The 144179-nt window shown below is 40.8% G+C and overlaps 3 protein-coding genes across 3 annotated transcripts; 1 reads left to right on the top strand and 2 right to left on the bottom strand.

Annotated features, from left to right (window-relative positions):
* Positions 1 to 60447: 60447 nt before the first annotated feature.
* htra4 (HtrA serine peptidase 4) lies at positions 60448 to 105968 on the top strand (the record flags this gene model as incomplete). Its single annotated transcript, XM_079250967.1, has 9 exons — positions 60448 to 60862; positions 92158 to 92257; positions 92358 to 92562; positions 93977 to 94171; positions 94272 to 94304; positions 94645 to 94759; positions 94850 to 94907; positions 103624 to 103719; positions 105803 to 105968. 9 exons carry the CDS (start codon positions 60448 to 60450, stop codon positions 105966 to 105968), a joined length of 1383 nt encoding a protein of 460 aa, XP_079107093.1.
* Positions 105969 to 111524: 5556 nt separating this feature from the next.
* Positions 111525 to 126234, bottom strand: tm2d2 (TM2 domain containing 2). Its single transcript, XM_079252095.1, has 4 exons — positions 125876 to 126234; positions 125249 to 125336; positions 125058 to 125173; positions 111525 to 116121 (listed from the first exon to the last, which is right to left on the bottom strand). Exons 1-4 carry the CDS (start codon positions 126154 to 126156, stop codon positions 115908 to 115910), a joined length of 699 nt encoding a protein of 232 aa, XP_079108221.1. The 5' UTR covers positions 126157 to 126234; the 3' UTR covers positions 111525 to 115907.
* A 13831-nt stretch (positions 126235 to 140065) lies between these two features.
* Positions 140066 to 141213, bottom strand: LOC306764553 (T-box transcription factor TBX3-like; the record flags this gene model as incomplete). The annotated part of the gene is made up of 4 exons (XM_079251727.1): positions 140066 to 140173; positions 140299 to 140445; positions 140575 to 140842; positions 140924 to 141213. The coding sequence occupies 4 exons, from the start codon at positions 141211 to 141213 to the stop codon at positions 140066 to 140068; spliced, it is 813 nt and encodes a 270-aa protein (XP_079107853.1).
* Positions 141214 to 144179: the final 2966 nt, after the last annotated feature.

Below are 144179 nucleotides of genomic sequence, written 5' to 3'. Positions count from 1 at the left end.
ACATTAACATAAAAGTCCATCAACTTTATAAGTGATTGCAGTCCAAATATCAATTCAGTTTGTGTTTTCTTTCAAGAATTAAAAGTCAGAATTCCTCTGCCTTCTCTTCAGATGGTTTCTCACCATCATCTTCAGTTCTGGATGCTGCTTTTCCCTCCTGATTCTTCTCCCACTTCCAATTCTACCCCACATTATTCCTTCAAGTGTTGATGTTTTTTTTTTTTCTTTGACTTGCTTTAACAATGCCTCTGAAAGCATTGCCTTTTTTTCAGACTGGTTTAAAGTTTTGAAAGTTATACATTCTTAATGTCAGCATTTTAATTTTTTTTTAAAAATGCATTTTCTTCCACGCTCCTCTGTCCACCAGGGACCAGCTTCATCATTTCTTTATTCTCCTTTAACCTTCAGAATTTGACAGATTTGTATCTTCTGGGGCTTTTCAAACTTTTTAATTACTCTTTTCAATGATATGAAGACTTTCAAAAAAATGTTTCTGTTTTATACATGGTTTTGGGAAAGAAGTAAACCTTCTTTAGAAACCAATGTTTTCCATATTAAGACATGATGACATTTCTCCAAATGCATGAAAGCCTTGAACATGAAATGAAATTAAATTAATGAAATGAAATGAAAAATACTTTATTAATCCCCAAAGAGAAATTCAGTGATATAATTCTTTGTTCTTGTCTCTTAGCATTTTTCTGCCACATGGGGGCAGCACCAGAAACAAGGGGAACAATCTGCGCTTTGACCTGTTCTTGGTTGTACATCGGCCCTTTAGTTTTGCTCTGCCAACCTGCTTTGTGTTGGAGGGAAATTAAGACATAAACAAGAATGAACTGTGCAAATTAAGTTGTCACTTTGTCTCCTTGCAGTTATCCTGTTTGGCACATCGTCTTCTTCATTAACAAATTGCTTCTTGTAGCCAGAATCTACATTTCCTGGGCTGAGCCGACCAATCAACGTCCAACTTGCAACTAGAAGCCACCATTAGTGTGCCACAGCTTCCTTCCAACCTTTGCGGACCTTCTGTGGTGGGTGGACTCTCACCAGGATTGTGTCAGATGCGATGCGTCCGTGAGTGCAGTCTCCTTAACTGAATCCATGAGATCTACATGTTCTTATATAGCTACATCACTTAATGGCTCTTCATAAAAAGCTTAAGACTGAATGGGTTGCATGTAATTGCCATTCCACGCGGAGGCTTTTAGTTTGAAATTGTCCTACTTTACACAGCTTTCGTGTCTGATTTCCTGTCTGGTCCTACCTGCTGACCTTAACACTATTTGGAAACGTGCTTTATCATAAGCATGAGATAATTCCCATTTGTGCCACCGTGCGTCTGGTGCAAGCGAAACCATTGACTAAACAGCCATGATTATCTCTGGAAGCTGAGGCGCACCTGGAACGCAGTGACCACGGACCCAGTGGAAACTGACACTGAGCATCACCTCTGAAGACTTTGTGTTGTTCAGGTTTTTGGTCAAACATTTTCCAAATATGTCTGACTGCAAGACCCCATGAAGATGTAAATGGGATATATGTTCACTCTTACTGGCACCAGAGATGTGATGGTCTTATTGTTTCAGCCAGTTTGGCTAATTGTTCTTCTCCCAAAACACAACCAGGGGTAGTTTGCCCATACAGTCTGATCTGTAATTATGTTAATAGAAGTTCTGCTTCCTGGTGACTGCAAGAGAGGTAATAACTAATGTCTTGTAAAATGATCGACTTTCATAAAAAAGTCGTAAAAGCATGTTTTTTTGTTTGTAAAACTATCTGGTCTTTAGTTTCTAGTGAAGTGCAAAACTACAGCTAAACCATGCAGATGTTATGAGAGTAATGAGAGCGCAGCCCAGTTTTTACAGCATGTGGAACACTTTCCCATCTTGAGCTGAATTTGCTGGGACATCTGCTCCAGAAAAGATCAGCAAGTGCCTTAAATATTATCCACTTGCAGATAATCTTTCTCACCATAACATAATGGACACCATGTAGTTTGGAAATGACCTAATAATCCTTCTCTGCATAATCAGCAGCAGTTGTTTCTCTAAGATAATTACTGATGTCTTTCCTCCTTGGCATTGTATTCATGTGCACCGTCATGCTCCAGACCAGCATACCAACAACTCACACTGATGATGTCCAGTAAATTCAGTGCATTTGATTAGCAGCACCTGGCTTCTATTGTATCCTCAATGCTCGCGGAAGCAGTAAGAGTGGATTTAATTTTGCCTTATTTTTCAGTAAAATAGAACAAAGTAATATGTTGTGTGTTGTTTCTCGTCTGAGGTTATATTTTAAGAACTAATTAGGACCAGATTATTTTCTGGTGGCTGTAGCTCAGGAGGAAGAGCAGTTGTCCTTCAACTGGTAAGTTGGGGGATCAATTCCAGGCTTCCCCTGAAATGCCAAAGTGTCCTAGGGCAAGACACTGAACCCCAAGCTGCCCCGATGTGCCTATCGGGGTATGAGTGTGTTGAGTGAGTGTGTGTGCGAATGGGTGAATGTGACAAGTAGTGTAAAGCGCTTTGAGTGGTCTGTATGACTAGAAAAGCACTATAGAAGTACAAGTCCATTTACCATTTATGTGTTGGTGTGAAAAACCTGAGACTTAAAAGTATTATCTTTCTTTTTCACTTGACTTCATTAGTTAATTAAAAAGCTATAGGCTCTCTGAAACCTGGTACATTATTATAATAGAGTGTTGAGTCGTAAGGAAGTGGCAGCCTCATATTTCTCTAATCCTCATGTGTTTTACTGATGTGGCCAATTAAGCTCTGATGTTGCAGCAAAGATATGTTCTTTGCCCTCAGAAGACACGTTTCTTGTTATCAGATTGGTCAAAAAAATAAATACAAAGTACACTAATACATTGTTTTATTTCTGGTATAGTAAATAAATCTCAGTAATGTAGTACAGACTTGTCAGAAAATCAAGATAAATGGTAAAAACATGTTAAAAGCTTAGTTTCCACATCACCAACTGTGCATTGTTCCCGTGGTGATACAGCAGATTGCTTGTCCATTAGTGGTAAAATGTTTAGCCAGTTCATCCAATTAAAACAAATCCACATTAGTCCAATTTATGTTTACCATGTTCATGCAAGCCGGTCTGTGAAAAAGGAAAACTTGCAGACTGTTTGGAATCTTGTCTTCAATTCGGTCCCCCATCCTGAACACGCACAGGGTTGGAGGCGACGGTGGAAAGAAAAATCTCCTTTTAAAAAGGACGGAGAAACTACTGGCACCTCCCAGCTCAGGAAAAAGGAGATCAAACAGCCATCACAACATGTAGGCAAGGAGACGTGCTGAGAGCGAAGGGAAATGCAAGTTGATGTCAATACTGTCATAAATATATGTTGGAAATAAAGAGCAGTTGGATGCCAATGGACGGACATGCTCAGTGCATCATGGGACGTCCCTCTAAGCCTATGGCAGCATACCTAATGGATGGCTAAACCACAAACAAAATATAAGATTTATTCAAAAAGGTAGGTTTAAAGCCTTTCTTGACATCAGAGAAGGTGTCTGCCTCCTGAACTCAATCTACAACCTGGTTCCATTAGAGAGGGGCCTGATAGCGTAAAGCTTGTTACACACCACAAGAAGCGAGAACTATTCTTGTTCGAGGCCCCAAGAACAAGAAAATTCTTTTTCGTCAGGTCCATTTGTATTCCACGAGAAGCTTCGTCTGCAGTGGGGAGGGATCACTGCGGGTGGTGATGTCTGCTCTATGTGCAGTGACACCAAGCAGAAACCTCCGGCGGTTAAAAGTGAAGCCTATACGGAAGTGCATAACACTGCAGTTCCCCCTTCATCCACTAGGGGCTGCAAAACAGAGCAAATCCCCATAGACTCCCATGTGAAAAAGACCAACTTCACAGCAGAAATAAACATGTTTACAGCCTGGTTCAAAAATCCATTTTCGGTTTATAGGTCAGGTTTATGACAACTGTGGGGGGAGTAAATTCTTTTCTAACTCGCCCGTTTTATAGTAATTTAATCTCGTAGTTCGGCAAATTCAGGGGCGTGTCCTTTTGATTGACAGGTACCAATCTCTGGCTTCAAGTAAGAAGAACGTAGTACAACCGTGGTTTTTAGCCGGTTAACAACGTGATTTAGCTTTAGCGTGCTTACCTCTGTTAGCTGGGTAGCTCCTGTTATCTCGGGGTTAGCTCGGTTAGCTTTTAGCTACAGAAAGCTCAGAGTTCGCTCGATGTCAATCATCCACCATGGCGCTCACGGCTGCCCTCTCAGCTCCACCTCTTTGCCCATATTTGTATTTTCCGGGCGAGACGACGCGCATGACGCTGCCAACATGGCGACGGTAGGAACCACCCACCAAGCTTCAATTCAGCTCTTCAGAAACCTATGGATGACGTCACGGAGACTCCGTCCATCTCTTTATACACGGTCTATGAGTGACACCAGTTATTTCATATTTAACGAGAAACTTTGTCCGGGGCAGGGCGGTTTGTGCACGCTGCTGTGTCCATGTGTTTTAACGCCGCTTGTAAAAATGTTCGTACTTTTTTTTTTTACCAACTCGATCAGGCGTTTTATCAAAACAGTCCATATTATCTGCAACAGAAAAAACACGGAAGTTGCATCTTTCCACTTCATGCTTTTATGTGTTAACCACGCTCACCTTAAATGTCCAACCGATCACACAATACTTATGTTACAGTTAAAGAAGCCAGAGCCCAAAAGTCAGGCCTTGTCCACATGTAGCAAGTTATCTCACAAAACCATATTTTCCTCTGATTTGGCTTTTCATCCACACCAAAACGCCGATTTCTGCACTAAAAAATGTCCAAAGTGAAGATTTGTGAATACTGCATTTGCACGTCTGCATGTGGTCATATATAACCAGAGGTTTTGGGTTTATAAACGTCTCCGTCTGCAACAGAAAATGCTGAGACGTCACATGTGCGACCTTGTTTATGTAACTGAGTGTCTTTTTCATGTGCCTAGCGACCATCTTTTACTAGTCAGCACTGTCGAACTTTCACCAACAACACAGTGCAGACTTCCGGTTTGGCCTTTTCAAAATAATACCGTAGGCACACTGCTTGCTGAACATATTGACTCTTTTACATTTACACCAGCATGGATGTTTATAAAACTGTAATGGCGTTATCTGTTGTCTAGGCACTTGTGATTGTTTTTACAAGCTCAAATACCGCTCCACATAAACTACCAGCAGCAAAGGACGACATTAAGGACAATTATTTTCCATCACCTAACCAAATCACGTTGGAGGCATGTTTCCTGTTTTGTGGAAGTGACATTGTGAGATGGAAGGTTATTCTGATTGGATGAGATTAGGGACGCTACCGCCGCCTAAAGGTTTGATGAGCTTATGGTTGTGCTTAACAACGCGGTTGTTTGGATGGATTTGTATTTGAAAAACAAGGTTGTGTGAACTCATCATTTTAACTGGCCGGAGGGGGGAAATTATTTGGTTTTTTAAAAGCCCGGCTACGTGTGGACAAGGTCTCAGCCGACAAGGGAAGTTAAACAGATTTATTGAAATAGAGATGGTCTTCGAAGGTCGTATAGTCTGATCGTCAGGAGGTCTGGAGCACAAGATATAGGTGAGTCAAAAACTAGGGGTGAGATGATACAGGAGAGACCAAAAACATGAAGGTTTACAAGGAGATGGGGGAATTGGCAGTCTCAAGAGTGTTACTCCAGAGAAGGAAAAATAATCTCAACAATCCAGAATCACAAGCTCCAAAAAACAGTCCAGGGTCCAGGTAGGCAAGGTTCAGCAACAGGAGGTCAATTCATACCAACGAGGAAGCAGCAAAGACATTGGTAGGGGACAGACAGCATCAAGCATCAGCATCTTTCAGAGCCAGGCACATGAACAACACTTGAAGGCTGTGGAAAGACAGACGATCTCACACTGGTCTAGGACAGGTCTAGGACATTATTGTTTTTCTCAGGTTAACAAGAACATTTTATTTTACTTCCAACATATATCAGATTCAGTACTTGTAGCTCACAATGTTTATGCAAATATTGCCTCAATCTAATTTTGCCAACTGGGATATCATTAAGAAAGTAAATCAGTGAAATGCTTTCAGGTAATTTCATTCACCACTTGAAGGTAATAACTTCTGTAGCAGATTATGTGATCAGCATTTATCACCATTGTAATCTGGTCAGGCTAGCAAATAGTCAGCGTCATGAAAAGAATCAAGAAGTTTAAAAAACACAGAGATATATTACATGTTGGGAAACAAGGCTGGGAAACATGTCCTGAGAGAAGGAAGCAAGTTCACACACAGGTTTTAGTTTTGCAAGAAGGTTGGTGTACCACCATGTCAGATTGAAATAAAACAAAAAAACAAGATTTTAAGCACAACAGAATCTAGGAAAGTTTTAAAGTTCCTCGTTTTGATGATGATGATGAGCAGCATGACATTATGATGTGGCCATGTTTAGCACAGGTAGCCCCCCTGTCTTCTTTTTACAACATTCTGCACACATCTGGAGACGGACGAGACTGGCTGCTGGACCCTCTGGATGGGAATGTTGTCCTTTCTTCTATGGAATAGTCCTGGATCTTCTTTTCATGGTTTGTGCTTCATGATACAGCAAATGTTCTTAATCAGTGAAAGATCTGGACTATAGTCCAGTACCTGGACTCTGTAAAGCCTGTTGTTGTTATGGATGCAGTGCGGTAAATTAAAGTCTTGTGATTACATCGCCATCAGGTTTTAGTTATAATTTAGTCATCCTAACATTTTGCATTTTATTCTAGTTTGCTCAGCTAAGTGAAATAAGATTGTAGTCGATTAAATCTACATTTAATCGACCATAATATAAATTGTAAGCATAACTGTTATTGTTAAAAATGTAGTTTTGAGGTTATTTAGACCTGAATGAACACCATATGCATTAAATTGTTCCGGTCTACAGTCAGTAGCCTGCTGTTGTCAGAGAAAAGTAAACAAATCAAAAGTTCTGTTTGTCTTTTGCTTTCATCCATTATGGCTTTTAATTTGTCCCTGTCAATTGTTCACTGCCGACTCAGATAGATGCTTCATTTATTTCTCTAATTAGTAACATCAGCATGACAACAATAGATCTTTAGGTTCACAGCCTTGTAAAAGCTCCTGTTTGCAATGTTAGCTTCAGCGTGTTTGCCTCTGACTGATGGCCGTTGTGCAAATGTTGCTTCATATTTGTTGTTTTCAGCTGTGATAATTGCTCTACGTAGCTTTCACTGCAGCTCTTTGCAATGTGAAATGTCTCCTCACATTGTTAGGGTTACATGGCAGAAGTTTCATGAGAGTACATCAGAGCTAATTGTACCATCTTAGGATAAACCATTCCAGTTTATTGCATAAATGAGTCTGATTGGATCTTTTTGTCAACTTGACCCATCTTTGCACACAACTAAATTAGATCTGACTCGATTGTCTTTGCTTCATTTTTTTGGCCATTTTTAATTACTGACAAAGAATTTTGTTTTTTTTTTAAGCCCCTTTTTTTTAATAACTTGTTTCCCTTCTTTTGCAGACATAAAATAGCCACAGACAAAAACCATGAAATGGTAACCAGTATCATGTTAACCAGTATCATGGTAACCAGTATCACGGTAACCAGTATCATGGTAACCAGTATCATGGTAGTCAGTATCACGGTAACCAGTATCATGGTAACCAGTATCATGCTAGTCAGTATCACGGTAACCAGTATCATGTTAACCAGTATCATGGTAGTCAGTATCACGGTAACCAGTATCATGGTAACCAGTATCATGCTAGTCAGTATCACGGTAACCAGTATCACGGTAACCAGTATCATGGTAGTCAGTATCACGGTAACCAGTATCATGGTAACCAGTATCATGCTAGTCAGTATCACGGTAACCAGTATCATGTTAACCAGTATCACGGTAACCAGTATCATGGTAACCAGTATCATGGTAGTCAGTATCACGGTAACCAGTATCATGGTAACCAGTATCATGCTAGTCAGTATCACGGTAACCAGTATCACGGTAACCAGTATCATGGTAAACAGTATCACGGTAACCAGTATCTGCAGCTGAGCGACTACAGAGGAAGGCGCTGCAGGGGACAGTGAAGTCTGCTTGGAGAATCGGGAGGGGGGCAGCCTTACTACCACCTCAGACACCCACACCAGCAGGTGCAGGAAAGACTCTGTACACTATGCACACCCTCTCATTCTTCTCCTCCCCTCAGGCTCCAGAACTGCTTATTTTCTGACAGCTGTCAGACTGCTGAGTGCCGACGATGCGCGTTAGCCCTTCTCCCACAATGATCAGGCAATGTGCAGAAAACAACAGTCAGAATCCTGCATTTTGCACAAAAAAACTTTAAACGGTGTTAAACTCAGACCTTGTCGGTTTTAGTTCTTATTTAGATTTTAATCATTTAATAAATGTAAAGTTTGTGTATATTTTGTCTAAAACTGGGATCCTCAGGCACCAGAAAGTATTCTAAATATTCTGATTTTTTTAACTGTTTCTATGCCGAACAAAGAAACTATCATTGTGTCATTTCTATTGACAATAAATGTTTTTTTCTGATTTACAAGGGACAACAAATCTTATAAAATTCCCAAATTTTCTTTAATATCCAATAAAGCCACCATTTTTTGGCTTTTCAGTCTTTTCAGGTTTGTCCGTTCCTGTCCTTCAGTCACTTGTCATCTGCTTAGTGCTGTGATTTTCATTGACAAGTGGAGAATCATTCCCACTGGATAAATAAAGATACCCCCCCCCCCCCCCCCCCTCCCCACTTAAAAAAAAAAAAAAAGATTGGTTAGGTGTGCAGAGAGCTATATACCTTACAAAGCCAACGAGCGAGCAGCTTCAGGTTACAAATTTTCCATTGTTTTACACTGTAAAAACATTAAGAAAGTAGCGTCTTAAAATGAGACCTGAAGACATTTCCTGTCAACAAAGGTGAAAGAAAAATACTCATCTGTGGAACCAAAGATAATTATAATAGTCTCAGCGTTTTCTTCATACTTTTCACTATAAGCCAAGTACACTCGTACTACACTATCCTGAAGTATATACAATACAGTATATAGAAGTAAACTTCAAGTATGTTGTCTCGTTTTGGTTTAAAATAAGTATACTTATAGTTACTTAAATATTTTGGGACTGTAAAGCCTGGGACTGCTCTCCGCTCAGCGCCAGTTCGTTGCTTATGAGCGGTACCATACAGACATTCCAAGTTAATGACGTCAATCTGCTTGCCACAACTCTTCCTCTACCTGTTTTGTTTTTCCCATGTTTGTCCAGCTAACCTGCCACTGAGCTGCTTGGATCCATTTGCCTCCTTTGGATCTTCTCTCCTTCCCACCAGCTTTATGTTACCAGATTAAAACCTTGCTATGAATCATCATTCCTCGTCTCTGTGAGGTTCTTGCCACCATTCCTAAACCCTACACATGCACATTAGTCTGCCGCCGCTTTCCCATAAAACACTTGGACTTAAAGTTATTTACCAAATGCAGTCAATATTCAACAAATGCTGATAGACTAGCTACCTGTGGGGGGGGAGAAGAACCCCATATTACCAAGCCACTGCTGCTGTAAAACTTTACGTAAACCTTTCAGCATTGATGGATCCTTTCCAGATGTGTAAGTTTCCAGTTAAATGCTAATGTACTCTCATCCCATCAGAGATGGAAGTGCAGCTCTAACAAGCCAGATGGCTCTTCTCCTCTTTAGTCTGGAAATGCAGCATCCATGTTTCCAAAAAGAAATTCAAACTTGGATTCATGTCCACGTTGCCTCAGTCCATTTTAAATGATCTCTGTGAAGAAGAAATGCGTCCCAGCTGAAATGCATTTCCCATCTCATGATTTCATTTTTATATTATGCCTTATGTTCTTTTTCTTTGTAAATTTCAAGAGTAAAACATACTGATGAATAAAACATAAGCTGTTTTGTTTTGTCGTTTTGCAGCTGGAAGAGGAGCTGCGGACAGATAACGAGCTCTGGTAATCTGGCGCATCTCACGTTACCAGCAGAATGGCCAGTCATAAACAAGCCTTCTGGTGTGTGTGGCAGCGAGCTTGAGTTGGTTGTTTTCTATCAAACTGAAGCCGTTTGCATGCGTTTTAATGAAGGCAAACCCAGTGGACAGATTTCTAAGCATATGTGTGCTGCTGCCTTCAGATGGTTGCAGGAATTTAATGAATGGAAAATCATTTTCAGACAGTTACGGCTTTTATTACTGATAGTTTTGATTAAAGTCATGGTTTTTGTGTTTATTTTAATCTATCTAAAAGCTCAGTGTGTTTTGTTTCAAGTATTGGTGCATGTTTAATGTTTATGTTAGCATTCACACACAACGCATGCTAGTTAAACACACATCAAGTAAAGTGAGTGTTTAAATACCATCTCTTTCCCTTTAAGTTTCACTCTTAATTTTCATGACATCAAAGCATCGCAGGCATTAAAAAAGTTTAGAAGTGACCTTGTTTATGTGCTTAATGAGTTATTGAAATTCATAATGCGAGATTTTTACTATCAATGATTAAGGGTACATTTACATCAAGATATTCCGCTAGACTCGGTTCAATTGGGGACTCGGCTGGTTGTAAGGAGGTGTATCCATTCAGAACGAAATCGCCTTCTCACTGCACTTTTGTCAAACGCGCCAAACCATTACAATGATATATCCCCATTCCCACCAAAGGTGGCGCTGCATTAGTATTTAGCAACAGAGCGGACAAGATCCACATGAAGAAGAAAACTCTGTTGCGAGTTAAACATAGAGCACAAAACTATCACTGTATCCTGCAGAAATAAACTGCAACAATGGACGCAGTGTGAACAACAGACGAGGCAGAGGACACTTAACGCAATCGCTATGTGTTTACCCACAATGCAATGCTACGCGAAATGCAGAAGGTAACTTTTATTTTTAGTCCGCTTCCTATATTTGGTCTGCTTGAAACGGGCTGAGACCTGTGTTTGTAGGCAGACCAGGTCTGCTTCTTTGGACTGAATCAGAATAAATTCACATTTCCCCAAACGAAGCGACTTTCCAAGCAAACGGACTCGGATTCAAATCAAAAAGCCTGATGTGAACGTGGCCTCAATCTATCTGGTATTCTGTCTTTGATTTACATGATTTTATTATCAGGGCTAAATATACAATTTCTGCTGAAGAAGTTTTCACATAAAATTCATAAAATGAAAATGATGTGAAAAAAAAGTTGGATTGTGTTTCAGTGTGAAAATGAACATGACAATAAAACTCCGCTTCCTGCTAAATTGTTCTCCTGTCAAAGGTACATTTAAGTAATCAATCATTCACAGAAAGCTCTTCAGAGAACTCATCAAAGTCTCTTCTTTATCTTTTCTTTTCTGATGTAAGACTGAACGTTAACAATGACTCATTTAACCTGTCAGCTCATTGAAATCAAACTAAAACTAAGCGTTCATCACACTGAGATGCCTGAGTAGGTTCTGTAATTTAAAGCTATTGAAATTCAAATATTGTGAATCTGGAGTGTCGAAGCGGCCTGATGAGCTGCAGCTGGTTTCTTCGTTTATTTATTCTATTTTACTTTTTTTTCCCCTCACTGGCACTTCTTTAGTCGATCTGCGCTGTGCAATGGTTATGATGGTGAATGACTAATTCATGTTGTGCCTGTGGAGCTCCTCTGTGTTGTTGGGCTCACTGCTGAGCCTTACTGTTGTCCAGTCAGCCCTTGCAGCTTTTGATGGCAACTCTCACACAAACTTGATCTTATCGACATCTCCTCTTCCACATTTGCTTCAGAGAAACAAGTTAAAAGCGTCATGACATAACAGATGCTTTCATCACAGTCAGACAAGTGTGTTGAATTGTGCAGTATGAAAACATTATAGCACCAGTACAGCACACAAATAATGCTCCTTCTTTCAGTCTAACATACAAAAAAAGGTAGATTGCTGAATAACAATGACGGAAATGTTTCTGTGTTGTCCTGTTCTTAATCTTTTGCAAGACTTCTCTGTTTAGATCAGCGCTTTGTGAACCTCCTTTAGGGGTCGCAAGATCATTTCAGGGGTTATCCACATAATTGTAAAAAATATATATATTCTACATTTATATGATTTTGTGATTTTGACCAAAGATTATGACAGAAATAAATCTGTGAAATTAACACCTTCATTTTTAACACATTGAAGCAGGGATGTCCAAAGCGGTGTCCTTAGGGTCTGCTGTCATGCAGGTTTTTTATGGCATTCTTGTTTCAACACACCTGAATTACATGAAATGGATCCAGCAGCCTATGAAGTTCTGCACAACGACAGATTTATTGAGTCAGGTGTGTTGGAGCAGGAATGCACAGAGAACCTGCAGGACTGTGGCCCTCGTCGACCAGATGTAGACACCCCTGCATTAAAGCGTGATCAACAAAGTTAGTACACATGCCATATTAAAAATCTGAATCTGACTTTATGCCGGTGAGAGAAGCTGATTTGGGGCATGTAGGTGCCTTGTCACTGTAGTGAACAGAATCCACCAAAAACCTGTTTATGTATGCAGTACTTTCGCTTCATCCCACCGTCCAAAGACATGCATGTTTGGGTAACTGATTTTTCTAAATTGTAATGGTTTTTTGTCTCTCAGTGTTGGCCCTGTGATGGACTGGTGAACTATCCAGGGTGTACCCTGTCTCTCACCCAATGATTCCTGGGATAGGCTTCAGCTTCTCCTGACCCTGAATTGGACTACGTGCTTAAGAAAATGGATGGATGGATGGATGGATGGATGGATGGATATACCACATTTCCACTGACCCTCTGATCTCCCCATTGCAGGGCAGGTGGCTGTTCATGTCAAGCTCAGGTCCTCTACCAGAGTCCAGGGAGCTGTAGGGTCCTACGCAGTATCTTAGCTGTCCCTACGACTGATCTCCTCTGGATGGAGAAGTCTGATGTTTATTCAGGTATCTGTTGGAGCCACTTCTCCAGCGTAGGAGACACACCCCTCCGTTGCTTTCACCTTCCAGTTCTTCCCCGAGGCCTTGGTAATTTCCCCTTGGATATATATTTATCAAATATTACAGAAGAAAACATTTTAAAAGACTGAAAAAAGTTTATACAGGTTTAAAAACATGAAATAGAAGTGTAAAATATAAGTGTGAAGTATTCCTGGTAGCTTCAACCATGCAAGGTCAATACCTTTTGACAGCTTCCGTTTAAAAAGCAGAATAATCCATGTGTTGACACCAAGCAGTCATTCAAAAGTCACATGAGCCTGGTTCTAACAAGGCCCTGCTTGACCGAACCAACCCAATCTGCACGACCATCTGTAAGCCAACATTGCTTTACTGATGGATTTCTTGATCTCCATATTGATTCACATCGGGGGAGAGATCGGGGGGGTAATTAAATGTGAAGAGTACGGCATCAACATTACATAGAGCACATAGTAAAGGTGATCTGATTGAGTCGCTACAACAGCAATCAATGTAAAATAATGAGGGAGTATCACCATGGATGGGGTTGAGTGTGATGTGCAGAGGAATTAAGCAGCTGGTGGGAGACATGGGGGCTTTGTTTGAGGTTTAGTTGTGCATTATTAATGAGCTGGTGGATTAACACAAGGAAGATTTCCTGACACTTTCAGGTTAACCATCGTTACATGGACGATAAGGGACAATCTGACTTAAAAAGGAATGATTGAGCAGAAGGCTGTGCGTGTGCCCTGTACTTGCACTTGTAATACAATCTGGATGTTTTTAAGATTTCCGACTGGATAGTTTACAAATATGAAGATGACATCCGAAGCATGCAGACACATCACACTTTCCATCTGCCTCCTGGAATTGCTTTTTATTACAGTTAATTGAGTTTTCTCAAATCTCTCAGTAGGTCATAATGTGTGAAATCTGTGTTTGTGCATTTTTAATCAATCACCTAACAGGGGAATCTTAAAGATGTGCTAAAAAGCTCCAAACATGAGGCTGGTTGCAAAACTCACAGAGATGTTCACGTAGCAGGCGTGTCTCCTCTCCCAAACAAACAGAGGAGGCGACATGTGGATGGAGATCAGGTTCTCTCAGCATTTTCATCAAAATGTTAAAGCCAGCAGGTTGGAACCTTCTGCAGCTGCATTATCCTTTGACACTGCAGGCATCCAATGAACATTATCTGTTAACATTGGTCTGCCCTTGCAAATATATTTCCAGGCAAGTAAAGGCAAAGTTTGTGCATCTGACTAGTTGTTTTCCTAGAATATAGATGTTTCCAGATGTTAACTGTGTTGTGTTTGGAAAATGTCTACATGGTCTGTGGGATTCCATCCTGTTGGGTTGGTATTGGTTCTTACCTTTCTTCGTATTCCTGTTTACGCTGTTTCAGTGTGTATTAAAGCCTGTTGTGTTTACTTTCTGACCCCTTGTCAGCCCTTCTCCTCATTCAGCATGACTCCATCAGTCCCTCCTGGTTTTCCTTTGTTCCCGTCACCATTGCTGTTTTGTTTATTGCTTCTTTCTGCAGTTTCAGTAACACTCCATGTTTAAGTTCAGTTCAGTTTGTTCTCGGTTTAAAGCAGCACTACTGAACTTAGCAGATTAGGGTTGGGTTAGGTTTTTGATGTCCCTCATGGAGAATCTATCATGCATACTGTGTCTTCTTTAAGCTCTGTTCAGGAGGTAAACTTTCTCTCTTTTTCCCTCTCTTCCTCTGACCCTGTCCTCTCTGTTTTACCATCAGTGTGTCGATATCTTGTCTCAATGTGGTGACAAAAGCCTCTTGTCCAACTTGTGCACTGTGGGTTGGGGTCACTGGGGTTAATTTTTAAGTATTTCCACAAATGAAAACTGTAAAGAGTACCCTAATTTCCAAACAGAAAAGATTGTGACGTAGGGTTCTCAGTCTTGCGATGCCGTTGGGCAAAGATGTGTTCAAAAATGTGTATAAAATATACCTGTACCATCAAAACAAGTTAGAAGCACAAAGTATTAACAGGACATGTATCTTCTGTTTCTATAAATTTCGACTGAATCAGCAGCACTTTCATGTTGTTGTTAAGTAAACTTGTCAACACTGTAAACCACAACAGGTTGAGTTCAATATAAAAAATTACAAGTATTTCTGGCAAGTTATTGCAAAGCAGAGGTGTAAAAAGTAGAAGTCGAAGTAAAAAAAAAAAAGTAGAAGTTCTGCCATGTTGTTGATTTTACCGATGTATTCAGAACATGTGTTTTCAGTAACAGCATTGTCTACCTGCAGTGGAGCTGAGATACTTACATTCACCTGGTTTAGCGACTGGTTGGAAAAAGCTGCTGGACAGGACTTCTACTCTCTACTGCTACTTTATACACCTCTGTTGAAAAGGGGCTGAACATTCAGCAGGTGAGGAAGATTTTTAATTGCAAAAAGACATTTGTTCTCCAACATACATGTTGGGGAAATGACTCCATACCCAGAGTGAAGTGTTGGTGTTAGGCCTTAAACAGACATTAACTCATGTCTTTAACAAGTTAACTCTACAGTTAAGCCCTGCATGAAAGTAGCTCTCCATTTTTTCATATTCTTATCAGTCACTTCTGTTGCATAAATCTTAGACTTTACTCATTCTTTAGTATCTGCAAGATTCATTTTACTGGAGGCAACTGTCAGTCAGGAGGAAAGCCAGAATTGATCGCAGCCTTCATAATGAGAATATTTCTATCAGATTATTCAAGTGAGCAATTAGCGTTAGCTGGTGCTGACTTGTTCACATCGCTGTCAGTCAGTAGGGGCAGAACAAACTGGATACCCACTGATGTGTGTGCAGTATATATATATATTTAGAAAAATGACAAAAGTAAATTATTTTACCTCACCATATTGTGTTTAAAACAAAACAGATTCGACCAGTTCATGAGGTTTGGATTGAGCTGGACTGGAATAAACATTGGATTAGCTCCAGTGTAGATGAATAGTGCAGGTAGAGCACGGTGGTGTGTTTATTGATGACAACTGTGTTACGCATTATAACCAACAACACTCTGAATAAATTTACTGAAAAGTAATAAATCCAGCATAAGAGCTTACAGAACTGAAATGGATGGATGAGAGAAGAATTTTCTACTTAAGCCTCATAATACTTCATACCTTCCTGGATTTCTTTGGTCATGTCTGGAGAACATTGAGCTAATTATCATATTTCCTGCAACCTGATGCCTTTACTGGGCTTTTTAAAGAATGACCGTCCACCTACACACATGCTGGGTATTTCACATACTGATTCAGAAACATTTAAAAAAAAGTTACTCATGTTGTTACGGTGAATTCAGTGGCACATAAATGCAGCATTTAAAAGAAAATTGCCGATGCTGCCATGAGACATGTCAGCTAATGCGGTTTCTGTCTGATCCGCTGCAGCCTGCTTGCTAGGTGGGAAGGAACAGGAGAGAGATGACACTGTCATGGCAGATTTTGTATTTTGAATCATCTTAGCAGCAGTGAGCGCTCCAGCACAAAGCCAGCGAGCAGAAACCTCGGGGTGATTTTTAACAGTGACTTGACTCTTAAAAAGCCATTGAAGAGGTAGGAGAGGAGTTCTGTTTTCCTGCAGCTGAGAAGCAAATCAAACATCAAGCTGTTTTTTTCTCCTCTCTCTGGTTCCTTTTTTTTTATTTTTTTTTTTTTATCTGCAATTTCCGTCTCAGCCACTTTAAAATGCCTGGATACTTCAACATATCATTTAAACTGAAGCATCGTGAACACATCACAAATCTGCAGTTAACATCTCTGCACTACTTGGAACTTATCCACTTGGGGATTTGACACATGAGAATGAAAGCATCCACTGTTTGATCCTCTTCTGCTGTTCATGAGTTCTAATGACATCAAGCAGCAGTTTTTACCTCTGTTTTTACTTCTGCATCCTGCAGCACAAATGTCTCTTTTTCCCGCACTGAGCAGCATGGACTAATCTGAGCAGGACCTGATTCCAGCTACACATTAGTGTCAGATTGTCACCCTGATGATCTCTTGTTTTGTATCTTTGTTCTGGTTTCCTGTTTTAGTTTGTAGTTTTTCTTTGTTTAGTTCTCTCTTGTCTAGTTTCCAGTTTTACATTCCTGTTCAGTAGCTCACCTGGTTTGATTTTCTGATTCATTTCACCTGTGTCTAGTTACTTCCTCCGTGTATTCATACCCCTTAGCTTGTGGTCTCAGTTGCTGGTCCATTGTGTTTAGTCTTGTATTTAGTCTAGTTTTAGTTTGTGTCTTGGTCAGTCTTCTGCCTGGGTTTAACTAAATAAACCTGATTCCCAAAACCTTCTCAGCAGTCTGACTCGGTCTCCTGCATTTGGGTCGATCCACACCTCTACAATAACCTCCAGCTGCAGCCTGGAGAATGGGGCGGGGTTGGATGTCAAATGGGCGGGACTTGATGTCAAATGGGCGTGGTTATGGTTAGGGTTAATCCAATCAAAATATCCAGCCCCACCTCATTCTGCAGGCTGCAGTCGAGACCCTCTCCACCTCTACACCACCGTGACAATTGTTTCATATTTGAAGCCAGAATATGCAGGTGTGCAGAGAAGTTCGTGGTTGAACAACTGGTTTGAAGATGGTTCTGTGGCTGCTAAACAAGCTCATATCACCAGCCCTCCATCACTGTGTTTGACAGTTGCAATAAGATGTTTGGACTGATGTGCTCATATTGGTTCTGCCAAACACGCCGCTGTGGATCATGACCAAACATCTCAACTCTGGTCTCATCTGTCCAAGGGACATTAGCTACTTTTACATGAATAAATATTTCATTTATCCAGTTGAAATTAATCTGATCAGAGCTTCCAGCTGACATGTTTACATCGACAATAGATAAAGTCATCTAATCAGTTACGTTTTCATGATGGATAGATTTAATCTGATGCTGCGTAAAGGGATGCATGGTGGCGTAGCGGTTAGCACTGTGGCCTCACAGCAGGAAAGTCACTGGTTCAAGCATCAGCTGGTGGGAGGTTCAAATGGTGGCCTTTCTGTGTGGAGTTTGCTTGTTCTTGGGGTTCTCCAGCTTTCTTCCATGTTCAGAGACATGCATGTAAGGTTAGTTGTCCCTAGAAGTGAGTGTGTGTTGTCTCTCTCTGTGTTGGACTGGTGACCTGTCCATAGAGTACCCTGTCTCTCACCCAATGACTGCTGGGACAGACTCCAGCTTCCCTGTGACCCTTAATTAGACTAAGTGGTCAAGAAAATGAATGCAATGTTTTTGACATGTGAAGTGCAGATAGATTTGCTTTTTGATTTTACTTTTAATTTTTTTTTTTATTTTGAACCTTTTGACTGTCAAAATGCTCAAAATGTTCCATTTAGCTGTTGCCATTTTTCAGGCCTTTCATCAAACTTATCACATCAGGCAGCCCCTGCATGGTTCATGTGCAAAACAAGATACCACAGAAACTATCAAAAGGACATTGTATCCATGGTTACTTTCCCTGCTGATCCAACTGAGAAAAGATGGCTGATTGGATCAGCTGACATATTTACATGACACGTCTTTATTCTGACACAACATTCAATCAGATCATATAAATGCAGCCACTGTTTCAGGTTTCCGAAGAGAAGAGGATTTAAAGGGGAATGGTTGCCTAGGTTACAGAGGTGGGCTTTGGTCTATCCATCATGAAAACGTAACTGATTAGATGACTTTATCTATTGCTTGGGTTTGGATGACCTGGCTTGTGCTTGAATAAGGCCAACGACTGCCAGTAAACTGATAACATGGCAGCTCATTGCTCTCTGTCCAGTAATGGGTCAAATTCAATTCAATAAACTTTATTGTCATTGCTCAAGTGCAATGAAAATGACACAGACCACTCTTGTGTTAAAACGATTAAAATAAATAATTCAACACATAAATAAAACAGAGAAACAATACTTTAAATAATCGATAATTTTTCATACTGCTAAAAAAAGTATGAAAAAGTGACATTTGTCTCACAGGCACTAAAACTACAGCTAAGATGTTGCTAAGTAAAAACAGAGTTCAGTGATGCAACAGCTCTAGGATAAAAACAGTTTTTCAGCCTGTTCTTGCTTTAAACATCCGGAAGCGTCTACCTGGGGGCAACAGGTAGACGCCGAGATGAAGGTCCTGACTGGGATATGAAAAAAGAAACAGCATTTTTATTTTTCCTGTAACTCTTCCAAACAAACCACACCTCCCAGTGTTTTTCCAATCATGGATGCTAAGGCCTGAAAGTTTGACATGTAGCTGTTGTTGCCATTTTGTGTGTCAGTTTTTTCACACTAACCGACCATGTGCCTGATGTGGTGATTTAGCTCCTTGGTGCCACTTACATCTATTTCAGTGGAAGTCATAATGATGCACTTAGTCTTTCCTTGATCCCTCCATGGTCTGCAGTCGTGTTTATACAGGTGAAAGAGCTCATCTTCTGAATCACTCAGAAACGATTGTGGTGATCATAGTTAAGACACCAAACGTATTTCCCAACAAATAAATCAAATAAACTCTCAGTGTGCAAACAGGACTGTAGGGATTTAAACTTCAGCTTTAACAGAATGCAACATTTATCAGACAAAACTGTGAGCCACCAGTGTGTTTGCTGATGTGGTTTACATTTCCCTAGATGGGATTGCCTCATATAATGATGATCTCATACAATTCCATTAAAAGTTGCATGATAAAACAACCAGATGGTATTTTTATCGAAGGTAATAAAAATATCAGCATTCCAACTGCAAGTCCATATCCCCCACAAAATAAATAAATAAGTCAAATAAATCTAGAATATGTTCATATAAACATTTCTGGCAGCTTCAAAGATCTCCCACTTCCTGAGTTTAATCTCTCAGACCATATTTTCCTGCCTCTGCTGTAAACACACTATCATCAGATTAAAAGCATCGAACCATCAGTAAAAACTGTTTTTGTGTATAGTTGATGCTTCAGTACCTCTACAGTACTTTAAATAAGAGAGAGCGAGCGGGAAAGAGAGAGAGAGAGACGAAGTGCAAGAGATGGTACCAGTTGGACGGGAAGCCAGAGAGCCTGGTTGAATGAGGAGGTGAAGACTCCAGAGACAGAACAAGCTGCCTTCGCGTCAGATGATAAGAAGCATCTGGCAGCGCCAAAGCAGGAGAGCAAAGCAGCGTTAGGAAGCAAAGAAGTTTAAGTCCTCAGCTTTGGGATTCAAATAAATAAATAAGATGATGAAGAATGAAAGATTGACAGAATAATGATGAAGATAGAAGACAGAGTCTCTGTGATGATGAAAATGAAGAAAAGGAAGATTATGATGATACTGAAGAAGAAAACATGAAGAGGAAAAAGAAGACATATTAAAGATGGAGAAAGACAAAAGGAAAGATGATGATGATTCTGAAGAGGAAGTCCCAGAAAATAGGATGATGATGATGATTATAAGGAGGAGGACACTATGATTGTGACGGAGGTAAAAAATTATGTAATAACCAAAAATGAGAAGAGAAAGATGAGATGATGATGATGATGATGATGCAGACGTTGATGATAACAAAGAGGAAGATCATGATGATGAAGATCAACTGGTTCAGGGAAAATAAACATCATCAGCTGGCTAAAGCTAAGCCAACATGTGGAAGCAGAGTATGTAGAAGTGAATGTTTCCCTCTGCACCGTATCAGGCATGACTTCAGGGAAAACACGGATGAAACGGGAAACATTTCATCCCAGACGTGTGTGTCAGACTATTTAAGAGGAGACAAGCGTCTCCTTGCTGATTTGTGATGGTTCATTTCAACAAACTTCATCCAGACTCGTGAACATACACTGTAAATCAGAGTTGAACAACCTGTGAGGGATGGAGTGTGTGTTTTTCCCAACATTTCCAGAAAGCCTGAACCTGCTAACCTCGTGTACTGGAGATTAACCCTGTTAAATCTCGTGCACTTTTGACACCGTTTGAAAACCTGGTAATTACTGCTGACATTTTACACTGCTGAAAATGTGTTTCTTGAGCTGCTGGAAATACCTCAACATGACATCACGCCATCTGTTCAGGCTGTTTTCTCAGGAAATATGGACGATTTAGCAGCAAACAGCAACCCCAGACCAGTAAATGCCAGGTACATCCTCATCTTAGATTCTCCTTTAAACAACGAGGCCAGAAGCTTCGGTCCCTCCACCAGAATGAGACGCCGATACCAGTACTATCACCTGTTTCAATATGACAAACAGCAATAAGTTAGAAATAATAAGAGGCATGTTGTCATCGCAGTTCGTCATCAGGTCGCTCCTCTATGTTGCGTCTGTAGTCAAAACACACACATTTCTTCATAACATCCAGCTCATAGGCTGTGAAAGATCAATGGGAATGTGAGTCTGTGAAATTCAAGTACAGTTTTACCCCTGCAGTGAGCGGCCTCTGAGAGAAAGCCAGACAGAGATGGATATAGATTTTGAAGGTTTTTTTTTTTTTTTTTTTAATCTCAAAGCCATTCTGTGTCGCGGTGCATATGTAGGACGACGAGCAAAAGGCGAGTAGATGCTTCGATTAGATTAGTGTTAAATCTTGCAGAGGAAATCTTTAAGGCGCTCCAAGCTTTGGGTGAGAGGGGTGTATGCTTTCTGTGTAGAAATATAATGATATTTAAATCTCAATCGATTCAAATGCTGTGGTGGACGCAATTTGCAAAAAAATGTTTGAAATGAAAGTTTCAGGTGGCGTGAAATTGGGGTCCACGTTGGGTAAATAATTGTTTAAGCAAGTACAAAACAGTAGCTGTTTTTCCAGGTTAGCTCTTTGCAACAATGTAAAGACAAAATGATGATGCTAAATCTAAGTGTGAGTGTGTTTTCCTCTGAGCCTCCATTATATTCCCTTTCCATGGAAACACATTCATAAAAGAATAATAAAAACAAGTCTGAGAGGTCCAAACATGTGCTTTTCAGTCCACTCACTGTTCAGCTGCTTGTTTTCAATGTCATATTTCTCTGTTTTGTGTTGCGAGCCTGTTCTCTCTCTCATCAGCAGGACAAAAGCGATCTTTCCGTTTAGAAAAAGATGATTTTAACGCTGTATTTTCAGGCATTACAGAAACACAAGAAGAAACCTGAAATCGGGCATCGGTGGTTCAAAAAGATCATGACAGACAGTTTTTCAAAACATTTCTAAGCAAAAACATCATTTATGTTTAATTTAGCATGTTTTGTTAAGACTAACTGGATCCAAACAACTAAAACATGTCAAGGATTTTTACTGATAGACATAAAAAAGGCAGATTGTAATTTGTTTGAAAAGGTGGGTTTTCACCCTGCTGTCCCTGTTTGAGTGGATAGCTCATTATCTAGGCTGAACAGCTAAACGTCCGGAAGCACTGAAGCGTGTTTGGCCTGGAAGTATGAAGAAGATGAACCGGAATTCTAAACTGGGAGCAAGGGGCAGCAGGGAGGCGATGTGGTAAATGGAAAAGGGGAGGAGGAGTGTTGAGGAGCTGAAAACGGGATGATGGGGGTAAGGCGGGCATAGTTGTGTTTTTATTTCTGTCAGCTCAAAGTCACACATTTCTTTGCTGATTTTGAACATTTCAGTGTCATTTAAATGCTGCTGAGACGAAATCCATTTCCTGTTTTTCAGAATCCATCAAAGTGACAGCGGCATGTGAACACTTATTTACCTGAATTTCAGGGCTGATTCACGCTGTCTATGAAACGTTTCATTTGTCGATCCAACCTCATGACAAATGATACCTTCACCGGTGTGGACTGAAAAACATTACATTAATACAGTTGTCTAAACTCGTTTCCCTTCAGTACTGCTGCTGTTGTCACACCGTGTTCACACGTCAACTAACGCTTCATCTTGTCATGATACTCACTTTAGACTCTAACAAGACCTTTTCATGTGACACATATGTTAGTTCAAGTCTTTTTCTGCACTTCTTCCACTGTCCTTTCCCTTTTTCCTTCCTTCATTTCTTTTCTTTTCTTTCTTACCTTCAGTGATGACATGTCGTTCAACTGCAGATGCCTTGATGGTGTCCAACAAACGACACCAGTTACATACAAGAAGATAATTAATAAAACTTCTGGGGGACAGACAGTAATGATGGGCTCAGTTCCCTGAAAAAAAAGGCCATATTTATCCATTAAAGACATATTCAGCAACAAACAAATGGTGGTCTGCTCCCAGCGATAACACGATTCCTTTGGTGCAGGATGAACACCAGTCGGACCAAAGAAGTGGTCTGCAGATCGGTTCGCTCGCAGCCGTCCAGCAGCCAAACAGAAAGTGATGTTTGCCAACTGCAATGAAACATGAAGAAGGAAGGGATGCAGATTATTGTTGAGGAGGAAAAACAAACCCAACGGCATGAGTTCAGAAAACATGGATGTTCTGCACATCGCAGTAATTTTAGGAACCCCAAGACCACAATCCTGGTCCAATCCTGAGCCACTCTAATGTATTACAATGTCCAAACCGGACCAGTTCACCCACCTGGACCTGTTTTTGTCTTGAACACAAACCTCAGGAAGGTGTGAAACTTTTCAGGAATTCCCGTCCAATTGGACTGAGTACTATGGTATAAACACACCCTTAGTGTCACTTCGAGCTTTTATTTAAGCCTGATTTAGTTCTTGTGAACTGTTTATCTGTTGATAAGGAATTGTTTGTATTTAGTGTTTTCACAAAAGCATTGTTTTCATTTCTGGAAAAAAAAAAAAAAACAGTTCATAGAGGTATAGTCACTGAAGAACTGAACACAGAACTACAACAAATACATCAAACAAATAAAAGCCAAAGATTTGATGACAAATATTTCACCCTACAGCAGTACAATAAAGTTGTTTTTAACATTACATCATCCTACATTCAATCATTTTTCTCTTTATAACTATTTAAATGTGTTTCTGCATCTCTCCATGTCGCTGTGTACCTGGCCTACACGGCTACTCATCCTGTCTTCTGAGAATGTGCCCTTCTTTCTTTTTTCACATAATCTTTTACAGGATGATCCTAATCCTCTTAGCATCCATCTCACTTTGGATCAGACAGCTCCCATATAAAAAAAAAATAGATTAAAACAATGACAACACCAGTAGAGAGGGAAAAGCAGAGTTTAGGTCCTACTGGCTTCTCTGCAACCCCCCCCCATTGCAACTGTGCCAGTCTTCATGACCCGATGGGGATCATTATATTGTTTTACAGAAACACGACTGAAGCTGGAAGATCATGTTAACATTGATGAATAAACTATAATTATATACATTTGCATGTCTGCGATGGACTGGCGAACTGTCCAGGGTGTACCCTGCCTTTGCCCAAAGACAGCTGGGATAGGCTCCAGCTTCCCCACGACCCTGAATTGGATTAAGCGGCTTGGAAATGAATGAACATTTGCATGTCCCCTAAACTGCAGGACTTTGAGGGTATCACCACTTATAATATGTTTTTTTTTTTTTTCTTTTTCTTTTCTGAGTGTGTATCAGTTCGTAAGACACAAGATCAATACCAGTCAACCGAAAACTATCTAAAACTACAAGTGATGTTTTAGTTTCATGATCAGTTTGTTTCACCTTAAGCTAGTTACCTGCTCTGCAAGAAGCAACTCGAGGCCTTCAGAACAAGAAAAAAGTTTGTTTCCATTCAGTCAATTAAAACTCCAAGAGAAGTGTGTTATTATGTACAACGAAAAATTGACCTGGTGTTTTTACATTTGTGCACAACCCCGCCAGAGGCCAGTGTTGTGTACAAATACACACAGAGGTGTCTGTGTCTTTAAATAACACGTCTCACCACCTCCGTCAGCTGTCAGTTAAAACTATTCATTCAACCTCACATAGGCGCTAATGCTAAAGCTACAACTTTCTGCTTCATGCTTTCTGCGTAAAACATGGCAACATCAAATGTTCGTCCAAACACGTTTCTTCCCTTAGCCCCAGAAGAAGAATGTTCTGCTTGGCTGACGCATCAAGAGCAAGCTGCAAGATGTCCCCAGCCATGTCAGCAAGAACAAGAAAAAACTTCTTACTTATATTTATTGTAATAGGTTTTAGCGTGTAGCAGGTTATTTAGCTGCTATGTGAGTGTTTAGTTCATTCTTTCAATCATTTCCTGTACCACTTAGTCCAAATCAGGGTCTTAGCGAAGCTGGAGGTTAAGCCAGCAATTAGCATGCGAGCGGCAGGGTACACCCTGGACAAGCCGCCAGTCCGCTACATTAACAGGGCGCTTGTTAGCATGACAACCCAGGCTTATACTGTGAGGCAGTCCTTCAAAACTGGATTTTTAGTTTTTCTTTGGTTTCGCAAGTGCTGTTGTTTCTTTTTTCCTTCTGGCTTTGAAACAGAAGGCAGAAAGCAAAGCTTGTTGTTTGCTTTCAGCTCTCCTTTGACAAAAGAAAAGAAGCTGGCATTTTTATCTTGTTTGTTTTCTGGGAAAAGCTTTTCTCTTATCATACATGAGAAAAATTTGTGTTTCATGACAGATAAGGAGGATAAAACTGTTACACTTGCATTGTAAGGTAGGTAACATTCGTGCAATGGAAACAATCATTTTCTTAATGTCTTTGGCACCAAACAACATCTTTACTAACTACTCAAACCCTGAATTGATCTCATTGGTTCATGGCTTCACTTTTGTTTAACCTGTAATAACTACGCACAAAAAAACTCCAGGTAATATCACCACAAAATAACTCTGTGTTCAACTACAAATGTGTCTCAGTGTTTTTCCTTCCAGAGAGGATTTGTGGGCTTTGGTGACACCCCCACAGCTGCTCAGAAAGCTGCTGACACTTTGACAGGCACACTCTAACCTTTTGTGACAATTTGAGTGTTCAGATCCAGTGCACTTATATGTCGCTCTCGTTGGAATTATAATCCAGCCCCCTCATGACAACTTGACAAATCATTGCTTGATGCCAATCGGTGTATTTCACAGCAATATGGAACGTTAAACAGGTGGGTTTGGGACGAAGTTTGCTAAGAGGGAGGTCATTGCCTTGCATCCCATACTGGCCTTTCACTGCAGCAGCTGATGATCCAAAAGAACAGCTGATGTGTGTTTGGTCTGTTTATCAATGCCAAAGGTGCCCATGCTGAGTAAAGAAATACGTTCCAGAGGGTTCCTGCTGGTGCTCATGATTCATTGGAGAAGATTCACTGGGTGCTGGTATTGATCTGTGAACCAGGCGTGTGCCCAAGAATATCATTCGCCCCATCAGGGGGCAGTTAGATGACACCAGACTCAGCAACACCATGGCGAGAATGACTTTGATTAATGGATCGTTTACCTTTGTTGGTACAAAAGTAGGCTTCAATTTCAGCTGAAGGTCCACAGCAGCAACGAGTGTAGCATTCAGTCTTTTTAATACTTAACATGCAAAGTGTGTGTGTATGTGTCACAGACACACAGAGCTGAAAGAAAAGAGGAAACACTTTTATGAATAAAGGTTTTCTATTTTTATCTGAACAACAAGATATGTCAGTGTTTTTGTTTTGACAAACGCATCCCAACTTTGAAAGTAAAAGCAATCATCTGCAATGTGACTCCACACGAAAAACGCTGAATTATATATGCATGACGACTCTTAATGCTTTTACTTGGTGCCTTTTTCATTAAAGACCTTGCGTATTTCAATATGTAATACCTTGCGTATTTCAGCAAGACGATGGATGGAAAACTAAACGGAAAGATAGCTTTTGTCCTGCTTTCGTCTGCATGGATGCAACTGGGGGACAGAAATCTTTGCATAACAGCTTCATTTTGGAAGAGCAGAGAAGGACATGGTCGCCAACTTTACCAATCAACTAAAAAGATGAATGAAGCTTGTTTTCAATGCCAAGTAGTGATGGTACATCCAGTTCAAAAAACTAATGGAGGTTTGGCAAGTTGTAATGCAGTGGTCTCTGCAATATTTATGCTTAAAGTGGAACTGTTATGTGCATTTCAGACTAATTTATTTGTTTTTCTGAGACCAGAAGGACTGGGATTGATCGGGTTACTGTCACAAATCGCTTTATTTACTTCAGACCGACCCTCTCTGTAGGCTGTCAGATCAGCCTGTGGGCAAAACGAGTGGATTGAGACTCTTCCGCATTAAGGTCCACCTCCCGCCACTGCACTACACTGGGGGCGTGCACCGCAACTGCTTTCACCGTCATTGTAACATCTCATAAACAGAAGGATTAGGCTAATATGAACTCAATAAAAAAACAAAATACAATGTCAACACATAGCATACAGCCCTACATGTTGGAACCTGAATCAGAGCCTGAAAACGAAGTGGAAAATAGCAACCCACAGCAACAAATGCAGCGGGATGTCTCTCTTTGGTAAACTCACCAGCCATCGTTGGAAATAACTTTATCCGACGTTTTCCACCCGCCTGATGTATTTGTACATGCCCTTGTTAACCAGTAGAAGGTAACCAATCACTGAACCTTATCCCCTGGGACGTCACAAGGATTTCCAAGTAGAAAAAACTCTTTAAAATGACGTGTTTTTCGTCACCATGGAAACCGAATGGTGAGAGTGCTGGAACTCAAACTCTAACTCAGACATGTGTTTAGGTGATAAAAAACGGTGCCATTCACATGTGTGATGAGGATTCAACACTGTAACACTGTAGAAATATCAGAAAACTTGAATTATAGGACCCCTTTAAGAAAAATGCTGATTTTATAAGAATTATTTTTTTAAAAGTATATTCATATGATGATTAATCAGCAGTATTTTGCAAAAGTGATCCGAGCTAGCTTATCTCAGCTTAGCTCAGACAGCTAGCTTAGCTTAAACAGTCTGGCTACAATGTTAATTTGGACCCCACGCTTTATATTTATAGATCCATTAACAAAATTTTAATTTTACATTGTACGGTAATCCTGAATTAAATCTATGAAATATGCTTGGAACTTGCCAGATCCTAATATCTTGCCTATCAATGTGAATATTTTCTACAGTAGGTGTCATTTCTGGTTACTGATGAAAAGTTGTAAACTAAAACTTATCAAATTAATGTTTTAGATTCATTCATTAACTATTTATTTACTCTACATTCACACCTGGTGGTGACAAATTATGTGTGTTGCTACAGCTGCCCGGAAGCAGACTGGCAGAAACATGGCAGTCAGTCTCAGATTGCTACACTCAGGGTGCATTCACATCAGGCTAGTCTGCTAAATTCGGTCCGATTGGGGACTCTGCACTGTTGTAGGGGGGTGTATCAATTCAGACCGAGATTGCATTTACGCTGCACTTTGGTCAAACGCGCCAAACCTTTATACTAATATATTCTCATTCCCACCAAAGGTGGCGCTGCTTTAGAATTTAGCAAAAGAGAGTACAATACCCGCTTGAAGACGGAAACTATGTTGCGAGTTAAACATGGAGACAAAACTATCACTGTTTTGAGTTATCTTTCATAATATTTCGCTCGATGTCTCACTATGGGATGCACGCCTCTGTGCAGCCCTCAGAAGCATTAATCTCATTACGCTAATCCTGATTGGTCGGTGAACGTGTCCGTCCGCATCAGGTAGTGCCATCTACCTTAAATAGCTCAGGCGGACGGCACCGCCTCATTCAAACACCTCTTCTCCCTCGGAGCATATCTCGCGTCTGGACTAGCTAGCTAAACTGTCCACAGACTGACCTTTTAGCTTCGGTCGCAAGGCGCTATCTAGCCTTTAGGCACATTTTATTGCTTCGTTTGGTCACACCTTCTCCTGTGCTTCCTTGCCCCACCACGGCTTGGTCGTCACCATTTTTCAGCCTCACCACGGCACACCAACTAACTCCTCGGCTCTCACGGTTAGGACACAGGTTAACCACCTCAATTCCCTGCTCGCTCACCAGCTCACTAGGAATGGAGGTGAAGAACCCTCACACCAGAGGTGATGGAGACTCTGGGGCCCGTTCTTGCCGATGCAGAAATAAAATTTCGAGCAGAGACCCACACCAGGTCTGCTCGTGCTGCCTGGGTCTGGAAAACGCCCGGCTAGCAATAGATGTCCCGAGCTCATGTCAACACTGTGCGGTATTCACAGTAAAAAGTCTCCGCAGACGGCTAGCTCGTCAAGCTAGCCTGTCTGGACATGACCCTTATTTCACCTCCACCGACGTTGCCGTCGAAAGGGGAGGGTATGGCGGGTCCACTGCTGTAGTGGTACCAGAGGCCAGCATCAGCTGGGGCTCCCAGCTCGACCTGGCCACGGACCCCCCGCAGGAGGAAGATGTCCTGGACCTGGACTATGGAGAAGATGAAGATGTTGCCTCGAGTCTCCTCATATCAGAGGATGAGGAGGAGGACGACATCTGTAGTGCTTCAGCCCGGGCTACACAGCCTCCACCACCACTCAGGATGGAGGCGAGGGTAGCACACCAGCTTCTCCCCTCCCCAGTTCGGACATGCTCGACGTGTGTAAACGCGCTGCTGCCCATCTGGCTATCCCCTGGCTGGCTGTTGTAGCGGAGACCACCAGGTCCCACTACGAAGGGAAGAAATTACCCTCATCTAAGAGTGTGGAAAAACAACTTCTCCCCGTCTTCCCGGAGTTGCTGGACGAGGTGACGCGCTCGTGGAGAGACCACCCGTACAGCAGCAGGAGCCCGGTTCCCAGGGCCTCATCCCTCGACTGTGAGGCGATGGAGAGCTTGGGCCTGCTCCGGATGCCTCCAATGGAGCCACTCGTGGCAGCTCCCCTTCACCCCAGGCTGTCAGCAGTGTCTTCCAGGAGCCCCAGCCTGCCATCCAAAACGGACCGTTTTCAGTCAGCCCTGACTGAAAAGGCATACAAAATGGCTGTGCTCTCAGCCAGAGCGCTCAATGTCCTCTCCCTTATCACAGCGTATCAGGCTGAGCTGTGTGAGGACTTTGGGCAAACCCAGGACCCAGCAACGTGGGAGGAGATTCCGGTCATCACGACCTGTGTCTCTGCATCTAATGCTGCTCTGTCCAGGCCATGGGGAGAGCACTGGGAACTATGGTGCTGCAGGAACGGGCGCGGTGGCTCAACCTCGCCAACCTGTCAGACAGGGAGAAGGACGACGTCCTCGATATGCCCATTGTTCCAGAGGGAATTTTTGGCTCAGCATTGGCCTCAATGCAGCAAAGATGTGAAGCCAAAAAGAAGGAAGACGAGGCTCTCTGGCTCTGCCTTCCCCAAAAGCCTCCTGTTCCCTCCCCCCCTGTGCAGTTCAAGGCTCCTGCTCCTGCTGCCTCCCATGTTTTGCAGTTTAAAATGCCTAAACAACCGAAACTTCAGCCCGTCCCACCAATTTTGCCCGGTTGGGCCAGCTGGCCAAAGAAACCAGTGGCTACAGTCGCAGCTGCACCGGCACCCCCCGCGCAAGCTGCCACTTTCCAGGCCAGGAAGAATAAAGAAAGCAGCCTGAAAGTTACTCTCTTTGCCGGTGCAGCTGGCAGTTTCCCGTTCGCCAGCTCCACCTGTTTGGTTTTCGAGCGTGCGTCCAGGGCTTTCCCATGCCTCTACCTCCTTGCCGCCACGGACCGTGCCGAAGCAAGACGAGGGAATTGGACATTGGACGACAGAGGTTTCAGCGGTTGCTCCTCTCTCATGTCCACAAGCACACACACACACACCTTTATTAAAGAAAATAAAAAGTGTTTCGCTGCAGCATCCAGGCAGGGCGCAGCTGATAAAAAAGAAAACCAAAGCTGTGAGAATAAACAGCGTGGGCATGGGACCCCCAGCTTCCCCTCAGAAGAAAGCTTCAGTTTTCTCCGGTGCGGGAGGGCCTTCGGCTCCGTCACTGCGCTGTCAGGGAAGCCCAGTGCCGCCGACGAGTCACTCCCCTGCTCCACCAAGAGGGGAGCAGAAGGGAGAGATGGGCCACGTACAGGGCGTCGCCCTGGGTATTAAGGACGATCTCAAGGGGATACAGGCTGTAGTTTGCCACTGTTCCCCTGAGCTTCGCCGGCATTATACACTCCCAGGCTCCAGGGGTGACCGCTCGAGTTTTACAAGAGGAAATTTCCTCCCTGTTAAATAAAGGAGCGATCTATGTTCTGGTCCCCAAACGGGGGGGACCAGAATTTGCCCGATCCTGGATCTACGCGCTCTGAACATACACCTGAGGCAATACAAATTCCGGATGCTTACACGTGCATCTCTGCTGCGCTTTGTTCGACAGAGCAATTGGTTCACTTCTGTCGACCTAAAAGACACATATTTCCACATCCCAATTTATCCTCCCCACAGGAAGTACCTGAGGTTTGCCTTCCAGGGGATCTGTTATGAGTACCTGGTACTCCCTTTTGGACTGTCTCTGAGTCCGCGAGTGTTCGTGCGATGCACAGAGGCGGCGATAGCCCCGCTCTGGTGGCAGGGCATCCGCTTGGCTACATACCTGGACGATTAGCTGCTTTTGGCACAATCATAACAGGAAGCCAGGGCTCACACACAGATTCTGGTGTGGCACCTGTCGGATTTGGGTTTCGGGATAAACACAGAAAAGAGCATGCTGTCTCCGGTGCAAAGCATAATCTTTCTGGGATTATCCCTGGATTCGGTTACTTTCATAGTGCGACTCTCAGCAGAGCGGGTGAGAGCTTTCAGGGCGTGTCTCGCACTTTTTCGTCTAGACATATCTGTTCAGTTCAGATTATGTCTTCGATTACTCGGACAGATGGCATCTGCAATTCTTGTAGTCTGACTCGGCCGCCTCCACATGAGAGAGTTTCAGCTTTGGGTGACCTCGTCCGGCCAAGACCCTGTGTGTCATGGCGCATGTAAAGTGCTGGTCACTCCGAGTTGCGTCAGGACTCTGCGCCACTGGCGGGCTCCGTCATTCCTGACACGGGGAGTGACTATGGGTCCAGTTCTGTCCAGGAAGGTGATCACCACGGACGCAAGCCTGACAAGCTGGGGTGGAATCCACGAAGGCCAGCCTGTGAGGGGGCTGTGGAGTGCGGACCTCCAGAAAACTCACATCAGTTTTGTGGAGCTTTTGGCGGTGTTCCTCTCCCTGAAACACTTTCTTCCGTCTTTGATTGGACATCATGTTCTGGTCAGGACGGACAATACAATGGCGGTAGCGTACATCAACCGCCAAGGAGGATTACGCTCCCATCAGCTACACACCTTTGGTCTCTCCTCGGGAGAACAGAGGTCGTTATGTCCAGTTCGTGCAGTCTGCACTTACATGGATAAGACTGAGAGTTTCAGAAGGAGCGATCAATTGTTCGTGTCCTGGGTTAATCCTCATAAGGGAAAGCCTGTCACGAAACAGCGTCTGTCCCACTGGATGGTGGAGGCGATCGCTCTGGCCTATACCAGTCAGGGTTTGCAGCCTCCTGGGGGCCTGCGAGCACACTCGACTCGGGGCTTGGCCACATCATGGGCCTTATTCAGGCCCATTATGAAAGAGAACTTTAGGTTATTTACATAACCCCAGTTCTCTGAGTAATATGAGTGAGATGTCTCACCAGACAACCCTTCTTTCTTGGGCGAGTGAGAAGAGGTGCTTATCTTGAATGAGGCGGTGCCGTCCGCATGAGCTATTTAAAGTAGATGGCACTACCTGATGCAGACAGACACGTTCACCAGCCAATCAGGATTGGCGTGATGAGATTAATGCTTCTGAGAGCTGCACAAAGGCATGCATCCCATAGTGAGACATCTCACTCATATTACTCAGAGAACCGGGGTTATGTAAATAACCTAAAGTTTTTTATTGTGTCTTGTGCAAGTATATGTTGCACCCTTAGAATGAACAATAGTCCGGCAACTTCCTTCTTCGTCTTTATTTTATTCTTTTTTCACGTTTTCATGGCACAGATATACAAACGCACATAGGTCCCCTTTGAAAAACACAGTGTACATTTTAAGTTAAATTTGAATTAAGTTTTTCATGTGCAAAAGATTAAAATGTGAGACACTTACACGTCTGGAAGCCTTAGCTGGCAACCACCACCCAGCACTTCTCACCTGAGAATGCTGTGGCCCTAGTATTTAAAGAAAACTTGGAAGTCGCACACGGGCTTGCCCAGTGACTTCTGCTTGCTTCACAATAAAAGCAGTGCATTCGACAATTGCAATATATCTATATAATATGTACTGTGATCAGAGACGCGTTTGGAGTAAAAAGTATATGGGCTGACAACATATACTGCAGAAATACACTGCAACAATGGACACAGTGTGAACAATAGACGAGGCAGAGGATCCTTAATGCAATCTCTGTGTATTTACCCACAATGCAGGAGGTGACTTTTGTTTTTAGTCTGCTTCCTTTATTTGATCCGCTTGAAACAGGCCAAGGCCTGCATTTGTAAGCGAACCGAGTCTGCTTCTTTAGTCCGAATCAGAGCTTGTTTGGCGCGTTCATATTTCCCCCAAACAAAGCAGACTTCGCGAGCAAACGGATTCAGATTCGAATCAAAAAGGCTGATGTGAATGTGCCCTTACTGACTGACTGACTTACTGACTGGGTTTGATTTTGCTTGACACAGCAAAGGATGTTCTGAAGAAATGTCTTTCTTTTTAAGTATTTTAAAACAGCTGCTATTCCCTCCAAGTTTGGACGGATTAGCAGTGCAGGAAGAGTCTCGGAGGTGTTGTGTTTACAGACACTTGCTTTCATGTTAACTGCTCCTATTTTCGGAACTATGAAAGAATTACTATTCCTTACCACCAGGGGGCTCTGAGAGTAGAGAGAGTGAAGGAAGAGAAGAGTGAGTTGATGTACTGGCTGAGAAAAGAGTTGGAGAATACAAGACTGTTAACCATTTCCCGTCTCCTGGTTTTCTATTACGCACCAACATAACAGGAGGGTTTAACGATTGTCACGACTCCCATATAGTCTTTAATATTATAATTCTTTTCTTAATTGGAGCTGCTTTAGTTGCATGTTTGAGTCAAGAGTCACAATTTCTATTTTATTTTCAGTTTTCCAGTCACGATCTTTAAGGATGGTTAACACTTTTTTTTAACATGTTTATTTTCCATGTCATCCAAAATGACATGCAAGTCACAGTAACCTGTAAAGAAAACTCCACTTTTTAACATAGTACGATGATGGCTCAGAGTTGAGATCAGCAACTCATTAGTCAAGGTGTGGAGCACAGAAACTTAGTCTTATTGTAAAAGACAAATTGTCATCGACTCACAACCAAAGTGAGAGTAACCTAAGCTTAACATCTGTTTAATAATCATGTATTTCTTCTGTCTGCGTCACCTCCTGTCTGCTGGTCATAAAACTTGCTGTGTTGATCGAGGGAACTCATGTGTCAGGTCGTAATTGCCTTCTAGAGGAGAAGTAATGTTGCATGTCCACTACTATCCATTGCTTTTATGGTGCGTAAACATAATTACAGCACATTATGTCAACGAGCTTGTGCTTATTTTATGTAGACCATGTATGTGAGGTTGGTTTTCAAAGCAAATATGTCTGCTACGATGCAAAGCCACTCCTTACAGTTAATTACAATGATGGCTGATGGCCCTCATCATTTATGCATCACCCAACAACGTCTGCGAAGGGAGAGCTGATTTTGCAGAGCAGAATGAGGGAATTAACACGACAGAGCTGCCAGATATAAATTTAGATGGAAATTATCCCATGTCTACTCCCATAATTTCTAACATCTAAAGCATTGTGAAGCCTCTCCTGAAGATCATGGACTTTCCCTTCAGGATAAAACATGTAGCAATTCATCAGCGCTGTCAGGATCTGTGTACCATGAGCTCTCACTGCAGTACATGTAAAGACATAACAACTCACAGTTGTCATACAGAGTTTTGCCTCATTCATCTTATTTACACCAAAGAGTTGTTCCTCTACAAGCCCCAGAACCCTCACTTTGCTCAAAATAAAGTCCACCAGTGACAACAGCGCTGTGCTTATGAAAGGTTACGATAAATCAATGTTTAATGTGTTTTAAAATACTTAAACAATGTTGGGTCTTGAATAAGAACAGATTAAAGACACCTCCATATCAACACCGTGGATCGTTGGCTCTTGCAGGCTTTAATGACCTGTGGCTTGGTTTCATGTGGCATCAGATCTGATTAAATGTTCTGCGTAACATGAAGTGATGGAATATAGCCGCTTGTAAACCAGAGCAGGCCGGGGAAACATGATGATGGCTGGAAAAAGCCTCCTGTTTGCACTGACTCACACAGCAGAGCTTCTCCAGGCCTCTAGGGGGGTGTGCTGAATTTTCACCCAAGAGACAGACAACTGTGAGAAGAACAGAGGTACTGGTGGGAAGTTTGAGCAACATGAGTGCAGGGAGAAAAAATACATCAACGTAGGCTTTTTCCTTGTTTTGTTGTTGTTGTTGTTTGATTTGGTTTGTTTTTTTGTTTTGGGTTTTTTTCACATTTGACCTTAATTTAGTAAAATATTAATATTGACATAAGGATAGTAGAAACTTTGATAACATTAGAGCTCTTCTGTGTCAGTATGCAACATTTTTTTTCTAGCATTTGTTCTAGTTTATGCTGCACCCCTCTATATTTGCAGTCATTTTCTATATTTGCATCACTTCTCTGTTTTTGCAGCACTTTTCTGTTATTTTGATTGTCTTTCTGTATTTTCAGCTTTTCCTGTTGGCATTTTTATTTGTTTTGGCATCTGTTGGCCACCATACATTTTTCTCATCCACATTATGTTCAGTGAGAGGCTTCTTCAGGTCCGATGTAAGACTGAAAGATACAGAAGATCATTCCTGCCAGCAGCTATCAGCCTCCAGAACAAGACCTCCTCCAGTTTATTATTATCAACTACAATATTGAATTTTCCTTTGGGGATTAATAGAGTATTTTTCATTTCATTTTTCATTTCATTAAGTACTTTTGATTTTAACCCTAAACCAAGCAACTAAGTAACTGTGGAAGTAAATAAGTAAGTAAAAGACAAAAACTAGCTGACAAAATTTTATCCCATGCTTTAAAGCACTGCTACTTAACTTTGGGAAAGTTTCTTACTTTGACACCTTGTAATTATTTTTATTTTTTTTTTATTTTGTTTATTCTGGTAGTGCCACTAAGAAACACAGTCTCATTTAGAACAGAGACCTGTTTTTTAGAGACAAAACTATGACAGCTCTGTCAGCATCCCCGTTGCATCCTGTCTCTTCTCTGAGCTCATTTTAGTAAAAAGTCCCATGTTAACTCTTGTTTTATCTCTTGCTTTGTCACTTTGTCTCTTTTCTTGTTTTTTGCTGAATTGTTTGTCAAAATTGCTAATGTTAGATCATCCTTTTTACTATAAATTACTATGAAAGCTTTGACTGCATATGTGATATATTTAGACCACACTCCCACGTCAGATTAAATAGTTATGCTGACATTTTCTGCCTTCATTTAACATGACATTGTGTATCCATATGTTTGCCATGATAAACCTTTTCTCCAAGCTGTGCGTGCTCTGCATCATCTGCATGTTGCAGACTTTCACACGTCTGTTTGCTTTGAAGCAGAAAGAGGCACGATGCTGAAAGCAGGTTAGATGCTATTCCCATAGTGTCTTATCTTTTTGAAACCTTTGACAACACAAGCCTAAGCCCCAACAACTTGTTGTTTTTCTTTTATACCTTAGTAAGAAGGTCTTTTAAAAAAAATATGGTGGTCTGAGAGCAAAGATCCAGCCGCAGCGTGAAGTTTGGTGCAGGCTGTGATCACCCTCAACATCCTGCATCACGCCGCGCCACAAACAGTTTTCTCCCTGATATCCTTTGAACAATCAGTATTTTGTTTACATCAGACTCAAGTATACGTTTGAAGTGCCTCACAGCACCATCAAACCAAGTTGCCTAATCTGTTATTCAGGTCTGTGTTTAAGCCCTTGTGGTTGAGGTCTTAATAACAAACACCAATCTTTGATGAGAGGAATCCTATTATGGAGTTAGAATATATTTGAGTATGTCTGCAGAGTTGCTCATAATAAATCCTCCTCACAGTGTACCAGTAAAATAGAATAGATTTATATGCAAATTGGAAGCTAGTGATACCACATTGCCAGCAGGTATTAAGAAATAAGCAGATCTTAATAGAATACCTTTTGCTTGCTGGTTGCAGTGTTATATAAAGCTGCTGAGTATTCAACACAAAGATGGTCAATTCTACTTTTCATGTCGCTTACTCACCTTTGACAGTTTTGTTTAAAGAAGTTGAGAGTTTGCCGTTTCTGCAGACGGCAGAAAGGGCAGCAATGGAGGCACTGGGAGAATTTGATTAGATGCCAAAGGGAGGTTCAGTGGATAGTTTTAACGACAGAAGCAACAAATGAGTACATGATATCATCAATGCAGACTTATGCTATTGCCCAGCACCTCTGTGTCAGGAAATGCACACAAATGTCACTTAATATGATTAAATGGACCTACTGTCTTATTTACCACTCGTGAGATCATTCCAGGGGGGTGTCACCAGATAACTGAAAGATATATCCACCCTTTATTTCTCAAATAAATTTGGGATTTTTACCAGGACTGTCAGAATGAAATCAATAATCAGAATTTCTGAAATTACCACCTTAATTTCTGAAGACATGCATAAATTTGCCGTGGCGGTGGCTCAGGCCATAGAGCTTCTCGTCTTACAGCTCGGGTCCTGCTCTACTACGCTGCTGCAGCCTCGAAGGGGTTCCAAGCCCGGATAAATGCAGAGGGTTGCGTCAGGAATAAACGTGTTCCAATTCACCTGTGTGATGATTCGCCGTGGTGACTTCCTTCAAAGGAACAAGCCAAAAACAACAACATCAATACATAAACAGCAAAGTTAGCACATAATAAAAATCTGATTCTCATCATCGCTGGAAGAGAAGCTGAGTTTGGGGCATGTTGGTACCTTTTCACAGCAGTGAACCAAATCCACCAAAACCCACTTGATCCTCCTTATTTATGAAGTTTCTGACATTTATTTGTCATATCCAAAACACAAAAAGGCAAAATATTCTGAACCTCACTTCCCTAAATCCAAATACCAGAAAATGTGAAAGATGCACTTTTCTGTCAGCTTATCTGAAACCCAGTTATGTAACAGTCTGTGCTTGGTCCCCAGGCTGTTATTTTCTGTAAGGTAACGTTCATGTGACACGGCAGGCGTCCTGATACACAAACAGAAAAATGTCTGTACCTTAACATTTACATTTTACATGTGTTTTATCATGTTTAAATCCACGTATACATGAATTCAGACTCTAATCACATTCCAGTGAGTGTGAGTAGAAAAGTGGAATCACTTTTAAAGTCTGAAAGCAGAAACAAGCTCAGGCACAATAATCATCTCCAACCTTTAAGGCATTTACAGCCAAGTATGCATTGGTAAGATGTGGTTAGTGAACCTCATCGTTTTGTTCCGTACTGTGGACTAAGTTCTGCTGCCGACCATGCCATCTAACGATGGATGTATCGATACGCCAGATTTAATACTTGATATCTGTCAAAACAGTGGACTAAATATTTGTGTAAATATCATAACACCGCTACACTAATACAAAGCATGTCATTTGTTTTCCCTTCTGAGTTTGAGGTAATGAAATTATGCTGTAAAGCCAGCTTTGGTGTGTTCCTCCATAGCCCACCATTATGATCAGCTGTCAGAGGACACGCCACCAGAGTGATGATGAGGCTTGTGTTAGTGATGATGATGTGTAAAATATCATTCAAGCATAATTCAGGTTTCTAGACACTCTGCAGGATTGTGGTCCTCGAGGGCCACAATCCTGCAGGTTTTCCAGGTATCCCAGCTCCAACACACCTGACTTAAATTAATGAGTCATTAAGTAGAACATTATTAGCTGTTGGATCCATTAAGTGTGCAGAAGTAGAGATACATGAAAGAAAACCTGTGAGATAGCGGCCCTCGAGGACTGATTTAGGACATACCTGGATTAGATTAATTCTATTTTGTAAATCTGTTATTTTAACATCTAAGATCTGAGTTGTGTGTCGTACGATACAGTATGTTAATACCTCCCTTTCAGTCATGTGATGAGAAGGAAATGCGAAGCTGTAAATACTGTAAATGTTCTAAATGAGAAAACATGTTTTAAAATAAACTAAAATCTAAGATCTACCTAAGAAATTGATTCATTTTTACATTAATTTGCTGTCTAATTATTTGCATAAGCATTTCATAAGCATTTATTTTAAGTATTTATGTACATGAGTTGTATTCATATTTTATTTACATTATTACACAACGTACAATCATGCAATATTTATCCTGCAAGGCGCAAAAAGTATTGGTATTTTTTAAAAAGTATTGGTATTTTTATTGATTTAAAAGTAACATAATGGTATCGTATTGACAGGAAGAATTTTGTTCTTTTCCGACCCTGATGTGATCTGCTTCACACTCTGCAGCACAGGCCACGTTTCAAATGTCCACATTCAGTCTATTTAAGCTGGAAATTTGCTTTCTCTGCTTCATATTGGTGCACTGCCATACAATATGCTGTCCTTTTTTTTTAGCCCCTCTGACACCCCAACACCCACCTGAAGGAGTTTTTCTCATTACTCTGATATTAATACTTAAAATATACGCGCAAGGATTGATGGCATCAAAGCCTGACACCAGACCCGAAACACTCTCTTTTCAGGAACATTAATGTGAGCCGTTTGACTAACACGTAGCTATTTCTGTCATGACATCGGCTTGCAAACACAGAATTCTTTCTGTAGTATCAGTATCTTTTAAAGCTCAGTGTTTGCTAGTTAAACCCTGTGTGGTAACAAGGATGGACCCGAGACCTGCTTCCCCAGGGAATAATATAATATACCGTGCCTTGATCTTGAAAACGCTTCATATTGAGCTGAAAAGTGTCAGCATATTTTGTCAGATACAGAGTTGTACCACTTTGTGATGCAAAGCACACAAGAACAGAGCCGTCTCCTGTTCCTGTCAGTGATTTATGCTTCAAGCTTCATATCCTCCTTGTTCTTTTTGAATGACGTCTGCTGCTAAAACGAATCGCCGGTCAACAGACCAGTGAAAGCAGATATCACCTACTTCTTAGCCCTGACAGTTTGGTTCTCACCAGAGTACAGAGGAAGGCTCGTCTGCATCCTCCTGAATACTGAGAGATGAGTAATGTGAGAGAATGCATCAACTAGGTGCAGACAAGGTGCCAAATTTAACACATTTTTTACTCATCAGGCTAATTAACCTATCTGGAGCGAGGCTGCTGCTTTATATCACCAGCCATCTGCTGATGTGCTGTCTGTGCCATAACTGTCTCCTCCACCCACATGTCAGCAGGCACGCCACCCATCAATCACAATCTGTTGCTCTCATGATGAGGGTCTTCTGCGCCATAGTTTGCTCATTGTAAATGGTGAGAACATGCAAAAGAAGATATGGTCAGACAAAGAGGAGTCTTCTGCTAATCTGCTGCTTCCAGCTACATTTATCAGAAAGGATGGGAAATCAAAGGATTCTGCCTGAAAGTAGCAATCAAGCTCAGAAATTCATCTTCAGTACGTTTTTTAAAATGAAAATGTGATTGTTATTCCTCAAGGTTATTTAATCGTGCTCCATTAAAACAGTTTTATTTTAAAGTCACCCAATAGTAATAAAATCAGACTTATTTTGGTTGAGCAGCCGTTTTAACTCTTCCAACGCAGGTTTAAAACCTAGCCTGTGGCTCTCTGCTGCATGTTGCCCTCCCCTCTCTCCTGTCAAGTGATAATAAAAGGCCTCAAGTGCCCCAAAAAACAAAACCAAAGAAGGTAACTCCTGAGACATGGAACCAATTTGGTTTAAAGTGAACTAATTATATCATAATGTAAATGCTATTCTGACAAACTCGCCTGTTTATGATCAAATCTAGTGAAGTATATTCTTTTGTGACCCATACAAGCGATGCAAATCAGAGCTCGCAGCCTAATTAGACACATTAATTACCATGTTGTTTAAGAGCACATTCAGCCTTTTCCATTCAAGTCCAAGTCAGTTTGCTCAGAAAGTCTGCCTGGTTTGTGGGTAAATGTGTAAATGTGCAAACGAATTCTGATACAGATCAAGCAGCGGATTCGGTCCACCTACCAACGCAGGTCCCGGTCCGTTTCAGTTGGACCAAATACAGGAAGAGGGCTACAAAGTAAAGTGCATTGTGGGTTCAGTGCATGGCACCATGAGAAAACACAACCAAAACACATACAATGGGCTCATGGTGAAGACATGGAGGAGTTTGGACAGAAATCTGATCAACCAGAGTGCTACCATATGATGCAACTCCATGTTTTCTTGCCTCTGGTGGAGAGAAACACGTTTTTATCAGGTTTTATATGAGGTCTGACTTATTTTAGAAGGGCAGTGTGAACCCAGTCTTGGTCCGGAATGATGTTCCACCCCCTGATTGAACGGCTTCCCCAGTTGGACCGAGTCTACCGGATGTGAATGAACACAAAAGCAGGATTTGGTATGGTGGCATTGGGTTAATTTGGATCAATCAGCAGTCTGACATTTGGACATTGGAGGCGCCAATTGACAGGAGAACTAACAGGTTACGTAACAGTTTGACTTGTTGGGTCATTTCATCCCAAAAACGATCGTCCTCTAAACTGTGTGAGCCCCTGGGTTTCAGCTTGGGTGAGCCTGTGCATTAAGGTGGAAGGACATTTGGTCTGTCTCAAAAAGAAATCCATAACTTCACTCAGATTCAGAGGTGATCACAGTGTCTGTGGTTTGATTTTGAGGATTTCCCATAATTCCTACAATTTGAGAAAAATGTTCTTTTTAAACTGTAAGCAGCAGAAATGACATTAAATTGCATCAAATCACTCTCAGCTACTAATCGCTGCGAGAACCAAGAATGTCTGAGAACTGTAGAGGATAAAAAGCAAAGCGGCATAGATGATTAGATGTACAAAATGTGTAAAGAAAACCAGACACATTTTATCACCTTACCTTCCCAAGGGCTCAGTTTTCTGCTAAACATCTCTGCAAATCATACAATACACTCATGTTTGGGAATAAAAACCAGAAGACCTGAGAAATCACCTTTACAGAATGTCTATTTCAAATAAATGAGAGGACCCATGTGATAATGAGGGCAGCATGTGTGAAGCATGCATGTGGAAGCAGCAGAATGAAGTGTGCAGAGATGGGATTATTAAAAGCCTATCTTTAGTGATTAGATGTGTGGCTGCAGCAACGGTGCAAAAGCCTCTATAAGAGTTATAGCTGTAGGTGTGACACAAAACTTAGAAGGCTGCATGACTTCTTGAAATAAATCAGAGGAGATGAGGCATACACCAAACGCGGAGAACTGCGCTGGAATCTCAGCGAGCAAGCGGCTGATGTCCCATTTCATACCTTTCATACTAACACACACTAAGCAGGCTGAGGGTGGACACTCAGACATTTTGTGACTAGCATGCCAACACACTTATATTTACCCCTTTTATTGCTGATAAACAGCATGTCAGCTAGCTGGAAACCCCTCTTCTGCAGCACACCTCCACCGTGGCTTTTTCATGTATTACAGTCATGCTGAGGCAGGCTGGATTGTCCTTATGATGTCCTCATACAAACAAACTGTCAAACACCTCCTCGTGTGTATCTGCACTTTGCATGTGGCAAGGGGATAGTAACCAGCAGGCTCTGCCTGCAGAGACCAGTAAAAAGTAAATGTATGAATGATGAAATATTCATGACTCCAAAGCCTTCAGCAGAGCCCCTCACAGCCTGAGCTCTGGTGGGAAACACACACAAGACACAACAGAGTTACCAGACGTCCTCAGAAACGAGCACGTTCCTTCCTGCTTTTAAATGAGCTCTTTGTCTTCTCTACATATTATGCTTCTCATCCAACAATCAGTGACACCTGCTGATGTTTCATGGCAGCACCTTCAGCTTTCATTGCAGCAGCATCATTTCAACAAGCTCAAGATCCGTTTCCCTCCAGTGTTGCAGTAATCTTCATACAGATCTTGACGTGATGATGGAGAGTCTTACCACTGTGCAAAGTCTTCTCCAGAAGATACCTTCCCACTGGGGTTCAGGTCTGGACTCCGGTAGCCAATCCATGTGTGGAAAAAAAACCTTTCCTGCTTCCTGAACCACTATTTCACAAGCTAAACCCCAAATCCTGCGATTGTTGTTTTACATGGTCATGCCATATGGGAAGATGGAATAACCTGCTCCTTCAGTATATTCAGGAATCAGCTGACCTCATTCTTTGGACAGACAATGTTGCTGAACCTGGACCAGAACCTGGACCTGACCAAACTGCAGCACCAGATCATCGACTGTCTGCACAGGCTGATACAGCAGACACAGGACGTGATGTATCTCACCATGATGCTCCCATCACTCCATCACAAGGTAAATCTGGATCAGACCTGTTCCATTGCTCCAGAGTCTGGTCTTTATGCTTCCAAGCAAATTTCAGCCTCTTTCTCCAGGAAGCCTCGCTGATTAGTGGTTTCCTTATGACTGCACAGCTGTTTAGTCCCAAATGACTTTCATTTCATGGTGTTCATGAGGAAATGTTATATTAAACATTATTCTGAGTTCTGCTGGTATTTTCTAACGATCTGATTTCACTAAATGTTAAAGTGACCGATCACCGTCACTCAGGACTAGTTTTTCTGAACGCATTTCTGCCTGGAAGACAAAAGTTCTCCTTAATTTATTTAGTTTTTGCTAAACTGAAATTTAATTTTAGTCCCAGTAACAAAGGAAATGTTGCTTCTTAATGTTGCAACATTATGCTGTCAGTCAGTGTTCAGAGTTGTTATGGCAACCAAGGTTAATCACTGAAAACATCTGACGAAACATGAGTCCGAGCGAAAAATCTCCAGAGCAGGAGCAACCAGAGAGATGCTTCAGCTGAACACTTTCAGCAATAGCAGAAATAAATAAATAAAAGGAGGCATTAAGTATGCAAGTATGTTATTTGACACCATGACAGTTGACAGCCATCTGCTTATGTCAGCAGCACTCAGATCCACGCGGCTCTGAGGCCGAGCCTGACAGGACATTTAAATTCCAAGCAAGACTGAAAAATCTGCAACTCATGGAAAACATGTAGCAAAAAGAAGCATCTACATGTGACACAAGTTCAGAAATTAAAAATGCATTGAAAAAAAACAATATTTCTTCTTGGCTTTTACAGATAATCTTCTCTGCTTTAATTTTCCCCATTTACAAACATACATCCAGCTGCAACCTGCCTGGAAGGTGTTTTTACAAGCGGTTTGGACTGCTGTAATTCCCTGCAACGCTTGCAGAGCGTCCAAAATGCTGCAGCTCATCTAAAGAAAAACATGTGAGTCCATCCTCCTGGCACTGCACACTTTCCATTGGCTTCTCATTGTCTTTCAAATCTTTTTAAATTTTTAGTGTTTTAACTCCATGGCAGGGATTCCCAGTCCTGGTCCTCCAGGACCGGTGTCCTGCAGGTTTTCCAAGTGTCCCTGTTGCAACACACCTGATGTGTATTTAGCAGACGTGCAGACACTTGGAAAACCTGCAGGACACCGGTCCTCGATGACCAGGATTGGGGATCCCTGTCTCATGGGACCACCTTATCTTTGTCATGATTTCTGCTCTGACCTTAACAAGCTGCACTCTTCCTCCGCCTGATGACTGATCATCCTCATCTGATCTGCCCTCTACTTAAACACCGACCCTAGATCTGCTCAGTGTGAGATCGTATTGCTTTTAAACAGCCTTCAAACATTGTTCATGTGCCTGACTCTGACAGAAAACCTGGTCTTGACCCTGCCTGTCCCCCTACCATCGTCTTAGCTACGTCCTCCTTGGTATGACTTGGCCTCCTGTTGCTGAACCGTGCCTGGATCTGACCCTGCCTCTTGCCTGCTCCTTGGATTTCTTCAACTCTCTTGAGTCTCTTGGTGTGGACCCTGGACTTTGTGGTTCTGGATTATGGAAATTTTTAGTTTTTCCTGGTCCTCCAGAGCAGGAAAAACACTCTGAGGCTGCCTATTCCCCCATCTCTGGGTAAACTCTCCAGTATCATCTCACCCCTGGTTTGGCTCATCTGTCTTTTGTGTTCCAGACCTCCTGATGATCAGACTCACCGAGACCACCTTCAGCACCATCTCTCTCAACCCTGAATTGGATTAAGCGGTTTAGAAAATGAATGAATGTTTGGTGAGTTTTGGGTTCTGGCTTCTTAATCAGTAACAATCTTACTGATCTCTTGCAGCCTTATACCCCCCTGCCAGAGCCCTGAGGTCAGCCAATCAGCTATTATTGGCTGTTCCAAAAGCCAGGCTAAAGACCGTGGGGGGGGAGGGGACTGAGCTTTCTCTGTATCTCCACCCAGACGTGGGAACAGCCTTTCTCTGTCTGTCAGGTCTTCAGTCAGTAGGTCAAGTCCAGACGGAAAACTCATCATTTTTTCCTTGGCCTTTCATCATTGTAACGTTTTGCGCTACACCTTGGCTTTTATACTGGTTCATATTTTGTATTTTTACGTGCTTTTTATTTTATTGCTGTTTTATTGTTTAATCAGGTTTTATTTTTCTACTTATATTTGTGATTCTTATCTGTATTTTCTGTTTTGTGAAGCACCGTGGTCAGCAGGGGCTGTTTTTAAATGTTATCACTTTGAATTGGGGGAAAAAAAGTGACAATTTGTTTAATTTTTTTTTTTTCAAATTGGGTAGTGCTCAATTTCTGATAAAATTGTCAAACTTTTGATAAATTATTTTGGTAAGTATAGCAAGATCTTGAAGATCATATCCTGATGTTTTAATTCCCAGGATAAAAGTGAACCGTGGCAGTCAGGACAGTTTTCTGCACTTAACAGCATCCGTCCAACATACTGCACACAGATCTGTCCAAGTCACCTTTAACTCCCAGATCCACCTGCAGAATGTCGTATTTAATCATTAAAAGTCATCACTGCTGTTTCATGACTAAACAGTTTTTATCGTGGCTGCCTGGTTTACAAGACCCATCAGATTCACCTGAAGGATTCATCAGATGCAGCATTCCCTCCGTAGGTAAACCGCATCTTAAAATGATGCTACAGCAGGTGGAAATGTGCTTCACCACCTGTAGGAGGTACAATGGAATTTGTCATTTATTTTACAGAGTATCGCTTTCCTCTCTTGCCACGACCCCACAAGGATGTGCACCCTGACGCGCTCATGGAACCAGGATGCAGGTTGTCGTCCAAGTTTCAGAGGGATTAATGACTAGTTTGACCATAAAGCTGATTTTACATTAGTTATATCTCATCTTGTGGTTATTTATAACTAATTTAACACTTAGAATGAGGAACATCAGGCTTCAGTGAACATCTTTATTATCTTTTGTTTATGAACCCGTTTGTGCTTGTTACTTCTGCTCACCAGTCTCACTCTGTGTGTGTTTGCTCACAGCCGGAGGTCTCAGGCCTGTTTCTGGGCATTTACCTTTGCAAAGTAGAGCCTTTTAATTTAGGACAGATTGGTTTTCTCCATTCTAGCAAGAAAGATACAAACAGTTTGGGGGTCTATGAACATGAGTCTGATGTAGGGGTTTTGTAAGTACAACTTCTTAAGTACAACTCAGGAATAAATTTCAGAAGATTCATAAGAATATGTTTGTTAACGAGGCCCAACGGTCCCAAACACTGCAGCAAATGTACAAGAGCTTAACTCCATGTTAAGCAGGAGGTGTCGTGATCCAGTCCAAGGACTTATTCAGGGTGCATTCACATCAGGATAGTCTCGCTAGACACAGTCCGATCGGGGACTCGGCTCAGTTGTGGGGGGGGGGTGTCCCTGTATTCCTGCGGAACGAGATCACCTTCATGTTGCACTGTCTTTGGTCCACTGAAGCAGACTGAGACTGTATTTGTAGGCGGACCGAGTCCACTTCTTTGATCCACTTCAGAATTTGTTTGGTGTTCACATCTCCCCAAACAAAGTGGACTTTCCGAGCAAATGGACTCAGATTGGAATCAGGAAGGCTGATGTGAATGTGCCCTAAATGCTGTCATGAGACCTTCAGAGTCTTTGATGAAGCAAAAATCACGAACCTCACTGAACTGAAGCCACTTTGTAAAGAGCAATACTAACGGATACAAACACACCTCTACATTGTGGAGGTGTGTCTGCTTCAGACTGTGGAGCAAAAATTGTTCCACAATCACGTATGAGACTGACAATATGATAGAGAAAATCCTTTCTACCAGTTACCGCGAGCAACACAGCATCCAGTCATGCGAGGCTATTAATCATTCACTTCCTGCTTCTGTTTCTGGTTTAGTTTTTGTTAAATAAAAGAAATTTGTTGTTAATGATCCGATTTATGAAATTATACATAAGTATAGGTTTAATGTCAAACTGGTGATAAACTCACTTATCTACTTGACTTTATTGTTCCTCTTTCATGTAGCTTTATGGACAAATTTTTTTCTCACATCTGCTGAACTTTTGCAGAAATAAATCCTGTTTTCCTTTTTGTATTTTCCTCCACTTTGTTCTCCTGGTTTGTTGACGTAGCAGGGATCATTCCTATCTTGTTTTATCTTAATTTAACTATTTTCAGGGTTGATTCTCACAAGTTTAATTAAAAAAAAGTTTATTTTAGCTGTAATTGGCTTCCTGCCATGTCTGCCAGGATGTGGTGTCCATGACGTCCTTTCCCAGCAGCGACTGCTGCTTTGCTTCAGGGGGGTAAATATACAGCCAACTCATTACTCTGCTCTCTTATTAAATGGCCACCAAACGTATGAAAGCCTACAGTTCAAAAGCCTTTTATATAAAACAAAGAGATTTCCAATAAGAAGCAAAGCAGCAAAGATGAATCTTCTTTCAGACTTCTCCGATCAATAAGATTTTGGATATAAATTCTCTGCAAAGTCCTCCTTGTTTTTCTCCTGTAAATTTCTGAATATGAGCTTCAAGTTACAAAAGTTATAAAGCTCATATTTCATATACGGCCGCTCGGTCGGGATGGTAGTAATAAAGAAACTCATACACCGCATGCCTCTGGAACAAGAAATATGTCACATCACTGATATGACGCCCGACTTGAAGAAGAAGAGAACCAAAGGGAAAAAGGAAACTTCCGCTTTTTGCCGTTTGTTTCAACCAAAATCACAACGAAGTTTACAGTTTACTGAAAAAAAATGTATTACAACATAAACTCAGCTCTTTACTATATTGTAATTTATGTATGTTTAAATGAATATAATAATAAAGTTTAAATCCTTATGTTAACATTTAAAGAGAATCAGCAAGATGGAAGAGGGAGAGCAAGCATGTCCCAGGCCTAAGGGAGCATAAACCTCTCATAAACACAAAAAAGGAGGAGTTGAGCTACATGTTCTTCAAATGCACGACGGAACTTTTACAGTTTCCCAGCATGCCCCCTGCTGTCGGTTCATTCAGCATCCATCATGCATCCTACCTGTACTGTAAGCTGTCTCCAGAAACAAACAGTCTTATCTTGTCTCTCGCTCTGTCTCTTCTTTCCTTTCCTTCAGTAATATCCACTCTCTAGTCATTTGGCAGATGCTTTTATCCAAAGTGACTTACATGTGATAAGCTAAATATGCAATTATACCCTAACATGCATGTCTTGTGTGTGGGAGGAAGTACCTGGAGAAGACCCTCGCATACACAGGGAGGTCATGCAAACTCCACACAGAAAGGCTACTGTTCCAAGCTCCACCCCCAGGCAAGGCTCAAACCAACAACCTTGCTGTGAGATGACCGTGCTAACCACTACGCCACCGTGCTGCCGTTACATTTCTTTGCTGAATCAGTCAGAGTTCACATTTCAAAGTGGACGGTGTGTTTATATCCGTTTATTAGCGTGTGAATGACAACTCAGCTGCAACGCCATGCGGCGTTCAGGGTGAAAAAGTTGTTTGAGTTTCTTAGCAATGGGACACTGCCGGTTAGCAATGGCTCCAGAAATGAGCATGATAGATGTCACTGTGCTATCAAAAAAGTACAGAATGCAAAGTTTTAAAGTCAGAAAGTTACATGATGCATCTTTAGAAATACCTGTCAGTTTAGTTCCCTAATCTGGATTAAGACCCCAGAATCTTCCCTGATTGTGTAAGAATGCGTTTCAGTGTTTCCGTGGCATCATTGTGGTGTATTTGGTGTTAAACTTTATGATGGTGTTTAAGTCTTTATAGGATTCAATACATGTTGTATTCATCATAGAGATTGCTCAACATCCTGGTGAATGAAGCAAAAAAAAAAAACATTAGCTCGTGATAAATGAGTTCAATTCATAAAGTAGCCGACTCTAACAGGGAGGGTCCCTAACCAACTGAAGTAAAATGATTTACAAACTGTAACAAAGTGATCTCTGCAAACACTGCCATGACTCATGTCCTATTCATGCCTGAAAAAAGGGGTTCAAAAGCCACTTTTCTCCATGTCTTCTCATCAAATCTTTGTCATTCTTTTTTATGGCTTCATGAGGAGCCCCAACCTTTGATCAGTTTCATGATAGCAACTACTGGACATGTGAAAAAAACAACTATCTTCCAGTTCATGCTAAAGTTAGTCAGAAAGAGGAATGGTGTTTTTGCACCTGCTCTTCTGATCAGAGTCGTGCTCAGAATAGTAAGATTTTTTAGCATAAACTCCAAAATCTAACATTATCCTTTAACTTTTGATGCCTTCTTATTAACTTATCACACTTATATTTACACATTTTTAATATGCCATTTTTAAATTAGATTATTCTTGAAATAGCATCTTTTTCAACTTAACCTTCTTCTTCTTTGATAGTAATTTTTGTCATTTGTATTAATACTTGAAGTTAATTTAGTATTTTTATGTTGAATTTAATGAACTCACTTACTATATTTTTTTGTAAAACTGCATGAAAGGTGCTATGTAAGGAATATGCTGAGGCTCGCAGGCAAGACAAAGCAGCATCACAGAGCTGCACATCAAAGGGTTACTTGACATGTAAATGAAGTCAGACTAACACGACTGCCACTGTCTTCAACCAGAGAGGAAGGAGGTATTGTCAGATGATGCATCAGATTTTTAATCAAGATTTTATTAGAGCAGAGGTGCAACCTGGAAATCCCTTCAAAGTGTGTTTGGTTTGACGTGTTGTTCAAAGAGGCCACTTTGTAGTCAGGTTTTGGCTTGTTTTGCTCTCTGATAACAGAAACAGAAGATTTTGTCACTGAGAACAGCTTCATCAGAAATCCTGTTTGAAGTTTACCTGCGTGTGAAAGAAACATGAACAGCGTGTAACACAATATGATGACGTTACAGGTATGCTAATTTGTATCTGACCCCAAAACACTTTCCAATAGGTGCTAGCTACTTCAAATTGAAAACAACTGGGAACACTGGCTCCTGCTACATAGTGCTAGCTACAACTAGCTGCTGCAGCATTTGATCATGACTAGTTTTATATAAAAATCAAGTCAAATCCTGAACATTATAAGCTTTTAAACAAAGTTTTCATTCAGTGGTTATATGAATGATGGAGGTAGCCATCCACTGGAAAATGTGGAACTAAGACCAGGTAGCCACCAGCTCCAGAATTAGCTTTCATAGACTGCTTTTTAAAAGTTCATGGAATGGAAAGTAGATCATTTTTACTAAATCATGTGCACACTCGTTAAAGTGCTGCCAGTCTTTCAGACAATATTTTCACAGTGTTATTAATATAAACTCTTTTTTTTTTTCAAAAGACTTTTAAAGACCACTGACCGCTGCGCTAACTTGATGGTTTCTGAAAAGTCAAACACCAAGCTTGAAGCTTCTGTAAGGTTCAGAAAGTTCCCCTGGCTGACATTATGGAGTGATTTTCTATACATCAATGATCCTGTGTGAAAGCAAAAGCATTCCAAAACAAGCTAGCATCCCATAGGTGCACATCGCTTTGTGCACCGAGCTGGCTCGTCATCGGGGAGTCTGCTGATGGTTTAGCCATCTCCACACACCAAGGCTTAGCATGGAGCACCAAGGGACACATCAAGCTCATGGGAGCCAGCTGGGTTGAATAGTTTGATGCTGTGACCCTGCTAACTGACCATAATGAGAAGTGGTGTAGTGCACGGTGTACATATGCCTGTCTCATTTCCAGTCAACATCATATCCACTTTGAAACTGCCTCTGATTTGCATCATATTCAGCATGTCGGATGGATTTACTTTTTCATCCTAGGCAAAATAAAGCATAAATCTCTACTTCTTTACCTTCACATTTATAAAACTAGAATGTGGAGTTCCAAATTGGATTGTATGGACTACTGATTATATCTTCCTTGACAGGTTGAACCTGTTTTATTAAAACCTCTGAGTATTGAGGTCTACGCTTCTTTTTGCTGTTGAAGTGTGCTGTCACAATGCCTGAAAAGCTCTCCAAGACATTCAGGCGTAAGGTTGTAGATGGTGCTGAGTTTGGTAGCAACTCAACTGAAGTCAGAGTCAAGTGGAATAAATAATTCCTCTGTAAGAAAATTTTGTTTGCGCTTTTGTGTCTTTTGCTTGCACAGAGATTCATCACTCAGCTCTGACAGGTAAGATTAAAATACTAGCTTATTCTATCTCTGGTAATGTCTCTGGAGACACATAAACTGCATCCTGCTTCTAAATAAGAGGATTTCTTCCCAGATAACCAGAAGTCCCCCTCACTCCTTGTTCCCATATCATTTCTTAACATTAAGAGAACTAATTCTCAATTGCTTCTCCTAATTTTAAACAAGTACCAAATCCTCTTAATAGATTACACGCCATTGAAAGAGCGCACAGAAAAAGCAGAAGAGAGAGTATAGTCAATATCCGTGAATAAGCTTATTTGCCCTCAGTGATGATCTGACAGCTGCCATCGGACAGGGGGATGTTGAGATGCACTTTGCCACCACATTACATCTCATCCACAACAGCAGACAAGGCTAATAAAACAGGATACGGAGAGTTCCCAGCAAACAGCACTGACTCTGACAATTGCCATATGGGACCTTTTTAAAAGCTGCATCTCAGATGGTCCACAGGGGCTGTCATTTCCCTTCAATTTCACTTTCAGTGTCGCAGAGGCTACCCAAAGCCAATTAGTCCGACGGTCATCAGTGGAAAAAAGGAGACGGGCTGCAGTCACAACTGGTCCTCAGATGGCTGACCTTGGGAGCAGCTTTCTTTCCCTGCATGCATCTGGGTCTATAGAGGCAGTGGAGCTTAAAGGCATCGTCTCTGCTGCACCTCCTGCCCCAAATTAGATAGGAGGCCCGAGATTACACAAAGGATAAAATATGGATTGCTTCTGCCCCCTGGTGGTGTTGTAGCAGACTTTCTGGAGCCCAATAGCTCCAACAGCAGCACAAGGTGATGATTGAGTGGTATATAAGACAGAACTCTGGTAAAGGCAGAGCCTTGGCTCATATCAACACTGTGACAAGCCATGATTAAGCAGAGTTCGCTAAAAACCTGGTCAACAAGGACTTTGTGTGATCTGGATTTTCCATTACGTGAGGACAAAGTGACTCCTTGCAAAGTCACAGAAAGGATCCGAAGAAGCAGCAAGAATAAATGCTTTTGAAACTGTTCTTGACTTTCAAAACTAGGCCAGACCTGATCAGGAAATTGCATAAAGGACGTGTGCAGCCTCTTTAATTCACACCCTCTGTAATGAGCTTATGAATTATGAGTTTTCCGGGGGAAATAATGGATTTGTATGCTGAAGGAGCAGCCGGAATGACAGCCACTATAAAAGGGAAAAAAAACGACTTGTGCAGTTAAAGTCAGCCATTATGGAAATGTCAGGTCATTTTTCTTTCCTCTGATGCAAGGCTTTTTAACAGCAGTACGTTAAATCTAATCCATTTACCATGTGGACACACTGTAATTATAATCATAACAAAATAATCAGGAAATTGAATTCTACTACTGTCGGCCATTATTGGGACTCACTCTGGCAATTATCCATTCAGTTCAGCTCGAGGAGAAATGCAACGTGGACGTGCACTGAAAGGACCTTGTCAATTGTTTGTTTGTACCATGAAATTACACCATGCACACCGCAGGGCTCAACTTCTGCAAAAGGTGAATATAAAAGCCAAAGAATTTATTATGGATTTATGTAATATGCAATAACTCCATGTTAAATTCCAATTAGACCATTTATCCCTTTCTAAACAGTAGAATACATGACTATCTGGCTTTAAGTGTCATTTAACACCAATAAAAGTTCTGTCACAGACCAAATTACATCTGACAGATGCCGTTTATCTGCACACGTGCATAATATACAGTAATACAGCTTAAACGGCAGTGAATATGTCATACAATGCCATGTAATTCCATACCGAAAGAGATGATTTTTGTCAAGAATTTCAAAAAGTGAAATTAATTTAATTGTTTTAACTGGGCTCTAGTCAACAGGGGAGACATTAGTGGTGGCAGTATCTTCACTTTTAGGCAGATATTTTCATTTAGAGGTCATTAAAAGCCATGTGGCCCAGTGTGTTCCAGTTAGCCCATTCAATTACTACAACAAAGTCCAAAGTCCCAGGGTAAAAGAGAGAGATAAAGAGAAAGAAGCTCAGTGTATCAGGAAATGTCCCTCAGCAGTCTAAACCTACAGCAGCATAACTAAGGGATGCTAACCATCCCTAGCTATAGGACTTATCAAAAAGATAAGTCTTCAGCCTAGTCTTAAAGGTGGGGAAGGTGTCTGCTTAATTCTGGTCGTTCTGAGCATATCTTGTCCTGTCCTGCCCCCCCCCCCCCCCACACACACACACACACACACACTCACACCCTTAAAAATAAAGAGAAACAGGCTACAATATGAAATTAGGTGAGTAATTTGTAATTTTACTGACATAACAAACTGGTTTGTATTCCACATTTCTTCTCACCCGCCTTAAAAACTTTATAAACGTCAGTGCCTAAAGGGTTAACACACACCTGCATACTGAGTAGCAACAAATTAACAAAATATTAGCTTTACAAATGGTGCTGGCACTTGCTGATGACCATTTATTCACATGCATTTACTCATCAGCACTTAGCTGCTGCTACCCGCTTAATTCCTGCCGAAGCAGCAAAGATGCACTTTGACAGTGTTTCTGCATATTGGCTTAGTTGTTGGTTCATCCTTTGAATTAGGAGTTTTTATGCATTGATGATTCATAGGTCAACAGAGACACACACATTCACAAAAAAAAAAAAAAAAAAAAAAAACAGATTCCCCTGAAAATGGTCAGATACAAGGACTGGACCTATGTCCAAAGAAAAACTTTGAAAAACCTTGAGAAGGATGGAAAACTGGTGCTAAAGACCACTAGATTGGAAAATATCTGGCTGCTTGCAAGCAAAATATGAGGAAATGAGAATTTAGCAAAGTATTTCCATAACGCAAATACTAAATGTACTGAAATATGTGCATGCTCTTCATTTTCCACACTTGGAACATAAAGTTGTATCAAGGTATTGCCAAAGAAAAACAGTACACATGTCACAGCTGCTGCTCTGAGTCTTACTTATTATTATTATTATTATTATTATTAGTCTTATTCTTAGTAAGAGAATATGGAGTTTTTATTGTGCTCTCACTCCATTTTGCACACACACACAAGCACAATGAGAGTCACTGACCACAGTGATGAGAAAATAAATGTACAGACAGACAATCTATCTTCCAATCAACACAGAATCATTTACAAGCAACAGAGCAGACGTTTCATACTGAATCATATATTTTCCATCAGAGCAGAAGATAAACAATCAAAAAGTTCACTTTTAAAAGAGGCAAGAAATCTTAAATGTCATTTAGCTGCTTCCCGAATAGCTGTTTAGTTTGTAATGATAGAATCATTACAGATATGAACCAGCTGGATATAGTCACAGATATTCTGCTGGAGAGCACAAACTGATCAGAAGGGACTGAATATTAAATATAATCTTCATTTAAAAGGACCACAACCAGAAATGTAAATAAGACACAAATATCCAACAAATTAAAGTAATAAGTTACATTCACAACTTGTTTCCAAGGTGTCCAAGCCAATGGCATATATTTTATTAATATATTTACTCATAAATAACTGCTTTTACTTTTTAAGGTCAAGTTAAGGCACAGAAGGGAGAGTAGATAGAGAGGCAGAGGATATTTTGGGACTGTTGCAACAGTTTGGGGTGAAAAATTAAACATGAAAACAGAAAAGAAATGTAAATTATTCACAATATTTGTGTTTGTGTTGATCTAATGTCCAACAGCCGATGTTACTACAGGCAGCAGGAGGTAATACAGCTCGTATTAACGTTTTAACATTGCAGCTAATGCTGTCCTACAACGTAGGAAATGCATAAAGTCACTCATTTAGACATGGTAATATCACCCAAATCATCCATTTAAGCAAGCTCACATCCAGATTATTTTTCCAGAAACTCAACCCCAACATGGTTCAAGCACGCACAGAAATAACATACACTGCAAAACCGTCATAATGAGAGTAAACACACACTGTAGTCATTTTCTCTGGCTGATCCCATCATGAAAAAGTTTAAACGACCCCTCTGGGTTGGATAGAAAATTCATTTAAGTCAGTTGGATCATCTGAAGCTCTACATGCTACATATCTATAACTACTGGATGTTCAATTGAAACTAAGGTGCTTCATAGAAACATAACTAATAATTCCTGACATAGACAATAATATCGCTTGTTGAGGGTTAGAAATAGTATAGTTTTGCTGAAACTGAATAGAAATCTGGTTGCAACTGTGCCACGTCTCCTTAATCAATGCCATTTTTACACTTCATATAAAGTCACTCCCATGGACACCAGGTGTCTCATATTCATAGAATAGAATAAAATTATGCATGTAAATGTTTCAGTCAATTCTAAGTGTTTTTTGTGAGTGAATCATGTTCTACAGGTGCAGAAAAAAGCCTGAAATAGAACCAGAACCGATTTAGTGAAGAATCAGAGACTCATGTACTCTTGTACTGCTTATTTCTTAATAAAATGACAAAAAAAAACAAAAAAAAAAAACGGAATTCATCCCTTGAGAGGATATAATAATGTAGCTTTCTTCACACTGCTGCTGCTAGATAATGTCTCTGACCTCTAATCTTAGAGCTCTAAACAGCTGTTGGCTGTCCTAACTGGTCCTCTCAGTGATGTTTAAGCTACGTTTTGCACACTTTATTGATTTTACAGCTGGTTATGTTTAATTATGTGACTTGTCAAAGCCACTCTCCAGATGTCTTGTATAGCTGGTCAGAAACACACATTTCAGGAGAATGCAGAGACTAGAAGTACTCCTATAACAAACCCAGTCAAATACATCCGTATTCTCATTCAGCATCGATCAGCATGATGCATGTTCATGAGTTTATCATGACTTTCTTGCATATGTTCAATGTATTGATAAGTTACATAATTAACAATCAGTCAAACCACATCTACAGCTTTCATATCAGGAGAGCAAAATAAGCTTCATGTATCACACTAACGGCGTCGAAGCTGTCAAACAAGAAATAACAATCGAAAGGTTTAGATCTATTTTACGTTATAAACGTCTGATCCTTCCAGTTTTAGAAGTGGTGAGAAGTCGGCATAATTTGGATCTTTTAGCATAGCTCCCAAAACATAATATAAGGTGGTTGCAGAGAGTTGCCATGTAAAGAAGCACTGCTGAACTCATGCAGGTTTTTCTCAGTGAGCCGACCCCTAGTGAGTTGATTCAGCCTCCATCTTGGATCCTGCTTGGATCCTCTATTTAAAAATGAATATATTTACAATAAAAAATAATTAGCAAATTAATTTAAAAAAACAAAAAAAAAAAAGAAAAATAATTGAACAATAACTACAAGTTAATATGACCGTGTGCATGCGGCTGTTCATTAACCTGAACGTATTGATAAAACAAATAATGGTGATCAATATAATAATAATAATAATAATAATAATAATAATGATAATAATAATAATAATAAATAACACATATTTAGGAGCTTGCATTAAACCAGTAAACTATAAAAATCAAAATTAAAACCCTTATTTCCGCAGAGGTGTGAGACTTGTGATTTATGAACACGTTGACAGTAACGGCGTTACATTCATGAGAGCAACAGAGGAGTGAGGAGGATTAGACCATGAGTCTTTCTTTTTCTTTTTTTTTTACATAAAATCAACAACCAGTCAAGGAGAAAAACAAATATTTATATGTACACATTCTACAAATAACTCAACAAATAACTTTGCAGAAACTTTCAATGCAGAAGCTCTGTAGCAGATACAGGAGCACTGCCATTATTTTGCATAGCAAAAACTTTAATGGCTCCGTATAACTAGAGATAGTGATGCGCGAATGAGGTAAGGGATTGCAAAACCGAAGCCTCATGAAACACAGAGTCATTTTGGCTACTGATGTGTGATACCACTGATATTCTTTTTGAACTGATACCATATGAAATACATATCAGTATCAGCGATACCAATATGGCTCGAGCATAACATGTCAGAGTGAAGCCTTGTGAAGCACTGAGGCTTTCCTCACAGAAGTCCAGAAGGACAAGAAATAATCAAACATTTTTCACACACCCCTTCATTCATTTTGTAATGATCCTCTCAGATTAGCCTCTGCCAGAAACAAGCCAACAGAGAAAGCTCTGCCCCATGTCCTGCTTGCTGGCTGCATCTGATTCGTCAACTGCCAGTAGTTATTCTGAGTTGTTAAAGTAGGCGTGACTTTCTTCTTGTGAACCTGCACAACCCAGAGAAGATGACCAATCACTGAGTTCCTCCTGAGACATCACTAAACTTTTTAAGTTCAAAAAACTCTCTAAAACCAATTGTTTCTGTTGCCATGGAAACCGAACTTGGAGAGGCGCTTTAAAACTCAAACGTGTTTAGGTGATAAAAAAAAAAAAAAAAAAAAAAAACGGTGCCGCTCATATGTCTGATGAGTATTCAACACTAACAATGTAGAAAGCTAAGAAGACTAGACATAGCATAATAGAACCCGTTTAATGATGAAATACTGAGTTTAAGAAGCATGCTACATCATTAGCATACATGGTGTAAGAACAAGATTATCCAAAACCTTTAACTGATGTTTACTGCTTGCCATATAAACGACCAACATAGACCAAATTTCTTCTCAAACTCACTGTCTCCTCACAAACCCAACATTTGCCTGGGACAGTGATTTACACATTAGCTTACAGCATCAAACCTGTCAGGCTGGAATCGCCCGTTTAATGAGCCGGTGAAACAGTGACGTCTGAAGCTTTCCGTCACATGACATTAATGTTGATACAAAAACCTTGTTTTTAGATGTGTCGCTTCAGAATAGCGATGCATGGTGCTAATTTAACCCTTGTTACAATGTCAAGTATAATTCAAGCTAGTATTTGCGATACTGATCTGATACAGACACAGTGTACAAAAATTTGATGTACTTGGAAAATCGCTTTTAACTTTCCTTCACCCAGCATACATACAATCATAAGCACACAATGATTCAGTGCTTTACCGCCATCCACTGGTGATAAGTGTGGAACAAAACGTCAGATGCCACGACTGACTGGCTTATTGTGTTATGTATCAAATGGGCCATCCTCGGAATATTATTGAAGTAATATCGTCTTTATGTGTTACTGCCTTGAAAATAAATTCATAAATGTATTCTAGTTAGAAATAAACTTCATATTAACCCTGATTGAACAAAAGCAAAAAGTTGGTATCGACAGTATTGATATTTTGGTATCGCTCTGTTTGTCATAACAATTGCTACGTTTACATGGCAGTTCTTTTTCCTGATTAATTCCGAATAAAAGTTAATTCCGCTTTAAACTGATGAAAAATGACCATGTAAACACTTAATTCTGACGCAAATTTCTATTCAGAATTAAACTTAAATCCGATGTGTCTGGTTTATTCACATTTTAATTCTGAACTATTTAACTGCCCTGTCATGTAAACCTTCATTCTGCTCTAAGTTACTTCCGGTCGTTCTGAGCATGCTCGTTACCTTGTCCTGTCCCGATGACGCGCGTTGTTTTGCCTCCCGTGTTCGGTGGTCTATCTTTCTTCTCCTTTTCAGTTGCTGTAAAAAGTGAAGTAGTATGCTGGTGTTGAGCTGCTACTTCACATTTATAATAAAAATAGCAGAGAAACTGGAACTTATTATGTAGTTTTTACAAGTCACGACTGAAAAGACGAGAAGCGGGGAGCCAACTTTGTTCATTCCCGGTATACGTCATACGTCACATGCACCCTCTGTCCAATGAGAATCCTTCCTCTAAAGAGGAATTAAATAAGGACGTGTTTCATGTAAAATTCATGATTATTTTCATGTAAGATTTAATTCCAAAATATTAATTCCAAATTAGAAAACATCATGTAACCGAAGCCATTGTGTCTGAGTTCTGTACTAACAAAAACAGTGAGCATGACTGGTCCCACAGTTGTGTAACTTACTCACACACACACACACACACACACACACACACACACACACACACACACACAAACACACATTCCAAATCGATGTTAACTATTCAAGTTTTTAAATGTGTTAAAAATGCTTAAAAAAATGAAAAATGTGAATATATATCAAACATGAATTTGTTGTTGTGAGGACAAAAATCAGTGGTGTATTCCAGGGTATATGGAGTACACCCACTTCTTTTTCAGTCAGCATTGTGTACACCCACCACTGTGATGCTACTCTTACAACATCCCTAAACCTGTAGATACGTTGTCCAACAGCTCAGCTAAGGTTACCTGTTCTACACTGGTGGAGTTAGTCATTAGCTGTGTTAACTTTAGCCTGAATATAGATCACATAAAGATATATTAATTTATGTCTATGAGCCTGTCTCTCACCAGTTTGCGTGCCTGTATTGGTTTAGTCATTCCATAACTCTCACTCCTTGAAACCAGAGAATAGAAATTATTTAACAATGAGCAAATACACTGATGGGTTTTTTTTTTTTTTTTTTTTTTGGAGTGAACTAAATAGGGTAGTGTTAATGTCAGGTAGTGTTAATCAGCTTTTCTGGGCTACTTTTTTCTGTTTTTAAAAACAAGGGTGAAAAATGGAGAGTATACCCACTTGTTGAGGGACCACTATACCACTGAGCACAATGTATTACAAATAATTCACCTTAATAGGAATGATTTAAAAAATGGGGGAAAAAAACACATTTTGACTCACTCTGTGGAATAATGTTCAGTTTTTGCACCTAAGAGGGAAAGTGTCTTTAATGGAAAAGTTTTAAATCTCCCATGTCTCATATTGAGCAGTACTTTGTTAATTACAGCCTAGGCCCTTTATGTTTTCATGCTTCATATAAATAACTTGGCATGACGACTTGACTACATTGCCTTTGGGGTTTCACTTCAACAGTCTTAACATAAAACCTGCTGCAGCTGCATTCCTTGGAGGTTAGAGTGCAGGAGAACAGAGGATCTATGGATATGCAGGAGGATCCAGGGTGAGCATGCTGCTACTGGAACGTCTCATGTTGGCCCTCAGCCAAACCTGCGGGCCACGAAAACAGCAGCAAAACTTCAGAGTTTGGGTGTTCGTGGGTAGAAGAGGACAGACCGGGACGCGATGAAGGTCGTTGCTTACTTCACGCTCCTCACCTCTGCAGTTCATGCAGGCCTGCTGAGAAAAAGACACGCGTGTCCGCAGGTGTGTGATGTTTCCCAGTGTCCTGTCCCGCCGCGCGCCTGCTACTACGGCCAGGTGAAGGATGCGTGCGGCTGCTGCGTCGTGTGCGCGGCCGGAGAGGGTGAGGTCTGCGTGGAGCGGGGAGGTGGCTTCGTGTCCTGCGGTGACGGGATGAGATGTGACCCTGGACCAGGTGGGTCTCTCGGCACCTGCGTGTGCGCGTCCACGGGTCCAGTGTGCGGAAGCGACGGCAGGACGTACCCCAGCGTCTGCCGCCTGAGAGCCGAGAACAAGAGGGCTGAGCTGGGGGAGACCCCCCCTGTTCTTCTAATCCAGAGGGGCCAGTGTGACTCAGGTAAGTGCTCTTTTCTTTTCCTTTCTTTTCTTTTATTTACTTCTTTTCTTTTATTTTCCTTTCCTTTCCTTTCTTTACTTTTCTTTGATTTACTTTACTTTTCTTTTATTTGCTTCTTTTCCTTTCTTTACTTTTCTGTTTTTTTCTTTCTTTACTTTTCTGTTCTTTTCCTTTCTTTACTTTTCTTTTATTTACTTCTTTCCTTTTCTTTATTTTCTTTTCTGTTCTTTTCCTTTCTTTCCTTTTCTTTTATTTGCTTTTATTTACTTCTTTTCCTTTCTTTTCTTTTCTTTACTTTTCTTTCCTTTTTTCTTTTCTTTACTTTTTCCCTTTCCTTTCCTTTTTTCTTTTCTTTACTTTACTTTACTTTACTTTACTTTTTTCTTTTCTTTCCCACCATGTTTCTCCCAGCTGTACAGGACGGTAAGTTTCTGACAAACAGTCGTCGTCAAACTTATTCAGACCCTCCTAATAAAAAGGAAAAAACAGCTGCCTGTGAAAAAAGCTAAAATTGACAAAAATAAAAAATATATAAATTTTTTATAAAAAATTGTTACCCTACACTATTTTCTAATTCTGGTTCAATAGATTTTTTTTAAAGCAAACAAATGTGATCAAATAATATGATACATCCCTTATAAAACTACTATTTTGTAGAACAATTCTTTATGTTTCCACTACAGTCAGTTGTTTTTTCTGTTCCTCTCAGTCAGACTTCTGCACCTGTTGACAGGTATTTTGTCCCACTGTTCATCAGAAAACTGCTCTAATTTGTTCAGGACCAATTTGTTTGTTAGTTTGTTTTTCTTTCTTCAATTCAATTAAATGAAGAAACAGTGTCTTATACTACTAAATTAAAATTTAGCTTTTTTTATTATTATTATCATTGATTCTCTTTTTTATTCTCCTGTTATTTTAGTGACTGTTGTAACTGTTGTAAATTCAGCCTTTTCTTTAAGAAGACATTTGAGGACGACTGTCGCAACATAATGAAGATTAGCAAAGTCTACAGAATATAGCCACATATATGTCATTTCCCTGGAAAAATAACACATCACTGGGGAGCATGTTAGGACTTGTGATTCCATCTGCAGGAAGGAAACTTTCAAGGAATCTTTCACAAAAACATTATGAACAATAAACATTTTAAAATGAAGAAACCAAGACATTTGTATGAAAACCAAATTACACTTTGTTGCCCTGATAACCAACAAACTGTTTAAATTCTATGTACTGAATGTGGTTTCCTCTCATTCCACAATAATCCTCTCTGTTTACACTGATCAGCCATAACATTAATACCACTGATGTGTAAGTTTACACATGTTGCTCATCTTGTTAGTCTGAAACATTCTGGGAGGAAAACCACCTCCTGGTATTCACATAGATGCTCCACTTTACATTTTCAGAGCTGGGTGATATGACCTCAAATCAATATTGCGATTTAATTTAACAGATTACATTCAATGTAAATAATTAGCAATTATCTCAGTTTTATTTGATTTTTTGGCCTCATGGCTAAATGAATTGGTTTCTTGCAAATATTTTCACACTAAAAATGCAGATATTGATGGTAAGGAGAAGTAAACACACACAGTTTAAATATATATGATTATTTATTCAATATCTTTTCAATATATTTATGAGAAATTAACATTTTGAAACAGTTTAAATAATTGACACAAGCAGAATTACAATGATTATTGGTTTTGAATGTGGATTTTGATTAGTTTTTTATGAATCACCCAGCTCTAATAGATGAACACTTTAAAAAGAAGAAAAGAGCCTTTTTTTTACAGACTGCAGATGATCATGAGATTTATTCAAATGACCAAAACACACTATTTGAAAATCAGTTTGATGACTTAGTTGCAGTAAATACATAAACAAATGTTCTTTGGTGACTTAGTGAATATTTTTTGGCTTTCCTTTTCACACATATGCCACCTCTTTACCTACTAATTCAGGGAAAACACAACCTCCATAATACATAAGACATGCAGGGCAGAACCCCTGCAGGTAAACACTTAAAAACAAGCCACAGGTGATGATAAAACCAGTTTATCATAAGTAAAGAAAGTTTAGATGTTTATTTAGTCTGGATTTGCAGGGAAAACTGTATTTTATATAACTGTTACAACATTATGTGTATCTTTGTCTGAAATTAAAACATAGTTTTGAGAGGAGATGAACATGAAACTGAAAACTAACACTGGTCTATTGTGCAGTAATTCAAACTGAATTTAATATGGAAGAGAAAAGTGATTTAAAAAACAATCTGCTGGTTATATATAAAATACTTTGAGACATACTTTGTTTAATATGGTTTCAGACTGGCCATGAGCAAAACAAGGCCAACTGGGGCCAAAAGCACAAAAGCATAATAACTGAGTGCATCCTGACCTTTCCTGTCACTCATTCTACCCAGCTAAACTGCAAAGATGTGAAATGTAATAAGAAAATCTAAAAATCCTTGTTTTAATCACCTCTTCCAAGTAGGTTTTAACATATTAAACAAAAACAAAAGTTACAAAGAAGCAGGAAGTGAATACAGAAATGACATTTCAAGGTGAAGTTACTTGACAGCTCCAGTCTGGACCGAGTTGAGTCTCATCTCTTCCACCTGCCACCAGAGACCGTAGCATCATCCCTCTTCTCCTGATCAGAAGTGTTTTTCTTCTTAAATGAGATGCAGTGATTTATGTGCGACTATTTTTCTAAATGTTTGGATTCGGGAATATACGATGAGTTCTGTTCTTATGCAGAGCACCAAGAAATCACGTCTGTGGACAAAAAAAAAACAATATATTAAATTCACACACTTCTTTCATGGATTGCCTGGAGACGTGATTTGAATGGGAAAAATGAATTTAGTTAAAACCAGTCATAAGTGCTTATTTTTTTGAAGAGTTACTTTTTTCATTCTGATTCATATGTAGTTGGATTATATAACATTACACCGATTAGACCTGGACTGTATCTTCGTGTTGTGAATTGCCCCATTTGTTTATAAAATGAAATTTTGCTCATCACTCTATTAGTTACACCTGTTTAGTTTATTCTTTACACATATATCTAATGAGGCAGTCACATGTAGAGGCGTGTAGACATGGGCTGTGTCCGAACCTCCCTACATAGTGCCCCACATGGTGGTGACGCCATTTTCTAGGGGTGTCTGAATGTCCAGAGAGGAATAAAAGCAGTGCACTTCAAATGACTCACAACGCAGGTTGAAAAGTGGTCACTAGACCAGCCAATATAAACCACAATGCATTGCAGGCAGGAGCTCCAAGTGGCAACACAAACGTCAAAGCAGGTTAACAAACATAGAGCATTCATTTTATATCCTTATTAGTTGATTAATATGCAACAAAGACAGAATAAAATATAAGAAACTAAAATATTTCAGCATAAGTTTGGATTGGATTTGGAATAACACAAGGTGACAGGCACTCATCATGTGATTTGTCTAAACAAATCGCCTACAGAATGGGTTCACTCTACAGTGGGCTGTATAGTGTAGCCCTAAATGAGGGGTTAGTGTGGACAGTGTAGAGACTATTCCGCTACATATACTATGCCTCTATTAGTTATTACTACAGCCATGGTTATCTTGGCCATCGCTGAACGCACCACACGTCCAACCGGGTGCGACTCCTGTCAGCTGAGAACAGGAAACTGAGGACAGAATTCACACACACTCATCAGTACGGGACAACAGAAGATGGAAAAACTCGGCTGGTCTGATGATGATGGTTGGGTCAGAATTTAATGGAAAAAAACAGAAATCACGACTCCATGTTGCCATCTACAGTGAAGCTGCAGGTAGTGTAATGATGTGGGGGATATTTCCTGGACCCACCATATGTTCCTTAGTCCCAACATGACATGGTTTAACTATCTCAGCCTACCTGAGTAGGCTAAGGACAGGGACATGCTGACCATGTCCATCCCTTTCTGAGCACAGTGTAGCATCTTCTGATGGAAACTTCCAGCAGGATGATGCACCATGACACAAAGCTCCCATCATCTCCACCATGATGATGAGTTCACTGTCCTCCAACGGCCTCCACAGTCACCAGATCTCAGTCCAGCAGAGCAGCTTTGGGATGTGGTGGAACGGGAGATTCTCATCATGGATGTGCAGCAACTGTGTGATGCTTCATGTCAACATGGAGCAAAATCTCTGAAGAGTGCTTCCAACACCTTGTTGAATCTGTGAACCAAGAATGAAGGCAGGTCTGAAGTCCAACTAGCACGATGTACCCATTTGAATTTATCCTTGTTCCAGAAACATGATCCAACTTTGTTAAACCTGAACAGTTATTTGCAACATGATGTAAGAAACTCGCAAGTAACCGCCATCTTTCCTGCTTCCCCTGCGTTGTTCAGGTAACACAAAGTTCCACGTATACGAGCAGAACATCACATTGTAATGAGCTGATCAGAGTTTCTCACCTCACCTGGCAGCGGTTGTTGCAGCCGATCAATCAGGAAGGTGTCTGTGTGCAACACTTTGATATATCCTGACTCCCTTGTTCTGCATTTTTATGCTCTGAAGTCTCAAATCCTCCATTGATGGGGGTTTAATTCTCTGGAGGGAACTCTGGTACTCCCCTACATAAATAAATCCTATTTATTTCCCCATCCTGTCCTGTCCATTTTAATAATGTGCAATTACACAGCCAAACACAGAGAGGAGAGAATTCATCAAGCAGGAGACCTTGAGCTCCTCTCATCTACGAGCAGCTTTATGCAAAAGCTTCCACACTTACTGTTCAATGCAGGCAAGGCCAGAAAATATCAAATACAGAGTAAATAGGATCCTTGCTTGGAGGAATGGTCAAAAATAGCCAATATAGACAGAGCAGGACCTTGTTTGTGGCAGACCAAGATGTTAGCAGTATAAATCATTAAACAGTGCCGGCACAAAGAGAAGTAACCCAATCTTGCCTCATTACATTTACTTTATTTGTCTACGGGAAACTCTTTTGTCTGGGAACTGACAGAAACACTTAATCTCACATTACAGGAATATATTGTGTTACAAACTCACTCGGTTTAAGGTCCTACCCTAATTTCCCTATCGAGCAACAACAGGTAGACTGAAAATGCAGAACAACATGAAGCAGAACAAAAGAGAGCAAGATGACTTATAAGATGATGAACTGTTTGTAGAGTTCTCGTTAATAATCAATTAAAATTTAGAGTGAATTCACATCAGGACAGTCCACTAGACCAGACCAGACTCGGTCCGGTTGGGGACTCGGCTCAGTTGTAGGGGGGTGTATCCATGTGGACTGAGATTGTGTTCATTTTGCACTTTGGTGAAATAAACCAAACCATTAGAATAATATATCCCCATTCTCATCAAAGGGGGCGCTGCAGTAGTATTAAGTGAACAAAAGGACAAGACCCGCATGAAGAAGAAAACTCTGTTTCCTCCTTACATGCTAAACATGGAGACGAAACTATCGCTGTTTTGAATTTTTAGTTGTGTCTTATGCAAGTACACTGCAGAAATACACTGCAACAATGGACACAGTATGAACACCAGACGAGGACTCTTAACGTGATCACTATGTATTTACCCACAATGCAATTTCCACCAAATGTAGGAAGTGATTTTTATTTTGTGACTTTGTAATCTGCTTCCTCTATTTGGTCCTGCGTTTGTAGGCAGGCCGAGTCCAATCTTTGATCTGGATCAGAATTTATTTGGCACATTAACATTTCCCCAAACATGGTGGACTCTCTAAGCAAACAAACTAGGATTCGAATCGAAAAGGCTGATGTGAATGTGCTTTTAAAAGCTCAATTTTTATGTCCAACAGAGTAACAAAGCTTTTCAAACTCGTGTCAAACAACTCAAGTGTTTGAGGAAAGAAACTGTGCAGATTCACATGAATGTGCTTAGTTTATTAGATGTGGATGTTATTAGGATTTATGTGCTAAACATCCCCAACCCTTCAGAACAGCAGAAACCGATTTCCGCTGCAAAATATCAGCTTTCAGAAAATAAAAATGCCATAAAATTTTGTTTAAATGTCATAAAATTAACAAAAAAAAAAAACACTAAGATATCTCAAATATCTCTAAATATCTCTAAATTGAAGGAACACATTAAAAAGTACATTTATTTTGTTACATCAGATACTTAAACTGTTACTACCTTTTGTACTTGTCAGTGTTCATCAAATAGCTTAATAATTCAGACTTTTTAGAATTAGCTTAATCCAAAACAAGTAAACAATTCATATATATCATTGAGATAATGAAAACACACTTATTTGATGTGAGTGAACAACTAAGACATGAAAGCAGTCTGAAACACAAAAATTCAACCAAACATATTTGCCCTTAATTTGAGGTTTCATCCTGCATCGATTTTTAGTTTTGAAATTGGCACCCAGAGAGCACAAAGATGGAAAAGAAAAGGCTTTTCCTAAACTATAACAAAAGTTCTGAAAAGGCAAAACATCCTGAAACAGAACAAATCCCAAACGATTAAGCATAGCAAAATCTGAACTCAGCTTGAAATGGAGAAATAACAAAACACAGTGGCAAGCAGTCATAAAGGAGCTACATGGGAAACCCCTCTCCCTTCCAAAAAACCCATGAGGACCAAAGGGCCTGGGTGTAGTGTGGTGGAAAATACTCTGGTCTTGAGAAGTTGTAATACATCTAAGAGTCAACTGTCCTCTTACAATGAACATTTTATTATAAACTAATACAAGCACACGCTGGAGCTTGGAGAGAGAACGCTCTCTGCAGATGCTGAAGTAACACCCAATTATAAACCTTGCTTAACTCCTCCTAGTTGCTGGGCAGACCACAGAAAACAATCATTCTCTCCTCCGAAGCTAAACTGAGCTCACTAAGCATCAATCACTCACTATATTACTTTATTACCTTTAACCTTTAGACAACTGGTCAACCAAGCAGCTGACAAAAACAGATGTCCTGCAGGAAACTCTTCCTGTCTCAGACTTTGTCTGCACATTCCAGACAAGGATCATATGACTTAAAGAAAGCTTTGTGCATTGACACAAAACACAGCAGGATCACAGCAAATCAATGCATATATGTCTAATACTTAATAAAAACCAAACTCATAATAATTTCTCCAACACTCTCCCTCCTCTTGGTCCTACAGGACCAACAATAAGAAGAGAAATTGTTATCAGAACGCAAAAATACATACAGAAGACAACATTCTCAAAACATCAGGAGCCTCATGCCTATCAGGTTTTAAAAGAATCTTTCAGAAATGACAATAGTGAGGAGCCATTCACTTCAGCTTCAAAATCTGAGTCTAAGGATAAATTTAAGAAAAGTGGAAACAAATCATTCCTCTTAGGTGGTGACAGAGGTGTAGTGAAGACACTGTCGGCGTTCTGGTGGGACTTGGCATATCACAGTCGCAGTGGAGCGCTTCTTTCACCTCTCACCGATCTTGCTTGAGGGCGAAGGCTGGTCTTCAGGCGTGAGAGTAGACTATCTCACTTACCCACGCAACCACAGGGATTATTCTGCCCTTTGTTGGGTGGTGCGTTATTCTTCTGTAATTTCAGACTGAAGAGCTTCAGGAGGTTCAAGCAATCTGTAGTGCCAAGCAGCTCACTCTGCGACCTTTACCGCTGTCTGGGTCGTCAGGAAAACCTGAAATGGCCTAAACCATCGATGTTGGTTCCAGCGCTGATGATTAAAGCTTCTTATCAGGACAAAATCTCCAGGCTGAAGTGAATAGAGCTGCGTAGATGCTGATTCATGAAGGGCAGCTTTCACCTGTGTGCAAATGCCTGAAAAGGGTTCTTATGAGGTTAGGACAGTATGTTAAAACATTACTTTCACACAGAGCTGTGTCTGAACAGGCAGTCTTGGAAGGAACCATGCCCACTTGGGTGAGGGTCCTGCAAAAAGAATCACAAAAAGGCCCATGTTTCCATGTTACGCATGCGCATGTACATCAGAACCAGAAAAAGTACTTTTGGTCCAAGGAAGACCTGAAAAGAGAGCCAGAAGGAAATTTCCCCGTCTGCAACCTGTGGGAGGAAAACATTCAGGAAAATGGCATCCAGAAAGTCATTCATAAGAGAGCGCCAAAACATGGACTTGTTTTCAGCTAAAGAGTAAGCTCAAGTAACGAGAACTGAGACGGGAGAGCTGCAGCCTCCACCGTGTCACAGTCAGAGCAAACAGCATCAAAAGGAAAATCAAGTCAGGGTCAACTAGAGGTCGGTCAGGGGCCAGGCCTGGGGGGTGCAGAAGATAGTCAGTTTCAGCTAAACAGTCAAAGAGTAAATCATGAACAATACAAAGCAACAGTTAGGGCCACTCGTTTATCTGGTAGGTAATCATTCAAAGTAACCAAATTCATTTAATTAATTATTGCAAAGTTCCTATCAGGTAGTCTCATCTTAACCAACAACCAGAAAAAATCCTCTAGTACTGCATAGCAGGACATGTGTCAAACTGGACTCCCAGTTGTCTGACCAACACTTATCCATGCTGGAACTTCCTTTCTGATTTACTGCTCGTGTTGTTTATGTCATGTCTGCTAAATGACAGAAGCAGAACCACACTGAAGAATCTCTGCATATATTAAATAAAGCTCATTCAGAACTGTTGATTTAATCAGTAATGTAGTCTAGTTTAGTCTCATGGTTTACTCCGATTTGCCTCTCTCAGACTCCAACAGACCCATTCAGGAGCAACACACACAAAACTGAGATCATGATAAGACTGGCTTCCTATTCCAAATATATTGTAAACATAAGGATAAGCATAAAGCAACAAGATGTAAACCCATCTTTAACAGCTGGACTTCCGGTACTGAACAGTCAGAGACCTTCAGGTCATAATAAAGCTGTTTGTTTTCTATCTATTTGAACTAAAGCAGCATTTAGAAACAAACTTCTAATACTGATGGCAAAACTGTTTTCATCTACAACAACACGACGCACACATGTACGTGCACACACTCACAGCAGCACTTCTTCCTTAATGATTTTAATGCAAACGTGTGTAACAGAAAAGGCCAAGACTAACGGTTTAGCATAGTTAGCTTAACTTTGGAAGTATCAATACTGTTACAAATAATCTGCCTCATATTCATGTTATTTTGAGGACATACAGGGCTTAAATGACTTGTTTGTTTACTTATTAAGCGTGTTAACTAAGAGACTGGTCTGTTTACTGGCAGCCATCGCAAGAGTTGCTTCTACTATTTGAATAAAAATCATCTGATGTGTATTTCAACCACTGAGCATGTCTGCTTTAATTCAAAATAATGAATTCAGATTAGGGATAAAACACCAAGCTGTCAGCAAATAAAACACGGAGATTGTTGTACCTGTGTTGCATTCACTGAAGTCGGGAAATTACAAAGCTACCTTCTTATTTAATGTCATATAGCGGCTTATTTTTTTTTCTCTTTTGACATCTATTCTGTCTCAAACATTAAAAACTTAGTATTCATCACTTTTTTTTTTTTTTAAATCTATTTATTTTCCTATAAAGCATAGCATGCCAGAAGTTAACTTGTCTGTATGAACTGTTCAGCTTCCCTGCAGCAGAGCAGAGATGTCTGTGACATTGTTCAGTTGCAGAAGTCTGCAGGAGTGCAAAATTTTATGCATGCTCATAAATGTGGTATAAAGCTAAGCAGAAACAGTGAGTAAATGTTTGGTTGTAGGGCCTCATTCCTTGGCCTGGTCTTGTGGATAATCATTCAGCTCGTATCACTCGATCTGCTCAGGAGTCAGACGCGCCACAGCCACCATGCCCTCCTCCAATCAGCATACAATCAGAAATTCATGCCAGGAAGTGCCCGACACATGTTCATCAAAGCTTCCTGGTAGATAAATCAGGTTCATATGTGTAAATAATTAAGAGTGACATGTAAATGATCAGAGAGTGGGCAAAAGTTCCAGGAAGCAGATCCAGGTTTTCCACAGAGAACTGAGTGAACCCAGCAGTCTTTCTGACAGAATCAGGGTGCAGCTTATTCCAGAAAACATCATCTGACTCTGTAGTCGGGGTGGGACTTGTGCTGCCTGCCGGCCACATCCGTTAGTCTTTTACTTCCAGAAAATCCCACAACTGAAACAGTCTGAGGACAAGGAGGATCCATCACCTCCAGAGGTCAAAGGTGAAAATCCAGCTCACATGTCCACCATAGGAGCCATATCCACACTGTTCACAGTCACAACCAACAGGTCTCTGCCAGACCCTCTGGTTCTGGGATCCCCAGGCCATCAGCAGCGGCCGGGTCCATGCAGCCACATCTGCATATCAGGTTCTGCTCCAGGACTCAGAGCTGTCACAGAAGGGAGGTGAAATGATGCTGTAGGTTGTAGGGACCGTTTCTGCTCCAGTTTCCTGACTGACCACATGTGTGACACCCAGAACTCTGCGGTGACCCGGGTCAAGAACTCACTTTCCCCCAGCCCCTCCTCTGAATTCCCTCAGGCAGGATAGACAATTTTAGGACCCTGTGGACCAAGCTGCATGCTGACAAGGGTTTAGAAGGGAACGCTGCAATGTGTCCAACACCATACAGCAGACGAGCTTTTGAGACTGAACCATTTGGTCATGTGGTGTATTTTCTTCTCCAGTAAGGGGAAAATAAAGATCATAGCCTCATAATTATAATAGTTTTCTTCTGAATCCTGTGGCAAACATATTATGTGAACCATGTTCTGTGCTGTGAACATCATGTAACTTGAATATTACATTGTAATTGTGTGTGTGAGACTATATTATCAGTGGACTCATAACTCAGTTCTCTCCTGGGAAAGCTGAACATGATCTTGCTAAGAAGATACACTTGTTCTGAGAACTTCTCTTCTCGCCGTTAGCTCACATTTAACTAAAGTGAATTTATTGCAAGAGAAATTTACTCTAGCAAAGTTACGTTGGTTCACCATTCCTATTTTAAGGTCAAGAATTTTCTTTTTTTTTCCTAACATTATGCTTATTTTCAGCATCCTTCAGCTGCATTATTTATTTCCAGTCTATCTAAATTTATTTAGACATGCTAGGCATAAATTTATAATAGCAGTAGTAAAGGAATAAAAATCACCTTATGAATGTCTGAAAGGGAAAAGACAGAAACCTAAGCTTATTGCCTACACAATGTACAGTAATTTAACACAGTAAGTTCCTAATACTATAAATCAAATCTCTCACATTTCTGATTTTTCATTCTTAATATGTTGTTGCTCTTTAAAATGTTCTCAGGTGATAATAAAGAATGCTTTTCCTCAGGAAAAGGTTCCACATTCATACAGGGAGTGGCTTTTATGCTCTTATAAAAGCTTTAGGAAGAAAAGCACAAGCAGCCATTTTACACAGGATTTATATGTTTGTTTCTGCCTAACATGCTATGACATCATCTCCTTCAGTGAGCAGAAGGCCTTTAATAAACACACTCTTTTTTTCACTTCACTCTCTGGGCCTCCTTCATGTCTGAAACTCTCTCATACATTTTTTGTTGTTGTTTTTTTTTCTTTTTTTTTTTCTTACTGCAGTAAATTAGATTTTACACAAACAATTCACTTCAACAGTTGGATGAATGCATGTGAATGGGTCGTGCCCCCACGTTTGTCTACCCCCACACAAGCTTCTAGGCTCTCCTGCGAGAGTCCGGTGTGGCTTCACAAGACGTGGTTTTAATTCTCCACACAATCAATCCAATCAAGTTTAACACAGGAAATTTTACACAACCACCCCAGTTTCCCCTCACATGAAGACAGAGATTTCAACTTCTTAATGGTGCTGTACATCAACCTCCTACTGCAAAGGAACTAGTTCTGTTTGCAGCGGATGTACACAGAGGGTCAATCCCACACCTTTGTAGAATTATCAGGCAAAATTCTCAATGTCTCCAGAAACCAGCCCACACAGTTTCTTCTCTGTTCCTCCTCACTCAAGATGGCTATCCTCTCAGTCTTCTAACTCAAGGTTGGCCTGGTCTTGCTTCTCGAGCTCACAGGACTTACTGACTAATTTACTGGTCTCGGTCTTGTAACTCACAAGATTTACTGGTCTGGTCTTGCTACGTCTAGCTCACAGCACTTACGACTTGGTCTTGTTACTCACGATTTTTAACTTAAACTTTAACCTAAACTTAACTTAAACTCACAGGATTTTATTTATGACGTCAACCTGATCTCGTCTTAAGTTATTCTCTTATCCCTTGAGTTATTCTTTCGATGAGGAGGTGAGGAGGAGAATCCCTGTCACAATGAGAATAATGAAGACAATTGACCACAAAACAGAAAAATATTGTGATTATTAATTAAGATATTGATTATTAATTTGTGATAAATTTCTAGTAATGTTTGACTCCAGTTTGAGTCTGAAAATTAATGTAAATTTAGAATAACACTTCTCACCATTGCCTTTTCACACTGGTTCAGAAGGAGTCCTGGCGTAGTCGACCACGGGTGGGAGAAAGACATCCTGTCCTCTGAAATTCTCTAATTGAGGTTCTTAGGATGAATCTGTGGATTCAGGTGGCCAACCCGTCTATCCCCAACCTGGGCGGACTGACGCAGGATCCCGGACGAGCCCCCAAAAACTGTGGTGGAAAATACTCTGGTCTTGAGAAGTTGTAATACATCTAAGAGTCAACTGTCCTCTTACAATGAACATTTTATTATAAACTAATACAAGCACACGCTGGAGCTTGGAGAGAGAACGCTCTCTGCAGATGCTGAAGTAACACCCAATTATAAACCTTGCTTAACTCCTCCTAGTTGCTGGGCAGACCACAGAAAACAATCATTCTCTCCTCCGAAGCTAAACTGAGCTCACTAAGCATCAATCACTCACTATATTACTTTATTACCTTTAACCTTTAGACAACTGGTCAACCAAGCAGCTGACAAAAACAGATGTCCTGCAGGAAACTCTTCCTGTCTCAGACTTTGTCTGCACATTCCAGACAAGGATCATATGACTTAAAGAAAGCTTTGTGCATTGACACAAAACACAGCAGGATCACAGCAAATCAATGCATATATGTCTAATACTTAATAAAAACCAAACTCATAATAATTTCTCCAACAGTAGCTTGATGTGCTGAGTGAGTAATGAGTGGTTGCAAACAGGCGAGGATGGCACATAGAAAAAACAGATGCAAACATGGGAAGTAAAAGTGCTCAAACATGACCTGTTCTTAAAAGGAAGCATGAAGTAAAGATAAGAAAAAGCTAAAAGAACGATGAAGGAACGGTTAGAAATACAGACCTGAGGACTGAAAATACCACTAACAACAAAAACTAAAGTAAAATAAAAACAGATTATGACAGAGACAAACATCGTTCCTCATGCAAAAGTCTGATGTTTTGGCAAATTTTCCATTTACCCTCAAAAAGCTCACACATGCATTCAAAGGCACCTAAACTGGACTTTTTGCCATATGTGATAGTGATTATGACCATAAGAGTGCCTTGTAATTTGAAAAAAGTAGGAAGTAAAGTTTATTTATACAGCAATTTTAACAAAATTACAACAGTTCATGATGACAGCAAAGCAAATCACATATGAGTAATGTTAATACTAAACACAGAAATATTACAATGTTAAAAAATATCAGCACATTTATTCGTTTGTCAGTGAACAATTTGTCATGTTTTTGCCACCCTGATCTCCTGGCGCTCATCATTGGTAACTCGATCCACCTGCTGGCTTCCTAATTGCCTCTGCTACCTCATTCAGTTCACCTGGTTTCCTTTTCTCTCACTGCCTACTTAAGCTCCCTCCAATCCCTCCTTTTCAGCCAGATAATAATCAGACTTATGTCTAGTTTTGTTCCAGCGTTCTACGGATTGATCCTCAGTTGCTGACCTTCTGCTTTATGCCCCTGGATTACCCTCTTTGCCTTGCCCTCGACGGACACCGCAACTTTTCGGATCTTCTGGTTACCGACCCTGCCTGTCTTTGGATCTCTGAGCCTTGTCGTTGCCTGGACGAGTATTTTGCCATCCTGTTTACCTCCCAGCTGTTGCCTGGTTTCTTCTGCAGACCATTCCCCCGGACTGATCTTCTGTTCATACTCATCCACCAATAAACTGGTCATTTGTCCAGAACTCCCTGTGTGTGGCTGTATTAAGGATCCTCAGGGTAACTCATTACAGTATTATCTGGCCAACATGGATCCATCGTCCACACAGGATTGGCGCTCATGTGTTGAGAAGTCCATCACCAAATTGGAATCAAGCATGCAGGACATGATGACTATGCTCTCTAACCTCTCCTCAGTTACAGCTCCACTGGAAGGTGCCTCTGTCCAAGCTACTGGATCATCGTCTCTTTGCCAAGTCTCACCTCACCATGAACCACGTCTGACTCCTCCAGAGGTATTTTCAGGTGAGCGGAGTCAGTGTCGGCCCTTCATAACCCAGTGTGAGATCCACTTTGAATTGCAGCCCTCTTCCTTCCCGTCAGAACGGGCTAGGATTGCCTATATGGTTTCACTTTTTTCAGGGAAAGCCAAGCTGTGGGGAACGGCCGAATGGCAGAGAGACTCGCTCATCTGCTATGATTACAAGGACTTCACAAGGGAGCTCATCAGAGTCTTTGACCCAGTCCCACCTGAGAGAGAAGCTGCCCGGGGTCTGTTAGCTCTAAAGCAAGGCAAGAGGCGGGTTACTGACTATATAATAGATTTTCATACTCTCTCAGCAGAAAGCCGCTGGAATGATGAGGCGTTATGTGACGCTTTCTATCAAGGACTTAATGAGGAGATTAAGGACGAACTGGCTACCCGGGGAGCTCCGAGATGTCTGAACCAGCTGGAGACTCTCTCCTCCAGGATCGATCAGAGGCTTCACGAACGCAGAGTGGAGAGGAGCCGAACCTCTAACAGCCTTCGCACTACATCAAGGCCCGTGTCACCATATAATCCCCTTGCACAATCTCCTGTATTTCCAGCTCCAGTAGGGGACCCTGTGGTTCCCATGCAGATTGGACGGACCCGCTTGACGACACAAGAGAGGGCACGACGTTCAAAAGAGGGATTGTGCTTCTATTGCGGAGAGAGCGGTCACCTGGTTCACCGGTGTCCATTAAAAGACCAGGCTCAGTAGGAGATAGGAGGTTCCTACTGAGTCAGAGGTTGGTGAAATCCTCTTTAGTCTCATTACAGGCACAACTCCTCATAAATGGTCTTCCTAAGCAGGTTATGGCATGTATCGATTCTGGGGCTGATACGGAATTCATTGATGCAGGCTTGGCAAGATCTCTTAACATTCCATTACTACCCACCTCTAAAAAGCAGAAAGTATTTGCACTTGATGGTCATGTGCTGCACCAGATCACGGAAGAGACTGCGCCTCTCAAGTTCATTGTAGGAGGAAATCACCAGGAGATGGTATCCTTCCTTGTCATCCATTCCCCTGAGCTACCCATTATTCTTGGTGCTTCATGGCTGCTTCACCACAATCCGCACATTGATTGGAGGACAAGTGAGGTCCTGAGCTGGTCATCCTCTTGTTGTTCCACATGTCTTCTAACGGCTAATTCACTCCCCGCTGAACCAGTTTGTCAAAAGACCTACCCAGATCTTTCTAAGGTTCCTCCTGAGTATCACGATCTCAAGCAGGTATTCAACAAGCACTTGGCAACTTCTCTTCCTCCACATCGTCCCTATGACTGCTCCATTGATCTTTTACCCGGTACCTTCCCTCCCAAGGGCCGTTTATACTCCTTGTCAGGACCTGAGACTCATGCCATGAAGGAGTACATTGAAGAGGCACTTAAGACTGGAATAATACGCCCCTCTTCATCTCCTGCTGCTGCAGGGTTTTTTTTTTTGTAGGAAAGAAGGATGGAACTCTAAGACCATGCATTGATTACAGAGAACTAAATGACATAACTATAAAGAACCGTTATCCTCTTCCCCTTATGAACACTGCTTTTGATCTCATTCAAGGTGCCACCATCTTCACCAAGCTGGATCTCAGGAATGCCTATCACCTCATCCGCATCAAAGAGGGAATGAGTGGAAGACTGCATTCAATACACCCACAGGGCACTACGAGTACCTTGTCATGCCTTTTGGCCTAACCAATGCCCCTGCAGTTTTTCAGTCCCTAATTAATGATGATCTCAGAGATATGGTTGGACTATATGTTTTTGTTTATCTTGATGACACTTTGATTTTTTTCCAAAGACCTCCCCACGCACCAGAGCCATGTCCGCACTGTCCTTCTCCGTCTTTTACAGAATAACCTTTTTGTAAAAGCAGAGAAGTGAGTTCCACCGAAGTTCTATATCGTTTCTGGGCTATGTCATCTCGCCCAACAGAATGTCCATGGATCTCAGCAAAGTTTCAGCGGTGAAGGAATGGCCGGTTCCCCAGTCTCGCAAGCAACTTCAGAGATTCCTCGGCTTTGCCAATTTCTATCGCAGGTTCATAAGAAATTACAGTTCCATCGCCTCACCTTTGCATGCTCTTACTTCATCTAAGAACAGGTTTATTTGGAACACAGCGGCGGACCGTGCCTTCTCTCGCCTAAAGGACTTGTTCACCTCGGCACCTGTCCTCCATGCACCGGATTCTGATCGGCAGTTTATTGTTGAAGTGGATGCCTCTGACGCAGGAGTGGGTGCTATTCTAAGTCAAAGGTTTTCTGATGGCAAGACTCATCCATGTGCCTTTTCAAGAGGTCTCTCCACAACCGAGAGGAATTATGATGTGGGAGATCGCGAGCTCCTGGCGGTTAAACTGGCACTCGAGGAGTGGAGGCACTGGCTGGAGGGGGCTAAGCACCCATTCATTGTGTGGACGGATCATAAGAACCTTGAGTACCTACGATCTGCTAAGAGACTCAATCCCAGACAGGCTAGATGGTCCCTGTTCTTCAGCAGAGTTAACTTCTCCCTATCCTACAGACCAGGAACTAAGAACACCAAGCCGGATTCTCTCTCAAGGCTTCACGAGGTTCCGGAGGAGGGACAGTCCGATGGTCAGAATGACTACATCCTTCCCCATTCTGTCCGGCTGGGGGTCGTCAGACTCGGTTTGGAGAGAGAGATAAGGGAGGCCCAACAACAACACCAGATTCCTGAGAACTGTCCCCAGGGTCGCCTCTTTGTTCCAGTGCACCTTGTCCCAGAGGTACTGTCATTTTGTCATTGTTCTCGTTTATTTTGTCACCCAGGTGTGACCAAGACTCTGTCAGTGGTACAGAGTCGCTTCTGGTGGGAGACCTTGGTCCAGGACGTCAAGGAATTTATCGCTGCTTGCCGTGTCTGTTCCCAAGCTAAGTCTTATCGACCGCCAGCTGGTTTTCTGCGGCCGCTCCCAATTCCACGTCGTCCTTGGTCTCATTTGTCAATGGATTTCATCACAGGTCTGCCCAATTACAAGAATCATTCAGTACTACTTACCATAGTTGACCGTTTCTCCAAAATGACTCATTTGATTCCTCTTGCCAAGTTGCCATCTTCTAAGGAATTAGGGGAGATCCTTGCCAGGGAGGTATTTCGTTTACATGGATTTCCGGATGATATCGTCTCTGACAGAGGTCCCCAATTTGTGTCAATTTTGGAAGGAGTTTTGCAACCTTCTTGGGATCCAAGTGAGTCTCTCCTCTGGGTATCATGGACAGACAGAGCGGGTCCACCAGGAGGTGGAGACTAAGCTACGTATGTTGTGTGAACGGGATCCCTCCATGTGGTCACAGAACATTCCTTGGGTGGAATATTCCCTTAACTCACTCCCCTCCAGCTCCACAGGGCTCTCTGTTCTACACTGTTTATGGATACCAGCCGCCAGTCTTTGATTTACAGGAGCTTGCCATCACAGTCCCCTCGGCTCACTCAGCAGCACTGAGATGTCAGCGTGTATGGCGGAGGGCTCGTTGTGCCCTGTTGAAGACGTCTGCAGTGTATTCACGGGCTGCTAATCGTCGGCGGATTGCTGCACCGGAGTATCAAGTGGGGCAGGAGGTGTGGTTGTCAACCAAGGACCTTCCCCTTCGGGTTGAGAATCGCAAGTTGGCCCCTCGCTTCATTGGCCCTTTCCCTATAACCAGGGTGGTTAACCCCATGGCTGTACGTCTTCGACTGCCTAGGACCCTGCGGGTTTGCCCCACTTTCCATGTCTCCCGTATCAAACCTGTGTTCTCTTCCCAGTTTGCACCCCCCTCCAGGCCCCCTCCTCCCGCCCGGTTCATTGATGGGGGGGCCTGCCTACACTGTTCATCGTCTACTCCGCTCCCGGCGGCGGGGCCGTGGGTTGCAGTACCTGGTTGACTGGGAGGGTTATGGGCCGGAGGAGCGCTCTTGGGTTCCTGCTCGTTTTATTTTGGATGGGTCCCTTGTTCGGGATTTTCCTCTCCACCATCCTGACATGCCAGGTGGTCCGTCTGGTGCCGGACCTTGAGGGGGGGGGGGGGGGGGGGGGGTACTGTCATGTTTTTGCCACCCTGATCTCCTGGCGCTCATCGGTAACTCGATCCACCTGCTGGCTTCCTAATTGCCTCTGCTACCTCATTCAGTTCACCTGGTTTCCTTTTCTCTCACTGCCTACTTAAGCTCCCTCCTTTTCTGCCAGATAATAATCAGACCTATGTCTAGTTTTGTTCCAGCGTTCTACGGATTGATCCTCAGTTGCCGACCTTCTGCTTTATGCCCCTGGATTACCCTCCTTGCCTTGCCCTCGACGGACACCGCAACTTTTCGGATCTTCTGGTTACCGACCCTGCCTGTCTTTGGATCTCTGAGCCTTGTCGTTGCCTGGACGAGTATTTTGCCATCCTGTTTACCTCCCAGCTGTTGCCTGGTTTCTTCTGCAGACCATTCCCCCGGACTGATCTTCTGTTCATACTCCTCCACCAATAAACTGGTCATTTGTCCAGAACTCCCTGTGTGTGGCTGTATTAAGGATCCTCAGGGTAACTCATTACACAATTTCCTGGTACACTGATTACACCGCTGCACACTGTAGACTTCTGCTAAAAGATTTTACACTTTGAGAGCTACTATTTAGCAATTTTCAGACCCCTCTAGTGAATTTTTAAAGAAAAAGTATCAATTAACAAGTATAGCAACTTTTTCTGTTATTGTAGACTTTTGGTGAGTTACGTAAAAACATGTATCATTTTGGTAGAGCAGTAGAAGTTTGGTCCTGATGTGGCATCCTTCAAGCTGCAGTCAGAGCAGGATGTGCAGCAGGACCAGAATGAAGCCACAACAGTCTGCTTCACTGTCACATTTTATTGTCTAGTAATGAGTAAGTGTACACAGAAATCATTTTAAAGTTATAAGTACTGTAGCATGCTTAGACTGGAGCTCTTAGTAAAATTACTTAAAATTATATTTTAATTTTAGGTTTTTTCAGGTTTGGCCGGGGATAGTTTAAAATTGTTTCCAGTGGTTTGACTAGAAATTAAATGTATTTAAGAAATTAATAGACTTGAGTTGAAAACATTATCTGTGCAGTATTTGATTTAGTCATGCACTAAAATCCATTTAAATTAAAATGGGACCTTTTTGGGACAAATATTGTTGTGCAATTAAAATGTGATTAATAAAGATGAATTAATTACAAAGCCTGTTATTAATTAGTTTCACCTCTATAAATAGTGCACTATAAATAGACATTAATAAACAGATAAACATTTAAAGTATTTGCAGTATGATGACTCAGTCTTCAGGTTTGAACGTGATTTGAGGTCGTCCAGCAGGTTGTGGAGCGAGTGAGAAGGCCTGTCCAGTTTAGTTCTTGGACAGTATCCTACATCAACTTCAGAAAGTCCAGCTTCACTCTAACATGACTGGATATGTGGATCATTTATTCAGTCTGCTGATATTCACAACCTTCAGCCTGCTGCATCAGCACTCTACAGCAAAAAGTAAGGATGTGGCCACTGCAGACTTAACTTACTCTGAGCCTCGTCTGGCAGATTCTGAAGGACTTCAGCCACTTCAGAATCAGGAGGGACCTTCCTGTAGAGACATCACTGTTTGTAGTGAATTTCAGTTTATTGTCCTCAACTGCTCCACTAGTCCTTCACAATAGCCACACTGGAGGTTGTTGGTGGTCTTGACCGCTGCATGTCCACAGCCAGATCTTTTGTGACGCTGAGCTGCGAGTGGCTCTGCTTGCTTCAAGTGTATTCCTCCTGGTCATCCTCAGCAATGCATCCAACCATGACAGAATCAGAATGTTTCTGAAGGTGGCTGGTGTCTGAGCGGCGGTCGAAGTCGCTGGTGTAGAGGGTGAAGCAGAAGGGAGGACTGTCCCCTGTGGAGCTCCGGTGTCGCTGATTACTCTGTCTGACACACAGTGCTGCAGGCACACAGTCTGTGATCTGCCATTAATTAACTATCTACCACGCAGTGGGGGGAGAGGATCGCTGCATCACTGTCATCTTCTTACCCAGTCAGACTGATGGTGATGAACACTCTGGAGATTAAAAAAACGTGACCTCGCAAAGCTGCCAGGTTTGGTCAGGTGAGCGTAGACACGGTTCAGCAGGTACAGGATGGCGTCCACAACTCCAAGCTGGTGCAATAACCCCTGACTGCAGCCTGGAGAATGGGGCAGGGCTGGATATTGGGCGTGGTTAGGGTTAGAGTTAGGGTTAGGGTTAATCCAATCAAAATGTTGATGCAGCGGGGTTGGACGTCCAACCCCGCCAAATATCCAGCCCCGCTTCATTCTACAGAATGCAGCCAAGACCCTCTCAACTGGTGTGGATCCATATGTGACTGTACAATAGGTCACATCTCAAGGGTCCATGTGAGGGTCTGGCACGAGGCAAAACATCTTCCACATCAGTGGGAGCCTTTGAAAACTGAGGCCCATCCTGGAGAAATGATGGAGAACTCCACAAAGCTTGGTGACACATGTTGCAAGACTCTGGGTCTGGCACCGTCAGGTCCAGCAGACTTGCCAGTGCGTAGACTCAACAGCTGGTTATGAACCTGGTCCACAGTGAAGATGACAGAGAAAGGGAGAGTTGAAGTGTTGGCCAGCAGGGTGTAAGGAGAGCAACAGCCATAGGCGTTTTTAGCCCATTATATATATATATATATATATATATATATATATATATACTCAGTTCAACTCAATTCTATTCAACTTTATTTGTATAGCGCCACTTCACAACAATGTTGCCACAGGGCACTTTACATACACGAATCAACAACATACACATCATTTCGAGCCAATTCATACATATCCTATAATAGAAACCAACTGATTGCATCGAGTCATGACTTCGATCCAATCCCCCATTCTGAGCTGCATGCGGCGACAGTGGGAAGGAAAAAACTCCCCTTTAACAAGAAGAAAACCTCCGGCAGAACCCGGCTCAGGGAGGGCAGCCATCTGCCTTGACTGGTTGGGGTGGAGAGGACAGGAAAGACAGAACAACATGTACAATTGCACTTATTCAGGAAGACCCGCAGATAAAAGGAGAAATAAGTTAGAGACGGCAATATTGGTATATATTTATGCATTAATATATAAGAGAAATAGAGCGAGGTACTTCTCAGTGCATCAGGTGACGTCGTCATTGCTACATAAGTAATGGATGGCTAGACTACCCATAACTATAAGAGCAATGAGCATAACCTGGACAGTTGGGTCCCGTACATGCAGACTCCAACTCAGGAGATGCTCATATCCTAACTATAAGAATCATGGAATAGAAAGGTTTTCAGCTCGATCTTAAAGGTGTGAAGGGAGTCTGCCTCCAGAACCCACAGTGGGAGCTGGTTCCATTAGAGAGGAGCCTGATAGCTAAAGGCCCTTACTCCCATAGTACTCTTTGAGACTCTGGGAACCACCAGTAAACCTGCAGTCAGAGAGTGAAGTGCTCTATTTGGAATATATAAGATCTTTCATGTACAATGGAGCTCGGTAATGGAGAGCTTTATATGTGAGGAGAAGAATTTTAAACTTTATCCTGGATTTAACAGAGAGCCAGTGTAGAGAGGTTAAAACTGGTGAAATATGATCTCTCCTGCTAGTCCTCATCAGAATCCTCGCTGCAGCATTTTGGATCAGCTGGAGACTTTTCAGGGCATATTTGGGACAACCCATAAATAAGGAATTGCAGTAATCCAGCCTGGAAGTAACAAAGGCATGGACTAATTTTTCTGCATCTTTCCGAGACAAGATGTCCCTAATTTTTGCAATATTACGCAGGTGGAAGAAGTTCAAGAAACCTGTTTTTAATGTGAGCTAAAAGACAAGTCCTGGTCAATAATGACTCCAAGATTTCTCACAGTGGTACTGGAGGCCAGATTAATGCCATCCAGATTAATTACATAACTGGATAATTTTGTTCAAAGTTTTTCAGGCCCGAAGATAACAACCTCTGTCTTTTCTGAGTTTAAAAGGAGAAAATTCAGTCATCCAGGTCTTAATGTCTGTAAGACATCTTTGTAATCTAAGAAACTGATTGGTTTCATCTGGTTTCATAGAGAGGAAGATCTGAGTGTCATCCGCATAGCAGTGAAAATTTATACCATGCTGCCTGATGATATTTCCTAAGGGACATATGTATAATGTGAAAAGTATTGGTCCAAATACAGAATCCTGATGAACTCCATGACTTACCCTGATGTGTGAAGAAGACTCATCATTTACATCTACAAACTGAACTCTATCAGATAAATATGGCTGGAACCAGTCATACCATACCAACCACACACACACACACACACACACACACACATATATATATATATATATATATATATATATATATATATATATATATATATATATATATATATATATATATATATATATATATATATATAGCAGCTTACTGGATGCTCAGTAAGCTTAGCTCTGACTGAGCTAAGAAATGAAATTATATTTAATATTGTAGTTGATTTTGATATAAATGTACACAACTCTCTTAAATCAGCGAGTAACATCATTTCTTTCAACCACTGAAACTGTGGAAACATTTTTTATACTGACAAAAACTAAGTTGTTATCGTCTGAATCCACAATTTACAGATTCTGATTTACAGTCAACAGGCAGAAACAATCTTACTTAAAATTTATAAGATGATCAGTGAGAAGTCCAAAATTCCTTCTCTCTTAAATCAACAATAAAAGAAAACTGTGGATATGATGTAAACTTCCGGTGAAACTGGTAAGTTGTGGTATTCAGAATATATGGTGGACATACACTAACAGGCAAAAGTTTGGACACACTTCCCTATTAAATTCGATGGGAAAATCTATCCAAACTTTTGACTGGTAGTGTATGTGCAGTAACTGGTTGATCTTAATGTTGTTGTTTTTTTTGTAAAACAACCAAGCAAATTTAAGTAAATAAATCAGAAAAATTGTGATTAAGAAATGTATATTGGATTTCAATGACTTTAGGTAGATGACAAATCACTGTGGAAAATCCCTTCAAAGATTTCTGCAGTTAATATATATTTAATTGTGTTTTAATGCTGAATGGAGATGCTTAAAGTACCTTTATGGCCATTCTTCTACTAAATTATTAATCAATAAAGTACATTTCGAAAAATTATATATCTCATACTTCCTCATTTTAATATTTCACACACTTGCAACAAATGATACTGCACTCGTTTCCATTGTCGTACGGCAGAAAAGCTGTCTGAAAACCTCTAAAACTGCCAAAGTCTTGCGTCTGAGTAAGAAATCGTTTAAATTCAGTCCCCGTGAGCTACCTGCTGCTCGTGGAGAGAAAGTGAAGAAAGGACAGAGTAGCTCCCTGAGTGGCAGCAAGCAGCGTATACGTCAAAAAGCCTGTCAGTACATCTCATCACCTTTCACTGCTGCTCAGCAACCACAGTGATTGGGAAACAGAAACATTGGCATATCTACAGCTGTTCTGTCTACAGTATGTAAGATGTGTGTGTGTGTAAGCAAGGAGGAGGAGTCACCAAAAACCTGAACAGAAATTGTGAATTTTAACTTTAAATAATTAACTACACGGTCTAAACTCTGATTTTTGTGTCCCTGTTAAAGTGTTCGTGAAATTATTTGTTTCAGAAGGTTTTCTGAAAAACACATAAACAAATTGTTAGATTTTTTTATGTTTAATTAAGGCGAAAGCAATGAAAACCCAATATTTCAAGTGAATCCCAGCACATCTGACCTGGAGCTCGTCATCGCCTCGAAGTAACAAAAAGCAATGAATTCATTCGTTTTACTATGAAATTGTTACCGTCTTGAAAAGGGCTCTTTCCAAAATTATTAATAGTGCATGAATGGGCTCTAAGTGAAAGTAATAAATGCCATTTCCTTTTCCTTTCTTTTTTTTATAAATTCAACTGTCAAAGGAGCCATCTCAGAACAGCTGAATAAAAACACATTTTATCAACCACACATTTGCCCATTGTAAAAAAAATATATATATATAATATGGCAGTGTATAATAAACAATATTAGCAAAAAGTCGTCATCCATGTTTCTCAGCATCCAAACACAATTTTACCATTAAAAAAGGCTAATACTGTATATAAAAATATTAATATGTGACCGACTGAACTCATGTTACAGTTTTATCCAATTAGATGTGCAATAATCCCAACCTAGAGCTTGATTTTAGCTGAAACATTAGTAATTTTAAATTAGAAATATCTAACTGTTTGCATTTTATTACAGCCTCAATTCATAAAAAATGTGATGCTGCATGAAATGTAAATAAAAACAAAATTCAATGATTTAAAAATTTTATTGCAAAAGAACATAAAATGTGTAGCAGTTGTTTAAACAGACATTTCACCAGTTTTTGCAATTTTCAGCTGATCTTAAATTTAGGGGCAGCAACACATCAAATAAAATTTGGAACAGCAGTAACAAAAGGCTGAAACAGTCAGTGGCACAAATCAAAAATATCTGGAAGACCATTTGACAACTTAACTGGTTGAGTGACAACAGATCTGGAAGATTGCTGGGTATAAGAAACATTTTAGAGAGGGAGAGCATCTCAGATATAAAGATAGCAGAACTTCACCAATCTGACAAACTGCTTTTGAACTTCATGAAACAAATTTAGGTTTGGTGAAAAATTGTAGGCTGAATATTTCACTCCCTGTTGTGTATAATAGTGTCAAGGATTTCGACAATTAGAAGGAATCTCTGCGTGCATAGGACAAGGTTATGGGTCAAACAGGATGCTTTTGATCTTTGGGCCATATATATATAAATATATATATATATATATATATATATATATATATATATATATATATATATATATATATATATATTCAATTCAACTTTATTTGAATAGCGCCACTTCACAACAATGTTGTCACAGGGCACTTTACATACACAAATCAACATACACATCATTTCAAGCCAGTTCATACATGTGCTATAATAGAAACCAACTGATTGCATCGAGTCCTGACTTCGATCCAATCCCCCATCCTGAGCGTGCACGACGCAACAGTGGGAAGGAAAAAACTCCCCTTTAATCCCCTTTAACAGGAAGAAAACTTCTGGCAGTGTCACATATATATACATATATATATAGATATATATATATATCTATATATATATAGATATATATATATAAAAGCCAGGTGTATGTGAGTGTTGGAAATGGGTGTTGGGTGTCCAGGGCTGATGGATTTTTTTTTTTGTTGTGCTTTTATTTTGTGTACAGCACTTTGTGTTACATTTTATTGTATTAAAAGTGCCTTATAAATAAAGTTTGATTTGATATGAATACAATCCAGAAATGCAGCTATCTTCTCTGGACCAAAGCTTATCTTGATCAATCGTATGTAAAATGGAACCCATTATCCATGTTCATCATGCACTTTTCTAAACTAAAATAAACTATAATTTTGGTTATAAAATGGGAGTTGGGAAAGTCAGGGAATGAGGACATTTTACGCCAAAGAAAAAGGAGTTCTATCTATGGTATAATTATTGGATATATTGTACAATATTCACTCTACTAGTAGAGTTTTGCATATTTAATATTAAAGCTTGAAATCACTTGTCATGGCACATGAAGTATAATCTACGTCCATCTGTTGGAAGATGTTGTGGATGAGAAATAAAGCTACTTATTCCGCCAACAAGTAGTGTGCTGCTTATTTGTAAGCAGAGCTCGCAGACAGGTAAAAAATAGTTGGTGTTCTTCCAAAGTAGCTCTTGGCAAAGAACTTAGTATTATTTGCATATAAGAAGGCTTCTGCAGGGACATGTTGGTTGTTCAGCTTTTATAAACATGTCATCAGTCAGTAAATGTGTTGCCTGAAGGACACAAAGATTTGCCTAGATTGCAGAGAAGGTGGTCAAAGGAAACACAGCCCTCAGCGAACCCCTCCGTTAGCACTTTGAACTCTTCAATGTCCTTGTACATGTTGGAGCTTCTGACACATTTGATATCGCTTCAGTTTAGCAGTGATACCTAAATGTTTTTCATACATGTTGTGTAACCCTCCCATTTCCCACGTAAAATGAACAACTATAAAAGATCACAGAGAAAAAATTTCACTACTTGTTTTCTAAATAAGCGTCACTGCTTTGGAAGAAACTATCATGTCACTGGGCTCTTGGCTGTTAAATAAGATGATGGCGACGTCAGTACTGTTGAGGTGGTTTTATTCCCCAAGTGCAGCGATATAAACAGTGAATCCCTTGAAATATGTTCACTATTAACTAGAGATGGGGTGTTTGAAACGGATGCACCGAAGCTTCCTTACAATGAGATGGACTTGGTTGAAATGCTGCATTGAAGCCTATGTGAAAGTTCTGCCGTCACGTGACCGATGACGTGTAATTCTTCGTATGCCCCAACGAGACACCGGAAATGACGTAACTGATTCAAAGCCTTGGCGGTACTGGTGCCGTATCATCTATCGGAACGAGAAACGCCCAGTGTTCCTTCCTGCTCACCGCTTTACAGGCCAAGAGAGCATTAAGTTGAAGAGAGAAAACTTTAAGTATGGCGACTTCTCGTGGAATAAAACAACCACATCTATGGAAACACTTCCACCTTGTGTCACCCACAAAGGAAGGAAGATAATAATATTAAAAAGATTAAATATAGTATTAGATTAAATAGTACTTAGTATAATTGTTAATGTCGTATTGTATTTAGTATTATATGGTATTGTTATATATCTCTCTGTGACATTGGCTAGGTCACTAGGATAATTATCAACAGAAGATTTGTTAATATTAAGATATAAAATTTCATGAAGTTCAGGGTATTGCTGACCAATGAGGCTTGTAATCTATCAGTCAGAAAATAGGAGAAAACATATGAATGGAATTTAAGATTGTTCTAAGAAATTCACACCTCTCCCAAACCATCATATATCCCAATAAACTAATTTTGACATTGTCATCTTGTTTTACAGCACACAAGCTGTATCTAAATAATGTTAGAAAATCTAATGAATAACGGGACAAACCATTGAGCCATAACTAATACACTGAGGAGACAGAATGTTACAACACTTATAAAGATGACGACCCCTCAGCTGCAAGACTGACTGAACTGTTTGTGTTGGAAGTTAAATCAAGTTGTAGAAATTATTAGAAAATCTGTGCCTGTAATAACTAAAGCTGACCGCCAGATGTCACTGGTATGGTCACTGGTATAAGGCATTGAAGCTTTGACTCTTTTTCAGTACAATCAAATAGAAGCCTCAAAGCTTCGCAAGGCTTCATCAACCCATCTCTAACAGGAAGTTTACTAAAAAAAAAAAAAAAGTCACTTCCTGCATTTGTGGGTAAATACATAGCGATGACTTTAAGGGTTCTTTCTCTCATCTGCAGCCATTGTTGCAGTATATCTCTGCCGTATTCATGCATTAGACAAAATAAAAAACCCAAAACAGCGATAGTTTCATCTGTGGCTCGCAAGTGGAGGAAAGAGTATTCTTCTTCACGCGGTTCTCGTCCTCTCTTTTGCTAGATACTAGTGCAGCGCCACCTTTGGTGAGAATGGGGATATATTATTGTAAAGGTTTGGCTTGTTTGACCGAAGTACAAATGAACGTGCCTATGTACTTTGTACTATGTAGCTTATGAGGCACCTTATTTGACTAAAACAATTGTTTCAATCTAATTTTAAGCAATTTTGTGTCATTGTTTCAATAAAGTCTTACTTTCAACACTCATCTGTTTTTGGACTTCACCAGTTTGATCGGTTTACATGTCAGTACACGTGCAGCCATTTGCTAGGCGTACACATCTTAGAGTGAACTTTTTTTTTTTTATAGTTGCAGGCCAAAATTTGGTGCTCTTAGAGTGACTGCATGAAATTATTCCTAAAGCCCTCAACACCTGACCATCTTTGACAAGTAGCTGTTTAATGTTATAAATGATGTGATAGCACATATGGACTGCTAACACATATTTTCTATCACTAGGCATGTAGACCTAGACAATGATCACTGACAATTCCTCTCCCCAGGATGTACCAACCAACCCTACTGGATCACTGACTATTTCTTTTAAACTATATTTTTCACCTTCACCTACAAAATCCTTTTGGGGTCAGATGAGCAGTGATAAGTAAGGCGTATGTTGTCCAAGTGCTGTTTGAAGGCTGGAAACAGGAAATGTGACTGCAGTGTAGACAGGAAAATCCCTTCCCTAACAGCAGAGAGTTTGCTTGTTGTATCACAGAAGGTTCTGGTGAATTTCTCACTGCAGTCTATGTTTACCTGCACTGCCAATCACAGCACAGCACCCCTCCTCTGCTGCAATGAGATGAACAGGTTGCTGTTAGCATCCCTGCTGAAACCAGCTGCTGATCCAACCAATGGTGCAGTTTGACACTATCAAGCAATCTGTCTGCTGCTTTCTGTTATCCCACAACAATCTTCCATTTGCTAATATTAATAAAACTAATTAAATTAGAAATTAATTGTTTAAAAATGCCTTGGACATGAAAAATGTAAAGCAATTCAAAAAGTTGCCCAATGGTGCCGTAAAAGGGCCAAAAATATTCTGTACAGAGGCAGTATAAGTCAGCACTAGTAACTTATCAACTAGCAGTGGCAGATGTCAAGATAAACACTCATTCAACTTGGACAGTGTGAAAGATAGTTCTGTTTCCACAAAAGAAATGGAAGAATTTCTTAAATGTTTTCTCTTAGTGATAGATGTTTGTCAGCAGCAGTAGTTGCTGTACTTTCTTGTTATGCCGATGGCAACACAGCTGCATGAGATGCTGAGAAGGTCAGAAGGGTTTCTAAATCATGTGACAAATCCAGTAAGTTTTTTAACGTGGACTGATACAATTAATCCATTATATCAGCATTTGAATGATCCTAAAAGTGTAAAAAAAAAAAACTTGAAATGGTCAACCCAAATTTCACCCAAAGCCAAAATGTAGTCTGATTGTATATAATAGACACACTGGTTAATGAGCAACAATAAAGCAACAGAAGCTCCAAAATCATAACTTTATCATTTTAAGATTGTGATATGTAAAAAATAAATGACTAAAGAAAAAAACGACTAACTTAAAAGATTCTTTTAGAGTCAGGATGATGTGCTCATGCCTCCCTGACCATCCAACCCAATATAACTATTTCACATTTTTGAGTCTACATTGTGATGCTGTTATGTTTCAGACATTATAACAAATGTAGCTTTTACATGTTACAGTTACAGCATGTTGGAATCAGGGTTTATGGAGGAAACAGACCCAAAGGATGCAGAAGAGAGAGCCATAGCAAGCTGATTGTCTTCAAAGATAAATGCATATCTAACTGAAAAGCTACAGGGAACCCTCGACACCTTGGCTGCACCTACAGATTCTGTCCATAAAGGTTATTATCAGAATTGTTGATTAAAGGTAGCCTTGGTAGAGTCCAACCCTCAAACAAATCCGACCTGGTAATGCGGACCATGCTCTGACACCGGTTGTACAGGGACTAGATAGCCCGTACAAGGCTCGAGTATCACCCACAGGAGTCCCTGGGGGACACGGTCAAATGCCTTCTCCAAGTCCACAAAACACACAGAGGTTGGTTGGTTGGGCAAACTCCCATTCCCCTTCTAAGACCCAGTGAGGGTATAGAGCTGGCCCACCATTTCACAACCAGGAGGAAAACACTACTGCTCCTCCTCAATCTGGAATTTAACTATCTAACAGACCCTGCTCTCCAGGACCCCTCAATAGACCTTACCAGGGAGGCTGAGGAGTGTGATCCTACTGTAGTTGGAGCACACAGTCCGGGCCCCCTTCTTATAGAAGAGGTACCACCACCCCAGTTTGCTAGTCCAGAGACACTGTCCCCGATGTCCACACGATGCTGCAGAGGTGTGTCAGCTAGGAGAGCTCCACAGCATCCAGAGCATCCACCCACTGGGCCTTGCCACCCAGTAGCTTTTTTACAGCCTAAGTGAATCAATAGGAAAGCCCACCGCTGGATCCACCGGCTCTGTTTTCTCATTAGAAGACATGTTAGTAGGATTGAAGAGGTCTTAAAAGTATTTCTTCCACCAACCCACAATGTCCCACGTTGAGGTCAGCAGACCCCCATCCTTACTGTACACAGTGTTGATTGAGCACTGTTTCCTCCTCCTGAGTCGTCAGATAGTGGACCAGAATCTCCTCAAAGTTGTCTGGGAGTCGATCTCCATGGCCTCACCAAACTCCTCCCATGCCCGAGTTTTTACCTCGCAGACAGTCGAAGCCGCATCCTGCTTGGCCTGCAGATACCTATGAGCTGCCTCCACAGTCAGTCCCACAGGCCAAAAAGACAGGCCTTGCAGGACCTCTTGAAATAAAATTTTGATTCTTGAAAATAGCTTATTTTCTATAGTAAACATTTATAAAAAAAAAAAAAAAAAATTACAAGGTTTCTTTGTCCAAAAGGTCATTTGCAGCTCTTAACAAGTACTGAACTGAGAACAAAAATGTTTAAAAAATGTTGCAGACCCCTGATCTACAGATCATTCAAAGATATTGTCCCAGATTTTTGCTACTTGTTAAATGCTTCATACACAACTGGGAATGTAAAAATATTTGTTTGGTTATAACAGCAAACAGACAAACAAAATAAACACATTTATTTAAGATTAAAGTCTCTCTTTAATGTGATTCCATGTATTTAATGTGTGCGTAACATCTATGTTGTAAACAACCAAGTGTCTTTGTAACAATGTTAGCATGACGTTAGCATGATTTCACCATCAGGTTTCAGGTTTTGCTCTCTGTGGAGATCATGGATATTGGTGAAAATTAATTTCCACCCATGTTTTCAGTCTTTAATCATATGTTTGAGCAGGACTTCTGTGTAGCCTTCCTAAACTTTTCATATGTTATCCTATATCCTAACAGGAGTGCATCATCCGGGAAGCGTGCGCTACAAGTTCAACTTCATAGCAGATGTGGTGGATAAGATTGTCCCAGCTGTTGTTCATCTGGAGCTTTTCCAAAAGTAAAACTAAACCAGGAAATTTAAAGTAGCACCTATAATTTATGTCACTTTTATCAAAAATAACACCCAGTTTTTTGCTTTTGCCCTGTTTGTTTTCCAGTGTGCCATTTTCAAATGATGAGGTCTTTGTGTCGAGTGGCTCTGGGTTTGTTGTGTCTGAAGATGGTTGGATTGTCACCAATGCCCATGTCCTTAGCAACAAGCAGCGAGTCAAAGTTGAGCTGAAAAGTGGTGTCCATTATGACGCTGTGGTCAAGGATGTGGATGAGAAGATGGACGTTGCTCTCATCAAAATTGAGCCAGAAGTAAGTGCTTTGCTGGGTCTCTGGAGACTTTGGGCTGAATTAAGTTTAGTGTTTTCCTTTAGCTTGGTAGCTACATCAGAGGCTAACATAAAAGTGGGATAATGCTGTTCACAAAGTGGACCAGAGACTCCATAGGGAAAATCATTAACTAAAAGTTACTGCCTATTGAGATTATACTCTTTTCCTTCACATGGTCACTTTCTCTGGTGAAATCTTCTGATCTTTATTTTGTAAATTTTTTTGTTGCCGTTTTGAATAAAACATGCCACTAGGCATGCTCACAAACACCACCCCGCTTTCTATGGCAGAAATCAGATTGGGACTGAAGTGACTCTTCGGTCACAATCCACTTAGCATGAAGTACATCATTGTAATCTTTTGTAACCATCCGATTGCAAGAACCTCTCAAGATTTACTAGGCAGATGTTTTACACGTTATGATTGCTCTCAGGAAGTGACAGTTGCTGTTTTTCCTGTGAAGCAGCCCTTGTAGACAGGACAAATTTTTCTGAAAGGCAAATTGTTGATGATAAAAAGCCCCCCCCCCCAAACAAACTAAGCTCCATGTAGTGTGAGATTCTGCAAACAGGAAACAAGCAGGGACAAGTTTGTTTGACTTTTCGTAAATGTCTGTCAAAGTCACATCTACTGAGATGTGACAAAAAAATGTTTTTGTTGGATTTTTTTAGCGCTATTAGCAGTAATTAGCCTGACAAGCAGCAACAGATACGGCTTTAGATTTTGTGGGAAATTTTCAGACTGCACTGGTGGTGCGTTTTAGTGTTCCCTATGGAGGTATAAATAAAGAACAGTTCTACCTTATTCCACAGTTGGTCTGTAAATCAAGGTAGACAGCTAATGCAACAGACTTCAAGTTGCTGTGTGAAGGTTAAGTAGTGTGGCCTATTGTTTTTGCCTCACTGTTTGGATCCTCAGGCTAAGTGAGGTCAAAATAAGTTTATTACCACAGGTGTCACTACATAAAATGAAATGAAATGCAGATCTTTAAGATAGTTACCTTTGAATATATATATATATACATTCATTTTTGGTTCAAAGGTCACCGGAGGGTACTAAAGCTAATAAGGGCACAAAAGTAAACGAGTCCCTTTCGTGCTTGTTGTGACGGATATTAACATCGAAATCATTCGTTTAAGACTAATTCTGTGACTTAATAGAGACTATTATCTGACATGTAACCCTAGATTAATTACTTTCTTATTTTTGTTTAAATTAAATCTAATATCAACAGCAAAGACATAAAAACCAACAAATTCTTGCCGTAAACAGCTTCCATTTGCCATCAGACAATCTAAATTTTGTATCCGTAGCTTTAAACCTTCTTCAGTGGCGCAATGCTCTGAGAGTATCTGCTGTTTCAGCCTAATCCTGTTGGGATGTGTCCTTGTTCCAGGGTCCCCTACCTGTACTGCGTCTTGGCCAGTCGTCAGACATGCGTCCAGGGGAGTTTGTTGTGGCTGTGGGAAGCCCCTTCTCCCTGCAGAACACCGTCACCACCGGCATCATCAGCACGGCTCATCGCAACGGCCTCGAACTGGGATTCAAAGACTCAAATATGGACTACATTCAAACTGACGCCATCATAAATGTGACTGAACTCGCACAAACAGCATTGCAAGCCAAAACACAAGTATTGTTTAGACTGATCAGTTAGTTCTGATGTTTTTTTCTTTTCTTTGGATTCACAGTACGGAAACTCAGGCGGACCACTCGTCAACCTGGTAAGAGGAAAGTAAAGGAATAAAATCAGAAAATCTGTGTGCTTGTTATTCTGTTTGCTATGTAGGAAATCTTTCCTGTTTCGTTGAGGATGAGCATCGTGAGTTGGCTTGTGTGGATTAGGATGCTGGGATTGCTTATTCAGGCACATTCCCTCCACGTTCTTTCCCAGGAACACAGTATTCATCCCCTCAGTAACAAGACTGATGAATAATGAGCTACAGTGTGCGTGGACGAGAAATTAATTCCACTCTTTCTGCTGTTTGCCTCTTCAACCGGCACAGCATTTAAATCAGCGAAGACTACCAGGTCACAGCTCTCCTGTCATTTTTTCTGCAACAGGATGGAGACGTAATAGGCATAAACACACTCAAAGTGGCTCCAGGAATCTCGTTTGCCATCCCTGTGGACAAAATCCGGCAGTTTCTAGCTGATTTCTACAACAGACAGCTCAACGGTAAGTGTGATCTCACATCTGTCTGCAGGGCTTAGTTTATCATCTCATCCATTCAGTCTGTAAATCGTGTGATCTGTGGTGTGCCTCTAGGAAATGCTGAACCAAAAAGGAAATTCTTAGGCATCCGGATGCTGCAACTCACACCATCGTAAGTCAGCAAATAATTTGCTCTTGCCTAATGATTTTAAACAAGATGTGAGGGTGTTGGGGAAAATTGTTATGAGTTTGGTTTGAATTAAGTATTAGACATATATGCATTGATTTGCTGTGATCCTGCTGTGTTTTGTGTCTATGCACAAAGCTTTCTTTAAGTCATATGATCCTTGTCTGGAATGTGCAGACAAAGTCTGAGACAGGAAGAGTTTCCTGCAGGGCATCTGTTTTTGTCAACTGCTTGGTTGACCAGTTGTCTAAAGGTTAGAGGTTAAAGGTAATAAAGTAATATAGTGAGTGATTGATGCTTAGTGAGTTCAGTTTAGTCTTAAATAAGAGATAATGATTGTTTCATATGGTCTGCCCAGCAACTAGGAGGAGTTAAGCATGGTTTATAATTGGGTGTTACTTCAGCATCTGGAGAGAGAGTTCTCTCTCCAAGCTCCAGCGTGTGCTTGTATTAGTTTATAATAAAATGTTCATTGTAAGAAGACAGTTGACTCATAAATGTATTACAACTTCTCAAGACCAGAGTATTTTCCACCACAGTTTTTGGGGGCTCGTCTCGGGATCCTGCGTCAGTCCGCCCAGGTTGGGGATAGACGGGTTGGCCACCTGAATCCACAGATTCATCCTAAGAACCTCAATTAGAGAATTTCAGAGGACAGGACGTCTTTCTCCCACCCGTGGTCGACTACGCCAGGACTCCTTCTGAACCAGTGTGAAAAGACAATGGTGAGAAGTGTTATTCTAAATTTACATTAATTTTCAGACTCAAACTGGAGTCAAACATTACTAGAAATTTATCACAAATTAATAATCAATATTTTAATTAATAATCACAATATTTTTCTGTTTTGTGGTCAATTGTCTTCATTATTCTCATTGTGACAGGGATTCTCCTCCTCACCTCCTCATCGAAAGAATAACTCAAGGGATAAGAGAATAACTTAAGACGAGATCAGGTTGACGTCATAAATAAAATCCTGTGAGTTTAAGTTAAGTTTAGGTTAAAGTTTAAGTTAAAAATCGTGAGTAACAAGACCAAGTCGTAAGTGCTGTGAGCTAGACGTAGCAAGACCAGACCAGTAAATCTTGTGAGTTACAAGACCGAGACCAGTAAATTAGTCAGTAAGTCCTGTGAGCTCGAGAAGCAAGACCAGGCCAACCTTGAGTTAGAAAACTGAGAGGAAAGCCATCTTGAGTGAGGAGGAACAGAGAAGAGACTGTGTGGGCTGGTTTCTGGAGACATTGAGAATTTTGCCTGATAATTCTACAAAGGTGTGGGATTGACCCTCTGTGTACATCCGCTGCAAACAGAACTAGTTCCTTTGCAGTAGGAGGTTGATGTACAGCACCATTAAGAAGTTGAAATCTCTGTCTTCATGTGAGGGGAAACTGGGGTGGTTGTGTAAAATTTCCTGTGTTAAACTTGATTGGACTGATTGTGTGGAGAATTAAAACCACGTCTTGTGAAGCCACACCGGACTCTCGCAGGAGAGCCTAGAAGCTTGTGTGGGGGTAGACAAACGTGGGGGCACGACCCATTCACATGCATTCATCCAACTGTTGAAGTGAATTGTTTGTGTAAAATCTAATTTACTGCAGTAAGAAAAAAAAAAAAGAAAAAAGAAAAAAAAACAAACAACAAAAAATGTATGAGAGAAGGAAGTGAGGAAAAGAGTGTGTTCATTAAATGCCTTCTGCTCACTGAAGGAGATGATGTCATAGCATGTTAGGCAGAAACAAACATATAAATCCTGTGTAAAATAGCTGCTTGTGCTTTTCTTCCTAAAGCTTTTATAAGAGCATAAAAGCCACTCCCTGTATGAATGTGGAAACCCTTTTCCTAAGGAAAAGCAGTTCTTTATTATCACCTGAGAACATTTTAAAGAGCAACAACATATTAAGAATGAAAAATCAGAAATGTGAGAGATGTGATTTATAGTATTAGGAACTTACTATGTTAAATTACTGTACATTGTGTGGGCAATAAGCTTAGGTTTCTGTCTGTTCCCTTTCAGACATTCATAAGGTGATTTTTATTCCTTTACTACTGCTATTATAAATTTACACCTAGCATGTCTAAATAAATTTAGATAAACTGGAAATAAATAATGCAGCTGAAGGATGCTGAAAATAAGCATAATGTTAGGAAAAAAAGAAAATTCTTGACCTTAAAATAGGAATGGTGAACCAACGTAACTTTGCTAGAGTAAATTTCTCTTGCAATAAGTTCACTTTAGCTAAATGTGAGCTAACGGCGAGAAGAGAAGTTCTCAGAACAAGTGTATCTTCTTAGCAAGATCATGTTCAGCTTTCCCAGGAGAGAACTGAGTTATGAATCCACTGATAATATAGTCTCACACACACAATTACAATGTAATGTTCAAGTTACATGATGTTCACAGCACAGAACATGGTCCACATAATATGTTTGCCACAGGATTCAGAAGAAAACTATTATAATTATGAGGCTATGATCTTTATTTTCCCCTTACTGGAGAAGAAAATACACCACATGACCAAATGGTTCAGTCTCAAAAGCTCGTCTGCTGTATGGTGTTGGACACATTGCAGCTTTCCCTTCTAAACCCTTGTCAGCATGCAGCTTGGTCCACAGGGACCTCAAATGTCTATCCTGCCTGAGGGGATTCAGAGGAGGGGCTGGGGGAGAGTGAGTTCTTGATCCGGGTCACCGTAGAGTTCTGGGTGTCACGCGTGGTCAGTCAGGAGACTGGAGCAGAAACGGTCCCTACAACCTAAAGCATCATTCCACCTCCCTTCTGTGTCAGCTCTGAGTCCTGGAGCAGAACCTGATATGCAGATGTGGCTGCATGGACCCGGCCGCTGCTGATGGCCTGGAGATCCCAGAACCAGAGGGTCTGGCAGAGCCCTGTTGGTTGTGACTGTGAACAGTGTGGATATGGCTCCTATGGTGGACATGTGAGCTGGATTTTCACCTTTGACCTCTGGAGGTGATGGATCCTCCTTGTCCTCAGACTGTGTTTCAGTTGTGGAATTTTCTGGAAGTAAAAGACTAACGAATGTGGCCGGCAGGCAGCACAAATCCCACCCCGACTACAGAATCAGATGATGTTTTCTGGAATAAGCTGCACCCTGATTCTGTCAGAAAGACTGTTCGGTTCACTCAGTTCTCTGTGGAAAACCTGGATCTCCTTCCTTGAACTTTTGCCTACTTTCTGATCCTTTACATGTTACTCTTAATTAATTACACATATGAATCTGATTTATCTACCAGGAAGCTTTGATGAACATGTGTCGGGCACTTCCTGGCATGAATTTCTGATTGTATGCTGATTGGAGGAGAGCATGGTGGCTGTGGCGCGTCTGACTCCTGAGCAGATCGAGTGATACGAGCTGAATGATTATCCACAAGACCAGGCCAAGGAATGAGGCCCTACAACCAAACATTTACTCACTGTTTCTGCTTAGCTTTATACCACATTTATGAGCATGCATAAAATTTTGCACTCCTGCAGACTTCTGCAAGTGAACAATGACACAGACATCTCTGCTCTGCTGCAGGGAAGCTGAACAGTTTATACAGACAAGTCAACTTCTGGCACGCTGTGCCTTATAAAAAAAAAAAAAAAAGTGATGAATACTAAGTTTTTAATGTTTGAGACAGAATAGATGTCAAAAGAGAAAAAATAAGCCGCTATATGACATTAAATAAGAAGGTAGTTTTGTAATTTCCCGACTTCAGCGAATGCAACACAAGTACAACAATCTCCGTGTTTTATTTGCTGACAGCTTGGTGTTTTATCCCTAATCTGAATTCATTATTTTGAATTAAAGCAGATATGCTCAGTGGTTAAAATACACATCAGATGATTTTTGTTTAAAGAGTAGAACCAACTCTTGCGATGGCTGCCAGTAAACAGACCAGTCTCTTAGTTAACACGCTTAATATGTAAACAAACAAGTCATTTAAGCCCTGTATGTCCTCAAAATTAACATGAATATGAGGCAGATTATTTGAACAGTATTGATACTTCCAAAGTTAAGCTAACTATGCTAAACCGTTAGCCTTGGCCTTTTCTGTTACACACGTTTGCATTAAAATCATTAAGGAAGAAGTGCTGCTGTGAGTGTGTGCACGTACATGCGTGTGTCGTGTTGTTGTGGATGTGGACAGTTTTGCCATCAGTATTAGAAGTTTGTTTCTAAATGCTGCTTAAGTTCAAATGTAGATAGAAAACAAACAGCTTTATTATGACCTGAAGGTCTCTGGCTGTTCAGTACCTGAAGTCCAGCTGTTAAAGATGGGTTTACATCTTGTTGCTTTATGCTTATGCTTATGTTTACAATATATTTGGAATAGAAAGCCAGTCTTATTATGATCTCAGTTTTGTGTGTGTTGCTCCTGAATGGGTCTGTTGGAGTCTAAGAGAGACAAATCAGAGTAAACCATGAGATTAACTAGACTACATTACTGATTAAATCAACAGTTCTGAATGAGCTTTATTTAATATATGCAGAGATTCTTCAGTGTGGTTCTGCTTCTGTCATTTAGCAGACATGACATAAACAACACGAGCAGTAAATCAGAAAGGAAATTTCCAGCATGGATAAGTGTTGGTCAGACTGCTGGGAGTCCAGTTTGACACATGTTCTGCTATGCAGTACTAGAGGATTTTTTCTGGTTGTTGGTTAAGATGAGACGACCTGATAGGAACTTTGCAATAAGTAATTAAATGAATTTGGTTACTTTGAATGATTACCTACCAGATAAATGAGTGGCCCTAACTGTTGCTTTGTATTGTTCATGTTTTACTCCATGACTGTTTAGCTGAAACTGACTATCCTCTGCACCCCCCAGGCCTGGCCCCTGACCGACCTCTAGTTGACCCTGACTTGATTTTCCTTTTGATGCTGTTTGCTCTGACTGTGACGCGGTGGAGGCTGCAGCTCTCCCGTCTCAGTTCTCGTTACTTGAGCTTACTCTTTAGCTGAAAACAAGTCCATGTTTTGGCGCTCTCTTATGAATGACTTTCTGGATGCCATTTTCCTGAATGTTTTCCTCCCACAGGTTGCAGACGGGGAAATTTCCTTCTGGCTCTCTTTTCAGGTCTTCCTTGGACCAAAAGTACTTTTTCTGGTTCTGATGTACATGCGCATGCGTAACATGGAAACATGGGCTTTTTTGTGATTCTTTTTGCAGGACCCTCACCCAAGTGGGCATGGTTCCTTCCAAGACTGCCTGTTCAGACACAGCTCTGTGTGAAAGTAATGTTTTAACATATTGTCCTAACCTCATAAGAACCCTTTTCAGGCATTTGCACACAGGTGAAAGCTGCCCTTCATGAATCAGCATCTACGCAGCTCTATTCACTTCAGCCTCGAGATTTTGTCCTGATAAGAAGCTTTAAACATCAGCGCTGGAACCAACATCGATGGTTTAGGCCATTTCAGGTTTTCCTGACGACCCAGACAGCGGTAAAGGTCGCAGAGTGAGCTGCTTGGCACTACAGATTGCTTGAACCTCCTGAAGCTCTTCAGTCTGAAATTACAGAAGAATAACGCACCACCCAACAAAGGGCAGAATAATCCCTGTGGTTGCGTGGGTAAGTGAGATAGTCTACTCTCACACCTGAAGACCAGCCTTCGCTCTCAAGCAAGATCAGTGTGAAGCTGAAGTGAATGGCTCCTCACTATTGTAATTTCTGAAAGATTCTTTTAAAACCCGACAGGCATGAGGCTCCTGATGTTTTGAGAATGTTGTCTTCTGTATGTACTTTTGCGTTCTGATAACAATTTCTCTTCTTATTGTTGGTCCTGTAGGACCAAGAGGAGGGAGAGTGTTGGGGAAAATTGTTATGAGTTTGGTTTGAATTAAGTATTAGACATATATGCATTGATTTGCTGTGATCCTGCTGTGTTTTGTGTCTATGCACAAAGCTTTCTTTAAGTCATATGATCCTTGTCTGGAATGTGCAGACAAAGTCTGAGACAGGAAGAGTTTCCTGCAGGGCATCTGTTTTTGTCAACTGCTTGGTTGACCAGTTGTCTAAAGGTTAGAGGTTAAAGGTAATAAAGTAATATAGTGAGTGATTGATGCTTAGTGAGTTCAGTTTAGTCTTAAATAAGAGATAATGATTGTTTCATATGGTCTGCCCAGCAACTAGGAGGAGTTAAGCATGGTTTATAATTGGGTGTTACTTCAGCATCTGGAGAGAGAGTTCTCTCTCCAAGCTCCAGCGTGTGCTTGTATTAGTTTATAATAAAATGTTCATTGTAAGAAGACAGTTGACTCATAAATGTATTACAACTTCTCAAGACCAGAGTATTTTCCACCACAAGGGTCTGTGGATGGGTTTGGGGTTGTAACAAAGCCTTGATTGCAGTTAGAGTCATCTACCCAGCGGCTCTACACACATCTCTTTTCTGTTAAGTTGTTTTTGGGCTGCAGGAGACTGTTCTAATGATGTTTTTGTATCCAGCTCTCGTTATTCGTCTTTGGCTGTGCTATTAAAAGTGATAACCACTGCATTCTGTGCTAGTTTCTCCCTCTAACGCTCATTTTCTGTTTTGTTCTATCTTTGTTACTAAATGAGAAGTGAATCCTTTACTGCAGAATGACAAGTAGGTTCTGGAACAAACTGGAAGCCAGTGTGACCCGGTGACCACGTCATAATGAGGAAATCCATAAGATTTAATTAAAGTCATATGACCAGGAAAATTCACCCACTTTACATTTATTTAAATTTAAAATTAGTTAAATATAAGCTCATTTGAATATCACATGAAATGTTACATAATTTTTCATGTATATATATATATATATATATATATATATATATATATGTGTGTGTGTGTGTGTGTGTGTGTGTGTATACATGAAGTGTGTGTAACATTCCATATACATATATATGTATATATATATATATATATATATATATATATATATATATATATATATATATATATATATATATATATATATATATATATATATGTTTTTTTTTTCTTGTTTTTTTTTTAACTAAACAAAAATGCAGAAAAAGAGTGTAGAACAAATCAACTTCTTGGTTCATCAGCGTTTAGAGCCAACATCATTTGGACATCATTACACTCTTGTCGGCCTTTCACATCTTGGCCAACACTTCATAGCGTTTATGCAGAGAACTGAGGGTTGTGGTTTACAGTTCTTCATGTCAGCCATTCTGCTGCAGGGATCAATGTCCACTTCCAGCCAAACTGTGGCATTCAGGCACATCCTCTCACCTTTGTCTCTGGAATACTTTGTAGTGCCAAAGGACTTTAAGGTCCACTTAGTGACCAGAAGGTGTCCAGACCCTGACAAGCCCAAATCATCAGTATTCCACCACCGTGCTTGACACTGTGGTTTGGTTTTCCACACATGCTGCTGTGCATTTTAACCAAACATTTCCACCTTGTCCAAAAGACATTGGGCCTCATTCACCAATATTGTCTCATCAATCATCATGGTTTTTTTCTACACTTTAAACTTTAGACTTTGACTTTATTTCATCCTACAGCTCTTGGTATGGAATAAAGTGCAGGAAGCAACAGCGAAGAAATAAACACGCATCACAGCAAATATAAATATAACACACAAATATACACATATGTATGAATAAAAGTATAAATAAAAACAACCTCACAAGCTACATGCATATTTACATGATGGAATATGAAAAAAGTGTCATGACTGTAAAGATGAGTTGTACAATCTGACAGCGGCGGGAATGAAGGACCTGCCGTAGCGCTCCGTCCTACACTGAGATGACACTCACACTGCTGCTGAAGGAGCTGCTCAGCCCCTCCACAGTCTGATGCAGCAGGTGAGATGTGCTGTCCATGATGGATGTAAATTTGGCCAACATCCTCCTCTTAGGTTGGACTTTTAAGACTTAAAAGTCATCCAAAGGAGGAGTGGACATTTTTTGTTTTAGGTTTTTTTTTCCTTACAAAAACCCTTCCATCAGGACAGACAAACATCCCTGTTGTATGTCGGCTAAAGGGGATAATGTGACACAGTTGAATCAATGTTTATTTCTCTTTTTATCTCCGTCTACTTTCTTCCACAGCTTGTAAAGCATAATACCTCTTGCTGTTTTAAATGCAGTGCACCAACAGAGGAAGTGTTTTAATTCAATCCCATCTTTGCTGCAATTTATTTGTGAGTTATTAAAAGAAAGAAATTCTACCCCGAGGGAAATTGCAATGTTCAGACATTAAACAATATTGAGCCATTTAATTTAAAATAACTAAATACTTTGCAAATTTAAAAAAAAAAAGGTGTTTTAAAAATATGACAAAAACATGACTGCAATTTCTTTATAATGTTACTGAACAGTAAAGATAAAATAAATACTGACTTTCAAAGCGATCAGATGTGCATGGGAGAACTCCGGAGTGTTTGTAGAATTTGTTCACATGTTTTTATGAACGCCACAATCTTCATTACAAGAAGAAAAACAGTAAGAAAAGTTGGTGTTTTTGTGATACAGATGATAACAGCTTAGTTTAGAGAGAAGCGAGTCAGCAGAGAAGAGAAATGAAGCAGTAATTCCTACCGATGGACACACTCACCCAGAACATCACTGCTACAATATAACAGATTAGTTAAGCGGGGTATGTTCAGGTCGTATCTCAGATGTTCGGCAGAATAATTATGACAGTAACGTTGACTTTTGCACTGCTTTTCTCTGTGTGTTCAGTTTAATCCGAGAGATCAAAGAGCGTGTGCACGAGTTTCCAGATGCAGCTTCAGGAGTTTACATCTATCAGGTCATACCTGGAACAGCAGCGTGGCGGTAAGATCCAAGCCCCAGTCTCCTCCTCTTCTACTCTCTGGTAACTCCCTTCATGTCAGCTTTAACGCTACACCAGAGTTTAAACATGCTTGTTTGCAAAGGAAGAAAAAATGCCAGGGGTGTCCAGCTCCGGTCCCTGAGGGATGCCATCCTGCAGGTTTTCCATGTGTCCCATTTCAACACATCAAATGAAGAAGTAATTTTGCAGAACTTGATTGACTGATGGATCTGTATAAAAGATGGAAGCAGGTGTGTTGGAAGAGGGATACCTGGCAAACCTGCAGGACAGCGGCCATCAGGAACTGACTTTGGACACCCTTGCACTACGCCATTCAGTTTGGAAGCTTTTGTGTTAAATATATGTGGAATAGATAAATAAATAAGACACACATTTGCAGCGAGTTTAGGCTTTATAGAATTCAGCAAAAGAGCTGCGAGCTGGCACGTGGAAGAACAAGGACAAGCTTGCAGCTCTCAAGGCTGCAGATTAAACTGATCAAGTTGCTTTTTCTGTTGCACTTCCCACAGGCAGAAAACTGCCGTGCTTCTCCTGCTAAAGACATAAAGTAAATCACGCTCTTTAGACTCGATTCACAATTCACCTCCTGACACCGAAGCCTGAAGCTTTGAGTTGCATTTAACGGCAATGCTGAATTATCCATACTCTCTGCACCTTGCAGCCTTATCGTCTTGTAGTCAGCCTAAGCTGATCAGCAAGAGTCATTGACTGTGTGTAAAAGGCAGCCTTCCGCTCGCTCATTCATTCATTTCTATTCCGCTAAGTCTAATTCAGAATAGAGGTATTGTTACAAACCCCCGGCTCTGCGAGGGGAAGAGGGGCAGCAACATTAAAGACAAAAGATAAGTTGAGGGGAACAAAAGGGTTTAATATTTTACCAACATTTTGGTCACCTCACAACGTTGCTGGTTCACACCACAAAATGATCCAATAGCCAAAGAGGACCAGATATCCAAAGGTCAACTACAAGGGCCGACAAAACAGCAGCAGCAACACCAAACAATCTCAAGGTTTCTAAAGTGGCAAGCTGTTCCACACCAGAACAACAGCTGCCCTCGGATGTGTCCTGCAGAGGCAGCCTATGGCACAGGTGTGATGGCACAGTTGCTTGTACACTCTCAAAAATAGAGGTACAAGATAAGGACATTTCTGTACCTATAGGTACATTTTAAAGAAATGTTCTCTCAGAAGTACAATACAGGTCTTTAAGAGACCAGAAGCACACCTTCAGAGTATGAAAAAGGGTTCAAAGTGACATAAAGTACAAATTTGTACCATTTTGACCATAAGGGTACCTGCAGCATTGAAAAATGTAATGTTAATGGCTGTAATGCTACAAACTAGAGCAGAGTTGAGTGATGACAGTAGTACTACTTAACAGTCATTTACTACACCAGACAATGAAGGTCAGATGCTGCAAACTACGTGTATGGCTGGTCAGTATTTTGAGTTTTTGAAGATTATTTCTAGATTAAAGATAAGATAATATTGCTAAGTGGAATGGACCAGGCCTAATGCTGTGAAAACATAAAAAACATGACTTGATAAGGTGAGGTTGAACTTGATAAGGTACAAAAATAGACCAGAACTGAAGGGTACAGAAATGTCTCTCAAAAGAGTACACCCCCAGCGACAAGCATTTGTACCTTTTTAGGTACAAGCTGCTACCTCTATTTTTGAGTGTGTAGGAGTCTTCCTGAAATACACAAGCTTAGGCCTGGGGCCGGAACAGTATATATGGGAAAACTGCTCCACATTTCTATTGATTTATGACATTTTCCTAATTATTTTCAGTCTCAGTCTCCAGTTTCACGTCTTTATTAGGAGGAAATGATGATTATATTGTCATACTTTGTCATTTAAAGCGTGAAACACATGACGCAGTGAAGACTAAGGTGGCCACAGTTAGATCCATGTTTGCTTTTAACATCTGGTTGCAGAAACTGGAAGTGGTGACGACCAAACTGCAGGACTTCAGACATAAAAAATGCCTTCTGCGGATGTGATCGCTGCACCGTAACGCATGTTTCAGCTTTACCGATGTGTGTCCTGTTTTTGCCACAGAGCTGGAGTCATAGATCATGACATCATCATCAGCATCAACGGGAAGCCCATCTACACCACGCAGGAAGTGAGCGAGGCCGTCCAGAGTGGCACCGCGCTCGCCGTGGCGGTGAGACGGAAAGATGGAGACGTTATGCTAACCATCATTCCTGAAGAGAGGGACTGATTCGAACGATACACAAAGAACTGTTTCCATCTGCACATTGCTAAGATTTGGGATTTTCTTCTGTCAGCAGAAGAAAATCAAAAGACTGACTGTTCCAGCCTGCAGTTTGGTCTTTTCCTGTTCTGATCTGTCCGTCACGGCCAACAGGGTCAACCTGCTGCAGCTCCTCTCTGCGCTGCGAATGTATGGAAGGCATGCAAACAAATACAAGATGTACTACAAAATGCAGGTCCAACAATGAAAGGACATAAAAAAACATGTGGCAGAACAGACTGGAAGTTCTTTTTTTGGTTCAACAGCTGCACATTAGATTTTATATTTAGCTCCTGAAACGAGAATAAAACTTGTAGAAGGAAATGTTGGGCATTAAATAGACACACTTAAACATAGTACTGCTTTTCATGAACCAGTGGAGAGAAATGAACACCCCAGTCTGCCCAAACAGAGCGACGGCTTCATACAGACAGCATTTAAAACAACTGTTTGACTAAACAGTCGTGATCTGTTTTACACTTAATGTCCATTCAGACTATTTTCATTGTGAATATTTGTGGAAATAAAGTGAAATATGATAAATTAGGAAACAGACTGGGACAGAACTCATCATGACCACTAAGAATTGCTGGTTTAAGGTGATTTGATCCAAATCCAGTCAGATTTCTAGTTTCATTTGCTATTTAGAATATTAAAAAAATACTTTGCTAATGAATTCAATTCCATTCATGCTGCTTCCATATTGAATGTTTCTGCACCAGCTTGTGTTTCTACATGTACTCTGAATGATTCCCAGCCATCGCTGAAGTATTTTAAAAGCTGCTGCTCTTGATGTTTATCCTCAGTAACGATAGTTCTGGTTATTTTGCTATTATTTTCACAGCCTCCTATTTAGTCTTTAAAATTATATTTCTAAGTTCTCTGAAGTGGACCTTGGGAGCTTCTCCTGCATCACTAGTTCTAGGGATGTTATCTGCAGGATGTTATTGCTGGTATTGCCACCAAGCAGAAGACTGCCTGCTTTGCCATGTTTGTTAACAAGTTTCAAGAAAAGCTGCACAGAAAAGTCTGTTTAGGGAAATAAAACAGAACTGTGACAGTACAGTTTGAGGAGAACCACTTTAGCTCCTTAGACGCATTTCTTACGAAACTCTTTTAAAGTTATTGGACCAGGATGGTCAATCGAATCTAAAATTGAGATTTCTCTAAATGATTTGAAGCTTTTTCACAATTTGATTCAGGTTGAAAAACCTTCAAAACTTTCCTGCAGAAAATACATCAGAAGGTTTGATCATTTCTGTCCAGTGGAAAAGAAAGCAGCCAGGAATCCTGAAAGATGAATTCTGAGTGGGGGAAAAAAAACTGATAAATGACTCATTTATCTCTGACAGTGACCTGAAACATGTCTCATATCGGTACTTTGACAAACTGCTACACAAATGCTGTTGCAAACAATGTTTTAGGTGCATGTCACAAAACAATTTGCAGGGTAGAAACCCAGAACCTTTACTCCATTAAACCATGCTCTGTGTGTATACACCATCTTACAATATAAGTAGTTTTAATTCTTTGACCAAATGTTTCTGAACTTTTGTCGTTCAGCCAGTTGAAGCATTTTGACGTTTGTGCTGGTTTGTTGACGGAGTTGTGTGTATTTTGTGCTGATGCTGATTTACAACACTGTAAATGTATTGAGAAATACAGATAAGTGAAAACCTAACAATCTTGTACAAATTTATTTTTGCAACAGCAGGAAAACAGCAGGACCAGTCATCCCAGTTACTTGTGCAAACATTAAACGACCAAGTGCAAGTGAAGGCAGCACATGTAGACAGATCATGTTCCCCTTCTGTTGCCACGTCCCCAACACATGTGTTAGTGGCTGGGACATGTTAAACTATAAAAATAAATAAAACATGTAAGAAACAATCCTCAGCCTCGATGGCTTCTTTAAGATCAGAGTGAGAAGAGTCAAGCCACACCTTACAAAAAAAAAAAAAAAAAAAAAGTTAAATCATAAAACCAGTTTATTGAAATAAAATAAATGTTACAGAATAAAATTCCTCCTCCAACCAGTCCTGTAAAACGCCACTACTGTGGCTTGAGGTGGTCCTCTCCTCTGCGGTGACTTACGTCCAGTCAGCGCCTTTCCTTTCCCTGCGGCGCCACGTTTCCAGCTCACCTGCAGGGAAAAGGAGAAACGGCAGCCAGCCCCTTTCTCTGGATCCTAAACACGGCCATCATACTCACGCTTGGTCCTGGGCCAGGAATATCCAGAGGCCCAGGGCCAAGTTGCACCGTAGGACCCAGAATGGCTGCTGCCCTTCAGGCTCCTGGTACCGCCATCACACCGCCAAGCTCAGGTACATCTCATCCAGACTGCTCCCTCCTCAGCAGTTCCTTCTCCAGCAGTTCATTCCTCCTTTTTTCATTCCTTCCTTTTCTTCTGTCTCTCTCTTTTTCTCTCAACAAGCTTGTTTTCTGTTTTCTCTTCTTTTCGATTCTCTTTCTGTCCCTCTTCTGTCCTCTCCGGTCCGGTCCAGCACTACAAACTTTGTAATACAAACATTTATGCAAAATAAATAGAAAAATAAAATTAAAATCCAGAATATCAAGTGGAACATTATATCTATGATGCTTCCCTTGGCAAAGTAAATTTGCCCAGCAGAAAACAGCATCCAGAAAAACCATTTTGCCTGCATAAATACTGGACAAGACAAAAAACAAAAAAACAAAAAAACAAACCAAAAACAGTTCATTCCTTCTCCTTCTTCCTTTTTTGCCCTTTTCCCTCCTCTTCCGTTTCCACTGCCATCTTTCAGCAGTGTGTCCTCCTGCTTCCTCCTTTCTCCTCCCTGTCACACCTGCAGCTCCACTTCTGTAGCCTCCTGCCAGGACACCCACAGCTGATCCTCACTTCAAAATAAAATCCGTGCACTTTGACCCCCGCCACACATTTCAGAATGACTAGAATGTCTTCTCAGTCTGATATTTTGAAATAAAGTTTGATTTGAGTGCATAATGTTTCATCGTGCAAAAAACTGTACAACATGTTGCTGGAGAAAGTTAAAGCGACAAAATGTTGTGAACTTTGCACAACAACGAGAAAACACCTGTAATCAGCTGTAGATCTCACATCCTGTCAGCGTTGCCATGCCAACACAGTTCATCAGGAATTTTATCTTAGATATCTTCTCATCAATACACACACTTTCATTCAGGCAGCATTGGGGATACACAGCTGACAGGCGCGGTGATTTCCGTGTGTCCACACTGTGGACACGTTGTGAAGAGGATCTAAAAGTCTAAAACCACCAGGTGTGTTTTACCTGGGAAGTTAGCTGCTTAGAAATGCTGAGCTCAGATCAGATCAATCTCCACAACAAGGCATTATCTTTTAATGAAATTATTGATGTTTGTGTTTAAAAGAAATCTTCTCAAGGATAAACGCATTTTGCATTTATTCATTTTCTTAAGATGCTTAATTGGATGAAGGGTCACGTGGAAGCTGGAGCCTATCCCAGCAGCCTTCAGGTGAGAGGCAGGGTACACCCTGGACAGCTCACCAGTCCATCGCAGGGCGTTTTGCATTTAATTAAACATAATTTACCGTTTTTACAGTTGTGCTCATATGTATTCATCCCCTCTCATTAAAGAAAAGGCTGAATTTACAACAGTCACTCAAATAACTGGAGATTTAAAAAGGAATAATAACTAAAAACTTGCAAAAATATAATTTAGTAATACAAGACACTGTTTTCTAATTTAATTGAGTTGAAGAAAGAAGAAAAAACAAACAAACAAATGTGTCCTGGACAAATTAGAGACTTTTCTGTTAAACTGTGGGACAAAATACCTGTCAACAGGTGCAGAAGTCTGACTGAGAGGAACAGAAAACACCTGACTGGAGCGGAAACATTAAAGGATTGTTCAACTAAATATTAGTTTATGACTGATGTAATATGTAATAAATTATCTTATTTGTTTGCTTTTTAAAATATATATTTCTATTGAACCAGAATTAGAAAATAATGTAATGATTTTCATCAAATTTTTATTTATTGTTACTTTAGTCAATTTCAGCTTATTTTACAGGCAGCTGTTTTTTTCCTTCTTTAATGAAAGGGGATGAATAAATATGAGCACTGTCTCTTTCAATCAAGCATCTCAAGACGTTGCACGCTCGTTGCAGATGATCCTAAACAACCTCATTTTAGCTTAATAAACATTATTAACTGTGTGCTTATAGCTTTGTGTTTCACAGATAATAACTTTTTAGGTAAAAATATCTGCTCTCTGCCTACAATACCAGGCAAAAGTTTGGACACACTTTCCCACTGGAATGAATGGGAAAGTGCATCAAAAGGTTTGTGGTAAAAGAAAGGACAAAGTTCCTCACTTTTTGTCTTAACCATCTAACATCTGCAGGATCTCCGGTCCACATCACATCCAGATGTCAGACTTGGTCCACTTACGGCTCACATCATTCCAGATCTGGGAACTGTTTTTCCAAACCTGAGTCGGATCTGACCCGAACTTGGACTGAAATCGCGCCAGATCTGGATCACAACTGGGGATACAGCTCCGGCCTGGATTTGGATCAGTCATGACCGGTATTTGTGCTAAAGGACACCGGCTTGGATCTGGACCAGATCTTTGGTGGAGTCCAGGCCAAATGATTTTTGCTCTCTGAGAGGTTTAAATGAATCAATGAAAAATGTGACGCCAACTCACTTCTGCTTTGTTTTAGAGTTTAAAGAATTATTTGTTACAGATGTTTTCTTTTAGCAAACATCTTTAACTTTCTGCTTCACTGATTTAAAAAAAAAAAATCACATCTAGTGATTCAAGGCCAGAAAAAAATATCTATCTAGCATTATTTTTACCCAGATCTGTGTGTCATGTTACAATGGCAGGAAAAGGAGTTCATAGCCCTGTGATTCATAACAATGACTATCATTCACAAGCCTTGGAAGTCGCTCCTGAGATGTGTATTTCTATCGTCCATTTATTATTCTTTCCTGTCAAAACCTGTCACCAACATCTGAGTATTTCTCCCCGGCAGCAGCTAATGCAGCCTGCAGCTCCAACCGGCGCTGACAGACGTTTATTAGACCTCGTAAAAGGTGTTATGCAGCTTTTTTACACATATATGCAGTTGTACTCTGCATCACCTGGCATGCGTGCAGTTGGACACCATGTCTGAGTTTAGTATCCAACTTTCATGATTTAATGTCTCTAATATTGGTGGTGTTTTGTTAAAGGTAGCAGCTGAAGCAAAAGAGGTCACTAAGATCAGCTGCAAACTGCTCCTGGCCGATGAAAAGATTCCTTCTAATGAAGCATTTCCTGAAGAGCAGCGCAGAAGCCATCATTAGGACTTTAGTTAGCGAAGAATTAACATCCTTGCAAGAGAATCATTGCATTGTTATGGTTTTATTGTTGCACATTTACCTTTATATAAATAGAAAATACCATCTCTCAACTGCTCTGCATTCAACATAAGAGTTTATTTGCACACAAACTCCTCAGTTTACAAATGAATTATTGCTTCACCAACCTAAAATGAGCTTCATTTACAAGCAAGTGGGGAACTCAGATGCCTACCAAGGCACACTTTCTCAAACTACAGCCAATAAGTTCAATAAAATAGAATTCCAAGAACACAAAGGTTTTTTTTTTTATTATGTAGGTTATGAAACACGGCAGGAATCACAAGAAGATCTGGGGTAACTGGGTTTTCTGGCAGAACATGTGCAACTTTAATCAGATAACTTGAGAGAGCTGCTTATTTTTTTATTTCATTTCAGCAGAAATACACCACAAAAAGAAACTGTTCCAAATCAGCAATCAGTTTCAGAGAAAGACTATTTATTCTTTCACCACAATATTCCAGAAAAACAACAAACAAACAAAACATACAAGAGCAATAAATAAACAGTTAAAGTGGATTTAAGTTTATATAAAATCTTACTTAGGGGGAGCTTTGGTTGGGAGGATCAAGATTATGTACAATATCTTACAAAGCTGAGTGACAAGAGAAGAAGGCGGCTTTCTAAGAGGAAGCAGTCGTGGAAGTCTTCCTGTGAACGTTCACCAAAATTTCAAGCTGAAAAAAAGTGGAGTGATTTCCTGTACCTCCCACTTTATCTGGTCCACTTGTTCACTAACTTCTGATGAACCAATCTGCAGCAGCAACACAGTGCATTTACTCATGTAGACACGGTCGAGACGAAGGTCAAACTGAGCATCAGAATGAGGACGAGAGAGGATCTTAGAGACTTTGAACGCAGCATGGTTGGTGGTTTGAGTATTTCACAGACTGCTGATCTACTGGGACTTTCACCCACACAACTGGGAAGACAGCACCATACTGGGTGCCAGTCCTGTCAGCTAAGAACAGGAAACTGAGGCTACAATTCACACAGACTCACCAGAACTGGACAATAGAAGATGGAGAAACCTTACTGGTCTGATGAGTCTCCAGTTCAGCTCCACATTCACATGGTAGGATCAGAATCTGCTGGAAACATCATGACAACACTGATGCATCCTGCCTTAGATCAGCGCTGGTGGCGTAACGGTGCGGGAGACATTTTGGACCCCTTTATGTAACACAGTTTAACCATCAGAGCCTGGCGGAGTGTTGCTGCTGACCACGTCCATCTCGCTATGAGCACAGTGTAGCATCTTCTGGTGGAAACTTCCAGCAGGATGATGCACCATGTCACAAAGCTCACATGTTCAGCCGCAGTAAATGCACATCAGCTGTGCTAAAAGCTTAATCCTCCACCCATGTTAGAAGCACGTAAACCTCAGTAAATTAAACTATTCCACATGAGGGCTTCAGCCTTGTTGCAGAAGCCAATGAAGATTTGATTTGGTGGGAGATGTTTGGGAGGGGGGTGGGGGTGCCTGCAGCTGAATGCAAACGAGTGAATCTTAGTACTTAGTGAAGGAATGTTGTGCTTGTACCATCCTAAAACATTCCTCAAGTTAATCGTGAAAACCTTTAAATCACGGTGCTGACAGTGTGTCTGATGCCATCGCTGTCCATCTGCAGCGCGGTGTGCGCGCTGGGGGCTCCGATGTTTATCAGTCTGACTAAAGATGGCAGAGAAAAGCCACAGCAGGAGCAAGAGGGGGGGGGGGGGACTTCACTGTAAATCATGTGGGACGTTGCCCTCAGGAAACGGCTGAATATTTCTAAGTTTTCCACTGGAACTAGAGATTGTTGGTGTGATTGCAAAGCAGCTCGTGTACGTTGGGATTGAGCTGCAGATTTCCACCGACACGGTGATCAGGAAACAAGGTTTGCTTGTTAAAAGTCGGGTCTCGGCAACATTGAGCAACAGTTCCCACCTACGGATGCTGTCCCAGCAGTCAGAGGAAAAGCTGTTCTGTTTACTGTGTCTGGCTGGACAGCATGCTGGAGGTAGCAGCACGGAGGTGTGTGTGCTGAACGGTGTGAGGAAGTGAAGCACATCACGAGTTACATTCGTGGCACGACGATGCATTTGAAGCCAGGATGTACAGCCGTTGTTGTTCTTTAAGCAAATAACAGCAGGAGGAGTGCATCTGAGTCACACACACACACACACACACACCGCTGCTGACAAGGAAACCATGAAAAAAAACCTTCAGTCAAGAAAAGAAAAAAAAAAAAGGGGGGGGCTACTGTTGCATTTTAGCTCTGATCGGATCCAATCTGAAGTCATAGAGGATGAAATCATTCAGACTCAAAAGGTTCTGAATGTTTAAAAAAAAAAAAAAAAAAAAGTCTTTGATTTTTCCACAAAGCAGAAAAATTCAAGGTTTATTTGCCGTCATGTTTCGCTTCGTCAGATTTCTTACATCAGCGTAGTGAGGCCAAGTTAGTGAGGCCACCTGAATAAAATAAAGGCTTAAGTTAAAGCTTGCCAGTCCATCGCAGGGCCACACAGAGATAAACAACCACTCATGCTCACACACATTCCTACGGGCAATTCAGAGTAACCAATCAACCTAACATGCATGTCTTTGGACGGTGGGAGGAAGCCGGAGTACCCAGATCATTTTGGCCATTATAAATGTAATAAAACCAACAACCCAGTAAGTTATTATCCTATCTTTTGGCTCTGCATTAAAAATATCCCATGGAAATGTAATAAACGCTGCTAATAATGTAATAACACATAAATATGACAGCATTTCTTGCACGTTTTCTTGCAGTTGTGCAGTTTTTTTTCATTAAAATCAACTTTATTATTAGTAATTTACAATATTTAAAATGGTCAAAATGATGATGGTATTGGTTGTTACGTTACTGGTTGCTGCAGCTGTTTCTGCAGTTTTGGAAATATTTTGGTTAAAAATGTTGAGTGCATGTTGGTCTCTCGGGGCCACAGTGGGGGGCCGGAAGGAGCCGTTTTTAATCGCTGCCACAGCTTGTAATTATCCTTCATCGCGTCTGCAACATGGCTGCCTTGCAAAAGGAGACATTTCTGGTTTCATATACTTGACTTTGTATGAATAAATGCAACTACTTGCAAAACAAAACCCTCTGAACTGCTTTTACCTTTTTCTTCTGCTTCCATAGTTACCAGAAGGTCGAGCACAATTCAGCACCAACATCTAATTTAAGTGTTTTTTTCCCCCTTTTGTTATTTCCTTCTATATCTAATCGACTAATTTCTGCTTTCTCTTCGTCCCAAGACTCAGAAATCCACCGCTGCTTTACACTACCAACATAAATGAATGGATGAACGTTGAGTTTGTATGATGTCTTCATGAACATAAAACTGCACTTCAACCTTACTTGACTTTCTCTCAACTTTTAACAAACAAGTACAAACTATTCAACATTTACGTACGTACTGCACAGCAGCTGCATGCAAAGATACACCTGAGTATCCGCAGCAGAAATCTTTCAGCACCCAGTGGAAGATAAATATCCGTTTTCTTTCATACTCGTCTGACAGAAGTAAATTCATCAGTGGGCTGCAGAAACACTGCTTAGGTAACGCAGTTGTGTCACACTCTGCTGATTTTAAAACGATGTTTGCTGTGACAGCGTCTCATTTAATGAAATGCCTGTCACCTCACCTCCTCCGCTCACATCGCTGGTGGGAGGACCAGAATAAGACGTTCTTACTGGGAAACAGGGACACAAGTTTAACCTTAAAGGCCTGCGTTGGTTTGAAAGACTTTTTGTTTTTTTTTAGTCTAATCATTATTATTTTACATGCCGTGATGGATGGATGGATTCTTCTTTGTAAAAGAGCCATGTGACATGTGGCTCCAGCAGGCCAGTAGACTGGAGCTTCAGGTGATCAGATCTGTTCCAGTACATCTCCACGCAGCCCGCTGCTCGCTCTGACCTGCTTTTACGCCTTCCTCTGAGATCTAACAGCTTCAGGCTTTGCCGTGTGCTGATTATCTGTTCTATTCTTTATCTTCATGAGTGATAATCAGTGTTTCTTCAGCGTAACTTTGGTTAAAAATAAAAAAATCAGCTGATAGATATGATGTTGTTGATGGAAACTGCGCAGACGTCTCCCTCTGCACTCGCTGGAACATCAGCTGCAGTTCAGCTCAGGCTGCTTCATCGGTACAGCTTGATGAGTCAATACGCTGAAGAACTTAACTTTTACTGCTTTTCAAGCCTGCAGCTTTAATTACATTCAGAATGCAGGATAACATTTACACAAACACACCGATCGATGAGCTGTCTGTCGGTCCGCATGACTTCTGCTTAGACCTAAAGCTTTGTTTTGAAACTAATTTAGTGTGAAAGTCAAACTGACCAGAGAAAGAAAAGAAATCTCATATCATTTCTCATTATCCTCTGGGAAACCCTGCAGGATCCACAGACAGGTCCCTGGATCCACAACCCCTGTGCTTCCCTGGAGTCCTCCATACTGAGCCGACAGGTCTGAGACAAGCGGCGGGGGTCCTCTGTCGGTCTCAGTAGTAGGTGCACCAGTTGCTGTTATCGCTGGGCATTAAGCCACCAGTGATGAGCAGGATCAGGTCCACAAACCACCAGATTCCCAGTCCTCCGAGGGTAAGCAGCTTCCCCACTGCAGTGCCGGTGTGGCCCAGGCAGAAACGATCCACACCGAAGCATCCCAGGAAGAAGGAGTACAGCAGTGTGGTGATGAAGTAGTGTCCAGTGTATCTGTCAGGAGGGGAGAAGAGGAAAATGAGATAAAGGAAAAACAGCTGCTGGAGGTATTTCTAAACCTGGCTGTAGCTCAGAAGGACGAGAGGCTGACTGGGAAAGTTGTTGGAAGGAAACGGAACATCCTGTCTCCATGGAGCAACACTTACCCCAGTTTGGGGTTTATGTCGAGTCTTTATTAGCTATGCAGTTACTATGGAGACCATGAAACAGCAGATGGATGCCGTGTAATGAACATGATGGGATGTGGTGTTTCCACACGTGAGTAAACAGCGCCCTCTAGTGGCCACTTTACCGGCTAACTGAAGACGTGTCCTCCATCCGCCTGTCATGCCTCATCTGCTCTACAACACAACATGTATTGTTGCATTTCAGCAGCTGCTGTCGGTGCGAACAAAACACGAAAGCAAAATAAGAGGAACCACAAAAAGAACCCAAACAGGAGCGTGTTGCTTTCCATTTTTAACCATCTTTGCTCTGAATAACCCAAAAGATCTTCAATGTTTAACGTGTGATGTTCGACTGAAAGGGAGCCGTGACCGAGAGACCTTCCACAGCCCTGTGTGTGTGTGTGTGTGTGTGTGTGTGTGTGTAGGCTCACAGACCAGCACATTGATGTTCACATGCAAATACAGAGATGTGATTAAAAATAAACTAGTTTCCCAAATAAATATGAAGCAGTCGATGTAGTCTCCTGTATAAGAGGAACATGAACTCTTTTTGAAGGATTGAAATCAGAGCAACAATAATTACATGAATAAATTCAGTCATCCAAAACAACTACATTACAGAAAACCATAATAATGATGATTAGGGATGCACCGATACCGATATCGGTATTGGCTCGATACCAAGCATGTGTACTCATAGTTGGTATTATTAAAAGTGTAACGATACCACAACCGATACCACACTAGTCAAATCAGCACAGATGTGTTTGATGACATGCTTTGGACACATTTTAAAAAGAAATAAATGCCTTGAATGTTAAAATGTGACTTTTTTTTTTAACACTATAGTACTATTATAGTTGTATTTAGGTAAAATGTGCCAAATCAGAATAAAACTTGTGGAACTTGTCAGATCTGTAATGTTATTATATTTGTATTGGTGAGGTAACTTCAGAAAGGATGAGTCATTTATTACAACATAATCAAATCTTATACAGTTATAACAGCAATAATAACCATTCAGATAAACAGATTTGGTATCGGCAAATATCGGTATCGGCAGATATTCAAATTTCAGATATCGGTATCGGATCGGTGCATCCCTAATACAATCATGGTAATAATAAAAACACATGATTTCAGATAAGAATAGCAATGATTTAGACCATTTTAAAACTTTGTTTTTATCTGGGAATCTAAATTTAGAATTTAAAAAAAAAAAAAAAAACGAAAAAAAAAACTATATCTCTAAAATCCCAAAGGTCTAAAAAAAAAACTAAACAAAAAAAAAAACTATGATTTGGAAAGAAATAACTACAAAACATGTTTCATGTTCTACAAAAACATGTGATAAAGTCTGCAACGTGCTTAAAAAGTTAAATATGTGTGGAACAAGAGAAAAATGCTGACAAAGAACATGTGATTTAAAAAACTAAACAACAAATGAAAGTGATGAGTAAGTTCAGTAAAACGACTGACAGCAGAGCCTCCTGTGTTGCTTTCTGCAAGACAAACACTTTATAATCATGACCTAAAGGGAAAATAATTATTTTAATATCATGCCGACGTCTTTATGAATGTTACGTCTCTGCCACAGCTGACCAAAGCCACAGTCACACTGCAGACTGAAGGGCCCCAAATCTTTCCTTTAGTTTTCCCCAAATATGAACCATATCTGTTTTCTTTCATTTTTTAAAAACAATATAAACATCACAGTTCTGATCTCTTCATATCAGTCTTCCATATGTGACCTCAGTTTATAGTGACATCACATTTCATCCAACTTTTCCAGCACTGAAGTGAGACTGACTTCCACACAGTTCCACGCCGGAGGAGGCGGGACGCCGTCACGCCGCTATGGGATGTTAACAACAGACGTAACAAGATCCTTAACCCTAACCCAAACCCATCAACTACCAGGAACGGCCAAGTGCAGCTTTACTTCCTACAAACTGTCAAGAAACTAGCCAAGTCAGATAATAGTCTGAGAAACGTCTGAGAAATCGAACCTAATATTCATATTTTTACCACATCTAGTGAAAGTACAAACTTCAGTAGAATCCCAGACCAGGAATATGACAGCCAGATGCTGAATCAATCCATCAATACATCTATCCATCTATCATCTTTCTGTGGCAAATCCACATCATACGATGAGCCAGGTATGAAACTAGTATTTACCCAACAGATAGAAAGCGTATTAATCTGGTGATCCTCCGGCCTTTCACTGGTTTCAAGCTTCCATTCCCCACAGAGCGTGCCTCTCGGCCTGTTCCTCACACAAACATTTGAGAAGGAGATTGATTTTCAGGATTGCTCCTCTGACTTCTCCATCTGGACCAGTTCTTAGAAAACTCCTCTGTCATCTGCAAAACCCAGAGCTGACTGGGAAGATAACTGGGAGCTGATTAGGCTCCGGCTGAGGTCTGCTCTCGGTGGACCGATTTCTAGTTATCGCTAGATGTGGGAGCGTCTCGGAGACAAACGGCGGCTTGTTTTAATACCGTCGGCTGAAAACACACAGAGAGGAGAGGTGAAAATAAAGAGGAGAGGCTGGAAATGACACGAACCCAAATCTGTTTTAGGATAAATGAAGAGTGTGTGGCCCGGCTGGATGGTTTTCACTTATCTTTAGAAAGAAAGAAATGTTAAATATATCAAACTAATTTGATATACAGAAAAACACACAAAATCACTTCCAAGGAGACAGTTTGAGTCAAAACCAAAACAGACCTTGTCTTTAACCAACCAAGTCCACGTACCAGGTAGGGGTGGAAATATAAACCCATTAGTTTTATGATCCAAACTTAAAATACTGATAAAAATGTCGATGGAATCATCATTTGCCTGTTTTTGTTTTTTTTTTTTATTTGCTTTGATCAAACAACCAAAATGTTTTTTTTTTATTATAAGGAAAATGCTGTTTTTCAGAGGTGGGGGGGGGGTAACTACAAGGCCGTTAGCATGACCATCAAAATCTGATAAATGGGGGTTATTGGATTTATCAAACCTCTAAGAAACTCAAAAATACAATATTTGGAAAAACTTTGTCAATATTTTCAACCATTCCCCATATAAAGTTATGTTTGTAATAAACTTTGTACTTAGTTATGCTGCTATAGCTTTAAGCCTGTTCCATCCTCCACGAGAAGTGAGAACTTTTTTCTTGTTCTCGAGGCTCCGAGAAGAAAATGACGTCATTTTGTTCTCGCGGACGTGTTTGAGGACAGTTCTTGACACACCGGGCTGGCAGAACTTTTTTCTTGCGGGGCTGCGAGAAGTATCGTGTGATTGGTCAGCCATTGGAGGTGGGCGTGGTTAACACGGAGAAAGCATGAAGCGGAATTGCTGCTTCCGCGTTTTTACTGGTGCCGGCAAAACGGATTGTTTTAATAAAACAGCTGATCGAGGTGGTGAGAAAGTACGAACATTTTTACATGTGGCATTAAAACACTCGGACCCAGCCGCGTGCACGACCCGCCCTGCCGCGGACGAAGCTGCTCGTTAAATATGAAACTAGAAAAACAGAGCGGAGAGCGGAAACCTCCGCCAAGCACAATGTTAAAGAATCCTTTTAAAAAGTTCCTGGATCCAAACGGTGATCCAGATCACCACCAAAATTTAATCAGTTCTTCATTTTTACATTTGCAACAACTCTTAAAATATATTTATAAAAATCCATCCGTAACCTTTTAAGTTATCTTGAGCAAAAAAACGCCGGGGAAAACAACCTCCTCGGCGGAGGTAACAACCGGGTTCATCGCGTATAAAAGCAGACATCGCCCCCCGCAGTGATCCCTCCCCGCTGCAGACCTGCTTCTCGTGGACTATGTATGGACCTGCCGAACAAGACCTTTTTTCTTGTTCTTGCAGCCTCGAGAACAAGAACTCAGTTCTTGCGTCTCGTGGAGGATGTAACAGGCTTTAGACTGCTGAGGGACATTTCCTGATACACTGAGCTTCTTTCTCTTTTTATCTCTCTTTTATCCCCCCCCCCACAATAACAGTGTTGCATCATTAACATGTATGTCTCCTGTCTCAGCAGGTCTCCCTGGCCGGGAGTAGCAGTTCCTGTTGTCTGTTGTCTTTCTGTCCTCTTCCCCCCACACAGCAGAGGCAGATGGCTGCCTGTCCTGAGCCGGGTTCTGCCGGAGGTTTCCTTCCTGTTAAAAGGGAGTTTTTTCCTTCCCACTGTCGCCTGTGTGTTTGCTCAGGATGGGAGATTGTTGGTATCCTTCTATAGGCTATTATGAATTGGCTTTCATTATGTTTTGTTTTTTTTTTCTTGTCTGTAAAGCGTCTTGAGATGGCATTGCCGTGATTTGATGCTATATAAATAAAGTTGAATTGAATTGAACTAAACACGTTCAATCCTTCATTTTCTGAACCACTTAGTCCAGTTCAGGGTTGCAGGGGTGCTGGAGCCTTTCCCATTAAGGTGAGAAGTAGGTAGACTCTGTACTGGTCGCCACTCCATTACAGTGTAATAAACACATTTGTAGTTTATTATGTGACTGAATTAATTTAAATAAAAGCTAGATAAATTTGATATACAGTCTACATGAGCAATCAGGCATCAGAATACAGAATATTTTTGTCATTTGTGCACGCTCATAACTACGCAACATATCTGGAAAGCTTGGATGAAATGGCGACAGAAGGTTGTCTTTAGCAGGGAATTAGCAGGGAAAAAACGCCACAGAGTTGCTGCATGTTTGAGTCTTTCAGTCGAAGATCCGAGTCGTGTAAACAGAATAAAGTTTTCATTCATTGCACCAGCGAACAGCCTGGATTCGTGCGGTTGGCTGCATAAACTGGAAACCTAAACCCCAACACTGGTTGTGCAGTGATCATTTCGTTATGGTTGGCCATATGATGACCCAAAGAAATCGACTATTGCCACTGCATGGACATGAGGGGAAAGCTACGAGACAGTGGCCAAATATTAAAGTGTCTGGCCTTTGTTCTATTTAGGCCAAACAGTGTAATATCATTTCGAAATCAAATTTATGATATACAAGCCAAATATCAGGCAACATTGTCAGCAACAACAACAGGCCCATCTTATTAGGGCTGGTCATCCTGACAGTCATACAGACATCCAGAATAAGTTAGTAATAATAATGACTGACGGTAGGGCTGGGTGATATGATGATATGTATCGTTTGGACCATAAATAATGTCTATTGTTTCATTTACATCATTTACACATGATTCAAATCAATGTGTATTTAGCAGACATGAGCAAAGCTCGTCTGAGTCTGAGTCAGGTGTGTTCCAGCAGGAACACTTGGAAAACCTGCAGGACACCGGTCCTTGAGGAACCAGGGTTGGGGACCCCTGCTTTACGGCATGGGGGATATATGTGGATACATGATTAGGTATATCGGGTTATAGGATTTGGTCATATCGCCCAGCCCTAATAAAAGGTTACAAAAAAGAGCTTAAAACTTTCTGTCTCATACTTGCACAGCTTACTCACTGCTGTTACATGTTGCCATGACTACCTCCATCTGCTTTCTTTCTTCTTGCAGCACACCAGGCAAGCTGTAACTCTTAATAATGACTACCAAAACTATGATTAAACCTTTAGCATTAACTGAATTAGTGCATGTTATTAACTGTGAACTAATATGACATAACAGCTATTTTCCTCAAACTCCTGGTGGCGTCTGCTTTTGTTACAGAAAATATCTTTAAAATTTCTTCCTGACTGGAGAAAAAAAAAAAAAAAAAGAGCGTTTGCATGAAAGATAACATCATTACCAAATTATTATTTTTTGTGAGAAACCTGAATAACTCACAAACATCTCCTGAGGAACGGTTGCTGTAGAGGGAGAAGAGATGTGTGATTTTCTCCCTCTACAGCAATAACAACTGCACCTAAGGAGAGCCATCTGTCAGAACCCTGAAAATTGCACAAGACACCACAGTTACTGAGCTCATCGGAGGCGGTGAGGAGTCTGCATACAGATGGGAGGCTGAACAGCTGGCGCCGCGGCATGGGAACCAAAAAGCTCAATGTGTTCATAATGTAAAGATGATCGCCTCATGTGTCTGCGATCAACACTGAAACATCCAACATTTTTCATGCGTTTTTATGAGCTTTATGAGTTTCTGATTGAGTTTTATACCACAGTCAGCAGGTCAGCTGTCTTTTATCCTGTCTTATGAAACCGCAGGAAACTCTTCCTCTTGTGTCCCTGCTCAAAAATAAAAAACTGCTTCCTGTCATGCTGTTTAAGCTCAAACCAACCTGGAGGGGGGATTTTGCACCTCCTGCTGTGTGATCATGGGCAATAGCTCCTTCAGCTACAGGTTGCTGCACCCTCAGTGCAATTTTTTATCCCATCAGCCATCAGACGGTTCAACAGCAGTCTACAGCATTGTACTTGTTGTTCTTTTACCATGTTAGTGCATACTAGTGCATACAACTAAATTAGGCTCATCTCCCTGAGCAATGCCTTTAAACTCCCCGCCATCTGGAATATTTCTATTTAGTTTGTTTTTATCATCATCATCATCATTATCATCATTATTATTATTATTATTATAGAGAACGAACTGCTGCTCATAATATTTCTATTACTCAAATGTTTTATGTATTTTGATTAATGTTCATTTTAAATGCATTTTTTTTTTAGATTTCTCCAAACATGTCAGGGACAAAGATGTGAACCATTAAATCCATGATCACAAATGAAACTAGAAGCACTCTGAGAACACAGTCCTCCACCAGGTCATAGGGTCACTCACCTGAGGAAAAACCCCAAAAGACCCAACCCCATGCCAACACTAGTATGTATCCTTAAAGCTATTTTCAGTATCCATTTTCATCATCAGGACAGATCTCACATCTTAGACCTTGGAAACGTACCTTTAGACAGTAAGACGGAGCAAACAGCTATAAAAGTCCTGAAGTTATTGAAGAAATTTATAGTTTCCCAAATGGCAGCCACATTGGTTAGATGTTGATGTTTTTAACATCTACCATCATGTTATCTTGCTTTTTGGGGGGGGGATTCTGGGCATTATCTGTTGAGTTAGAGGCTGTAATGACAAAATTATCACTATCTGCCAAACATAAATGATCTTTAAAAGAATTCCTGGATCCATATCTAACACTTCCTGGTAACTTAATCAAAGTCCACAACTTTTTGAGCTGCTTTTCTAACAAACAGGCAGACAAACAAACAAACACTGCCAAAAAAAAAACCAAAGAATAAGGCACCAAAACAAACCCACTAAGAAAGGACCGTCCACCAAAACTCACATTCATCAGACACCATAAAGCAGGGGTGTCAAACTCCAGTCCTCGAGGGCCGGTATCCGGCAGGTTTTTGGTTTTTCCCTCTTTCAACACAGCTTATTCAAATCAAATGGACCCAGCAGCTTCTTGTCAACCTAATTATGAACTTGTGAGGTGTGTTGGAGCATGGAGACAACAAAAACCTGCAGGATACCGGCCCTCGAGGACTGGAGTTTGACACCTGTGCCATAAAGTAACCCTGTAGAAGCAAGAACACCCCACGGCAGAGACTGCTGGATCTGTCCACGGGAAAGCATGGGTCAACTAGAAACTCCACAGAGTTGGGATTTACAGAATAGTAGGTGAAATATCCATCTCTTTGAGAAATGTTCTTGGATAAGTCTTTCTCCTTGAACATCTTAAGAAAGGTCTTATAGCTGAATCAGAGTAACATTTAGCTGTAACACTGTCTGGGAAACTGTTGAAACTGAGGGAACGATGGATGACGTGAAATACAGGAAAACCTGTTTCCACAGATTTGAGACGGTGATAGAGGTCGACTTTCCAGCAGGCCGATTATCTGGAATAAACATACTGCCATAGAAACATGAGTGGTTTAAGTTGAGACATTTAAATCTGCTGGAATTGCTGAGTCAAAATGCACCGTTCAATCCAACAGAGAATCTGTGGCAGGAAATTCAGATTACGGCAGAATTGATCCAGAACCTGTACGAGCTACAGCAGTTTCGCTTTAAAGAGCAGACAGAAATCATGCTGGCAAAGCTCATAACCTAAAGGGACTCCCAGGTGCACCAACAGCAGAATGTGGAAACTCAACATGCTTTATTTGCGAGGCCTTTGTTTTTCTTTTTACTTCACTTACTGAAAAGCAAGTAAATGAAAGCCTTTTGTAAACAACCAGATACAGGAGCCACTTTTCTCTATAACCCTCCAATTGGTCCCTTTTAAATGAACGTTTCATCTATCAGTTATAGAAAAACCAGCTTATGTGAACGTATAACTAGGGGTGGGAAAATCTAATCAAAAAATTGAAAATCGTGATTCTTTTGCTTCACTTTTTTTTTTCAAATAAATAAAACTAATCCACAATAAATTTTGGGCTTTTTTGTTTTCATTGATCTTTTTACTTGTCTTCTTGGCCATTATAGCAGCAGAATGATGGTCTGGCCACTGTGTTGTTTTTTCCTAATTGAGATCAAGAAAAGTGAAGAGTAAAAAAAAATAAATAAAAGTTTCATACATTTAATTTGTTTTTAATCTACAAAAATCAGCAAAATCGAAGAATTGTGAGAATCGCAATTTAGATCGAATCGGCACTCAAAAAAATCTGAATCAAATTGATACAAAGCATATTGTCACAGCCCTGCATATTACATGAAATCACATCATTTACCTCAGAGCTCCATACAACATACGACATCTACAGGTAAATGCTGTTGGGTGCTACATGATAAACCTCCAGAGCAGATAGTTAAAAGTATGATATTTCTTACTTGATGCAGGGTACATCTCCTCTGAGGAAGTCTCTGGGTCCGGCACATTCTATGTCATCGAGTGCAAAGCACATAACCTGAGTGTGATTCACCTCTTTCTTAGTCTGACCGCCCCACTAGACGAGAAGAAGAAAAACAGTCAATGTTGTGGATCATGTAGCACTTAAAATGCTCTGGAAAGCAGTTCTTACTCCTACGCAGCCATGTCCCATCTCCTGTAAGGCACTGTAGTTGCCAGCATGATCCACAGGGTCCTGACAGTAGATAAACTCCTCAGGTCTTCATTCATGGAATAAAAGAAAAAACAAAAAAGAGAAAGTCTTTAGAAAGTCTAGTGTGTCATATATTAGCTTGTAGCTACTGATGCAATAATGACTTCAAACTAAAACTGTCTACAGTAATTGTCATAAAATAACAATAAATAATTAGTTATCTCTCAAAACTTTGCAACATTTTGACTTTCTTTTTATCAAATAAATAAAGACACAGTGTAACATGTTATCTGAGATTGTATCATCCTCGCATTAATACCCGATTGGTCAATGTTTATTATTATATCTTGATACTTAAAACCGAGAGAAAATGTAATTTTAGTTGAATAACGATTTAATTACAAAAGTTGTCGGTAAGAGCGTATAATTTTTTTAAGATTTTTTTTCTTTTTTTTTTTTAACATTAACCTTATGTTGTGTCTTTAAAAATAATATTACTACATGGTTTAATTGATCTTTGTGTGACAGCAGCGAGGCTAGTTAGCATCGGCTAACACTAGAATGCTAATCTACAACAAAACTACCGCGATGAGTAAAATTACTTACAAATATTTGCAAAGGACAACAGGTGACGGGGGTCTGTACTCATACACGTCTGTGTTGTTCTCGCTCTCCGGCAGCAGGTCGTCTCTGACGGTTTGTGGCTGCTCGCTGAAGGGAGGGATGGTTGTTTCCTGGCCGGGAGGAGAGCTAGCAGTCGGAGGATCTGCCGTCGACGAGTTCTGGGAGTGGATTCCTTCCAAACATTGTAACAGTATGACCGTCAGAAGCAGCAGGAACTGTCCGCACAGCAAGATATAACTGACCGAAATCATTTTCACTCTCATAACACGAAGCGAACCCGGATAAAATGTCTGTACATGTTGAAGACGACGAGTTTAGCTGAGCTGGAAGGTTTGTTTGGATCGCTATTCATGTCTGGTGATAATGACGTCACTGGACCCCGACGTGCGGAGAGGCGTGATGACGTTTATGCTGCGTTCAATGACAAAGAAAACCCCGGGATTTTTATAACCTCACCAGGAAAACTATATCAAGTTATATTTTGAAGTTTAGAGTATTTTTCCCCACTCTAATTTACTGCATTCAGGGCCAGATTAAAAGTGCACAGGAATCCTGCCCAGAGTGTCCCACGGGCCACCCTTCCCCACCGCAACAATAGCAATACACTGGACACTGTGGTGTAACTATCTGGCTTTTACGTACATTTTGTTACAAGTCCAAACTGCTGGTGTACAGCCTATGTGGGCCCTACTTGTCTCCAAATGGGCCCCTAGTGGGCGTGGGCTCTGGGCCTGTGCCCATAATGCCCACTGGATAATCCACCCTTGACTGCATTTCAAGTGTTAATCTCCATTTTATTGTTATTGAGCTACTTAAATAGATTGTAGAGTTTAGTACCTTACTTGTATTTGTTTTAGCTAAAATAGTCTAATTATAAAAGTGCTGGCATACCACTGATATTTTACTAATGCCTCTAAGTACATTAGATGCAGCTTCTAGATCACAGATGCTCAAATGGACAAGAGGGGAAAGAAATTCGATCTACTTTTAAGTCTGGAGGGGAAAAAAGTTTTTAAATAAGTTTTTCTTTTCTTCTTACCTTAGGTATATCAGAGTTTATTACCTCCTTCAAGGAAGTTATGTTTTACCGGCATTTATTTGTTTGTTTCTCTGTTTGTTTGTGTTCAAGATAACTCAAAAAGTTATGGACGGATTTTCATTAAATTTTCAGGTGTTTTTGGAAATCTTAAAAGGAAGAACCGTTTTAATTTTGGTGGTGGTCCGGATTACCGTTTGGATCCAGGAATTTTTTTAAAGGATTCTCAACCATTGTGCTTGGCAGAATGCTTTTCTAGTTCAATTTGGTTGTTGTTTTGAAGGACCATACTTATGCAAGTTGCATATAATCCAAGGAAAATGAACAGACCATTTTGAACTATTAATAAATATAAATGTGCATGTTGCTTAATATTTTTAAGCTTATGTGGGTTTGACTCAGAAAATGTCATGAAAGATTTAATTGCATGATTGGACTTTACTATCATTTCATCACAGATTTGTCTTGTAAGTGTCTGTGATGGACAACCCATCCTGGGTGGGTTCAGCTGCAGCCCCCTCCTCAGAGACCCTGAACATAATGAAGCAGTTCTTTATCATGCCAATCATGGCAATGCAATTCTAAGGATGTTGCAGTGTGGAGTTAAACTGGAAACAGATGTCCAGCCTCACTGATTTAGGAGCCTTAAATGAATGTATTTATAAATGTGGACATAAGTTTCCAGTAACAAGATAAAATAATGTGCAAATATCTAAAGGAAATTACATTTTTCAACTTCGGATTCATTTTATTGCTCTAAAGATAAAACAGTCTGTTTATTGAATGAAGTCTTGAATGATCAGTGTGAATATTAAACAGACATCCACATGATGCAGCAGGCAGCGTTGAGGACAATCAGAAGTTGTGTTTTTTTTTATTGACTTGGCTGTGTTAAGTTGAATTAAAATGCTGTTTTGCACCACATGTACGTATGAGACTAAACCAAGATGACTTTAAAGTCTCATTTTGAAATCTGTTTGGTTTTTGCAGCAGAGACACTGAAGCAGAAGTTAGTACTCTCGTCCTGCAGACGACTCATTCAGGCTGCAGTCAATTCCTCCATCTGCCGTCATCTTCTGCTTTGTCTTCAGCGGTGCAACCAATTCAGAGTCAAGACATTTAAAGCCGCTTTCTCCGACTGCAGCAAGAGATGAAGACATCATCGGAGCGAGGCGGAAGTCACAGCTGTTGGGGCTCGGACAAGCTCTAAAATCCACTCTGGACTGAATGGGTGGGATGAAGTATTGGGCCGATGCTGCAGACACGTTGGAGTAAGGACAAAATAAAACCCCACCATAGGGCGAAAGGCTCATCAGGTCCTGTTAAAAAGAGGAAACAATGATGTCATTCACAGAAAAGGACGACTTTTAGCTCTGAAGGGTCGTAGCTCCGTAATCCTGCTTGTATTTACAACAATATGACTGCATCCTGAATCAGCATTAAAACTTCTATCAATGATAATAAACCAGCTGACAGTGTGATCCAAAAAATTATTAAACCTTTTAAGAGAGAAAAAAAACATTTCATTCAGAAATGAATGAAACCATGAAGACCCTTAAGTCCCCCCACATCTTCTCTTAGATGCTGGTCCGACACACTTTCCTCCAAACCGACGGCCTCTTAAAGTCTGTAAGTATTATTATTATTTAAATAAAAAAATGTATGCATGCTGTTTATGCCTATCAGTGTCATATTAGTGATGTGTGTGTGTGTGTGTGTGTCTCGAACCGCAGACCATCAGGTCACTGGACTAGCGATGAGTTGCAAACGTCTTATTTCTAATACTTAGTCGTGAACTTTGAAAATAATCTTATTTTTATATAATAGTTCATATAGAGATCATTCATTTATTGATTATATTATCTATTTAATCTCTGCTTTTCTTATCCAGCCACTACTTAGTTTAGTCTTATTTATATATTATTGCACATTTTTTCACTTCTCTCTAAATTTACATTTTATTTTCCACATTTTGTCTCAATAAATTCCTACTCTAGTAGCTATTAGTCTGCTAAAAACTCATCTGTGTTCATCAAAATAGTGAATCTAAGAGTGTTTTGGCATGAAAACAAATAAGAACAAAAACTTTTGACCTTAACTAACTTGTAGTAGGAATTGCTGAGATGACTCGACTCATTCTCTGACAATCTAACCAAGTCTTACAGTCTTATATTCAGTGAAAAGGTCAAAGCAGAGCATTAAAATAAAGTTTAATATTAGCAATGATCAAATGAAGAAGAATCGTCTTGTTTAAAGATTTTCTCTCAACGTCAGAAAGACACAGAAAGAAACCTTCACATTCTGGTTTTAAACTTTTTTCTTAAAAAAACTTTTTAAAAAAGTGTTTCCACACTTGTTTTTAGATGTTTTTTTTCTTACTTCAGCAACTCTTCCCAAGTCTAATTATCATCCTGCATGGACGGATAATTTCACTTGATGAAAGTCTACATCTTGTCAGTTTAAGTGTTTTTACTGATATTGAAGCGGCTCTTTGTTGCAGCGTATATACGGTGGCTGGAAAGTGCAAAATAAATAAAATGTCAAAAAACACATTTCAAAATTCAAAAACAAATTTACATTTTTTTGTCTTTTCCAGCATTTAAGCAAGCAGAAGGATTTTCTGCCAATTGTAGATTGTCTCTTTTAAAAGTGTTACCTGAAATATAAATTTGCTTCCTCAAATAGGAATTTGTTTTCTTAATTTTATTTTTTTTAAAATGTATATTTGTTTCCTAAAGAGAAAATGATTTTTTTTTTTTAATTTAAATTAGTTTTTTAAAATTTAAACTTGGTTTTTGACGTTGAATTTTTTTTTTTTTATTTTGTGAAATTGGTTTTTAAAAATGTAATTTTGTTTATAAATTTTGAAATGTGTTTTTTGAAATATTAATTTGTTTTGCACTTCCCAGCCACCGTAGTATACAGATCAGCAACACCTCTTCAATGTAGCCGGTCCTGATTTCACTCCCAGCCTGGGGCTCTTCGTGCATGTACCTCCCTCTCCGTCTGACCGCCGTTCCTGTCTGGTGACTTTGTTTCTCACCAGTCAGCTGGTTTCTGAGTCTCTCTCCCCGTTGCTCTGCTTTTATTTTAATCTTCTTTTTAACATTTTCAGTGTCATCCTCTCGGCTTTTTTTTCTATATGGACCTCCGTTAGCTGACAGCAGCTACCTGCAACTATTCTTCCTGGGGTCCTTTTGTTAAATACAGTTATGATTTACATGTATTCATGTTCATACTCACATACACATACACACATATACATTCAGACGCATACATACATACATATACTGCATACATGCAAAAGCATATCCGCATATCCATACACACACATTTACATACACATGCATACAAGCATACATATATACACATGTACATACGTAGACATACACCTATGCAAATTTAGCAATTAAATTCCATTATTAAACATTATTAAACAGATGCTTTCGTAATGTTTTTTTTCTTTAAACTTCCTGATAATGTGCAGAATATTCTGCAGAGCAGAAGCCAAACTCCTCAGCCACAACGCTGAGGTCTCATGTTACGTCTTGCAGCACATAAACAAAGTCCTGCAGACATTGCTGAAAGATGATGACCTCCACCAATGCAGAGTCCATGTTTTCAGCAGCGTTGTTTGTCAAGACGATCGGGCAGTCTGTCTGTCTGTCTGCGCTGTCTGTCTGTCTGTCTGCGCTGTCTGTCTGTCTGTCTGTCTGTCTGTCTGTCTGCGCTGTCTGTCTGTCTGTCTGTCTGTCTGTCTGTCTGTCTGTCTGCGCTGTCTGTCTGTCTGTCTGTCTGTCTGTCTGTCTGCGCTGTCTGTCTGCGCTGTCTGTCTGTCTGTCTGCGCTGTCTGTCTGTCTGTCTGCGCTGTCTGTCTGTATGTCTGTCTGTCTGTCTGCGCTGTCTGTCTGTCTGTCTGCGCTGTCTGTCTGTCTGTCTGTCTGCGCTGTCTGTCTGCGCTGTCTGTCTGCGCTTTCTGCGCTGTCTGTCTGTCTGCGCTGTCTGTCTGTCTGTCTGTCTGTCTGTCTGCGCTGTCTGTCTGCGCTTTCTGCGCTGTCTGTCTGTCTGTCTGTCTGCGCTGTCTGTCTGTCTGTCTGTCTGCGCTTTCTGTCTGTCTGTCTGTCTGCGCTTTCTGTCTGTCTGTCTGTCTGCGCTGTCTGTCTGTCTGTCTGCGCTGTCTGTCTGTCTGTCTGTCTGTCTGTCTGCGCTGTCTGTCTGCGCTGTCTGCGCTGTCTGTCTGTCTGCGCTGTCTGTCTGTCTGTCTGTCTGTCTGTCTGCGCTGTCTGTCTGTCTGTCTGTCTGTCTGCGCTGTCTGTCTGCGCTGTCTGTCTGTCTGTCTGCGCTGTCTGTGTCTGTCTGTCTGTCTGCGCTGTCTGTCTGTCTGTCTGTCTGCGCTGTCTGTCTGTCTGTCTGTCTGTCTGTCTGTCTGTCTGCGCTGTCTGTCTGCGCTGTCTGTCTGTCTGTCTGTCTGTCTGTCTGCGCTGTCTGTCTGTCTGTCTGTCTGTCTGCGCTGTCTGTCTGTCTGTCTGTCTGTCTGTCTGTCTGCGCTGTCTGTCTGTCTGTCTGCGCTGTCTGTCTGTCTGCACTGTCTGTCTGCGCTGTCTGTCTGCGCTGTCTGTCTGTCTGTCTGCGCTGTCTGTCTGTCTGTCTGTCTGCGCTGTCTGTCTGTCTGTCTGTCTGTCTGTCTGTCTGCGCTGTCTGTCTGCGCTGTCTGTCTGTCTGTCTGTCTGTCTGTCTGTCTGTCTGCGCTGTCTGTCTGTCTGTCTGTCTGTCTGTCTGCGCTGTCTGTCTGCGCTGTCTGTCTGCGCTGTCTGTCTGTCTGTCTGTCTGTCTGTCTGCGCTGTCTGTCTGTCTGTCTGCGCTGTCTGTCTGTCTGTCTGTCTGTCTGCGCTGTCTGTCTGTCTGCGCTGTCTGTCTGTCTGTCTGTCTGCGCTGTCTGTCTGTCTGTCTGCGCTGTCTGTCTGTCTGTCTGTCTGTCTGTCTGCGCTGTCTGTCTGTCTGCGCTGTCTGTCTGTCTGTCTGCGCTGTCTGTCTGTCTGTCTGTCTGTCTGCGCTGTCTGTCTGTCTGCGCTGTCTGTCTGTCTGTCTGCGCTGTCTGTCTGTCTGTCTGCGCTGTCTGTCTGTCTGTCTGTCTGTCTGTCTGCGCTGTCTGTCTGTCTGCGCTGTCTGTCTGTCTGTCTGTCTGTCTGTCTGTCTGTCTGCGCTGTCTGTCTGTCTGCGCTGTCTGTCTGTCTGTCTGTCTGCGCTGTCTGTCTGTCTGTCTGCGCTGTCTGTCTGTCTGTCTGTCTGTCTGCGCTGTCTGTCTGTCTGCGCTGTCTGTCTGTCTGTCTGTCTGTCTGTCTGCGCTGTCTGTCTGTCTGTCTGTCTGCCTGTCTGTCTGTCTGCGCTGTCTGTCTGTCTGTCTGTCTGTCTGTCTGCGCTGTCTGTCTGTCTGTCTGCGCTGTCTGTCTGTCTGTCTGCGCTGTCTGTCTGTCTGTCTGTCTGTCTGCGCTGTCTGTCTGTCTGTCTGTCTGTCTGCGCTGTCTGTCTGTCTGTCTGTCTGTCTGCGCTGTCTGTCTGTCTGTCTGTCTGTCTGCGCTGTCTGTCTGTCTGTCTGCGCTGTCTGTCTGTCTGTCTGTCTGTCTGCGCTGTCTGTCTGTCTGTCTGTCTGTCTGCGCTGTCTGTCTGTCTGTCTGTCTGCGCTGTCTGTCTGCGCTGTCTGTCTGTCTGTCTGTCTGTCTGCGCTGTCTGTCTGTCTGTCTGTCTGCGCTGTCTGTCTGCGCTGTCTGTCTGTCTGTCTGTCTGTCTGCCTGTCTGTCTGCGCTGTCTGTCTGTCTGTCTGTCTGTCTGTCTGTCTGTCTGCGCTGTCTGTCTGTCTGTCTGCCTGTCTGTCTGCGCTGTCTGTCTGTCTGTCTGCGCTGTCTGTCTGTCTGTCTGCCTGTCTGTCTGTCTGTCTGCCTGTCTGTCTGTCTGTCTGCGCTGTCTGTCTGTCTGTCTGCCTGTCTGTCTGTCTGTCTGTCTGCGCTGTCTGTCTGTCTGTCTGCCTGTCTGTCTGTCTGTCTGCCTGTCTGTCTGTCTGTCTGCCTGTCTGTCTGTCTGTCTGTCTGTCTGTCTGCCTGTCTGTCTGTCTGTCTGTCTGCGCTGTCTGTCTGTCTGTCTGTCTGCGCTGTCTGTCTGCGCTGTCTGTCTGTCTGTCTGTCTGTCTGCGCTGTCTGTCTGTCTGTCTGTCTGCGCTGTCTGTCTGTCTGTCTGTCTGTCTGTCTGTCTGTCTGTCTGTCTGTCTGTCTGTCTGTCTGTCTGCGCTGTCTGTCTGTCTGTCTGTCTGCGCTGTCTGTCTGCGCTGTCTGTCTGTCTGTCTGTCTGTCTGCGCTGTCTGTCTGTCTGTCTGTCTGCGCTGTCTGTCTGCGCTGTCTGTCTGTCTGTCTGTCTGTCTGCCTGTCTGTCTGCGCTGTCTGTCTGTCTGTCTGTCTGTCTGTCTGCGCTGTCTGTCTGCGCTGTCTGTCTGTCTGTCTGCGCTGTCTGTCTGTCTGTCTGCCTGTCTGTCTGTCTGTCTGCCTGTCTGTCTGTCTGTCTGCCTGTCTGTCTGTCTGTCTGCGCTGTCTGTCTGTCTGTCTGTCTGTCTGCCTGTCTGTCTGTCTGTCTGTCTGCGCTGTCTGAGGGCTTGTAGTTTTGCATGTATGAGGTGAAGATGTTTGGCTGTGTGGGAAAACTTATTTCAACCATTACGAGCTTTGGGATAGCACAAGAGTAAAACTGCTTGACATGTACATGGCGGTTTCTGGGTGTTGTCACCTGGAGAGACGCCTTCTCCTTCCAGAGCGACGCTGATGATGCTCTATGTGTCTTTCTCCTGATCACATAAGCCCATCTCTGAAATAACACCTGTCTTTTACAGAATGTCTTCAAGCTCAGTTGGTGAAAAACTAAAGTTCTGTCCGTCAAAAGGCCCAGAAAGTCAAACAGACTCGGTTGGTAACTATGTGACTCAACGTAGCCAAAAGTTGAGAAATCTCAGGTTATTGTTTGACTCCAGCTTTAACTTCAAGGCTCGTGTGGAAAATCACTTAAATCACATAAAAATCCCTAAAATGAGGGGAGTTTCCCTTCAGAGCACCGCAGGCAGTGTGATCCACTCCAACAAGAGACTGCTGTCGCTTCATCTGGTCCGTCTAACAAACAACAAATCAGCTTCAATAAATTCAAAATCCTTCTGTGTGTGTGTGTGTGTGTGTGTGTGTGTGTGTGTGTGTGTGTGTGTGTGTGTGTTTACTGGCTCCATGTTAGAGCAAAATTAAACTTTACACTGATTAGCTATAAGTTTACAGACGCATTTCTACAACCTTTGTTAACTTATTGTCAGCACACAGCCTTGAACTGGAATATCTTTCAGAAATGCTCTGTTCCTCCTTTCAGCAGTTCCACAAAGGAGAAGAAAAAAACACAATTTTTCCTCATTATGTTACTGGAAACCGTCATCTGAAGGATTTCTCAACCAAAAGCACATCAACCCTTTCATGCAGACTGGCCGTATAGTGGAAAACCTATTCACAAGCTTTTTACTTGCATATTCATGAATGAGGAGGATATTTTGGTAAATAAACCACTTCAGTGGATGTTAGTGAGTCATCCAATACATTTCCACTCACTGGAGAATAAATAACATATAACTGAATATATTGTAATTACACAAGTTTGCCTTTGTAATAAATAGGAAAAGAAAATGATGCAGCAATATTTTATACAAGATTTATTAAATATAATTATGATTATATATATATATTTTTTTTACATATTTTAGGGAATATATTAAACTAAATCATTAAACATGATAAATTCTAAATATCACAAATAAATAAAAAAGTATCATTGCATAGGTCTGTAGAGGTAAAATATTGCATTGAAAAAAAAATGTTGCATTAATTTTATTAATTCAGGCATGAAAGGGTTAATTCAGCCTGTCTTTCGTGTAATTTATAACATTTTTATGTTTCTTTTTTTCTTAACACGTGATTTTTATCACTTCTTATTTCAAACATTTCACCATTTAACAGCGAAATTTATCTCAACGTCATTTATATTTCATTTTAGTCTGTTTGACACCTTTATCTTAATGTTTGTGTATGTAATGTTCTATTTTTTTAAAAGTTGTGTAAATCTCAGTCTTTTGCCTCCAATGTTACAACAGGAGCATCCAGATGCAGACCGATCTGCTTACTGTCTGATCCCTCCATAAACCAAACCCTCTAAATCCACTTCAACTAACAGAAGCTCAGTGAAATGAACCTGAAGCGACGACCACACAGCTCTGTTGTATCTGGCTCTTTCTTTCTTATTTACCTTCTACACCCACTTTACACTGTGGTTTATTGTCAAATTGTTGTAAAAATGTCCATAAATACTCTCATTATTTACAACAAAAATAGCTGTAAAAACAGGAATAAAATGCTGTTATCGTCAGTTTTTTCAGATAAATTCTCCCAAGTCCTTCCCATAAATTAAAGCCTGAGAAAGTTCATTTTGGCCAAATCTCCTGATCTTTCCTGTCCAGACTGAGTCAGGGGCTGACGGGCAAAAAATGTTGCTTGTGGTCAGCACACACTCCAGACGCTGCGTTGCTCACGGGGGCATGCAGACAGTGGAGAACGTCACAGAATGAGTTCGTTTTTTGTTTTTTTTTAATTTCAAGCACATGTCTTAATTTTTTTTCCAGGTAAAATAATCAACTCTGAACCTTTGAGCAGCAGAAATAAGATACAGAACACATAGATGTCTACCTCTTCTATGTGCAGAGGCGACAGGTACAATATAGATTTTAAAAGATAACCATCCAATGAAACTCGGTTTTCACGTGGAATAAAATTAAACAAATACTACAAGAGAGGGCAATAATAACAAAAATAATACAGGGAATTAAAAAAGATTTAAGAGAAATATGCATACTAATATTCAATATATCCAGACGAAGTTGTTTTTCTGCAAAAACCAACTATTAGCAAACAAACTATGATCTCTACTGTCTGTCTCTTCCTCATCATCCGACAGAAGCTGCAGACGCAACATAAACTGGCTCATTTTGAGTCATTTTCATGATTTGTTTTAGGCTGAGTCTTCCATTTGATGGGATGATCCACGGAGACTCCACAGGTCAGTTAGCTTTGAGGTACATAAGTGACAATAAGAAAAGACCCAACCAGTCGTTTTAAATGGTTTCCTGATCACCCAGCATTGTTTGGGCCTGTGACCACATGTTACAGGCCAGTTTCAGACTGACTTTAAATTCCATTTTTATCTTCACATTATGCTACATGTGAAGTGGCCCTGTTTCAGGAGCCCACCAGTATAAACCCCTAACCCCACACACTGGTCAGTGTGGACAGTAACGTGCTTCCTTCTTTCCTCCATAGGAAAGAGAGTTTGTTGTTATCATTTCCACTGATCTGCTTTTACAGTTTCTCAAAACTACCTGAAGGTCAAAATTTAATTTAATTTAATTTAATTTAATTTAATTTACTTTACTTTACTTTACTTTACTTTACTTTAATTTAATTTAATTTAATTTAATTTAATTTAATTTAATTTAATTTAATTTAATTTAATTTAATTTCTAAAGATTCTTTATTTATTAATTTTGTTCATTTGTTTTGCCGTCTAGTCTGACTGTTGGAAAGCCAAACTGCACAGTAACATGTTATTATTTCACATATTAGACGAGGAAAATCAAGTACTGCATTTAAAGACTTTAATCATATAAAACTGATTGAGTTTAAAAATGTGTTTTACTTGATTTTTGTAACATATTAAAGCCTTGTAGGGGGATGCTGATGAAGAAGGCACTACAACATCAGTTTACATCAAGAATTAGTATAAATTCTTTTGCTGTTGAGGAAGCTTGAAAAAATGATGCTACACTGATAAAATATAACGAATTTAGGGCATTTAAGTAGAATCATGCAGTGGTAATTTCATCATTTCAAACTATTTATTGGCACAAAAGCTTCTAGCGGTGATGTGTACACTACAACATCACATGTCAGTGTGCCAATAACAACATGTAATAACACGTTGACATTGGTCTGATGATGTGACCAGTAGGATGAAGAAAAGTTGTCATGGAAGCAGAACATTTATGGTTGGTTAATGGCTCAGACTCTTTGGGGGTTTTTTGCGGTAAATCCTCTTGTTAGAGAACTGCCTGTCTAATAAATACTGAAACACTAAAAAGTACACGTACGTGTGCATTTATTACTTTATAAATCTAAGTGTTTTACTTCCTGTGTTTTGTTTCCGTTCAGACAAAGTTGTTGGAATTTGCTGTCTGGATATTAATGTTGAAACTGAAGGACCGCAGGGAACGCTGGTGTTTATAGTTCATGTCTTTTCAGGCCATATTTTCAAGTATAAAATAAAATGTTCTCATTTGGAACAACTTTCCATGAACTGATTCTGCTTCTTTTTTTTTTAGAAAGAAACTAAATTATGTCATAAGTCTGGTTTAAACTGTCAGGTTGAACATAACTAACCTTGTATGAACTTAACTTGTTAAAATGAAACAACTCATTGAAGTTAGTCCAACCGCTGTGTTGTTGCTGTACCTGTACCAGTGTATGCTGTTGGAGGCAGAGGGGAAGCGGCGCTGCCAGTCTCAGGCCGCATGGCACTGATCCGTCCACGGCCATGCAGCCGTACCAGGTGTTCATGTGAGCCGAACGGAAAAGCTCGCCGGAGATTCTCAGATCCCACAGATGTTTGTTTAACTCCGGAGAATAAACACAGCCTTGCAGCGAACTGCTGCACAACGTGCCGGCTTGTTCCTGGTCCGAGTCTGGTGACGGACAGCGGCCTGCTGGCTCAGTCCCGGCGCTGACGACACCGCTTGGTCTGGGGTCTGTGGTCTCAGCAGGACCCTCCTTCGCCTCTGCTCTCTGGCTGCTTTTATACACCGCCGGCTCAGGACGCTCATCAACACTGTTGTCTTTGTCACTGTCACTTCCATCAACATCTGACCGGACGAAAGAAACAAATTGCACTTTTTTTTATGTTCATCTTCAGAGAAAAGGTGAAATCAAAGCAAGCTGGGGGCTGTTGATGCACTGACCGTTGTCCCCTGAGGACTTGGTGATGTCGGAGCATGCCGGAGAATCTTTAATGGGACTCTTCTCATCAGAGATACGCATCTCTTTTGCCCTCTGCAGCGACTGCTGCAGTTTCCTGATAAAAGAAAAGGAATGAACTGGAAATGTAGATTTCATTTGTTGTAAATGAAGCTTCTGATGTGCAGCGTCACAGTTTTTCACACACAATGTTTCATCTCCACAGACAGACACACTGATGCTGTCCTTTATTTTTATCCCCATAAGACAGCAGCAAACATTACATTCAGATGCTTGGCTGATTGTAAAAGTATTATAAAATGATTTTTATCATATTTGGCAGCAAATTGCTGCTTCCTAATCATTCTGCACACAACAAGAAATCAAAGGACATTAAATGTCCCAAATGTGGACATATGGTGTGCTTTAACACTAGTTGGAACATTAAGGACATATTTTTATACCAGATTGTCTGAAGATTGACTGTTGCTCGATTAGTGAAAACCTTTTACAGAAAATAAATAAACTTTTAGTCATGCATCTTTTAAACTTGCTTTACTTTGTTATGAGTATAATGGAAGTTGGAATTTATCCTAAACTAGAGGTGGATTAAAATCCCAACAGCTGACCATCAACGAGACAGCTGGGTAAACTCGCTCCAGTGTTCAGACTCAGTTCTCACTGAGCTACCATGATTGTTTTGAAGAAAGAGCTCCTGTGGAAAACCAGCAGAGGCACGAGGAAAACAGAAAAACTCCACACAGAAAAGCCCCCAGCTGAGATGAGATACCGGTTCATTGATTCCAGCAAGGACCATGGCAACAACTACACAAACAAGACATAATAAAAGATCAGCATGACTGCCAAACACTGATAGCAATCATGAAAGAAAGCGGGTCTGAAAAAGAAATCATAACTATGAAAAGTGCATTTAATTCCAACAGATGTTTGCATATTTTATTTAAAGCTGTGGGAGTTTATAAAACATGCATATTTTAGGTGTGAAATTTAGTCGTGATTTCCTAACCTGAATTATTATCAATGAGAAAATATTAGGGAAAAATAAATGAATGAATGAATAAATAAATAAATAAAATAAAACAAAAACTAGTTTTTAATAACTGCTGCATTTTCACCTGCAGAGAAGTATGAATCTAAGGTTGACTTGTTTGTGTATATGTATGTGTGTGTGCGTGTGTGTATGTGTATATGTGTTTATACAGGTGAATGCATATGTGTATGTATGCATGTTGTGTTTGGTTTTTTTCTTTCTTTTTCTCTGTATCTCTCTTTTCCTCTTTCTCTATAAGGTGTTTTCTCTTCTTTTTCTTTCCCTTTGTCTTTCTGTATCTCTTTTATCCTCCCCGATCGGTCCAGCAGTAGAAACTCTGAATTACAAACAATTATGCAAAATAAATAGAGAAATAAAATAAGAATCCAGAAAAACAAGGGGATCATTATACCAGTAAAGCTCAGCAGAACAACATCCAGACCATCATTCTGTTTGCTGCATTTTCAATCCAAGCTAATTTTGTTTGAAATATTTCAGATTCCCAGATGGAACAATCTGCCTTTAAGATGATTTTTAAAATGTTTTATTTTGTTTATTTAGTAGGAACAGAAAGACATTTTAAAAATGTGCAAACGGATGAAATTCTGTTCAAACATCCCAGCAGCTGGGATTCGTGTAGCAGCTCTGCTGTGTGTTGTGTGTTTTCTGGGGATTTGGGAATTTTTGCAGCTTGGTGAGAGTTTATGTTATGCTGGTTACAGAAGAGACTTTGAGACTGTTTCAGTTTCACTACTTTCAGCCACTGAATGCAAGTTTTAAGCAGGATAGAGACCTGAGTTCAGGAAAGATTTCAAAATGAACATTTTGGAAATAGAAAATGATTCATGCAAACATCTCAGAGGTTTGTCTTGATGACAGCTATTTTACTTAAACACTGGATTTCATGGATTATATGGTGAAAACAAACACAAAGGTACATTTTCTACATTCTCAGATTACTTTGAGGAGTTTTGTGCTTTTCTACAGGTGCAATGTTTGCATCGTGACACTTCCCATTAAAGAGCTTTAAACTGAGGAATAACTTGCCTTTTCTCTCTTCTTCCGTTCCCCGTGTCGCGGAATCCCTTCGCGAAAGGATTGTTGTCTATTTTCAGCTGCGTGATCTGATCATTTGTGCAAAGGAGACACGTTTCTTCATTTATATGAACTAGATGAAAACATATAAACGCTTGTTTGTTTGTTTTTAAGTCGTCATTTTGTGTTTGTTTAAGAACAATCAGGCTCTTACCTTCTCATTCTGGTAAGCTGTGACCGCGATAAACTGCGTCTCAGCGAACACATAGGTCCTAAAGGTGCTGTATGGAAGTTTCAGGATGTCATTCGCCATCACCACATGAAATCTGGGCTGGTATTTGTGCATCGAGTTCAGAATTGTCTGCAAACAAATATAGAGCAAGAGTAAAAAAAAAAAAAAAAAAGAACTTTTTTGGAGGGCACCATCAGGCCGCAGATTTTGCACCTTTTACGCATTTAGTGCTGTTAGAATAATGAAGTCATGACTCACAAATCCATGCTTGTCGGATATGTTGTTGGTTAATTTCAGTTTATTGAAGTTGACCACTTTGGACATCCACTGTTCGCCCGTGGCCGGACTGTCTGGGTGGATGTACATGCGTTTGGGCATCTCCGGGTCCGCCTTGCCCGCCACCAACCACCGCGAGCTCTGAAATTTATATCTACAGTCATCCGCCGCCACGATGTCCATCAGCAGCACGTACTTGGCCTTTCTGTCCATCCCCGCGCACCTGGCCTTGAGTGGCGGAAACATGCGCCTGCGGGAACAAGACAAGAGGAGAAAACCACATGAATCCCCATCATGACGCACGTTTCGTGCGTAAATTTAACATATTTACCTCCCGGATTTTGTGATGACCATCTCTGTGCCGCATTTGTGGAACTGTTCCCAAAGTTCACTGGCTTCCAGATAGATTTGGGGATCATCCTCTGCCATCTCGGCGCTTTCCAGAATGTCGGCAGGCCGACTGAAGACCGAAGACTGCTCCGCCGCACAAGAGTGAAAAATCGGCTCGGGGTGGGATGGTCCTCTGGGGGATATTATAGTGGGGAACATGAGAGTCCCCCCTGCGGGGAAAGTTGGCTGCCCCTCTATTTGAGGTAAGAACAGCTTAGAGAAGCTGCGCATGATCTCCAACAGGCAAAGGAAACTTTTTACGCACACGACTGCGATCCTGGTGGACTCTGACGTCACATCGACCCCGACAGGAGAAATGGTTTTACGACTTTTTAAATCCACTAACAGAGTTATATAAAATAACTTTTGCATTAACTATGCGTTTCTTCTAAATATGTTATCTTGCCTGTCCCACAGTCCTGGTCGTGCGCGAGCCCGTGTCCGCGCTGATGAGCTGTTTAGAGTCAGTGGGACACTCAGCAGTGGGTGGGGTCTCATCCGTGTTGATTTTTACAAGGAAGAAAACGCTGATTTAAGTTTCCTCATCGACTGATGAGGCGGCTCATGGTCTCTCCTCCCACATGCAGCGCTGCTTAGGAGGGAAAGTGTCTGGGTGTGTGTGTGTGTGTGTGTGTGTGTGGTGGTGGTGGGAGTGGGGGGTGTTCGGCTTTGTGGAGGGGTAGCCCTCTGCCAGCGATTGTCCCGACCGGATTAGACCCTGGGTTTGGTTACAGGTTTTTTATTGCTCAGTGGTCCATGACAGAGGCAGGAACGTCCCAAGGAGAACTTTCCGTGAGTGAGGGCGCCAGGTTCAGAGTGGATGTGCGCCACATGCGCAACAGCGCAGGAGGAGGAAGAGACGTTCAAGTCCACATCTGGGAAACTTTATTTCATCTTGCTCTGATGCAAAAGAACAGTTTCACCCAAACTTAAACATCTTTACAGTTTAATAGATAGATAGATAGATAGATAGATAGATAGATAGATAGATAGATAGATAGATAGATAGATAGATAGATAGATAGATAGATAGATAGATAGATACTTTTTTCATCCCCAGGGATGTATTTTGTCTTATTAATATACACATTTCACGGGCGTCTTTTTAATTCCACTTTGCATGAAGATAAAGGCTCAAATTATGCAACAAATCCAGCTTCAGTAGATTATGGATAGAATTAGTATATTAGGCAAGGCAAGTTTATTTGTATTGCACCTTTCATGTACAAGACAATTCAAAGTGCTTTACGTCAGACATTCAAATTACAGAAAAAAATCATAAAAGAAAACACAAATAACAAAATCACAATAATATTATAATTTATATTAAAATATCAGAGATGAGAACACTTATCTACATCACATCTAAACATCCTACATCAACAAAGCTAGTTAGAAAAAAAACATCACAGATGGGACTTCTGTAAATAATTTCATTTTGATGTCCATGCTGTCTTTTTTATGCCTGTGCAATGCTTATTGTAAAAATTGGTGGATCTCAACAACTAAATTATGAACAAAATCCAAATAATTTTTGTGTGGTTTTGAAAGAACTTTGCCCAGCTTTTTTACATTTACATTTCTGAGGGCTAAAGCTTCGGCTCTTCTCTGTTTAGAAAAGTACGTGTAAAATCAGTCGACGATATTTCTTGCTTGTGGTTTACTGCACTTTTTTCAGCAACTTGTTTAGTTTGTATTGACTTAACTCATACAAATGTTTAAAAAATATATATGGAATTTAAGGGTTGTATTGATGTTTAGCAAGTTAAAGTTCTCTGAAAAATGGCAGTACGGGATGCAAAAAATGTGAAAATACTCTTCTACGGTAGGTCTTAAAGCATTCATTTAAATCAGGTGATCTCCTTTATTCATTGGCTACCCATGGAGCAAATTCAGTCCTTTCCACATCTCTTTTACCACTTTTTATAAATAACTGGGAAGAGAAGTGATTGTCTCTGTTATCGCAGTTCTCCACCACTGTCCTGCAGGTTTTAGATGTTTCCCTGCTTCAACACTGCTCACTAATTAACTGGTCATTATGCAGAACTGAAAAACAAGCTGTTGGATAGATCAGATGTGAATTAGGTGTGTTGGAGCAGGGAAACATCTAAACCCTGCAGGATCCCTGCTCTCACCCACCAGGATTTAGAGCTTCTTTTCTTTTTCTTTTTTTTTTTTTTTTGCCAGAGAATCGAAGCTTTGAAATGGAAGAAGAGGAAATTTGGTTTTAAACACTGTTTTAAGATTTCCCTTCAAAATAGAATTTAAACTAAATGAGAGGGAGAAAATAAATGCATTGTCTGACATACATGTATGAATTCTGAGCTCATCATTAACATGAGCACTTTAAATCCTGCTTGACAGGTTTGTTCCAGTGTCTACATCCAGACTTCAGGTGGAATCAGTTCAACATTTGTTTCTGAATCCATGTGTTTTCCCATCCCGCGTGTTTGACCTCAGATACTCATATCTGTTCCTCTTTGTTTGCACATCTCGCTACACATGCATGTAGCAAAATGTTGGCTTTTAAAGGCTCTGACCCGAAGCTTCCCAACCTCAAGTATCAGCTCCCGGTCCAAGCAGCACAAATGTGCCACTCTGGTGCAAATACTCACCATGTTTTCATAGCAGCACTGATTGATGTAAGTCTTCAAGGAGGTGCTAAAGGCTGCGAGCGTCTATTCAGGGCACTTCTGTGACTGCAGAGGTAAACAAACAAGGTGTCCATGGAGGAAGTTCTAATTAGCTCAATGCGGTGCACAAAGACAGCGCTCCACCAGGGTGATGAGCAACCTGTGAACATGTGGGAGGGCTGGATGATGGAGAATGTGGTTTGAATGAGAACATAAAGTTTAGCTGCAGCTTTGTGAAGCTGGTTGTGTGATTGTTAGGAGCAAAGGTGAACATACACATGAGGGGTTAGCTTGCACTTGTTTTGTCATGCTATGGCAGCCATATGCTGGAGGTTAGAAGTCACACTGGTGTTATAGAATGATGATTTCAGGCATCACTCTTCAGCCATGATGGAAGAATCCACACTGTGGAGGTCACATACAAAGGCCTGTGGCCAGACTAGTAGTCCTCGACAGATTTGACTGATTTCAACTGAATAACTTGTGATATTGTTAGTAATGTGTTCAAACGTCCCATTTGAAGAGGTGCTGTTAAATCAGAAGTTGATTGTCATCAACCTTACC

This window comes from Telmatherina bonti (genome assembly GCF_933228915.1).
Source record: "Telmatherina bonti genome assembly, chromosome: 13".
Classification (NCBI taxonomy): domain Eukaryota; kingdom Metazoa; phylum Chordata; class Actinopteri; order Atheriniformes; family Telmatherinidae; genus Telmatherina; species Telmatherina bonti.
The sequence above is the reverse complement of the archived record's forward strand: the minus strand, read 5'-3'. Positions and strand labels throughout refer to the sequence as shown.

Bases quoted from the DNA above. Each gene is read 5' to 3' on its own strand.
- tm2d2 (XM_079252095.1), bottom strand. From the start codon at position 126,156: ATGAGAGTGAAAATGATTTCGGTCAGTTATATCTTGCTGTGCGGACAG. The intron at 125,337-125,875 runs GTAAGTAATTTT...CCATGAATGAAG, and splicing joins GTTGTCCTTTGCAAATATTT to ACCTGAGGAGTTTATCTACT. The intron at 125,174-125,248 runs GTAAGAACTGCT...CTTCTCGTCTAG, and splicing joins TGGGACATGGCTGCGTAGGA to TGGGGCGGTCAGACTAAGAA.